The sequence below is a fragment of the Ptychodera flava genome, chromosome 16, assembly GCF_041260155.1.
Source record: "Ptychodera flava strain L36383 chromosome 16, AS_Pfla_20210202, whole genome shotgun sequence".
Classification (NCBI taxonomy): Eukaryota; Metazoa; Hemichordata; class Enteropneusta; family Ptychoderidae; genus Ptychodera; species Ptychodera flava.
In genome coordinates this window covers 10,584,391-10,706,548 of record NC_091943.1, presented here as the reverse complement: position 1 = coordinate 10,706,548, position 122,158 = coordinate 10,584,391, and the positions used below count along the sequence as shown (strand labels likewise).

Genomic DNA, 122,158 nt, shown 5'->3' with positions numbered 1-122,158 from the left:
GATTAATTTATCTTCTACACGGACGGAATGTAAATATATATTTTAACTAATTTGAGCTACTTAATTCGTGTTGAATCTGCAGTGATTCCTAACATTTTACCACATAATCGAGCAGCAGGTGACGAGACTGACTATGTGCTTGCAGCAAACAGCACGCATTTGCAACTGTGGGTAATTACTTCCCGATATATTGAGTGGAGCTAATTATTTTGTTCAATATTAACTATTTCGAGAGGGGTGGTTGAGTTGACAATATCTAGGTGTTTCATTGCATCAGCTACTTGTACAACGTAGAGCCTGACCTAAATTAACTGATTTGAGAGTAACAAAAATTCACGCGAACTCTACGTCGCTCCCTATTCGATGGACTTCGAATTCCCCTGGAAAGACTTGAATTGCTCGTCAAAGGATTGGCATTTATGATTGTTTCAGAAATGTTGTTGAATTCTCGTTTTTGAGAGGTATAGAGTCAAAGATATCTTGACCTTGATCTCCGACTTTGTGGTTTTCACTTAGGAATGAAGATCGATCAGGGCGAACGTAAATACGGAATCCCTTATAACCTTCCATTGACTTGCTGCAAATCAGCACTCAAAGTAAAACAGTGAGTATTGTTTTTAAATTTCTATCACAATGATTTTAAAAAAAGCTCTTTTTGTACACAGAGATATGGTTAGGAGAAATTATGATAGGACCGAGAGTGAATTCATCGCCTTCTAACTTAAGGGTAATGCCACATTGGGAATTTCCGATTTGTCAGCACTTACGCGTGTGGCATAGTCTAGACTCATTTGTTATTTGCGTTTGTTTATATGCTGCACAAAGTGACGTACTTGATATAATAGAATACAAGGCCTGTGCTCGTTAAAGGTTATCTGAGGTCAATATCTGGTTTAACATAATCCACCGGTGAATACAAGGCTTGTGCTCATTAAAGGTTATCTTAGGTCAATATCTGGTTTAACATAATCCACTGGTGCACTTGCGAGGAATACATTTAATTCCAGTGCTGCTTTTTGCCTCCGTGAAACACTTATTGTTGACGTAATTGAAGGTTCGTGAAGGTTCATTCAAAGAAAATAAATGGTTTGGATATTAAAATGAAATTTGAACCTAACCGGAAACTCCTGGAGCATGCGCAGAATGTATGTGCATGAACAGTCATGAGGCAATTTCTGCTCTGGCCCTTTGTGGATAAGATAGTATGTTAGGAAAGAAATTTGAACTTCGAAACATGAAAGATGTTAGTGTTTTCATCACAATTTAAAGAATTAGCTGAAGGAAATCGATTAGCATGTCATTATAAAATGTGATGCAGTCAAAATCCTTCCAACAATTCGCACGTAATTTGAGGAATTTTCGAAGTCGGTAATAAAATGTACGACTCCTGATGACAAAAAGAGGTTGGTATATGTTTTCACAAAGTATGATTTTAGTCGGACTGATGAGTCAAGGTGTGGTAAATTGAAATGTGAAAAAGTTTGATACAAAGAATGACAGTGCAAAATGTAAGTGAATTAGTTTAGGACACATGCCACAGCAGGACACCTATTCCACTTCGCCCAAACGATTGACTAAATGATCGTGAAGTCATGTCGATGACTCGACTCACATTTAAAGGGTCAATATGTGCGTCACTTTGCTGCTAAAAATAAACCGACAACTCCGATAAATAAACCGAAATCCAATTCGTATCCCCACGTCGCAGCTTGTACCATCGGAAGAGTTTTTTTAAGTTTAATGACAGTACCATAATTACATTCCGTCAGTAGTCAGGTATCTTTTACCACAGCTGGCTAGAATAAAATATCTGCGCAATCCCTACGACAGACTGCTTGTTAAAGACTAAGGGAAGACAAATCTGTGTTGACAACGTTATTGTAGAATTTTTTTCGAACGAAGTAGGGAAAGGTAAATGCTGTAACCTTCTGTTCAGCAATTTACGAGCTATTAGTATATTTGTAGGTTTGGTAAAAATGAACATAACTTTAGAGGAGAAAATATATTATATACTATCAGTCTCCTCAAACTCAAAATTTATTTTACTTGTACAGAGAGAGAGAGAGAGAGAGAGAGAGAGAGAGAGAGAGAGAGGAGAGAGAGAGAATATGTTGGAACATTATGTAGTGTTGCAAGAGACTTACCAGGCATACAACGTGTAGTTTATTAACAAAAAGCACATTTTCTAATATGTTCTACCAATTCAAGTTAGAATTGCATGGACAAAGTGTTTCGGAAGGAAATTTCACCTTCGAAAGACGACTCTCATTTGACGGAGTGAGTGGAGCATGCCTTACAAAGGTTTCTTTGATAAAATGCGATATGCGACGAAATAAACTGACCTACTACAGTGAAATGCCATATACTTGGGACGGGGGTAGTGTTACCGTATTGTTCTGCGGCGGACACTGTACATATGTTAGAAATGAGTGATTTCTTATACTCTCAAGGACCTTCGTAGCGATTAATCACGCCTGTTAGGGCCGATTGTGGCCTCTTTTATCATTTATATTACGCATACAGTTACATAAATTGTTTGTATAACTTTAATGCACTTGAAAATTCTCAGGCGGAGTGTATTGAAAGTTATGTTCCCATATAATATCAAGAAAATCTGCTTTGTTTGTTCTGGAAGTGTGATGTAATGGTGACGTCAAAGACATATCATTGTCAATCACTGTGTTCGGAAACTTTCATTTAATACGAAATTATAGCTGAATGTTAACATAACAATCAACCTTATCTAGTGGCTATTTAAATAATAACACATGAGAGCGAGGGCAAGATCACGATTTATTGCCTGCCCAAGGGATGGTGGTCATGATCGAAATACTGATGATGCCCGAGCCGTAGGCGAGGGCATCATCAGTATTTCGATCATGACCACCAGCCCGAGGGCAGGCAAAAAATCGTGATCTTGCCCAAGCTCTCATGTGTTATTATTTTTATTACACCGAACAAGCAAACATGCAAAGAAACAAAAACACAAAGACTTCTTCGAGTACAGTTCGCCTTCTGAGTCCGAACCTCAGCGTAAATGTTGTCAGTGCCGAGTCTAGGGTTGCCGCTAAAGTTTGCCGATCTCCTCGGTGGCGTATCCAAATTTGTTGCTTGTATAGTCGCTGAACACAGAAATGCATTCCTTGTTGCCATTTTCGTTCGTTTGCTGTTTACCTGCATCAAAATATCGTCTAACTGTGCCGGTGACAGCTCTGCATGACGTTTCGCAGCCATAAGTTGCCAACTGCAAAGTACAACAAGCGAACGACAATTTGTTTTGCGCAGAAAGGATGCGCAGTAAGTAAAATGACGTCATCCATGGAATATCAAATGCAGAGGGCATCATCAAGTTCGCAGAGGGCATCATCACATTCGCAGAGGGCATCATCACGTTCTTTTACATGTCACGTGAGTCGTGTTTAACCAATGGCAGTGCACGTTGAATGAGTGAGGTGTAATAAAAGATATTATTACACCTCACTCATTCAGCGTGCACTGCCATTGGTTAAACACGACTCACGTGACATGTAAAAGAACGTAATGATGCCCTCTGCGAATGTGATGATGCCCTCTGCGAACTTGATGATGCTCTCTGCATTTGATATCACATGGATGACGTCATTTTACTTACCCTGCGCATCCTTTCTGCAAATTGTCAAACAAAAACAAATTGTCGTTCGCTTGTTGTACTTTGCAGTCGGCAACTTATGGCTGTGAAACGTCATGCAGAGCTGTCACCGGCACAGTTAGACGATATTTTGATGCAAGTAAAGAGCAAACGAACGAAAATGGCAACAATGAATGCATTTTCTGTGTTCAGCGACAATGCAAGCAACAAATTTGGGTACGCCACCGAGGAGATCGGCAAACTTTCAGCGGCAACCCTAGACTCGGCACTGACAACATTTTACGCTGAGGTCCGGACTCAAAAGGCGAACTGTACTCGAAGAAGTCTTTGTGTTTTTGTTTCTTTGCATGTTTGCTTGTTCGCTGTAATAAAAATAATAACACATGAGAGCTAGGGCAATATCACGATTTTTTGCCTGCCCTCGGGCTGGTGGTCATGATCGAAATACTGATGATCATTAACACCATCCCTTGGGCAGGCAATAAATCGTGATATTGCCCTCGCTCTCATGTGTTATTATTTAAATGACACTGTTCCAGGGCGGACCACGGTATGCGACGAAATAAACTGACCTACTACAGTGAAATGCCATATGCTTGGGACGGGGGTAGTGTTAATACCGTATTGTTCTGCGGCGGACACTGTACATATGTTAGAAATGAGTGATTTCTTATACTTTCAAGGACCTTCGTAGCGATTAATCACGCCTGTTAGGGCCGATTGTGGCCTCTTTTATCATTTATATTACGCATACAGTTACATAAATTGTTTGTATAACTTTGATGCACTTGAAAGTTCTCAAGCGGAGTGTATTGAAAGTTATGTTCCCATATAATTTCAAGAAAATCTGCTTTGTTTGTTCTGGAAGTGTGATGTAATGGTGACGTCAAAGACATATCATTGTCAATCACTGTGTTCGGAAACTTTCATTCAATACGAAACAATAGCTGAATGTTAACAAAACCATCAACCTTATCTAGTGGCTATACGATAATGGCACTGTTCCAGGGCGGACCCGTATATGAAATAAGTGTAGATCTTCTGCACATCATACACTTCTCTTTTCCTTTCACACAAAACGAAATAAGAGAAATCTTAATCATTAGGTTGTCATTTTAATGTTTTGATAATTGTTTACCTCATCAACAGGATAATATACATACAGCTATATATCCCCCTATAGGTTGCTCAGAAACAAATGACGTCGCAGTGTCAAGGTTCTTATTAACTCCAGGTCTAGGCTACGTTCGCGTTCTTTTGTATTTTCAGTTCAAAGGAAAGAATCAACATCTATATTATTCATATAAAGCAATGAAACCGCACAAAAAGAGTGAAAGGTATTCACATATTCACATATCTTCCATGCATTTATCTCTTTGCCTTTTTCGTACTTCATGCAGCCTCTCAATGGAACGCTCAAAATCAGACCTGTGTCCATGGATGGGTGCAAAGTTTGACCTGCGAACTCTAAATGATCATATCTTCAAAACTGTGTCTCGAATTTCTTTGATTCCTTAAGTATTGTTCATGGCTTTGGTTTACAGCGTCACCTGTCTTCGATCAATTTATTAGACACGTCGATGTGAATGACTTTTTCGCCCGAAACTTCCAAAAGGAAATACGTTTTGCTGTGCAACTCTTCAGCAGTCCGAGTTGGTCGAGAGAGCGTTGGTGAACTATTGCAATACCATTCGGAGAGCTATTGCAATGGAACGAAGATATATCAAAGTTTTGGTCATTATCTTAGGTAAGAAGGGTACATAAATTGTGAAGAAGTCTTGGACTTTTGTGAAACCAAAGAATTTATGCATGTCACGTGATATAATTAACTTCGACTGAACTTCATTTAGGTATTCGGTGATATGATACAGCAGATTTTTGTGTAGTACCATTACTGTCGTCATGGTTAGTCATACAAGTTAAAATTCTGCACTCGTTGGGTGCAACCTAAAATACCAGAACTTTAAACAGCAACATGGGAGAAATCTGTATCATAGAATGATATTTAGGAGAGTGAAAAAAAATGAACTTTACAACAGCAGAATTGAAGATAGTGGTTTTGGTATTTATTTGACGACACACTTTATAAGGGGATTTATTCCATTCTTATCATGCGAGGTACTGTTTATGAACAATAGTATTTTACCCAATATCACTGTACAGGCAGGTCTTGGCGTTAGTTTGATCTTAGTTATTCGACCTTGAGTGATAGGCAGACGATAAGTCATGCAGCCAGTCATGGGAAATCAACAAATACTGTGCATTACACATTGTCTATTTGAACAGAGCTTTAAACAGGCGCTTTGGACAAACTTCAATTTCCAAGACGTAAATGTTAGAATATCAGACTTTAAGTAAACTATAAAATGTTGTCGAAGGCTCAGCCTGAAGTGATAAGTGACACGCAATGTCAAATGTGAAGTACAACGACTACTGGGGAGCGTTTCCGATGCAGAAAAACTAAAAATAACGTATTTTTGAAGTTATTGTTTTATATCCATGCCAAAGGAATGAGTTCATTGTATTTCCTTAGAACATTAGGTACTAGGTAGAGGGTTCATTGCTCAAGACATTTTATGGATTACTTTGCAGCAAATTTTATTCAAGGAACCATCGATTCTGAAGAACTCGGGCAAATCACACAAAGACTTGTCATCCCCGTCCAAGAACATGAAGAAGTCGTACTCCGAGTGGAGGTTCAATCTTCGTTCCCGTTTACAGACGAACATTACATTTATACCAGGGTATATACAGGGACAAATGAAGACACTTTCAGCATGCGCGCGCGGCCCACTGCATGAAAACGCAATAATACAGATAACTTCACATTAATGAGTTGCCTGTATTATAGAATAATACACGTGAATTCACATGAATCGACGTGAATACAGGCTTGCTGAATACAAGCTATGGATTCTTGACTGTATTCATCTGTATATGCACTCTTCAGCTAAAATACAGACAATAATCCATGCTAATACAGTAAGTATTATCGTGTTTTAATGCAATGATGCTTACGAACCTAAAGATATCCCTGAACACAAACGAAGTAGCAAATGAAAGATTGGGTGGATACACCATGACATATATGCAGGGAGTCTACGAACATACCATAACAGTTATAATTAACGAGGTATCGAAGAAACGCGACGAAGGCGACTGGAATATTCACACCATAATATTCCAGAAAAACAATGAGAGGTTTTAACAGAAAACGAGTACAAATTTGCATTGGCCGTTCAAAGGAAAGGTATGTTAATTATATTTTATCTTCAATAGTTTCATCCTTTCTTTACAATTAATTGACATTGCTTCAATCAAAGTTTTATGGGACTTTTTGCAGCATTAATATTGTCTATGTGACGACTTTGAGCTGCAGGAAAATGTCATTGCTCTATTCTCGAATGGGCCAGGGTCTAAATTATACGAAACCTCGTCGATTAATTAAATTGTTCAGCTGACATTCAAAGGTAGATTGCTAAGGAAAATTTTTCAGACATCAAAAGTTTCACAATTTTTTCTGGTGTGCTGCTCGCGTTAACTCATTTTGAAGCCATTTGTATTTTTAAAAAAATCCCCATTCAGTTGTTCGAAGGTGGTTTATTTCACACGAAGGTTAGATGGTCATCGACACCATGAAATTGTGTTTAAACTAAAGCTTTAGGAGTTAAATTTTACAATTCTGTACATTAATCATACCCTCTGTTTGCAGCTTGTAATAGAGCTTGTTTAACAATCTATCGATTTCATATTTATGTTTTCTCCTCGTTTAGATTCTGAGACAAAATGTAAAGGAAGGGGTAGGAAGAGATGTAAAGGAAGCGAAAAATCAAAACAGAAGGAAAAGATTACTAAGGAGAATGAAAGTGGGAAATTAATAACAGACAAAGAAGTCCAGATTTCATGGCGCAGGCAGTAGGAGCCGACTCGACAGAATTATCATACTGCGAAAAGGGTAGTATTGGGCCATCTCTCGAACGCTACCACGACGGCAATGGTAATGGTATTGCTGGTTAAACCTGGGACTGAAAATGCTAGTCCTAGGTTAAACAAAGTACCATAGGACAATAACACATACTTTTTCTTGAATCAGAGTATCCGTATTTACCGTACATGATGCTCCGCGATAGTCCATCATCTTGACAACATCCCGTCAAAATTGGCCTGTGACAGACAAGGATCGATTTTTTCCATCTAGTGCAAGTTGGGAGGTGCAAAGTTCTATGCAAATGAGAACAAGTGTAGCGAAGTGTAGCGACGCTAAATTAACACTATACTTGAAAACTTAATGTGTTAGGAGTGTTGGTTTATATTTTATAAAGCATTCTGTAAAATTTGTACACTCAGTTTCTTTGACGTATTGTCAAAATAAAGCCAAGAATGGCGTACTTGATTGTTTGTCATGGAAGGATATGCCTGTTTAAAGCGGACCTATTGTCACAAACGCTCGGTGACCGCCGTGACCCGAAGGCTGTACGAGGAATTTCCAGGCGGAACTCGCCGAATTCACTTCATTACGCGGCCTCGCGTATGAGTTGCGTTCTGTTACATCGTACTGCAAGTCTCACCATAGTAGGGTAGCAGCTGATGATCACGTATTTTCCTCGACTGGCGAAGTCCTTTCTTCCACGTAAGTAACAGTATGCTGCCGCTTAATGTAGCTCTGTGTGGCATACATGTAGCTGTAGTCTGGCAGAGACCCTGCGATTCGCGTTCTTCCCTGTTGGAACACGTGCGCGCCCTTCAGAGACGCGACGCGAATCCCAGGGTCTGGACGTTCTTGCAAGCGACCGGTCGGATTTCTGCCTGATCCGGGTACTTTATAGAACAACACACATCCGTTAATCAAAACAAAAATGACAGGTAGCATAGCAAAATAAAATGAAAAGTGAAAAATAAAAACATACCGCGTGGTCTACCGGCTACTATATATTCTCTCCGCCCAGTTAGATAGGTTTTTCTTTTGACGTCACTACCCTTATGAATATTCATATACTTGCAAGAACCGACAGTCGCTGTGTCTGGCAGCGCGTGCTCACAGCTGCACAGCCTTCGAAGGCAAAACCTCGAGCTACTGTACTGCAGCTATGAGTGGCACTGCTGTGGCAGTGTGTGTAAAATTGCACAGTGACTCGAGGTTTTGCCGTCCGACCCAAATACCCAGGCAAAACCTCAAGCGCGAGCTGCTGTACTGCAGCTGGTCAGCCTAGTACAACATGCCACGCACAGTTGCTGTATTGATATTGCAGTGAGATCGCACTGGTTTCGGTGTTTTGTCAATCATCATGTGTTGTTATAACATACAGCCATACGAAACGTAAAAACGTATACTATATTGTCAGTAGACGCCTGCAGGGAAGACCACTTTATTGTTGAACCGCCGAGAAACGAAAGTTCTGCACGCAGAGGTTAAGGCGTAGTGGTCGTCGCGCTGCGCTAGCTCCTGAGGGGGTCCCCCCTTGTTGACAACAAATCCGAGAATGCCGCATGAGGTTACGGGTCGATTATTATGTTTGCAATATTGCCGCTGATATCGGCTGATTTGTCACAAGCATATCAACTAACCAAATATAACACGCAATAAATTTAAAAGGTCAATTAATCTAAATTAAATATCTGCTGAATATTGAACAGTCATTACACGCTGGATTGAGATCACATTTGATCATGATTTTCCTGAATCAGTTGAATGGGGCTTGCTCGAGCCATGGAGCTAAACTCTTACCCGTACGCGTGTATATGCCAAAAGACTATCAATGACCGGGCTCTGGTCTACGACATCGCAGGAGTACAATTGACAAAAACGCACGCTACAGAAATCTACAGCTCGCAGAGCAATGCTGTTGCAGCAAGAAGCATCTGTTCCGTGGTCTGCCTGAACGTCGGTATCAAGAGAACCGGGTATGGCGCGCTACACTCGGCTGTGGAGAATCCAACTCCACTACGAAGTTTACCCCGTTGGGGGTGCAAACGAGAATTTCGAGTACAGGTATCAAGTCAAGCGAAGGACCTTTCATAGGTCTTCTTGTTGTGTGGGGGTTATCTCATTTGAAAGAGGATTCAAACCTACCCGGCAATCAGGAGGTACAACAACGAAGTTTGCGTAGCACCGGTAGGCCCACACTAGCCGTTGGATCTCTGTCATGACCATGCACATATGCAGGATCTCTCGATACGTCCCTATGTGTAGCCGTGCAATTTTCCTGCCAAATGCCGCGAAAACCCGCTCGTTTTGTCTATTGTGTCCTGTCATTTGACTATTTCTTGCCACGTATTACTAGAAGAAGTAAGAAATGGTGATCAACGGTGGGTCGTGGGCCAAGTCGTCGCGGGGCCGGTACCTTGTGCCGCTGGTTATGGGACCGGATGCTCTTATATCCGTGTACGTCAACGCGGTGACCTTCTCCATTATCGAAGCAACATCATCTTCTGCGTCCTGCTCTGGCTTGCCGATCATGGTCTTGAGTGTAATTTTTGTATTAGTCACTGTGCTTGTTGCTGGTCTACATATACATATACAATGTTGATCATTTTAGTGATGTATTTTTAATGTGCTGTACATAGCATTGTGTACAACCAGCGTGACCGCGTGCGATCAAACCCATTTGTTCACTGTGACTGCGTGCAGTAAACTCAGCGACATAATGTGCAGAGTGTCTCAATGTTCGTAGCCTTACATGAGTTTATAGATAGATATACACCTTTGAAGTTCGTTTCCGATCTCAATATTTTACTATTGCATGATGTTCAGTCTTACAAAGGCGTTAACAAAGTGAGGGACCGCTCCCATCTCTCTCCGATTGAAGTTGAGAAGACTTATGTTTACAAATATTTATGTTTATCAACAAAAAATCGCGCACGCGCAGCGCGACGACCACTGCACTTTAATCACAGCATGGCTATAGCTCTGCGTGGCAGGGCGCTGTATGCGTTGCCGGCCTTTTACGGCTGTATAACGCCGGTAACACACCCCAGGGCTCGAAATTCACTTTGTTCTCTAGTAGTCCCATTGGGCTACCATTTTCTGAAGATGGTAGCCAAGGTCTGGTAGCCCATGCATGAATGAAGATTTTTTTGTGAAGGATATTTTTATTTATATCTAGACAATGAAAGATTTATTTTTCATGATTCTATTCAGGAAGTGAATTTTCTAGTCATTTGACATCAATACCCGCAGATCATCATAGCCTTAGGAGAACGGTGACGCCTCAAAGTTTGACGACCTATTCACACATGCACAGAGCTTGTATGCAATTTTTGATGTTCGCCGTGACACTTCACTCAGCACATGTAAACATAACGTGGCTAAATATAAGTTGGCTATGAATTTCAGGATGACAGCTTGGTACAGTCACGTTCCTAACACTTTCGTGGCAATATTTCTCCACCAAATAGTACACTATCATGAGTTGATCTCGTACACTTCGGAAAGTGTAATTTAATGTGGATGGCCCAACAGCTTTTTCTTTGCAGTTTGAATTAATATTGTGTTTAATTGTGATTGATACATTGTGATTAAATAACTATGAAAATGAGTTTTCATTGTCCATCATTTCCCGAGCCTGTCATTCAAGTACATCAGTTCAGATAATGATATTTTATTGAAAGTTTGTCGCAACAAATTCAACTGCACTTTCCCCTTTCAATTTGCATAACAAAGTCGTAGTCTGTTCGTTCTGTGTCCAGCTGCCTTGACTGTATGAGCGTCGGTCATCTCACAGAGATCAATATCATGTAATTTCGTGTCAGCTAGGCTTTGGTAGTCGTGTGGGCTACCATTTCATGGCTTTTGGTAGCCCCTGGGAAAAGTTGGTTAGTCTGTGGACGCGGGACTACCGCTAATTTCGAGCCCTGACCCCTGACACGCAGAGCCAGACTATATCTCATTCTACCGGTACATCAGAGGTAACATGATGATTCACCGTAGTTCATTTTTCGTAATTGTGTCGTGGGTTTTTTCATATATGGGAGCACACACTTGCGATTCAAGTACTGCACTGGCGTGGCATCAAGCTTGTTCTCATGTGACGCACCTGTACGGACAGTGCACTGACGAAACACTTTTCAAGTAAAATGGTGTACACATGTATGGTTTATTATTAGTCCCCACGGACACCGTCCGGGGGGACTTATAGGTTTGGTCATGTCCGTGCGTGTGTGCATGTGTGCGTGCGTCCGTCTGTGCGTGCGTCCGTCCGTTCATGCAGATATCTCAGAGATGCCTGAAGCGATTTCATTCAAACTTGGTACAAGGATTACTTCATATGTCATACAGATGCACGTTGATTTGTTTGCGGTACGATCCGATATGGCTGCCAGGCGGCCATTTTATTACGATTTTTTCATGTACAGAGCCATAATTCAGGCATGTCTGCACCAATTTTATTCAAAGTTGGTACAAGGACATTTACCAATGTCATAGATATGCATGTCAATTCTTTTTGTGATACGATCCAATATGGCCGCCGTGCGGCCATTTTGTTACGATTTTTTCATGTACAGAGCCATAACTCAGGCATATATCAACCGATTTTATTCAAAATTGGTACAAGGACATTGACCTATGTCATACATATGCACGTCAATTTGTTGTGTGATACAATCCAATATGGCCGCCAGGCGGCCATTTTATTACGATTTTTTCATGTACAGAGCCATTACTCAGGCTTGTTTCTACAGATTTTATTCAAAGTTGGTACAAGGACATTGACCAATGTCATAGCTATGCACATCAATTTGTTTTGTGATACGATCCAATATGGCTGCCGTGCGGCCATTTTGTTACGATTTTTTCATGTACAGAGCCATAACTCAGGCATATCTAAACCAATTTTATTCAAACTTGGTACAAGGACATCGATCTATGTCATACATATGCACAATGACTTGTTTTGTGATACGATCCAATATGGCCGCCGTGTGGCCATTTTATTACGTTTTTTCATGTCCAGAACCATAACTCAGACATGTATCAAGCAAATTTATTCAAAGTTGGTACAAGGAGATTGACCAATGTCATACATATGCATGTTAATTTGTTTTGTGATACGATCCAATATGGCTGCTGTGCGGCCATTTTGTTATGATTTTTCATATACAAAGCCATAACTCAGGCATATTTCAACCGATTTTAATCAAAGTTGGTACAAGGACATTGACCTATGTCATACATATGCACATTGATTTGTTTTGTGATTCGAGCCAATATGGCCACCATGTGGCCATTTTATTACGATTTTTTCATGTCCTGAACTACAACTCAGACATGTATCAAGCGAATTTATTCAAAAGTATTTTTATCACAGACCTAATGAAGAGGACTCTATCCTTTCTGAGGACCTGTAATCAAAGCACCCATTAACAAGTGGGGACTGTGTCATCAACGATGACTTGTTTTTCAAAGGATGGAGTACGTAGTTTTTTCACAGCAATTGTGTGTGTGTTTACAGTTTTCTTATTACGCTGGAGTATGTGTTTAACTCAGGTGTATGCACGTTTTTTATTTAACTTTTCAAATCATTGCGTAACTTTCATTGGATCACAGATTTGACACTCATTTTCCAGGGCTCGAAATTATGAGCATTAGTCCCACGTCCACAGACTACCATCTTTTCCCTGGGGCTACCAAAATCCATGAAATGGTAGCGTAGCCCACACGGACCTACAAAGACCGGGACATAAATTCAGTCAGTGCTTGGCATGCAATGTCAAATATCTGAACTGAAGAAATTGAATGACAGGCGCTGCACAGTACTGTAGATTTCCCAGAATTCATTATGCTTTGTATCCTCGAAGATACCTGAGTGAAGTCTACCATATCTCCCATGCGTAGACAAATTCACAGACTATTTATCAAAATTTTGAAAACATACTTTCATGCACACCATTCTTCTAAATTCTCATTTTAAATAATTTGGAAAATTATGCATAAATGAGAGAGGAGATAGCATTTCAGATTGTGTCCTCAGCCATACAGAATAATGTGATGGAAAGTAGGGAGACTAGTTGCACCTGTTTTATGAAACAAAAGGATATTATATTTTTGCAAAGAAGCGGCAAAAGAAATTTGCATGCTAAGTTTTCTCAGAGAATGACCCCTTCAGTTCGTCATAACTTGCTGCCCAAAAAGCATGGCATTTGTAGTACCTAAAGAATATGACTTTTCTGGTTGTTTAGCGGTTATTTTGAAACTTTCACTGATATATCTAAACGTACTTTCACTAGATATTATTTAAAAATTATTCTGATGCTGCACATTAGTGTTTACATGCAGAAATGAAAAAGGTTTTAGAAAAGTAACCTTCAAGGATACAAATCATAGAGAATTGTGGGTAATTTATTGTACTGTGCGCTGGAAGTGATGGTCAATGAAAACGCATTTTCATTGGGCAATATGCCTCCTCCCTACAGAAAGTGCATGGTCTATTTTTAGCACTGCTACAGTATGTGTTGTCTCGACGTGCTGAGAAGGTTGTGGTCGTTGTCATGACGACTATCAAAATTTCATACAACTCTGAGGATGATAAAAAGTTGCCCATAGACACGGTCCGTGCAATAGATCACCAAACTTTTTTAATCACTAGCTGTTGTCCATTAGGCTAAAAAGATCGTTTCTGGTCACCGCGAGCCTCATTTCAGAACCAGCGCGTCATGGTATTTTTATTGGGTTACATACTGATCAGTATTGTAACAGCTATCCTTGATATCCCTGTTTGCATGTCCAAATATGCTAAACAGAAAATGAAGTTTTATGCAGCCAGTAATAAAAGATAATAACTGTTGCATCAATAGTGCCAAACCAGCATTGTTAAGAAAAAAAGGGGAAAGAGAAAACCGCGTCGCCGCATCACGTTGCTGAATGTAAAGGACCAGGATCATTTGGGGGTTTTTTTACGGGGGGGGGGGGATTATTTTTTATAATTTTTATTTGCTTTCAAAAAATGGAAAAAAAAACAACATTAGAGAAAAGAAAACCCAACATAAAACAAAAAACTGTACAGTGCTTTGGTTTTACATCTCAAAAAAACTTCTATTTGCAAAATAGACTTAGTTTTGACCATTTTAAATCTGTGTCATCCTTATCAAAAATTTTAATTTACATTTATGTCTTTCTACTTTTAATCTTTCTTGTACCAATATTGTAAAGTGTTGAATCTTTGGTATTCTATGCCATCTTCTGCAATCATATATGTATTTCTTATATAGAATTACTAAAAAGTTGACAGTGAATGTATCATCTTTCGTTATATTCCCAAGATAACATTCTCTGGAATCAATGTTATTTAAAAATTACAATTTTTCAGCAAAAGCGATTCTACATCACTCCAAAATTGAAGAATATATTTGCACTCAAAGAAAAGATGGACTATGTCTTCAGCCCATTCATTACAGAAAGTACATTTGTCATTCGTGATTACATTTCTTAATTTTGAAACTTTATTGGTACAATGTAGCTATTGGTAGCTATTGTACATGTAAGAATCTTGTACTGAAAGTTTTGCAGGGCAGTAGACATAGAGCGGAATCGAATAGCCAGTTTGGCTTTGGAGCCGAGCAGTGCTGTGGTAGGATCTGGAGGCTGTGTTCACAAACATCAGGGAAGATTACAAGCTGCTATTGTAATTTTGAAATTTACTGATGCTACACAGGACTGGATCTTCTCATGATTCACTATGATAATTGTACCGCTGTGATTCCCCCGGGAAGGCAAAAATATCGCCCATGTTTAGACAGATTCACAGACTGTTTTAAAAATTGTGAAAACATGTTTATACACACCATTTCTCTCTATCCCCATTTTTAAATTTGTTGGAAAATTATGCTTGATTAAGACAGAGATTATGTGATGCATATTTATTACCTGACGTCATATGAATTATTTAAAGCTACTGAAACACTGCAAGGTTTACAAGTCTATGGGGAAAGGCATTCACCCCACTATCTGAGCACCAGCCCATCACCTAGCCTGGCAGTCTGCAGAAGTTCATTCCTTCAATTTATTAATTTTTGATATTTATATGCCTACAGACTTGGAGCAAGTCTACAGAGTGCAAAAATGTAGTCAGTTTTGTATTGGAAAAAAAATTGTTCCTCGTTCTATTGGCACCCTTGTATACATGTAGTGCATTTGAGGAAATTCCAAAATTTGATTTCTTGTACATAAATGCCCTCGTCACACTTACTTTAACCATATTAATTAATGATTAATGTGATTAATATTTAGAAATAATAGTTGATGCCCTGACCATTATTATTCATTTAATTATTAATTTAATTAACAAGGCTTGGCGAGCATGCTTATTTTGACTTTCAGTCTTGCCTAAGCCTATAGATAAATGTTAATGGTCGGGGCAGAGTCTGTTATTTCCATATATTATCAACAAACCCTAGAAAATCATCAAGATTCACAAAAATTTCCCATGTGAAAATAAAGCAAACCCAGCAATGGTATACCACGAGATTTTGACCAGTTCACGACATATATATGCACGAGCGATAGCGAGTGCATATATGGAGTGAACTGATCAAAATCTCGTGGTATACCGTCGCTGGGTGTGATTTATTGCTATTATATCATAACAGTATATAGAAATTCTGGCGTGGAACGTCAAAAACGGATTTTTGCTCAAGCTGAGAGCTCGAGCGTGTGCCAGCCGTGGTATATCGCCAATATACCACGGTTCTTTTAGCGTCTCGACCAATCAGATCGCTGTATTTACACCATCAATATACTGGTATGATATAATATATATTATTGCTTAAATATATGGGTTTATGTGCCCGAGAACAGGTGACAATATGCCTGACGTCAGGAGGGCAAATTGTCTTCTGCTGCGAGGGCACATAAACCCATGTATTCAGGCAACAATATTTTTATTACATGCCTCTTCATGGTTATAAATGCTATATGACATTTACAATGTAGTTATATGCAGGACATTTTCAAACAATTTTACCATTATCGACCAGCATCAAACGGGTTTTAACGAAAGTAAAAAAATAGTGTGTGCATGTATATTTTACATCTATCGTTAAGCGTCTACTTAGACGTAGAAAACATTGAAGTGCTTCACTGGCCTGGGTAGCCATGGAAACCAGTCAGTACATCGTTCACCGACCCACTAATACCCAGATATTCCTTTTCAAATCAGTTCACTGATTTGCACTCACATCAAGGCATGTAATAGGCAATGCACAGTCATGCCCACCCTAAAAATTTGGCAAATCTGGAGATTTTTCTAAAAAGTGTTTAATTTGGCCAACAAGTGCTTCATTTTGTTTTTGTAATTGATTATGATCTTCTTACAATTGACAATTTACATTTTTGCTGAAAAGTTACAATGTTAGCATTATTATTCATTTTCACGGACATAAAAACAAACCATTGCTGTGTATTTGTGGTCAGTCACATGGTTCAGATCGACCAATTAAATGAGATGTATATACATTGTAGCATGGTAATACATAATGAATGAGTGAATTATTTGACCCATATATTCAGGATTATAAAGTTGAGTATCCATTGTACAGACTGTGAGGAATAGGACTATCTGCAATACTAATTGTATTCATTGACATTGCCTACAGCTTTAAGTATACCTCATGTACCCTGGTCGTAAAGCCTAAGAGGTACATGTATGTGAAACTCAGAAGGAACAAGAAGCAAAAGATGGATAACTGATCTTTGATAAAATCCTTCATCAGGTAAGATTTGTTTTAAATTTGTAATTATTTTTTATTTTTAATTTCCCGCACATGTCTTATTCATAATCAGTTAAGCTTTTCGCATGCTCTGTTTTATTTGGCGGATACTTTCCTGAACATCAATTGCTCTGTACATAACTTATATAATACATGTATGTAAATATTTCAGAATATGCGTCTGTAATGTGGTCTCCTTGGCAAAAAAAACCCAACAGGACAAAATTAACAAGTGCAAATGAAATTCATGAAGTTCCTTTGTTTCAAACATAGCATCCTTACAGCCGAAATAATTATGAAGAATTGTGCAAGCGTTTGAACCTTTAGCCTCTTTATCATTGGAAATTATTTATATTTTTACAGAAATATAAGAATAATATGTATAATTGTCCCCAGTCATGTTTCATATCATTTTGATGTTCCTCAGTGAACCACAGGTACTAGAACCCGCACTGTTTTTTAGACTCGCAGTATATAAAACTTAATGTATTTAGGTACGTGGCTCTTCAAAGACGTATGGCTACTCTAAATGAATTGTGCATTTCCAGCCCTGCCATTGACATCACTTTATCTTGTCAAAGTTTCAGATGCCTGGTCAGAATGTCATGCTTAAATATGTACATATTTTTAATGGTTTCATATAGTTTGTTGTGTTGTTTATTGTTTTACTTTACGCATTCATATTTTTATGTATATTTTATGGAGCCTGTTAATGTGACTTGTTCCCGTTGGTCTTCTCTTGAAATAAATATATAAATAAATATATTGCTACTTGCTTGAATACACGTCTTGACCTACATTATGTACCTGTTTCCTTTAAAAAGGTCCACAATTACCAGTTATTACAATGGGTTTTGGGCAAAGTTATAGTTTAATTAAAATTACATAAGTCATAAACAATCAAGTTGTCTTATCCTGAATATAAAAAGCCATGTTTTAGAATGAACTGATGTAAACTAATGTCAGCAATTTGCAGGAGATAATATTTACATTGCATGCTTCAAGTTAATGGTTTCTTTTCACCTAATCAGATTCAAGATCCCTTGCAGAGGCAGTGCATACTGGGCAATGACAACCAGGTGAAAAGCAACATGGTGACAATACCATCCTCCATTGCAAAGGAAATACACAGTGTGTAGCTATGCAAACAGCCAAAACTGAACGGAGATGGTGGTGTTGACATCAATGCAGAGCAAAAACCTGTGGAATTGAGGGAGTTTGTCATCAATATATTTACTTTCCTGAGACAATGGGTCCTTGTTGTGGCACAGGTTTGTACTTACACTGTTCAGTGTTTCCAATGGCCAAATTTTCCCCTAAGCCATTCTGGCTAATTGAGACCAAAATTGATTAGCCAGAACAATAGCCATCAAAATTACATGTAATTGCATTTATGATTTTGGCCAGCTGACAGTTGTATACTCAGGTGGGTCCTATCAGTTGCTACAATGGCAAGATGACATTAAACTAGTCCAATAATCATTTCCATTCAAGGTAATACATTACCAGGTCCATTTGTGATTTAAAAATTTAAGTAGGACCATCCTGAACGACTGATATTCGGTGGCAATGTAAATAAACAACTATTTTTATGGAACAAACTGCTTTCTTAATAACATTCACAACAAATTTTATTTCCTGTGTGCCAAACACTTATGTGACTTGCACTTTTGTAAATGTATGAAGATGTATCACAAGTATTGCATCATTTACAGGGTAACTTCAAGATGTTTCCTTTGAAAGATCCATAGCTTCTGCCTCAGTCATCAAGTGCTTTCAGTTCTCCAATCACAGAGTCTAATTTTTAAACCAACTGTTCACTTTGAGAAGGTGTACGCGTAATTACATTTTGTACACTAGGTGTAAACAGTCTCCTCTTTCTATTGGTAGTCCAAACAGTGAATGCTTTAGTTTCAAAATCAAACTGAGTGTATATGTTAAAATGTCCTGTCTGGCCACTTGATATGTCTTACAGAAAAAAAAGCTGACTCTTCTCTTATTCAAACACTAACCATGGAAATTCAACAAACTATTCCTGGCACACTTTCTTTTTCTGTTACTACTCCTACCCTGCAACTCTGAGGACAACCTGCGCAATTATCTTTTTTGCTTACTTGTATTCGAACACGACTTAGCATGTCACAGTGTGCTGCTTGTTGTTCAGCGTTGTAAACATTCAACTGGACAACATCCTGGGCATATCTTCATGCAAATTTATGACCTATGCCTATCCACAATACAGTGTTATACTCAGTACTTGTACACATCATGGCAGAAAGTGACCCCTGCCTATCCACAAATACATGTACACGGTATGGAAGATAACCTGGGCCTATCCTCAATCCAAATGCATTCACATGGTATGGAAGATGGCACAGATATATCCACAATACACATAATATATGCAATGGAAGATGACCTAGCTAAGCCAATCCTGAATACACATAAATGCACACAGTATGTACATGTAAGATGACTCAGGCCTATGTAGAATACAAAATGGGAGATGACCAAGGCATATCATCAATGCAAACAGTCTGTACCTGTATCGTATTCAGGATAGGCCTAGGTCATTTTCAATAAAATGTGTACCTGTATTGTATTCAGGTTAAACCTGGGTTATCTTTCATAGCAGGTACCTGTATGTGTATTCTGAATAGCCAAGGGTCACCTGCGATGCTGAGTGATTTTTTTGTGGATAGGCCTGGGTCATTGTATTTGCATAGGTTATAACATTTACATGAAGTTTGGCTCAGGACGTCATCCAATTGACAGTTTACCACACTGCACTCATTTATAGCTGCCTCTGAGGTTGCCACAGAAGTGTCCTAAGGTGCCTTTTTTGAAACACTGGTTTCATTCTGTTCACCACTCTTGCTGTCATTGGCTGCTGCTGTCTGCTTAGTTTTTGAAAATACACTGCAATCAGTGTTTCCTGACTATGTTAAAAGTCATTGTTTACAAAGCACTTGTCATCATAAAATAACAAGGTCATTGCATGCACCCATCTGAAAGCATGGCATATCAGTTCATAACCCTTACTAAACCTGCAGATCTGCAAAGAGCTGATGAATAGCTGAGGCAGATCTGCACAAACAGACTCACTGCAGCTTTCTGGACAGAGCTGCACTAAGCTGATTCTGTGAATATATAATTAGTTATTGCAGCTCTGAGACAGACCACTTGCAGACAACCCACAGCTCTGGGACAAACCTCTTGCAGACAACCCACAGCTCTGGGACAGACCTTGCAGACATCTTGCAGCTCTGAGACAGACCTCTCACAGGGGAAGGGGGTATACATCAAAGGTCAAGGAAGCTAACAGGCCGAGCTCATGACAATGAGGTCACAAGTAGTTAGCTAGATGGGATTAAACATGGCTATACGGCAAATCAGTGTACACCCACTGGAGCCAACAACAATTTGTTGGCTTTGTGTGGTGGCATATGTGTAATGCCCTACAAAGAGGCTCAAAAAATGGTGCATGGGGAAATGCAATTTTATTGGGCCATTTTCTTTACTGATAAAGCTGATGCAATGGATTTCATATTTGTACTTTTAAGATTCAGCATACAAAAAATAATCCAGTTCATTCAGCCTTTGATAAAATGTTCCATAACTTTTTTATCCAGTGATTTGATCAAAGTCCATATTCTCTCTGGTACAGTTGGACTTCTACAGAGGAGAAAGAAGCAATACAAGAGTGGTAAAATCAGCAGACAAGACCTTCATACACAAATAAAACAAGTTGAGAGCTATATAAATTTTAAACAAAGTTTGTATTAATAAAATAACATATTTTTAAAAAAAGTGTTTACATAAAATGTATCTTTCTGAGATAACTGAGCCAAGTTGACTTATGAAAAATATTGCATTAAAGGCCAATTACTTCTGGTAAAATACTGATATGTACTTTAAAAGTAGCTGTAACAACTGGTTTCTGCCGTATTTCTGTTCTTTGTATTAACTACATTTTCTTGTTCTATTGCCAAAAGCAAGTTGAAATATCTACTATTATCATGTTAACAGTCTATTACCTTTATAGTCAAAATTGTACTAGTTGACAGATGCATTGTATGAAATCTGGATCTATATACTAAATATACAGATCATGCTGATAGGCTGACAAGTGGATATTTCAACAAAATTCAGGGAGCTGAGCAAGAAAGTGCAGTTGACAAACTGAACAACAATAGTAGCAAAGTCATGAAAGGAAAATATTACTGTCATTTCAAATATTGCAATACAAAAAAATGTTACTACTATTAACTTTTACAGTACAAAATTATTAAATGCAAGTACTACATTATGATTAAAGAATAAAATAATTTTGAAAATATATTTTTCAACTGAGAAGTCCTTCTTAAATGTACCTAAAAGCAATGAATATTTAATGAGGCTGTACTATGGACAATATGAATGGCAAAATTGAAAGAACAAGTTGGCATAATAAATAGAAAAACGGTACACTTGAGTAAAATGTTGAAAATGTCATAAATAATGCAATTTATCTCTTGATTTTGTTGACATGAATGACAGACAGTAGTTGAAATTCCTCTGGTGAAAAATGTAAATTTTTCGTCAAGTATCATGTTGCAAAAAAATGTAATGTGGTTTGTAAATAAGACTTTATGACAGAAAGATGAGGTAATCCATTAGAGTGTACTCAATATTACCATTTCTTCTTTCTTAACATGACCATGTCCTCAAAAATATTAAAATTGAAGTACCAAATTTCGACGGGGTGTAATTATGGTGTGATCAGCACATCCAATGGCTTTGCAATAGAAACAATCTGTGCACCTTTTTTATCAAACATACTGGGTTATCTTATAATGAAAATTTATCCGATTACTCTTTGTAATAAGCAACTTTGTAACTTTGAAGTCTATATAACACGTTACACTAATTATCCTAACAGTAACCATCTTTACTATTATTATCTTAAAGGGGAAGGTTACCCAGCGATTGTATTTTCAGCAATAAAAAATCTATAAAAAAATGGTGCAACACCTGTCTTTGTTATCAACTTTCACTTACCAAAGGCGCGATGGCACCCATTTGAAAACCATAGGTTATAGGTAGAAGTGACATAAGAACCTAGGAATGCACCGGCACTTATAGGGCTTCCCCGTAGTCTTCAGCCGAGGAAGCCCCACAAGTGTCAGTGCAGTCGTAGGCTCTTATGTCACTTCCACCTATAACTAAAGGTTTTCAAATGGATGCCATCGTGCTATCAGTAAGTGGAAATTAATAACAAAAACAGATTTCGCACCAGTTTGTTATAGATTTCTTATTGCTGAATACATAATCACTGGGTAACCTTCCCCTTTAAACAATATCAAAGTAGGTGCATGCAAATCAGTTGCATCTTAACTATAAATTTTACAAAGGTGAGAACTGAATTTCTATGCCTTTCACTATATGAATCCTATCATGTATGAAAATCACTGAAAAGTAGAAAAATTACTATAAATTTCATCTATAGAAAATAAGCATATTTTCAGCAACAAGCTACTACGGGATTAAACACATTTGGACAAACTATATTTAATATCAAAACATCAAAACATGTTTCCCTAAAGGACAATAAAGTCTACTGCAATAGTTCTGAGCAAAAATCTAAAGTATAGTTAATAATTATCAGTATACTTAATCATAGCCTCTGAATTAAAATTTCTATTGAAAAATTACATGAGGTGCTATACTGCAGGAAACTTTTTGACAAAAATTATTACAGTGAAGTAAGGAAGCATCTATCTCAATATTCATACAGATGTACATGCAAAAAGATTTCTTTTTTTGAATTGCTGAATGATATGAAATTGGCCATAGCAATTATTGTTCTGAAGCTTTGATTTTGAATGACTTGGTTTATGAACAAGCATAGTAATTATCAAGGAAAAACTCCCTTAAGTCATCCAAAAGCTTGACTAGTGCACATTCTCATGGTGACACAAAGGTCATAACGGGGTCATGCAAGTGGCCTGTTCACAGTGAAGCCATGATACAATGAAATATGTATCAAAATTCTTTCTCAATAAGATTTTATATAATTCAGCATTCATTTCCACTGATTCATTGTTATGAATAATTAGTTCTGCCATTTTGTTTTAGTTTTTTTTTTTTTTTTGGTTTATAAATTTGACTACAGTAGAAAACTAAACCTTAAAAATGATTTGGAAATATTTAGAGCTCAAGTTTTGAGGGAGAAAAGTTGCATGTACAGATGACTTTTGTCCTCCTCCAATGTTTTCAATTGATAAAAAGTCTATTGATTCTATCTATAGAATAAGAAATATCAACGTTCTATCGTCAACAAATTCATGTATGGGTTTTTAAGCCAGTCATGCCCCTTCAAAGTGGGTAGTGATATGTGCTTAAAAGTACTGATTAGAGAAACTGAACGGAATAAAATTGATATCACAATAGCTCCTATCCTTACACATGCACCTTCAAGCCTACATAGATTTTATAAGCCAATCCCCATGTCAAATTTATGTGTCTTGAAGGCTCAAGAGGATGTTCTGTACATCAGTACCAAATTTTAAGTTATACTTTTAACAAAGTGGTTATGGGTAGCAATCACTGCATTACATTATGTGAGCCAACACATAAAGGTATTCAAAGACTTGTCATGTTAATTTGACATATAGAGATGTGGTCAAAGACCTACCCACTGACAAAAAAAACATGCAGGATTTAACTGTCCTACCAGTCTGCATGCAGGCTTCAAAATCCTTGACCACATGTGCATAGTAAAGCCTAACATGGGTAAACACAGGAAAAGGTGAATTGCCTGGTTACCTTACAGCATAAAAACATGGCTTAAAAAGACCTTTTCATCCTTCTTCTGTGACTAAAGCTTGTTGTGCATCTCTTTTTCCTTTGTTGACACCTATGTTGAAAGATACACATGAAAATATCAGCCATGCACTGACTTGGACAATATATATTTTTGGTCAGCAGAACCTGGAATGATATTCAACCGATTTGGTTACATTGTTTTTTACACAGCCTCTATTATATATTGGCAGCTATCATTGATGAGAAATGAATTCTGGTCGGACTGAAATTCACTTTCGCTAGTAACAAAACTGACTCTTCACATTAGGCTTTGTTGATAGAATAGGAAACACTCAGTGCACAAACAAAAGCCTCTTGAGGAAAAAGCCACAGCCAACGGTGTTTTTAAGAGACATTAGCTGTGGTTTTTTTGGGTTTTTAGGTCATTCTGACTCTGTGCATATAAACTATAGTTTCTTATTCTAATCCTTTTTTCATGCTGCCATGACCTGTATTGTGCTTGTCAACATAGCCTATTTATGTGAAATGACCAGTAATTGTTGGCATATACTAGTACAGAATTGTATACAACTTTCAGCAATAACAGTCTGGATGACATATGAGAATGTGTTGATAGGCTGCTGAAGACTCGGCATTTCATCATGATTCAGGGTACATGTATTTTGCCACGGTTCAGAGATTCAGATTAGGAATTGTTTTTGAAATTCAGAACCAAGGCACTGACAAAATAGCAGCAGTGTAACAGCAAATGGAGCTTCAATCTTTTTAAACCTCTTAAACTTACCTTTGATTCCTCAATTCTCAATGGGCTTGGTCAATGTGCTGGGTGCTAGCTTTTTAGTGACAGCTCTTCTGGCACCAGAACATCTATTAGTCAGTATTCTTGTAAGCTCTTTATCATTTAATACTATGTCTAGCTTCCTTGCTGATGCCATCACGTACGCTGAAAGGCAAGCAATAAGTTTGACACTCTTTATTATAAACGGGGTAATTTTGAGTCCCAAAAAAGCAATGGATTGTGTCGTCTACCTATCTCCATGACGGAAAGGTTTGATCAGTTTTGCCCATCTTGGAAATTGCACAGCATTACTGGACTATCGGAAGAGGGGGAGGGGGGGGTTTAAACACGGAAGTATGCCACTCAAGCCATAGCATTCTAATATGGACATCATATCAAGACACTTAGCTATTTCTGTTCTCTTCTACTGAACTATCATTCAAAGTTTAGATTAAATTTGTTTTACATGTAACTGTTTTCTATCATGAAAAGTATTATTATCATTGAGCTGTTTAAGATTTTTGAGGACCCACATGATATTTTGTGTTGCTCCATTGCTACCATTTGTTGTTCATGTGGTTCTGACAAGTTTGTTTTTCAAACTCTTACAAAAATCCAATAAACGAGACTACAAAATGATTGCAATGATCTGCACCATGTGCAAAAAGTCCAGTTTTTTGCAGACCGTACTACATCAATATCACAAAAATTCGACTCAAACACAGTCAAAACACATAAAAAACACTACAGGCACACTATGTTGTTGGCATCCTCAACTCAAAAATCATCTAAAACAACTCAATGATAATATTAATAATTTTCACCACAGAAAATAACTAAAAGAACTTTACTCTGAACTTTTAATTATAGTTTTGTAGAAGATAGATTGGTTTACTCCTCCAGTCGCCCCATAACACTATGCGATTTTCAAGATAGCAAAAACTCAACATTGCCTTATACGACTGAAACGTCACGTATTTTATTGAAACTGCATTCAATGGATGTACATGCAGCATGAAAGCATGTCAGAAATACTTTTCAAGTGGTGCTGTGGAACACAACCAAATTTTACCTACAGTGTAGTTGCCGCATACTCATTTCTGTCACTAATATTTTGTAAATATGTAATGACAATAGTCAAGATCATGACTGTGAAAGCCAGCATGCTCAACATGTATATTTGTATTTGAATAAACATTTGACCACACCAAACCACACAGGGATGAGTATGCCAATATCCCTACCATCATGTTTGTTTTGGCACAAGGCATGGTGTAGAATTTCCTTCTTTCTCTCTTCAGTGTCACTCTATGCTTTCAGTTAATTACTGACTTTTTGTAATGAAAAGGGTAACTTTAGAGAAAGTGTTTCTTTAATCTGAACAATTTACTTACTTTTAATAGCACTAACCATGGTTTGGTCAAGTGGTTGCTTCCCAAGTCCAGACTTCCTTATATCACATGCTGTCGATACTGCTAGGACGTCCATTGAAAAGTAATGGTCAATTAACTTGTGGAACAGCTTCTTCGGATCACGATGACATTCAGACAAAAGGCTGCTCAAAAGTACACATGGTATATAAACACCTCTTCCTGGCACCAATTCTGTCATTCCCTGAAAAAATATCATGGATATGAAATATTCAAATAATTCAAACTTGGTAATTGAGAGAATGATACATGTAGGCCTTGCTTTGTTTATAAATTTATCTGCAAAACGATACAAAGCTAGGTCTACATGAAGACTCTCCACCAGTATGATAGTCATATCAGTACACGTCCATCTTTTCAGGGATGGTTTGCAGCGCCTCAGTAGATTTATTCTCATAGGATACATCATTCATGCACCTGGCCATGCGTGCACCTGTTTCAATAGTGGGTTGGCAATGCAATTGACCAATCACTAACAGCCTTGCGAGACTGCTTCAGATCAACCTTTTTACAAGAATTACAAACTCAATGCAGAGCACATTATTCACATAATCTTAATATCACCATACTAACACCTGCATTCATGAAAGTAAATGGAAATACTCATTATATGTGTGTGAACCAAACTATGACAGGTATGACTTACTGCTGTGGAAACACTTGAAGCTGGTGTCATCTTTGAAGATGATGGTGTACCACTATCTGCGTTTTCCTAAAGAAAAAAATAAACATATCTTATGTTTGAACTCGGAGTTGGTAAAGGGACAGTGACCGTTAATTTTGACGATTTTGGCAATAAATTGAAGCGTCTTGTTATATTGCCTATTAAAGATCCATTAGCTGTAACTTTTGATCATTTTCTTATTTTGTTTGTTCTACGTATCAACTACAGTTTCTGGTTTGAACCCCTGAAAAATGATGAAATGCCAAGTATTTAGGTTATCAACACAACCTATATAATCTGCACTGTTACTGTTGAAAATTCGTATTCAAGTCCAGACTAGAATTCATTTGTAAATAATAACAAATAGTTGTTCCTCATGTACAAGCCGCGTTGACAAGCATAACTCTGAACAATCTTTGCTACGGTATCTAGATTAGGATAGGAAACTAGTTGATACACAGAACCAAAATAATAAAAAATAGTCAAAAGTTACAGCTACTGTTATGTCCCTTTAAATACATGTCAAATTATGATTGCCTATCTTGTGAACACATCTTGTACATATACATGTAGTCAGCACTGCTCCTGTTTACAAGTGAATTTCAGTCTGATTTTACTTAATTCAAGTATACACAATACCATGGTACTTAAGACATACAGGCTGTGCTGATGAGCTTAAAACTGGAATTTAAACACATTTTGAGAACAGAATGAGTTTAAAAAAAAGTTAAAATCATGAACCAGAAATCAACAGTTACAGCTACAGTCCCTTCATATAGTCACATAGCATGATGAAACTACAATGTGCTGGTGTTTAATAAATGCAGTGATACCACATATGCCCTTTGCTACTTAATCTTAACCCTTTCACCCCCAGTTCCCTGTATACAGGTCCAACTTTACCATAGAAAACAATGGATTTGGGACAAACCATGATGGTGAAAGGGTTAAGTTATTAAAAATTGGTGAAGATGTCATGTCTGAAAAAAGTGGTATGTGACTTTCAAAGACACTTGTATATTACAGAAAAGACTCACTTCTCTTTTTTACACCCACAAGAACTGACAGCAGTTTCCTCAAGTACACCATACATTCTGGAGGAGGAACTGAAATAAATAGTAGTACATGTATAGATAATTTGTTAACTTGATTACCTTAATAAAAAAAACTGTTCCCTACAATCAATCAGCTCTTTCCAATTAAATGAACAGCTTGATGAACGCATTTAAAAAAAAGAATGTAATTTTTGTTTAGGTTGATATTTCAACCATGGAATTCTGTAAAAGACAGTCAGCTATAATGCCAAATTAAACATGAATCAAGACATACAATAATTTTCCTAAAACCTACATCGGTGAAAAGGATAAAATCAATATTTCCTTTGCATTCTTGGAAGTCCAATTAGCTTCTCGTGTGCTATGGTAAGTATTGACAATATTGGCATTATTTTCCTGAAAATACAGCAGAAATTCCCAAGGATTTACAATTACAAGACTGTCCCCATACTTCCAGGGGATTATATAGACAGTGCGTTTGCTAGAAACTTTTTTTTTACCTGGTATCATCATGAAATTTGGTCTGAAGGCATCAGCCACATCAACATCTTTTTTGGGGCAGATAGACTGTTCACGAACAATAACCTGTATAGTTTTCCCTTGTGGGTAAGTGGATTCATACGTTGTTGCAGAACGTGGCGTATTTTGAGGACTTACAGTACCATATTACCATCAATATCATTTATAGCTGACATAGCCATTCCGTACACTGCTGATGTTTTGTCATCAATATCCGAGGACAGTAATTCCCTAAATGACACAGATGTTTCAGGTAGTGTAAAATCAGTTTCAAGTTCAGATGATTCATCATCATTGCTTTTGGTACATGAGCTGTGTGCTGAATCTGATGTGAATTGCCTTGGATTTCCCGAACCATATACTGGAGTGGAGGTAGCCGCAGCAGCAGTGACTGGTGTAACATGTTTAGTATGTACTTGTATTTCCGGAGTTGCCTTGAGAGCGGCAATGGGACGGTTTACTGGAGTAAAAACAGGAGTAGCTGGAACTGGTAATACACACAGAGTGGAAATCTGTTGGATTGATTTGCTTTCATTGTCATTAGCAGGTAACTTCTGATTTGTGTATTTGTGAGCATTTCCAGGGAATTTTTTGGCAAAAAATTCTGTTGCTTGGGCTTTTGCTGTCTTGATTCTTGCTTCCTTTATTTGCTGTTTTTCCTTCTTTGACTTTGCTGATTTTTCCTTATGTACTTCCTGAGATTCTTCCTGAATGTTTTTGTTTTTCTTTTCTTCTGGGAACTGTTTGATGAAGTTACTTTTTTTTTGAATTACCAGATTTTACAGCAAGTGTTTCCTCAGATTCTACATGACTGTTCTTTGGTTTTTTTTCTGTGGGCTGTCTGGTGTATTCGGACTCTTTCTTTTAGCAGGACTGTTCTTTTTACTTACTCTGTCCTCGTTTGACTTCTCTCCTTTATCACACCTTTTCCTATTTGGACTGTGCTTTGATGCTGCTTTTACAGGGGATTTTGCTGCTTCAGATTCATCATAGGCCAGCTTTCGTGCTTTGGCTTTTCTTTCTCTTGGCCCTTTCAGTTTTTCATTTTGTCTGGCCTCTTTTAATTTAGCAGAAAATTCCAATTCTGCCTTATTCACCACCTTCTTGGTTCCTGTAAGATAATTAACATAATGTACATGTAAGTTCAGGAAATACAAGCAAATATGGATGAATCATGTAATCGACATGTGCACCAACAGTATTCCTTAAGTCATCTGACACTAAAAATAAACAATTCAGCACTTCATTTTGTAGTCTTAAAGATAAATAGATGTGCAAAAAAATAAGCCAAGTTGGACACTATTCAACCACAAACCAAGAATTCTGTACAATAATGTATGCGGCATTTGTAAGGGGGCATTCTCTACAGATCAATTTTTTTCATAAACCTAATATACCATGTCAGAAGTAAGGCATATCATCAATCCAATATACCTAAATAAACAAAATTATGAACCTTATATGTTTACTGAAACACGAGCAGCCATTGTGAACTTTGAAAATACAAAGCCACATTATTTAAGTTATATTTACACATTATTGACAACAGTGCTGTAATTGACGACCATGCCAAATTCAGTCATACAACAAGCGTCAGACGGCCAACTGCAAATTGGACATAGGCATTTAATTATATTTTGTTCTCATTATCGTGATGATCATTATCAGGAAGTTCGTGAAGTGTTGCAAACTGCTTGGCCATGTTAGCTCATAGCTTTACTGTCTATGGTTAGCTCTGCGTGGCAGGGCTGTGTTGTTAACGGCTGTGTGTGGTTGGAGGCATATCCCTGCCACGCAGAGCTAAACTGCTGTACCTTGTGTCATGTGCGTGGCGAGTTCACGCTGTACGAGTAGAAAATCAAAACTGTGTTTTCTTGTTTTTCGTCAACTTCGGACTAGCATTTAGAAAAAGAGGTGTAGCCATTAAACGCTGTCATTATTGTAAGCTTAACCGAAGTGCCGTAAAGGATTTTCATATCAGTGGAATTCGGGACTACTGAGCCATGACTTGTATTTCCGAACTAACTTGGGGCCGTATATCCCGTCGTCCGACTCCTTCAGCAACCTTTGACAGGCTTCTCTTTCAATCGGACACTTGACGACCTCCCCAAAATGTATTGTAAACGTCTGAGTAGAAAAATAGTCGACATTGCCGATATGCAACGATCACTGATCAGTCATCACGGCTATTGCTAAATAGGGCTTTGGGGAGAACAGTTACACGCCAATCCGATCAGAGTTGCCTATAAATAAGAGGTAAAAAAGCTTACCAAATTTTAACACTGTTGCTTCGTATACGTTCTCGATTGTTTCATTTTCCACGGCATCGAAATGCTTCCATTTCACGTTTATGACGTCCTTTTCTCTATAAACTGCCGTCCTGTGGCGGAGCAGGTCAAAAATTTGCATAGTTCATTGCGAATGCAAGGTAGACATTAGCAATACATGTATGACGATCAATGTAAGACGCAGTCTTGGCAATCTGACAAGCCAATTAAAACTGTGTGAGGACTCTTGTACTAACACAAATAAATGTGATTATCACTGTCCAATCTGCCCAGCCTACGATTTCCGGCCAAACAGGCTACAAAAAGTCAGAAGCCATCTCGTCGCCAGTCATTGGCAACACACGACAGAGGACGCTACGGACTGAGATAGATTTGAAATTTCTTATCATGGACATAGTTTTAACGATAGTGCTGTTTGCTCCGAGCTGGGACATTTTAAAAGTTTCGTCATATGCACAGCGTGTTGGATATTGCAGTTTGTTGGAAATTCAGCGTTTTTTTCTTAATTTTGACTATAGATGGAGACTCGAGCATATTGGACGATACTACGGACTAAGCTTGATTGGTAATTTCTTGACGTGGACGGAATTTTAATCTTAGTGCAGTTTGCTCCGAGCCGAGACATTTTGATAATTAAGACACATAGCGTGTCGGATATTCCGGCAAAATGATGACATTTTTCGTAAGCATGGACTTTAGATATTATTAATATTATTAATCTTTATTGAAACTCGATAACTCCATAGATGAAACACCTCTTTTCATGGAGGTCGAATAGACAAAAGAAAATCATATTACGGCACCAACTTGAAAACACGAAAAACACAGAAGTACAAATATCAAAACAACTTCGAAGAAGCATCAGACAAGTAAATAGAATACAGAAAGTTGTCACAAGATTTCTTAAAGCTATGATTGATTTGGGGAGATAGTTAAATTGATCGAAACCCGCAACAGACAAGGTGTATTGATAAAGAAGTGTACGTGCTTTGGAAACTTTACGGAGGTTCTGATTGGAAGAACGAAGTGATCAGGAAGGGATATAATTATTGAACATACTGATTACATAATCAGGGGTTAGATTGTGAGTTGCTCTGTAAATTTGGGCCAAGATATAGTCCTATGATTATTGTGGATGCAACCAAACGTGAGTGATTGATCATTTTTTGGCGTTGACGGAGTTTTAACGTTAGTGCAGTATGCTCCGAGCTGAGACATTATAACCGGTTCGTCATATACACAGCGTATAGGATCTTGCACATTGCTGCCAATGATTGACTTTTCGTATCCATATATAGGAGGATACAACGAACTGAGATAGATTTTAAATTTCGAAGCCTGGACGTAGTTTTCATCTGCATTTTGCTCCGAATTGAAACATTTTAAAAGTCTCGTCATATAGGCCTACACAGCGTATTGGATATTGCAGTTTGTTAGAAACTTAGCGTTTTTTCTTTAAAATATTGACTATAGATAGATCGTCGAGCATAATGGAGGATGCTACGAACTGAGATAGATTTGAATTTTCTTATCATGGAAATATTTTTAACGTTAGTGCAGTTTGCTCCGAGCTGAGACATTTTAAAAGTTTCGTCATATACACAGCGTATTGGATATTGGGGTTTGTTGGAAACGGCGTTTTTTCTTAAATGTTGACTATAGATGGAGACTCGAGCATATTGGAGGATGCTACGGACTGAGATTGATTGGTAATTTCTTGACATGGACGGAGTTTAACATTAGTGCAGTTTGCTCCGAGCTGAGACATTTTGATAATTTATGTACTACACATGCATACTTGATATTGTGGCAAAGTGATCAAATTTTTCGTAAGCATGGACTTTAGATATAGTCCTGAGATTATTGAGGATGCAACCGAACGTGCATTGAGTGATTTGTCATTTTGTTTGGCCTGAACGGAGTTTTAACAGTTTTAACGTTAGTGCAGTATGCTTCGAGCTGAGACATTATAACCGTTTCGTCATATGCACAGCGTATTGGATCTTGCACATTGCTGCAATAATGGTTGACTTTTCGTATCACTGGCCTTTAGAGTGAGTTGTGACCTTATTGGAGGATGTAACGGACTGAGATAGATTTTGAATTTCGAAGCCTGGACGTAGTTTTATCTGCAGTTTGCTCCGACTCGGAGCTGGGATATTTTAACTCGTCCTAGGCCTATACAGTGTATTGGTTTTTGCAGTTTGTTAGAAACTTAGCATTTTTCTTAAATGTTGACTATAGATAGGGTGCCGAGCATATTGGATGGTGCTACTTACTGACTCGGAGAGATAGATTAGTAATTTCTTAACATGGATGGAGTTTTAACGTCAGTGCAGTTTGTTCCGAGATGAGACATTTTGACCGTTTCGTAATATGCATAGCGTATTGCATGTTGCAGATTACTGCAAATAATTGACTTTTCGTATCCGTGGACTTTAGATAGTCCTGAATTTATTGTTTTTGTACTATTCATAGCGTGTCGGGTATTGCAGATTGCTGCAAAGTGAATGACTCTTCGTATCTGTGGAATTTCATAGAGTCCGGAGTTTATTAAATGATGCTGCAGACCGAGATAGAATGGTAATTTCGTAGCCTGTACGGAGTTTTAACGTTACTGCAATTTGCTCCAACTGCAGGAGGGGGACAACCCCTTCCTGACCTCCCCCGTGACCATTTGCGCGGTCGCTTGTGGTGCTTTGCACCACATCTTTGCCCTCTTTATCCTCAGACAGCGAGAAATTTACAATATTAAAACAAAATTTCACAATTTTATTGTGACCACCCCCTCCCAAGATCTAATGGCCCATTCCTAATGTCTGAGCTCGGAGGGAGGTCAGTGGATACTTACGTGCACAGCAGCGTAGCCTTCGAATATCGTGACTGAGTGACTCTTTATATTCTCTATGCAATGTGTGCATTGACAATACATGTCGAGCTTGATGCAGAACGCGGATTCTAGAGCGGACCAATCACAGTTGAGTTAAATGGACCATTACGTAGTCACTTTAGGACCAATCAGAGTGACGCTGCAATCTTTGTAGCAATTTTCTCATGTTGTTTTGGCTACAATTTTCCCACCTGACTGGCTCTTTAGTTTTAGAGATTCGAGAAACTTTGGGGAGTTCAGAGTACCAGTTCCGTTTGTCGTTTTCTATGCAATAAAACCTCAACTGTTTTATATGCTTTACTTCTACTGCCGGTGTCCGAGACTCGTGACTGCCATCAAAGAACCTGCTTCATCACTCCCACATTGTTTTTGGTGCCGAGACCAGGATGGCAGACCTTTCCAAGCTAAAGGCAACGAGACGAGACATGGACACCGCTCTCAGATGACACGTCTTCTGAATAAGTCAGAAAACCAGATTGCTGCCTACGAATCCGAGGAAGACAGAAAGGCACGTTTCGACGATTTGCTGAATACACGGGACTTACTAAATGCGAAATATGCTACTCTACTTGAGATCGATGCTAAGATTGTGGAGAATACAGACGAAGCTGATTTCGACACTGTGATGGATGAGTCGGACACTTACATTCAACAAGCTTACGCCAAAAAGAGCCATGTTTGCCGATATATCGAACGCCACCCAGTACTTTCTTCGCTACCGATCGCAAGTGCCGACACCGTTTCTCAAACTTCCACGGGACCCACATCTGCAACAAGTTCAGATCCAAAGACGATTGCACTGCCCAAGCTACTTAACTTCCTACATTTTTCGGAGACATCCTCGCGTGGGTAAGCTTTTACGATGCTTTCCGTTCCGCTGTTCATTACAACAAATGCTTACAAGACATTCAGAAGTTTCAATACTTACGAGGGCTTCTCGCCGATGAAGCCGCTCATACGATCGAAGGACTTTCTCTGACTGGTGCTAATTATTCTCACGCCCTACAACTATTGCGAGATAGATACGGACAAGAACATAAGATAATTGATGCTTACATGCGGGCTTAGTGGCAGATTCAAAAGCCGAACGGTGATTTATCCAGTCTGCGTCGATTTTACGACACGCTGGAAAGCTATAACCGGGGACTTAAATCACTCGGAAAGGAGGAATCTTCATATGGAGAATTACTATGTAGTGCCGATAATCATGGATAAACTATCCATCAATACGGGAAAGCAAATTGCCAGAGACGTACCATGGACTTTACCCGATCTGGGCAAGGCTCTGCTCAAAGAAATAAAAGCGATCCAAGCTGGTTTAACCGTCGATACTGACACTATGGGTGAAAGTGCATCTCGACCCGCGCTCACCGCTACCTTTCACGCCAACTCCAAATCTACACGTCCGTTCAAACTCAGACCGTGTGCATATTGCAAAGATACACATTGGTCTGGAGAATGTACTTATGTCGTCGATCCCAAGAAACGAATGGAAATTGTAAAGCGTGAGAAATTATGCTTCAACTGCCTGTCCAAGCATCGTCTGAGCGAGTGCCTGTCGAAATTCTCCTGCAGACATTGCCAAAGAAAACATCATTCTTCGCTACATGATCACAGAGCAAACCGCGATGAAGTCACTTCAACAAGTCGCACTGGAAAACATGCTACTGTTACCGATACTTCGAGCCCCTCCGGCAAAGAGGAAAATACAGAGACTCGAGTTCAATTTGCTAAAGCGGACGAGTTCAAGACTACGGGACCGGTTTTATTGAAAACTGCGATTATTCCCATTTCCGTGAGCAATGGACATACACATAATGCTATTGTGTTATTCGATGAGGATGCAAACCGATCGTTTGTGACCGAAGAATTCGCCAAGAAAGTATATGCGGACATTTCTATTACCGAGAACATAAATCTTGCTTCCTTTGGGGACAAACTCACACGGTCCCGCACCTTACAGAAAGGAACATTCCATTTACACTCGCTGTCTGGAGCGAAAACTGCAGTAAACGCGCTACTCATTCCGGATATCTCTACCAAGGTGACGAGTCACGTCAACCCTACGATACTGTCCTCGCCGTACTTACGCGGTCTACGATTGGCTCATCCAGCAACAGGTGCCATGTCATTTGATATTGACTTTCTCATTGGCGCCGACTACCTATTGGGATTTCGTTTGTGACGAAATCATCAGAGGCAACGGTCCTACTGCGCGTTGTGGCTATCGACACGATGATCGTGTCGGTAAGCAAGAATAAAAAGCAACTCAGCGACAAGATCATGATAACTTGCGATCAAATGCAAATTTCACTCTCATGTCACCATTTTGCTTTATCAAGTGGTCTCAAATGTACGGCTTTCGAGTTGAAATAAAGTTATCTCGTGTGACAAAAAGTGTGTTCTCCATAATTTAGCCTTAGGCTCACGTGTTCAATTGACAATTGAATTGCTGACATCGCTTGCTAAAATCCAATCGCCCGTTTTATAACCACCAACGAAATCTTGTTCGCGATCTCAATATTTCGCGTTTTCGAGGCTCAAACTGCCAAAAAAATTGAATTAGAGAGCATAACAAACAAAATCGAAGCTTGAAAGAGACAACAATAGCCTACTTTTATTTATATTGCTTATTTTTTTAACCATTTACATCGATAGCCCAGTGGTAAGTTGTGTAAGCAGAGCGGTCTCGCTCCGGGAGACGCACGTTTGAATCCCGGTCGGAGCCTGGCTTTCTTTCCCCTTTTTATTTTCTGTCAGTTACTTTGTAATTTTTCCCTTCTCTCTCTCTCTTATTACTATCCTTTCCCGTTTTTTCTCTTTTCTCGCTAAATTCATTGCATTTAACAATCTCCGCCGATCCACTGCCAGGGCCGGGCCGCCAGTGTGTCGTGGCTGGTGTAAGCTTATGTTTGGGCGCAGCCGGCCCCCCCCCCCCCTCCCTGAAATGTGCCCTGCAATTTTTATTTAAACAAAACTCGCGAAACAATTTGAAAGGTTAGGAATTGTCTTTGCTTTGAATACATTTTCGGACATCATGTCTACCTAGGTCAACGGTGTTTTTTGCCTTCTGGTAAGTTCTGGACATTTTGCTCAGACGATTTGCTATTGATGATGCATACTTTTAGGACTTTGATGAAAATTAGTTTGTTAATCAAATTACCCTTCTTAGATAGTGCGTAAATAAAATAAAATAACTATTTATGTATAAATTCTTGTTACAGTCGATAACTTGTTAGGCAAAGACTTACTTAGTTGCAACTTCAATCGAAAATCAACGGGCATAAGGAATACATTACAGGGCAGCATATTTAGTTCATTTTAATGACGCAAACCAATGACATTTCATAAACTCAATCTTCATACCTAAATTAGTCAGAAAGTAAACCCATGATGGCCTTTGATGGAGATTCACAACTTTAAAATTACAAACCACCGTGCCTTAGGCTGTAAGGACGACAATTGTGCCAATACACATTGACAAAATACATTTGCTGGCCCGATGAGGCATTAACATTACCGTTATTTGCTGTCTTTGATGATCGTGCAAATAAGCGGGAAATGCTTCTTATAGACACGATCATCGTGCAAATAAGTAGAAATTTAAACCGCTTATTTGCACGATCATCGTACAAATAAGCGGGAAATGCTTCTTATAGACACGATCGTCGTGTGGATTATCCCTTTGTTTTTTTTATCTACACGATGATCTTGTCGGTATGTGTTGTTCTTTATCAAAACTATGATCGTGTCTTTAAGAAGCATTTTCCGCTTATTTGCAAGATCATCGTGTAAATAAGCGGAAAATGCGTCTAATAGACACGATCATCGTGCAAATAAGTAAGAAAAACTGCGTATTTGCACGATCATCGTGCACATAAGCGGGAAATGCGTCTCATAGACACGATCATCGTGCAAATAAGTAAGAAAACTGTATCGTGCAAATAAGCCGAAAATGTGTCTTATAGACTCGATCATCGTGTCAATACGTAAAAAGGATACGCTTATTGACACGACCATCGTGTGGATAGGTAAGAAAAACCACGTTATCCACACGATCGTCGTGTCGGTAAGCATTTTTTTTTTGGTCTATTCACACGATGATCGTGTCTATACGCGCCACCCCTACTGCGATGTCCTCAGCCCTCGGCTATTTGCTGTCAGGACCAACACGACACGGTAAAACACATGACACAAATGTACTACATGTTCTTACGGACACTTGCAAGGAAGAAGCCGCGATTTCAAATTACTGGGACCTCGAAACGATTGGGGTACAGGACGAGTCGTGATCTAATGCCAAGACTACGAAGGAAGCCGCCTACAAAGCATATCGCGACACGAACCTCCGAACTGAAAATAATCGCTACATCGCACGGTTACCTTTGAAACCTGAACATGCTTCGCTACTTATATACGAACTTCAATTTTGCCAAATCTCGCACCCGTGCCATAATTCGACTTTTTACCTTCCGACTTGGTAAACATATATGACCGCATTATCCAAGATCAGGAAGTCGTCGATGACGACAGTTCTGAAGGTCATTATCTTCCACACCGATCTAGGGATATTTATCTGCATTGACTTGATCAAAATTGATGAAACTTGCTATGTACATTAAAGACACTATAATACAATATTATCGAAAGTCATTAAGCATTTTCTCCTCAGCTAATTCCTAATTTGCATATTTAATGAACTTTCCTATTTAGAGATATATATCTGAATTGACTTGACCAAAGTTGACAAAACTTGCTACATATATTGAAGACACTATGATACAACACTATTAAAAATTGTTAAGTATTTTTACTTCAGCCAATTCCTGATTTACATATTTAATGCACTTTGCTAAATAGGGATATATATATCTGAATTGACTGGACCAAAGTTGATGAAACTTGCTATACACATTAAAGATACTATGATACAGCATTATCGAAAGTCATTAAGCAATTTTTCTTCAGCCAATGCCTAATTTGCATTTTCGATGATCTTTCCTCTGAGATTCACTTGATCAAAGTTGGCAAAACATGCTATGTACATAGTCATTTCACATTTTCATGTCAGCTAATTTATAATTTGCATATCTAATGAGCTTTCACAGGTCGACAAATATGGCTTGAAGGACTTGGCAAAAGGTAATTACACTTGCTATATAAAGTGGTGATACAATGACAGCAGTCAAAGAACTTTAATATTTTTATTTCAGCTAACTTCATATTTGTATACTTCATGACCTTTTAGAATTAATCGGCGGTGATTTTTGTTCATTATGTTGATAATAATACTTTCAATGAAGTTGCAAACATGTGGCAAAGGTTCAAATTTACACATAACTGCAATATATAATGAAATACGTGAGCATTTTCAGTTCATATCTTGTTGATACATATGTATTCGAATTGTGTAATTAGAAACACTAAGTAGACCATTTCTGAGTTAGTAATTTCTACCATTCAATGGTGTCATGGTTCTCACTCATTGTCTATTCTATGAAATATTCCACTGTATAGCATTATACTGTAATCTATTCTATTATATTCTATTGTTAAATTATATTCTATTCTATTAAAAACAAATACTCAAATTTTCAATATATTTTCTTTCTCTATTATCTCTATAATATTAGAACCATTATACTGATACTTTATGATAATTGATTTGATGCATATTGAGAAATACTACATTATTCATATGGAAAGTGTGGCAAAACAGAAATCTCCACATCCCTTCCTTTTCTTTGGGATAGTGGCCTCCAGTAGTTAAAAGAATTGATCGATAGGTTTACATTTTAATTTGTGAAATTGTTGGTGAATTATCCTCCAGTCTTGCAGGGTGTGGAATGCTCGGCCAGTCTATATAACATTAGATCAAGGTCACGTAGACTACCTAATCTTAGCGTTGTGCCTGCCCATTCCATGGACTTGCTCAGAGAAATGTCAGAAAGCACCTATAATGATGTCACTTAAGTAAAACTTTCAAAATGAGACAAAGTAAGAGAATAATACAATCTCACATCCCAAGGACCTTCAATCATATTTCTCACACGAGTTGGAGGTATTTTGTCTCGGCTAATGTGAGATGAAATATCCCCAAATAATGTGAGAAATCTGATTCCAGGTCCTTGTTTTGTGAGATTCTTTTTCTTAAATGACTATAAAATGCTTTAAATTCACACTGAAAAAATTGAATGATTATTTTAACTGTGCCAGTGACTATTCTACTTCGTAGCTATATATCATTCCGCGTCTCCAAATATAGTTCTCAGTTTCTCTCGGTTCACACGCTAAATTGTACAATGTATTCACTGCCAATGCCTCAATCGAATGTCTTTTGTGAGTCTGTCACCAACGATCTCACACCCTAACCATTGTGTTTCTAGTACTCTAGTAATGCACGGGCATTGATGTAAGGAAGACTCATTCAAAGCAGTAGTAGTTACGCTCTAAGAGTTGCAATATGCCCGCTGTCAAAGGTTACTTCGCACAATAACGGGACATGAATATTTCGACCCTATGTTGTTGCAATGAGATGCTTTCTTGTCAGGAAAATATAATCCGCTATGTATTACAAAAGTATACTATAAATAAAGCTGAAACAAACGGCATTGTGTGCTTTAAATTCTACTGGGTAACTTTGAAAATGCTTAATCCACTTGGTACTTCCACTTGTATAAGCTGAAAAATCTCTTCTTCCTCTGCTAATAGGTATGTATGTCTTCGTTCATCTCGGAGCCCCCTGCCAGTGTGAGTTTACGTAGTCATACGTAGACTGAATAAGTGTCATGTAATCATCAGATTCCGATTCTTTAGCAGCAGGTTTGATGATATCTTCCAACATTTCAACTATACCCTTGAAGTCTGGTCGCTTGTCCGGATCCAATCGCCAGCACGCGTGCATGACATCATACCTGAAGAAAAGGTGAAACCGACCGATGATTTTCAACTACATATATACAAAATAAATATACAAAGTACACACGTGGGAGGTACAAATGCAAGGATCATTCGGAGAAATGTGTTTATGACCGCGAAAATGGATATCAACAATAGCATAGCATTTTCAATATAACCCTTCTCAATGCCTCAATCAACCTCGAATGAATATCTTTCATTCTACTTAAGCATAATATATTAATTGCCATAAGGTTTGCATTTGGCGAGCCACCTTTACTAAGATGAAGTCGTCTTTTTTCCCGTGTACACCATGATATTTACATCACTGTACCCCTTGAAACCTGTTCAAGAGGCAAACATGTGGATGAATAATGTCTTCCCATTTCTCTGTGCTGTGCTGATGTGTCGCGTTCAAAGGGTGCATAAACTGACTACAGTTTTGAACTCAATATTCATTATCTAAAAGAGAACAGTTTCTCATCAAATTATACGGGATCGAAAATTTGGAAATAATACAAAATGAACTCTCTATGGCTCAACAGCACAGAGTAACGATTACTGGTCAAAGACCTTAGCTCATCACATGTAATGATTCCATGCCAAACATCGAGCAAAACGTAGACTTTGCGGAGGTATATTCTGTATATTATACTTCAATGAGAGATTTTCAGGAAGCTGAATGTCCTTCAGATCTCCAAATTCCACACATCATGCAAGTTTTATGGTATTTTGATTGATTAATAGACTGTACCGTTTGGTTATAAAGTCCATCAATAATGCAATAGTTCAGAATGCATTTACGCGCTTAGAGATTGGAAGCCGTTTTCCTCTCCTTTCTTCTCTAATGGAAATTATTGTCATACCGATGTCCGTCTTCCTCTCTATGCGTGAGCACGTGTGTCTGTTAGGTCGATATCTCTAGACAGCTTATTTCATCAAAAACAGAAATCTGAGGCACAAACTAAGTGTTTGCAACTTTGGTTTTGAAACGTCAAGGTGTATACTGTCGGCCATGTGTTGTGCATTATTGTCTTGATTAAATTATGCAATGTCGACGAGTGTTTTGAGTAACTAACGGCCATCAGACGAAAATTTGTCACTAAAATACGCAGACTTACAGTTTAGCTGGTGTGTAAGGCGGTTTTTGAAGTCGTTTTCCCATTTTTAGATAATCAACCAGATTCCAGTTGTCGATGGCTGGGTATGGAGTCTGTCCTCTTGTCATTAATTCCCATAGCAACACTCCATAGGCCCACTGATGGAGGGGGAGAGAGGGAGGGGAAGGGAGGAAGGGAGAGAAGAGATAGAGAAGAAGGAGAGGGAGGAAGGGGAGAGATAGAGGGAGACAGGCAGATAGAAAGACAGACAGAGTCAGAGGTAGACTCAATAAGTTGTCCCGTCTATAACATGGTAACCTTGATAGTATCAAATTAACGCTTAAAGTTACACTTTGGGAAACAACATCGATTTAGAAAAAAATTGGTTTAGCTATATCGCAAAGTATTTTGGTCAGAACTGAACGATGAGGTGTTTTACGGTGTTTGCATCAGATTTACACAAAAATATCTCACTGATCGATTCAAAGTTTCCTCGTCATTACCCTGAATATGTATTCGTCTTCAAGGACAAATATCCACTTTTGCAAAATATACTTGAAACTGTAAAGTACTCACCACGTCAGTTTTGGTATCGTAATGTTGCATTATGAAGCATTCTGGCGCCATCCATTTGGCGGGCAATTTGGCCTTGTTGTCTTTGCATACGTAGTAGTCTTTCTCGTAGACGTCACGTGACAGTCCGAAGTCTCCAACTTTTACAGTCTTCGTCTCGTCAACCCTTAAGATGAGAGATTGAAGTGTCAAAGTCGTGCGTTTAATTTCGTCGCGATAGAGATTAACGGTTCTTCTAATGCCATGTATAAGACGATAGAGCCGAGAACGCAATAGACAGTTCATAGGTTTCTGTTAAGGTAGAACGCGCCTCAGGGACAGACACTCGGACTCTAAAACTTTTACAATTCTTTTCTTATCTACCACTTGTGGAGGTTCACTTTAAAGCTCTTGGTGTAAGAAACATTTTCATTGACTTCGTTTTCGAAAATCGATTTTTTTTTCTCCAGTTAACACAAATATCGGTAAATCTTGGGTTATTTGTTTCCCAAGTATCAAAATTTGCACGGTGAACCCCAATTTTTATTCTTGATATAGTAAGAGAATGGCTGAAAGTTTCATCGAGGAAAGTTTGAGCAAAAGTTGAAGTCTTTCAATTTCGAGATGCATACTACCTTAAGCTCAACCAAAGACATTTGCCTTTTAATGTGATGCAACCAAATTTTTAGAGACTGCACTCAAGAACTCTTCAGTATTGACACAAACGTCCTCTCAAAGTGTGTTCTTCACTCAGAATACATCAAAACCGTAGGTTTTCTGGTGTTTTTAATATCATATACTTGCTTCACGAACTGTCAAAGGGTTTATACATACATGCAGTTTCTTGCAGCAAGATCTCGATGGACCATTCGATGGATCTCTGACAGATAGCACATACCACTGGCCACTTGGTGTCCAAGCATAATCATATCCTTCACTGTAAACACCTAAAACGATAGTATTTCGGGGAAATAAACTTAAAATAAAATGGGTCTCGGAAACAAGTATTTAGACTCAAAAAATCTTGCAGTATCATCTGATCCACGGCATGTGTGGACTTTTATTAGATATGTTATCAATTTTTTCATAATTCCTTTGTGACTTAACATTCAGTGGGCTCATTTAAATCATGTGGATTCGTTGTCTTTTCTTTGCTTGAACAAAAAAAAACTTTATATTTTTGTCCCAGCAATGTTAAGACCGAAAATAAAGAGTGAAGGAAAGTTTAAAGGGTGTAAGTTCTAGTTAATTTGCTTTTCTAATCCAACTATCGCACAGACACTTTGTTTTTTTCCTTGACCATGAAATGGAACAGCTTAGGTGTACTTGACAGAAGCAAAGCAACATAGAAATAATTAATCAATCAATACATAAAATGTTAAATGATATATAGGTCTTTCAGGATGACCATTTACACTTGCATGTTCTTCACACACATTTTCTTCTAAAGTACACACAGAATGTGTTGATCAGCCAGACATTAAAGTGGCCGACTCATTTAATCACCAGGTAGAAAAACATGAAAGTGTCTGGGGTCTTTCGAAAGAGGTATCTCTAATTTGCAAGCAAAATATACCAGGGATTTTATGGTCCTGGCAGAGACCAAACACTTATTTCCAGAACACAAGGTGCCAGTTTATGACCTCTTTCACGTAAACAGAAAGGCCATTGACTGCACACACATACAAATTGACCACTCATACACAATGATTAAATGAGTCGGCAACGTTAATGTCTGGCTTATCAACAAAGTCTGTGTGTACTTTAGAAGAAAACGTGTGCGGTGAACATGCAAGTGTTAACAGTCAACCTAAAAGACGTGTATTTACATTTACTTGACACTTTATATATAAAAGCGTGTTTTTGTTTCAATATTTATCGATACTTATATATGATAACTACATCTCAATAACTTATAAATAGTTTGTTTGAATCTATAAAGAGACAGATAGACAAATTGATAGATAGACCGATAGTAAGATAGAGAGATATTATAATTCGATAGATAGATAGAAAAATAGATAGATAGATAGGCAGATATAGATAGATAGATAGATAAATAGATAGATAGATAGATTAGATAGATAGATAGATAGATAGATAGATAGATAGATAGATAGATAGATAGATAGACACATAGATACATAGAGAGACAGATAGATGGATGGATAGATTGATAGGTAGATACATAGATAGATAGATAAATAATAGATAGATAGATAGATAGATAGTAGATAGATAGATAGATAGATAGATAGATTGATAGATTGATAGATAGAAAGATACATAGATACATAGAGAGGCAGATAGATGGATGGATAGATTGATAGGTAGATACATAGATAGATGGATAAATAATAGATAGATAGACCGATAGTAAGATAGAGAGATATTATAATTCGATAGATAGATAGAAAAATAGATAGATAGATAGGCAGATATAGATAGATAGATAGATAAATAGATAGATAGATAGATTAGATAGATAGATAGATAGATAGATAGATAGATAGATAGATAGACACATAGATACATAGAGACAGATAGATGGATGGATAGATTGATAGGTAGATACATAGATAGATAGATAAATAATAGATAGATAGACAGATAGATAGATAGTAGATAGATAGATAGATAGATAGATTGATAGATTGATAGATAGAAAGATACATAGATACATAGAGAGGCAGATAGATGGATGGATAGATTGATAGGTAGATACATAGATAGATGGATAAATAATAGATAGATAGACAGATAGATAGATAGATAGATAGATAGATAGATAGATAGATAGATAGATAGGTAGGTAGATAGATAGATAGATAGATAGATAGATAGATAGATAGATAGATAGATAGATAGATAGATAGATATTTGGATGGATATATGGATAGATAGACGGATAGATGGATAGATAGGCACTAAAAAACAATAAATAAATGAATAAATAATTCTCTTCTAGCTGGAACGCATCGCCGTCCACATGACGTCTGTGTTTTCGCTAATTCACTTTATTCATGCAAAGTATTTGATCTATTGTTATCGTAACTAGTCAAACAGTAAAAATAGTTCAGTATAAGAATCATCCTACCCTGTCTTTATCTTGAATGAAGGTCTTTAAGTTGCCGAATTTCATGTAAGGAAGGATGATCATCGGAACACCGCGATCATCGATACATATGCCGATCAGTGTCAGCACATTGGGATGTTGCAAGTCTTTCATCATCAACCCTTCCTCAAGGAAATTCACTAATTCGTCTTGGTCTGCATTGTCTGGCGAACAAAAAAACAGGATTTCTGTGACTTTTATCACAGGCAAATGCCGACATACTTGTTCGTTGAATGCAGTGACATAATAAATGTATATAAATCAATTTTTAAGTTGAGCAATAGGTCGATTATGTCAGGTCACAGATTCCACTCTTTATTTAAGATAGTATGCGCCTCGAGAGTGAAATTCTTAATCTTTTGCTCAAACTTTCCTAGATGAAACTTTTAGCCATTCTCTTACTAAATCAAGAATAAAATCGCGGGTCACCGTGCAAATTTTGGCACTAGAGAAACAAATAACCAAAGATTTTTTACCGATATTTGAAATTCAAAATGGCCGCCATCCCTGTGTTAACTCTATGGAGAAAAAATAAAGTTTTCGATTTTCGAAAAAATAAGCCGATGAAAAGTTTTCTTACGCCAATAGCTTTAAAATGAAACCCCCATAAGTGGTATATCAGAAAAGAATTGTAAAAATTTGAGAGTCAGAATATCTTTCCCGAGGCGCGTTCTACCTTAAAGCATTTCGAATAAAATCAGAGTACACTTGGTAGTCTTAATTGCCTATTGCCATCCTTGTGTCTTCTCGTTTTGCTTGACGAGAGATTGGCTTCTTGTTACTGAATAATGTTTATTGGGATCAATAGGTTATTGTTTGGTTCAAGGCAATCATGTGCATATATAGTATACTAGCCTTAACACAGCCTTTAATATATTAGAAAATTGATGACTTGCTACAGGTTTTTGACCACTATTTATCCAAACATTGGTAGTCAAATGATCGCCAAAACCCATTATTAGCCGTTATTAGCGTTGTGTTTTTTCCATACTTGGCCTCGTCTGTGGCGTAATGTCCCTCAACTGACACAACGTACGACTTACGTTTCAGCAGTTTGACTGCAACCTCTTGTCGTGGCCCCTCATAACCAGGTGTACACTCACTGGATGGTGTTGTTTGCAGACTTCCAGACTTGACGACTCCGAAGCAACCTGAGAGGACATGGATAGCACAAACGATGCTGGTGTTCTCACTCGTTCATTTGAGACAGATAATGGAGAGCCCTATCAAACACTGGTAACATCCACATTATAAAAAACAATCTCGACCATTAGATCCTTGATTTCGATTCCAACCACGGCTTATTGAAACGATTCACAACTCTGAACGATACACGTGAAGACAACAATACACCTGCTTAAGTTTTAGTGCGTATCGACTTCAACGAAATGTACTTTTTATGTTGGGATTTCATCACAGAAATTAGAAAGCTGACAAGTTTGATCTTTCTCATTCTTTTTTACAACAACGCACTTCAACTCGTTCCCTTTCTAACATTCCACTAACCTCTTCCAAGTATGTTATCATCGCGCAGAATCAACCTCTCGCTTTCAATTATGACGTCTTTGACGCTCAATTGTAGTTCAAGGGTCAATGTAGGAAAGATAGTGTCCTTTCCCTTGCTTTTGTCGATTCTGCAACGAGATGCTTTCAATTATATTTAGCATAAACTGAAAATTGGGCAGATATATCATTTGCATAGACACAAGGCGTGGCCTTTTGACAGTTTTCTGAAATGTGATTTTGTAAAGTAAACTTTTGTGCTAAAAGTAAAGTTATCATTTGATGGAAAGGAAAGCAGTTGGGCAACTGGAAAGCAAGTTAGTCTGCTAACTAGCAGGATAGCTAATTTGCCAGTCAACTACATCGCAAATCATGGTGTTGATAGGAGAGTCGGTAAGTTGGTATGGGATGACAGATAGATAGATAGACAGATAGATATATAGACAGATAGATAGATAGATAGATAGATAGATAGATAGATAGATAGATAGATAGATAGATAGATAGATAGATAGGCAGACAGACAGACGGACAGACAGACAGATAGACAAGACAGATTGGTAAAAGATTACAACATAGACACACCCATCTAAACATCCATCCATCCATCCATTCGTCTGAACGTACGTACGCACGTGCATGCATGCATGCATGCATGCTTGCTTCCTTGCTTGCATGCATACGCATACATACATACATACATACATACATACATACATACATACATACATACATACATACATACATACATACATAAAACATCCATCCATCCATCCATCCATCCATCCATCCATCCATCCATCCATCCATCCATCCATCCATCCATACATACATACATACATACATACATACATACATACATACATACATACATACATGGATTTGTTTATAAATATGTATCGGTGGATGGCTCATTAAATCGATGGACAAATAAGACAAATAGCCATGAAAAAGGGCCGATATATGAACACTCAGGTACACAAACCTTTTGCTTCAGTCTCTATTGGCCGTAAACCCATGTACCCTTCTTCAGTGACAGATACACCGGACTGTTTGTAGCGTCTATGTCTTGAGTTTCTCCTGAGCAAGTACACCACAGTTAACGTTACTACCACAATCACCAAAACAGCTGCTATTACTGCCAGAGCAATCATCCATGGTTGAAGGACGACATACCGAAGATATCCGATGTCATGCCAAATATTGCCGATCCACACCTGAGAGCAAAACAATATATCAGCACGATATGTTAAAGTTTGAGCAGATTTGATCGATTTACATTTAACCCCTTCCGGTTGACACAAAAACGACCTTATTATGAAATATGAACACAAGAGGGCAATTTGTATTTTCGGTACGATTATCAACTAGTTCTTTGAAGAAACTTCGTAGGCGATGAACCATCTCGCCATCAACAAGTTCCTTTTCTTGATTTAATTTTCCGGGGCAAGAAAAGGTTAACTTAACAATTGCACAACAAAATTATGAACGCGTTACCCACTATAAAAAGCGTGTATTTTTCTGAAGCAATAATTAAGGGAGGTGAAACTCTACTCCTTTTCATTGCCATTATTTTGTTGGGTCACGTGAGATGCAAATTAAAAACTTTTCCCCAAATCGGTATAGAAAGGCTTGAAGACATCTGGCTGAAATTTATGATATTAATGTCTAACATGTGTCGAAATTGGTAAGACGAGACACATCTAGTCATCTAGTCACGGAAAATATCGCTTCTTTATTGCCAAAACGACAAAATCAAATTTTTGCAAGGGTTATAGATATTCTAAGAAAGACTTTTCCGTGAATTTAGGTCAAAAAGATGTATTAAAATTGCCGGAGAAGCATGCATTGGCTTGACACTTACCCTGACATGAGGATGGCCATAATTATCCTCGTCAGATTTTAATGGAGGTTTCTTTCCCGGCGGTTTGCAAGTCAGCTGACGTGAATGCAACGAAATAATTGGACGACAGTAATCCAAGCCAACCTCTACTCTGAAGTCCTCCTTTTGTGCACCGCAGTTGAGGCGTTCCCCCTGCATTGACGTTGAAGAAAATAGGTGACAACCATTAGGTTAAAAAGACCGTGAAAAAATACTATGAAACCTGTTGAAGGGAAAATTATTTTGACAGGCAAATGAATAAACTCTTTAGTTTAATCATAGGAGCACGTTAGACTGCAGTAATGAACACATCTGCAGGACGGGAGAATTGACGGAAAGATTTGAAAATATCAAGGGTATGTTGGGGACATTTGAAGGGATTTGCGGACTTACGGAGCGACACGGAGGCACATATACACAAACTCTAAAGTAACGTAAAACTGTATTCTTTAGTTATAATTTGAAAAAATATACAATAATATAATTCCTTATACATAAAATGCAGTCAAAACCAACCGAACAAAAGCCTGTTTGTTTTGACAATCATATATTTTATTTTTCACGCTTTTTATGACGATATTTATTATTTCTTGTCTTAATATAGCCATTCCCTTTTCCCGATAAAAGAATAAGTCCGCATTGAGCACCAGTAGCCAACGACACGCTCAATGCATGTTTTATATCAACATGGCTTCGACCAACTGTGATTATTACATGCCTCGTATATTGAACGTCGCGCTCCATAGGATTCAATGGTAACTCGTCGATGACGTCGCGGGCCGCGTCGTCACCATTGAACTGAAAGTGAACCGGAACTATTTTCAACGTATAACTTGACAACTTTTTGAAGTAAAAATGTTGAAATTTCATGTTTGGCATAGGAAATGTGGTTTTTGGAAAAATTTGCAGAAAACAAATTGACATAAGAGTAGTTTAAATATATTCATCATTTCGCCATTCGATAATGAAAATCGTTCCATTTTCAACAGATTTTTGTCTGAGATGGAAATAAAGCATTTGATTATCACTGGCCAATAAACCTTAATATTTCGAGTGAAAACTCTGTAAGAGAAGCATGTAATAAAAACCATATTGCCCAAACAAGGAACTATGTACCCTCGTGGCAGGAGACAATATCCCCTCCTTACGTCTGGCAAATGGTCACCTACCCTCGGGCACACAGTCCCATGTGTTTGGACTATAATATATAATATTAGGCGTTCAAATAAACGAGAATGAAATAAGAAGTCAATGAATACACGCAACTGAAACTGTACAACTTTAGATGATGTGGCGACCTTCTCGCAATATCCTTTCCTACTATTCACAAAACATATCTTTCTGAGTTGACATGCCGTAAATTGTATGCATGTTCTTGGTTTTTATGTAATACCTACCGTTATGACAAGATACTGTGTGTCTTCTCCGATACTGTAAATATTATTTTCCCCGGGAAACTTGTTGATCACGGGGTCTTCCATTACGGCATATGTGGTGTATTTCTTATCCAGGTATCGACTGATATTTTGGGGGCGCCACTTTTCGACACCGTCGAGGTAAAACCCGACTGTAAATTCAACGTATTCGCCGCTGACGTGTGATGACGTAATGGGTATGCAGTCATCTTCAGCATCCCTCTTCACCCTCGTGGTTGTATTTTGTCGATCTTCCTTTGACTGCATATCATTCATCCCACTCACAGCGTTGGAATTGTTTTGGTCACTAAAGGAGATGTTTGGCGAACGGCAGATCATTGTGGTCGAATTCTCCGCTTTACAAGACTATTGGATAGACAAAATTCATTTAAGATACTTTTGAGACGACACAAAGTGACAGGTCAGAGGTCAGGAGACACTGGCCCCATGTCCTCTTGTTGGAAACTGTACCGAAAGTCTCTTTCTATATCGATACATACAAGAATGACAGAAAGCTCCCTCCCCTTAAAGTATACACACACAAAAATCTCACAGAAAATAATGTAGCAAAAGGTTATTCGTGTATTTGAACTTACCGAATTGAACTCCAACGAGGATGCATTTTTGACCGCCGTAACGACAAACACGGGACGTCCGATAATGTTTAAGTTCTCTCCTCTGATCGTCTGCTTTTGGCCGCCCCTGAAAACGATATACGACATAAGCTACTTATTCATTTCACAGTGGAGATTATACTGTGTAATGCTTTTTTTACAGCCTTCCACATTATACGCATGCGTAGAATTACTGACTCCTCTCTGGCTTACTTACTATACGTATGAACAGACGGCAAAAAGTGGACTTACATCTGAAATTGCTTGAGAGGTGTAATGGCATATATCTCTGGATCTGGCTTATAAGAAAACACTCTGTCACTCGTCAAGTTTCCATTCTTATATACCATCGTAATAGCTGATTCAATTGGTTCGTCAACTCTAGGCGTGTAACATATGGTCCTGTTCTTCATTTCTTGATCTCTGAAAACAAGATATCATTGATGACACAGTCCCCACTTGTTAATGGATACTTTGATTACAAGTTCTTGGAGAGGATAGAGTCCGGTTCATTAATTGGGTGTGTGATTAAAGATGAGTTGCATGGTGGTGACTATATATAACCAATGTGGGCTGCCACCCTAATTACAAAAGATCATTAAATAAGCCAAATAATCGACAGGAGGTTGCAAAACATTTTTGCATTCTATTATAACACTGACAGATTATCACGTGTACCACATTTCAGTGGCGATACCACTAAGTATCAATGAATTGTATTACAGCACTGTTAGATCAACACCTGAACAAAGTTTAATCAAATTTGATGACAGGTTTCTGGACAAATCACCCTAATTAGGAAAGTTCATTAAATATGTAAATAAAAAATTAATTAACAATTGACACTGCTAAGTGTCTTTATTCAATGTTAAAGCAATGTGAGCTCAACATCTGTACAAAAGTTCATGAAATTTGATGAATCATTTCTCGCTATATCAGCCAAATTACGAAAATCCATTAAATATGCAAGTCAGTAGTCAGCAGACATGATACCACTAATCCTTGCATGCCATAACACAACTGGTAGATCAACATCTGTACCACGTTTCATCAAATTTGACACAACATTTCCAGACATATCACACTAATTATAAAAGTTCATCAAATATGTAAATTAGCGATCAATTGACATGATACTACTACTTAATGTATTTGCACAGTATTACAGAACTGAAACATCAACATCTGTACCAAGTTTCATCAAATTTGATGCAGTATTTCTGGACAAAGCCAACTAATTAGGAAAGTTCATTAAATATGTAAATTTACAATTAATTTGAATTACATTGATAAATGTCTTCATTCAAATGTTAAAACAATGTGAGCTCGACATCTCTACCAAGTTTCATGAAATTTGATGAACCATTTCTTGACATATCAGCCTAATTACGAGAATTCATTAAATATGCAAATCGGCAGTGAATTAACATGATACTACTGCATATCTATGCACACCATTACACCACCAAAAGATCAAAATCTGTGCCACGTTTCATAAAATTTGATGCAGCATTTCTAGACATATCACTCTAACTATGAAAGTTCATCAAATATGCAAGGAAGCTATTGATTAACATGATACTGCTTAATGTCTTCATTCAGTATTAGAGTACTGAGAAATCAACATCTGTACAATGTTTCATCAAATTTGGTGCAGTGGTTCTGGAGATAGCCCATTAATCAGGAAAGTTCATTCAATATGCAAATTAGCACTTAAATCCCATGACACTGCTAAGTTTCTTTGTACACTAACATAAGACTGTGCTTAAGATCTTAACCAAGTTTCATTAAATTTGCTGCAGTATTTCTAGACTTATCACCCTAATTACAAAAATTCATCAAATATGCAAATTAGCAATTAATTGATGTAATACTGACTGCATGCTATTAGAGCTCTGTGTGACAAACATCTTTACAAAGTTTCATCAAATTTAGTGCAGTGGCTTTAGAAATAGAGCTCTTTTTCAAAAAGTCATTGTCAATGACATAGTCCCCGCTTTTTTGATAAAATGTCCGTCATACAACAATATTAGATCGGATCACAAAGAAAATCGACGTGTTTATGTATGACACAAGGAGTAATCCTTGTACCAAGTTTGAATGAAATAGCTCCAGGTATCTCTGAGATATCTGCATGAGGCACGCACGGACGCACGCACAGACATGACCAAACCTATAAGTCCCCAGGACGGTGTCCGTGGGTACTGAAAAGGCAACATGCATTTTTCTGATTTTCCACTTTAAAAGTCCTTATGTAAAGATCCATCAGTAACAACAATTAAAGGGGAATAAACGCAATTGATTGTATATCTGAACCTACTGGAATACTGTTCATTAATATTCATGATTCAAATATTCATGATATTTCGACTATCAAGTGCTATAATAATATTCTTATTTCGTTCCTAAAGTGGTGAAAAATCAACCGTACTAGTAAAATCTGACTTCATATTTGCCGCTTATAAGAAACGTAGCATGACGTGTTTTATTCAGCACTTTTATATTAGGGTTACGTTCAGCGTCGTCACCTAATGGGTGTATCTCAGTTGTTTGTTTTGTTTGGTCTGTCTTTTTTGTTTTTGTTTATCTCTGCAATCCTTGGGGTGTTATTACAGGTTTATGGCGTCTTTAAAAACCATCTTCACTGCAAGCTCGAGCGGTGACCAAGACAATTATATAAAGTCAGGAGTAACTTAAACATCGTACCAAACCGAATAATTATACGTCATTCCATGTTTTTATACGTGGCATATATGAAGTCAGATTTTTCTGAGCTTGGTTAATTTTGAAGCCACTTTAGGAATGAAATTAAATACTATAGTGGTCGATAACCATGTCTTTAAGGCACGAATATTATTGAAATAACGGGCGACGTGCTGACCATTAACGTTTATTTATGGGCAAGGGCGAGAGGAAAGCAAAAAATTAATGGGCAAGGCTTGCCGAGCAAGTTAATTTTGGCCTTCCTCTCGCCCGCGCCCAACGAACCCCAAATCCGTCAAAATTTACGAAAATTTCCCATGCGAACAACAACGGGGCCTAGAACTTGTCATCGAGTAGTGCGCGCACCGTAAAAATTTTGCAAAATCCGGATATTTTTTCATAAAAGTGTCTAAACTTGTCCCATAACTGTTCCATTTTATTTTGTGATTGATTATGTTCATTGTACAAATTACAATTTACGTTTTAGCTGAAAAGTTACGATGTTTATAATATTATTCATATTCACGGGCACACAAACAAACCATCATTGCGTATAAGTGGTCGGTCACATGGTTCAGCTCGACCAATTAAAATGCGACGGACAGGGCATGGTAAGATAACGGATTGTATTGACTCTATGGGATGTACCAATTCAAAACACTGACACTTGTACGCACTTATTTCTTAAAGGGATAGTAGCTGTAACTTTTGACCATTTTTTCCTCCCGACCTCATGATAAAAACCAAGCTAGATTATATCTATCCCTTCCTAATTGTCGATTGACAAGGAAAAGTCGAAACTAACACCCGATTGTGAATAACGAACGGTTATAAAACTGTTGCTGGCCTGCGCTTGTGTTTACAAAATATTAGGCGATCACGTGGTATGGAGCACAAGGAGTGATGATATCACTAGCCACGCGAGAGCGGGATTTTAAACGTGATCACTGTAACAACGGAGACGGAGAGCGTCGTAATTAATGCATATTTATATCAAACTTACGCACATGTGTTTTGATTGTGATGTACGTCCACTGTTCGTTTGAATCTGGAGTGCTATTTGTTAAAACCCTTTTTCTTCTGTTGCTTGAATATGAGAATGCTTTTTACGTTTCAAGTGGTGATGCATTAGGTCAGAGTAAAAAAGAGATAATTTAGGCCCGGTGCAGTAGCCAGCCCCAGCATCGGCAGTCGGTGCATCGCCCAAGCCAGCGCCAGGGCCAGAAACCACAGTCCCTCGTGAGCTATTCAGCTCTGGGAATAGACGTATGTACATAAGCGAGAAAAAACCCAAGTCTGGAAACCAAATGGCTATTTCCTATAGGGATTATGCCACCATGTCATCTTCGACGTTCGATTTTACTGTGAAAAGTAGCAAGTTTGTCTATCATGTAACCGTCAATCGTTCCCTAGCATTCTCAAAATTCATACCTGGTACTTTGCTTCAAAAACGCTCGTCTCGTGTGATTTTCGGCCGATTCGATGGCCACATAGCTAAAACATAAGAGTGAGCAACATTCCGGTCACCTCACATGAACGTTGGGCACCTCCACTTTACTGACGTTAGCGCCGGGTACCCATGAAGGGTGACTGGAAGGTTGTTCACGCCATATTTTTTGGCGAGGTGTCTTCTGAACTCGGCCGAAAATCACACAAATATTCATACCTGATACTTTATCTGCTTAAAAAATGCTCATTTTCATGTGATTTTCGGCCGAGTTCGAGAGACACCTCGCCAAAACATAAGCGTGAGCAACATTCCAGTCACCCCTCATGGGTAGGTGGCGCCAACGTCAGTAAAATGGAGGTGCCCAAGAGGTAACCTGAATGTTGCTCACGCTTATGTTTTAGCGAGGTGTCCGTCGAATTCGGCCGAAAGTCACACGAAACGAGCTTTTTTGAAGCAAATTAAGTACCAGGTATGAATTTTGAGAATGCCAGGGAATGATCGACGGTTACATGATAGACAAACTTGCTACTTTTCACTGTAAAATCGAACGTCGAAGATGACAGGGTGGCATAATCCCTATATCAAATAGCCATTTGGTTTTCAAACTTGGGTTTTTTCTCGCTTATGTACATACGTCTATGGGGCGAATAGTCCCAGAGCTGAATAGCTCACGAGGGACTGCGCCCGAAACGACTGTCACCACGTCAAAAAGGCCCGAAACGTCGAGCATTTTTCCGCCAACTATTCATTACCAAAGTTTAAAACTAGTGCATTCATAATTCGGTCAGTTTGCTTTGTCATTTATCGGTGAACAAGTCAACTAGTTCAATGTAAAGGTGACGATGCGATGCTACACTTCAAGTCAACGGGAATGTGAACGGCTTACACTAGGGCCCGCGGACACCAGTTGTGTAGGCACGTTTGACTTTGTCCTACATGATCCGCAGGAATTACTGCTGAAATCACTAATGCATTAAAAACGTAAAAACAAAGACCCTGCCGCCAGCACGTCTGATTCTCTGGATTTACTTACTGCTTTACTAGACTTGGTTCAATTGCGTGATTTGTAAACGTGTGAGTTGGGTGAACGCTTGGAATGCGATGATTTGTGTTCTGTTTTCATGTGAAATGTGTGAGTAGGATTATGTGAATGCGTTGAGTAGGGTGAGCACGATACAGGGGACTTTCACCCGGGCACAAACTAACTCACTACTGCTATAGCTGCACAGACTAAATAAAAACACGTTCGATCGCTACGAAAATCTGACCTGGGCTGCCAAATTTTACACGAGGAACTTTTGCAAATCATTTTATTTTTTGAAAATACGCCGACTTGAACAAGTCTCTGGTTTACCTTCGTCCTGTGACACCCTAATGGCTCAAACGGAGATTTAGGAGTGGGAAGGCAATCTTGCCCGGTAAAGTTACTGGCGAAAAGTTCCGTTTCAGCTAGCTGTGGGTCCATAGCTGTGGTGTTTTCGGACGGGATATCTGACTTTTACGTGCTGGTTTTGAGTTTTACGTTTTTAACCCCGCCACCACAGTGGGGTTAATAACATACAAGTCAAACCCAGCGTGTAAAAGTCAGAAATCCTGTCCGAAAACACCACAGCTATGGATTCTCAGCTACGTTTCAGCGATCATGGATTACGAAATGTATGGCAACGCTTTCCCCTTTGTATCGTGTGAAGCATTAGATATCTCTCAAAGAAAAAAGACGAATTATATGGCGATGACGAATATGGCGATAGTGTAGAAGATGTCTCAACCAGTGCCGTCGCACGAGGTGTGAGAAGCCGATGATCAGTTGGGGAATGGACTTTTAAAAAACTAACGCCAGTAGCCTACGAAAATTCACCGATGAGAATATTGGTTATTGTGATGAATATGTGATTTTTTTCTGAACAACACCCAAACAAAATCCTGTTCTTTGACTTCCAGTTCTTGCATATTTCACAAAGTCCTAGTCAATGTTTTCGAGCCATTTTTCTAGTTATTTCTCCCGCGGCGTGTCGATATTCTGTTCGGGTAAATCCTAGCTGTTCATAGTCGCATAATTTTACAATTTTCCAAAGATGAACGACGGAATGGCCGCCGGCCGCGCCAGTCGACAGGACCACAATGTCTGAACAACGTCTGAGAAATGGGTTGATCTTGAAATTTTGAGGTCAAAATTGGAATTGCTTTGGCGGTGAACTTCGCTATTTCGCGCCCCGATCTTTTGAGTTTGGCAGGTTAATATTTTCACTTGACAAGTTGAGCGACAGCTGGGCATATCTTGCGGTAAGACGCGCTCACGGCTAGGCTTTTGTTTTGACGTGACGTTTTGAACACATCAGTGATTTCAGCAGTATTTTTGAGCAAAATTTTGGTGGTACTTGTAGTTGAGTCATTACATTTGCTAACTCTGGTTACGTTTCCTAAATATCAAACCAATAAATTTTAACATGCCACGTTGTTTCGTCTACAGCAACCACAACAAGTACAGTGAGCAGTGACAGTTCGCAAGCTCGGACGCGGGGCCCGGGTCACACCATCAATGATCGTTCAGTGTAGGCTACAGCCGTCGACGTCCGCGATGTGTACGGGCTGTTTTATCTGCTTATTTTCCTGAAAGAGTGTTTGCATTTTGGCTAATCACTCTGAAAGGCACTTTCGTACTTTAGACATTTCCATCGTCAGTATTGCCTATTTCAGTCTATTTTTAAAATCTATTTTTAATGCATGTTTATTGTTTGTTTGTTTTTATGGGGGCATTCTTATAAATATTTACTTCCGTCGCGAGCATTACCACTGAATATGACAACAGACAACACAAGTGTACATGCATGGTTACAGAAATAAGATTATTTCGCAAATGAAAAAAGACAACATAACTGCAAACTATAAGTCATGCGAAGAATTTATCTACATAAGTGACCAAATTTTACCCAGTCACCCGCAACTCAATTTGGTCTCTCACAATTGTAAATTTTCAATGATTTTCGTAATGTTCAAGGGTCATGACTGTGAAGGCTAACATAAACATTTTACATCGCATAGCCACATAGTGGTGGACATGTGAATATGCATTCTTGTTTAGACATGATAAGGATCGGATATTGCCAAACTGTCAGTTATATTTCCAGCTGTCAATGTGAATGACAGATACGTTGTTTGGTCGACCCATTGTACTGGTCGCTTGCGCTGCGCGCCGAAGTGTGGACGCCATGTTGAACCAGAGTTGAACTGTGCAGTACTTCTCTTGCACATGCGTACAAAGTCGATTACGTTGCATTCCGTGTGTCAACATTGTTGAATTTCTGTCCGTTAAGAAATTCACTTCGTCAATATTCTTTATCACGAGGAATTGATACACGTAACGTACTGAGGTCAATTAGTAGGTGATTCTTCATGATTCACTATGCTTATTCATGTGAATAGTTCGCGACATGCAACAAAAATAGTGAAAATATTCTCAAAAGTTACAGCTACTATCCCTTTAATAAAAATACACTGCCTTTAGGGAGCATTCGTTTTTTTTACGGGGAGGGGGTCGGTGGAATTTGAGTGACAAATGAAATGTAAAAAGCGACCCCCCTCCAAATCAAATTTCTAAAATTTGACCCCCCTCAATTCATCAATTGTAAAATGTGACCCCCCCCCCAAAAAAAAAAAAAAAAAAATTTCATCAGATTTGATTCATTAACCCTTCACACCCTGTGGCCTCGGGCTGAAAAAAGTTTCCTCAGATACTAGAGAATCAACATTTTTGGTGAAAATCCAAAATCATTTTTTTTTGCACAAACATGAACTTGTAATCGCTCTAGTCTAATCAAGTACACTAATATCAATAATCAAGAGTACATAAATACACAGATTTAGCTAGTTTTGTATTTAAAAGAAATTATTCATAGCTTCTCATAGATTGTGTATGGAGGACCTGTGTATTTTCTATTTTGCCTGGGAGTTCTTGTGTGTTATCACTGTATACCTAGGGAGTCCAAGACGGGAACTTTCCAGAGAGTTTTTTACATTGCATGCTGCACTAGAAGGTTTGAGTGTCAGCGTGTGTTTTTAAGTCAGATATTTCTCTATTTTGAGTTTAACTCAAGTCAGCAGATATGTAAATAAACCGGTGAGTGGCAGAGATCGAACTTTATGCGGATCGGACTGTTTATTTAAACCCTACGCCATCCTCTACTTTAGTCGATCGAACGAACATTGCTCACACAAGGGAAAGCGTATATGTGCAATACGCACTGCACGCTGAGATGATAGTATCACCACAAGTTGAAAGCTGATCTTCCTGCAGCAAATTGTGTGTTAATTGCGAACTATATTCCGTTTGTGAGTTCAATCAGATGTCTGAGATTGTGATGAGAACATTATTTGTGATTCTTCCACTGAGCTTTTGTCGATGCGCGGAGTTTGCAGAGGAAGACTTCAGATAAGTTCGGCAGAACGAGTGTCCCCGAAGAGCCGACCGCAAGTAAACAAAGATCTAAGATCGCTGCGCCCATGGTAGCTGAACTGGACGCTGCTTAGCAGTGAATTGCGTGTGTTGCCGCCGACTTTCATGTGCGGACATTACACCGGACTTACAATTGTGCTCATCATCGAACATTAATTAAAGTCGCGTGTGAACTACTTGTGTTTCCGAGCCGCATGGTCAAGTCTGAGCACAGGGAACAGATGAAAGTACCCTGGGGTGGGGAGGAGGTTTACCTTATTTGATTTTATTAATTTTGACTGTGATATTTCAAATAAAGAGTTCAACTCCACACCGTCTGACTGCTTTATTTCAATGCGTGTGGGACGGCTGTGGTGTTGACTCAATCACTTTATCCGCTGATACGGACAGCGGATTAGCAAGTTGGCAATGTTTTCGGAGCAATTACAGTGGTGTATACACAAGTTGGAGAGGAGATAAGGACTTGTCGGTAATATATAAAGCAGTCAGACGGTGTGGAGTTGAACTCTTTATTTGAAATATCACAGCCAAAATTAATAAAATCAAATAAGGTAAACCGTTGCACAAAAAAGCCTCCTCCCCACCCCAGGGTCCTTTCATCTGTTTCCTGTGGTCCGAGGTACCTCTGCAGTAACGTTAAGTTTTCCATAGAAATTGTTAAGCATTTATAAAGGGTTTGAACAGAGTTTTTGTTCTGAAAGTGTGTTCGACTCCTGCCGTCGGGAGGTCGATCAGTATGGTATTGTTACCATGGAGTAATATTTATAGTTTTGAAGTTCGGTTTTACTATTTTATATGTAGACCCCGATATTTGACACAATATAGGAATATACAGAAGTTGTTTGTTACATTATATGACTGTGTGTTAGTTCCTCATTTCAAGCCCCATGCTCTGAAGCCCTGCGTACAGCTCTGTGCACGTGTGTTCCCAGCATTATATGGCCTCTACCACAGTCCTGCAACGGTCTATGAAGAGAACTGAGGTCTCTGCGGCCTGGGTCTGGACCGCAATAAAAAAACGGTCTTTTTGGCCGAAATTCTGCTCTATTGGGGCAAAATCCTTTCCCTGCCCACCTTTACTTCCTAACCAATCCCAGAAAAGATGTGATTAACTTCTCCTTACGTCCAAAACCGCTCATTTTCTGAAACATAACGTACTCGACAACTTGTTTACCCATGGAGATCCCCATTTGAATCTCGCTGCGGAGACCCCAGTTATCTCCACAGACCGTTGCAGGGCTATGGTGGAGGCCGTATAACGCCGGGAACACACAGACCTGTACTCAGGGCTACATGCTCTGTTGCTGCTCTAGAGAGGTTGGCTGAGCTTTGGTCGGTTATTATTCTGCCGTCTCGAAACATCGATTACAAAAGCAACATTTCGATGAAATTCCAAAGTTAATTTTTTTTTCCATAACTCAATACAAACCTTTGTAAAATTTGACCCCTTCAAATATTGATTGTAAAATTTGACCCCCCTAAAATCAGTTTTGTAAAAGTCAACCCCCACCTGATTTACATCTACCTCCCTCCCTGTAAAAAACGAATGCTCCCTTATTTGCACGATAATAATCGCTGCTCGAGCATACTTTGAAAAAATATGCTGCCATGAACGGTGAAAACAAATCGTTTACAAACCTTACTTTCCTAACCCCTAGAAATCAAAGATTCTATCCTTATACTTACCGTTTTAAATAAATTGAACTTGGGCACACAGCCAAAAGACATTATAAGTATAACAAAAGTTTAAAAAAGTATTCATAAATTATGATTATAAAAAAAAAGTTGATATTAATTTAATATTTCTGTCATTATTATATATTTTCAAATGTACCCAACTGTACTGGACACTTGCATGATGATAGGTATTCACGCCAAATTCCCGCATTTGTAGTATGGACCCTGTTATTGACAAATTTATGATTTTGAATATTGTTTATAAAATTTTAATATTTCTGTCATTATGGTATACTTGCAAAAAAGTACCCAACTGCACTGGAATGCTATTAATAACATATTTTTACGCTGTTGTTATAGCTAGTTATGCCTTATGGCCCTGTGCACTTGAGTTATGGTAAGTTGGAATTGTATCCTTGGCGAACGCTCGCTCTCCAATCAGACTGAGTGTGCAATGACATCCCTACTAAAACCATGTTCTAGTTATATGTAATGGTCGAAAGAACCAGAGCAAGTGCCCCGGGCACACTGACTGATATTGCCTTGCCAACATCAAAAAAGGGTATGTTTTGCAAAAGCAATTCCGTGAAATGATTAGAAAAAGCCTTTGAAAACAGGTGAATAATGTACAGCCATGTAAGTGCTAACGTCATCATGCACACTCACTGATGAAGACATTTTTTCAAACCATTCATCGGTGCTCAATGAATTTGGCATTCCTTTGAAAGAGAAGGACAAAAAACTGCCTATGTTGTATTGGATACCTAAACTGCACAAGAACCCTTACAAACAACGTTTTATTGCAGGATCAAGCAATTGCACTACCAAACATCTGTCACAATTATTGACTATAATTTTAACAACCATCAAAAATGGTCTTTTTCGATATTGTGACAAAGTGTATGAAACAAGTGGGTTGAATCAAATGTGGATACTAAAATATTCGAAGGAATTGTTGCTTGATTTAAAAGTCAAGAACAACAAGTTCAGCTCAATCTGAACATTTGACTTTTCCACATTATAAACCACATTTCCCCACGATAAACTTAAAACAAGGCTGTCATCTCTTGTTAAACAAGCTTTCCTGCATAAAAATGGCAGTAGAAGGTACCAATACATTACCATCAAACATAGGACAGGTTATTTCAGTAACAACATGGATGCCCAGCACAAATACACAGATGAAGAAATTATTAAAATGCTCAATTTCTTAATCGACAACATATTTGTTAAGTTTGGCGGTATGACATTTCAACAATCTATCGGCATACCAATGGGTACAAATTGTGCACCCCATCTTGCAGACTTATTTTTGTATTCATATGAAGCAGAGTTCCTACAGTCTCTCTACATGGCAGGGTCTAAAAAACTTGCAAGGCGTTTTAACAACACACACAGATATATCGATGATCTGATTAGTCTAGACAATCCAGACATATCAAATTACTTACATCATATTTACCCTGATGAGTTGGATATCAAAGAAACAACAGAGGGTAGGAACTCTGCTTCATATCTTGATCTGTTCCTACAAGTGGGTACTAATGGGCTACACTCTAAGCTGTATGACAAAAGGGATGATTTTGATTTTGAAATCATAAATTATCCCCACTTGTCAAGTAATATTCCAGCTGCACCAGCTTATGGTGTGTACGTGTCTCAACTTCTCAGGTATTGTAGGGCTTGTGATTCCTACACTGATTTTCAACTGAGACACAGCTCATTGGCATCAAAATTACTGAGACAAGGATACACAACAAAAAGACTCGTTAGGACTTTCAAAAAGTTCTACGGTCGATATGACGACATTGTGGCCAAATATGACACCTCGGTCACACAAATGATTAACGACAGCATTCCCGGCTTTGACTTATTACAGTGATTCATATCCTGTATCTCTTCATACAATATTTAGACAATTTTGGGACCAATCCTGACGGGTGTAGCATGCTAGCAGGGTACGCTTACCCATTTCGGACACCTGGTACCACCACTAATTATCAGTGGTTCAGGATGGTCCTACTTAAATTTGTAAATCACAATTGTCCCATGGACCTGGTAATATATCACCTTGAATGGAAATGATTATTGAACCAGTTTAATGTCATATTTCCCAAACGTTAGGCCGAACAAAAAATATTGTGCTGTTCCGATAACCCGACCTACCCTATTTTCAACCTGCCGACCCTAAACGTTTTAGAGCTACGTAAACACGGAATAGTAAAAAAGAAAAAGTAAACAAGCGACCTAGCGGCCGATATAGCTCCGCTGTGTTTATGTAGAGAATAACTATTTTTGACACATGTTGATGAAGAAGGTGGAAATCTTTGATAGCTCAATGCAGTGGCCAAAAAAGTGGCTAAAATAGCTGCAAAAATACACAATTGAAGATTTCATCATATCGGATCATCCCTAAGAACATGTCAACCAAAGCTATCTGATGAGTAGTTTTTTTTTTTTGAGAATAAGATTTTCTTACCAAAAATGGTAACAATTGCCCCAAAAATAAAAATTGCAGATTTCATCGTACTTTCAAAAGATCAATTTTTATTCATCTACAGAAACCTGTATACCAAATTTCAAAGCTGTTTAACAGCTTAAAAGAATTGACCATTTCTTTTTGAGAAACACATTTTTTTACCAAAAATGGAAAAAAATTGCCTCAAAAATTCAAAATTGCAGATTTCATTATAATTTCAATAAATATTATTAAGTTCATCAATAGAAACCTGTATACCGAATTTCAAAGCTATCAGATGAGTAATTTTGGAAATACACATTTTTTGACCAAAAATGGCAAAGATTGCCCAAAAATACAAAATTACAGATTTCATCAGAAATTCAATATATATTACTTAGCTCATCTGTAGAAACCTATTTACCAAATTTCAAAGCTATCAGACCAGTACTTTTTGAGAAACACATTTTTGACCAAAAATGGAAAAAAATTGCCCCAAAAATGCAAAATTGCAGATTTCATCAGAAATTCAATATAAATTACTTAGTTCATCTATAGAAACCTTTATACTAAATTTCAAAACAATCAAACCAGTTGTTTTTGAGAAATACATTTTTTGACCAAAAATGGCAAAATTTCCCTTAAAAATGCAAATTTGCATATTTCTGCACAATTTTAATAAATCTGAAATAGATCATCACTATGAACATATGTACTAAATATCAAAGCTATCAGATGAATAGTTTTGAAGAAGATTTTTAAAGATTTTTTTATCAAAAATGACAAAAATTGCCTTAAAAATACAAATATGCAAATTTCACCACGATTTGAACAATTCTGACTGAAGTCACCCTAAGTAAACTGCATATTAAATTTCAAAGCAATCGGACAAGCGGTTTCAGAGGAGAAGATTTTTTTACCAAAAACACCAAAAAATGCCGCAAAAAATACAAATATGCAAATTTCACCATGATTTGAACAAACTTAAGTGAGGTCACCCCAATTGAACTGCATATAAAATTTCAAGGCAATTGGACTCGCAGTTTCAGAGGAGAAGGCAATTGTTGACGGACAACGGAAGACGATGAACGACGACGGAAAATCAACCTATTTGATAAGCTCCGTGTCGCTGACAGCGGAGCTAAAAAAGACAGAAAGAAAAACCCGTAAAATCACACGTTCGTGACTTGGCATCTGATTTTTACTTGAACGAGAATGTCATTTATGTTGGGGTTTTTTTCCTTTCATATGTATGATACATTTTCCTTTAAATTTTGTAGCCAGTGTTTGATCGCCCTGAACCCCTAAAAATGCATACTTGAGAATAAAAGTATAAATAAAAAAATGTAAATAAAATATAAATAAAAATATTTGGGGAAAAAATTCCTGCAGACATACCTACCCTAATTTTGAAAACCATGTAAAGGGGGACAGCAATTTATTTTTTTTGGCCTTATCATGCTGCTTCAGACTGTCATTGAGGTCACGTGACCTGGTATAGACACCATAATAGACTGCAATGTGTAGAGACAGTCCCAATGCTTTCTACAGCATTGACATGCATGTAACTCTGTTTGCAATTACATTTATCTCAGCAACTTCGAGATTTTACAAATTAGATGGTGTTGTCTGGTTGATTTTTCTCCAATATAACCCGTTGTAAGGGTATCTTTTTACTTTTAGAAATCCCAAATAAAGGGTATTTAAAACATTGCAACAATATCCTGATTTACCCTTTAAACTTGACTTTGGTAAACTATGACATCACTATTATCAAATTTGCTTGCCTCAATAATATTCATCCATACACTTTGCATTGATGAATATCTTTATATCACACTGAAAGTAGTAGGAGGTCGCACGAAGTAAGCCAACGGCCTTGATGTTTGACTAGATAAGGTGGTCCTGCATGTTGCCAACACAGTTTTTTCAAAGGAATATTTCTCATCTAAGATGACAAGGAAACCCCATAGTATACATTTTCAAAAAGCGTAGAATCTAAACTTTAGTATGGTAGTAATAATTTACTCGAAGAATGAAGTGGGTATACATTTGGGGTAAAAACATCCATTTTGGTATTAATGAAAATAAATTTAAGTCAAAAACTTGACAGTATTTTCTGAAAATATATTTCACTTGAAAGAAGAGTATATGTAGGAAAACGACTATTTTGTTTTCCATTATCTATTCTCATTGTAAAATGGCATAGATTGAAGGCTGACACTCAAAAAAGTGATTAAAAACATGATTAGCAAAAATTAAATACCTTTACTTACTAAGAACTTTATTGTCCAAAACATAGTCGTTTCGTTATGTAGCATTTAAAGAACATAATGTGAATATTTCAGAAAATTTGACCCAGCCAGAGTGGAGTGAAATTCTTTGGAAATCTTGAAATTGGGAGTAAAGAGCTGGGAAAAATCAAGTGATTTTCATACATTTGCATAAATTAACAATTCTTTATTACCTTACTTAAGACTGCTTTACAAGCTAATAGGTGAACCGAAAAGCAATATTTTAATCTTGGGTCAACAAATTAATTATAATTGAATGGATATTTCAAAAAAAGTGATTTTTGAGAAAAAAAAACCGCTCTGTTGGAGGCAGGGCCCCCTTAATATTTAACGTATTAGTTGACTTCAAAATTCAACTGTCCGCCTATCCCGAGCAGGGTTCTTGCATACTAACAACAATCAACTGTGACGAAATTAATGGCATTAAAAGATAAATTAATGTGATTAGAAGTTTTTTAAAACAAGGGCCCATCATGAGCGAACTAAACAATAGTTTATGGCAAATGCTGTCCTCCGGAGTGGCCGCTGAGGGCGCCAATTCTTACCGTGAGTGAGTTCCCAATTACTGTAGAAAATATTATGTCAACGACAATACCGAGATAAAAATGTTAGCAATACCCGGATTATAACAATGCAACGTTAATGGTTGTCAAGTCGAAGTTTACCCGAAGAAATCAACTTTCAAAACAAGAAGAATTCTTACCTGATGTTACATGGACGGCCTGCAATGAAGACAGACAGGACATCCACATTTACATTGGGCCCTGTAATATTGATCTCCGTGCCCCCTGATACAGGGCCAACAGAGGGAGTGATTGAAATATTTTCCCGGGCCTGTAACAGAAAACTCTCTGCATTAGTAGGGACAGCAGTGAAGATTAGTAGAGAGACGTGGTAGGAATATCTGCTTGTATAGGTGAGTGCATGGACTTTGCAGTACATTTCTGACGGAGTATAATGTTGTCGGTCAAATGTGCATGTATGAATATATAGAAAAGGCATATCGGCTACTTTTGCTCATGAACTGTTACGACAGTTACACTACACTTACTCTAGCAGCTCGTGTGTTTTTGTTTTATTTTATTCCGTTGCCATCCGAGTGAAAATAAACCATAATTGGTTGCTTATACAAAGAAGCATCAATGTTGACGGATGATCAAAAGGCAATTACATTCACAAATGCCTGTGAGTCGACAATTTACAGAAAAATGGAGCAATTGCATGAAAGATGCTAGGTTCAAACTCCATCCTGCATGGCCGCCTCTGGCGAAAGATTGTGATATAGATTACAACTTTGGTACGAGTGCACTATAAATTTAAATCTCCCGCCTATCTATCACATACCGACCTTGCTGCAGGCCTAGTTGCTGGGGCAGAGATGCGGCCCATCATTTCAATTTGGTACTAACAATGTTCATTTAGAGTGTACACAAAAACAGCGGCAGCTTTGAGAACATGTAACAACTCACCATTCGTGTTGGTGACGTTCTCACTGTTGGTGAAGCTTCAGTCGATGTTTCTTCGGATGTACTAGGTTCCAATATCGACAGTGCAGTTTGCTCTGTTCCCTCAGCAGATATATTTCTATGTGAATTTACAGTACTGTTCTGTCTTACCTCCGTGGACGTTGTTGGATCAAGTGGCGTAAGCGTTTGTGTCTTTCAAATCGAATAAAGAAAACTAGATTCAACAGTAATATTGTAGACAACACGGGTAATTCAACCACTGGGAGAGCAAATAAACCATTTAAATAATACGCACTTCTTACCACAAGACATCTTAAGGTAAAATACGCATCGGGACATTTTTTGGACATACGAAATTTTACTAATTGAAGTTTCTGCTCTGCTTCTTGTTGGAAGTCATTTTGAAGCCTGTTGAGAAAATACACTTTTCACTGCTGTAGTTTTGTGAAAACATATGACATTCAACAGAGAGTGGACACACGGTAGGGCAGCCATTTTGAAATATACTGGGAAAGCGTCATAATTTACCCGGAAGCATAGCGGTAATTACACAACAATAGAAGGCTAAAGACGGACAGAATTGGCAGATAGATTCCCCTGTGGTCCATGGTTGGTTGGAATTACCGGAAACATGGAATACGGAAAATGGATAATCCGGAATCCATGGCACAATTTTGGATGATTTGATAACACTCACTACAGTGTTTTCTGACGAAGTGACGTAAGCTTGTACAGCCAACTCATACTCACACAGCTGACCATCTGTCAAGGTATGGTATGTACTATTTTCATTCTATCCACGCCAATAGAAACTCGCCCTGATTGGTTGACCATGCAAGCAGACACCCTAACTCACTTCCAATATAATCGTTAGGTTAAATCACTATGGGAGATTCTATTATAAATAGGGTAAATCACTATGGGAGATTCTATTATAAAACGTACCAATTTCATATCCAACATCAAGGTTCTTACTTTGCATACCCCTGTAGTAAATAACCTTAAGGATATTGGTTTCTTTTCGCAAAACACTGTCAACACAGTAGTTAGTGTTTTCAAATTTCCCCAATTACAAGGTTTTTCTTTTTTAGGCGCCGTGCTATATATTCCCGTTCCATTTTCATATTCCATATTCCCGGTAATTCCACCCAACGGTGGTCCATAAAATATAGCAGTATTACATGATATTTTGAGAATGAACATTTGACACATTGGGCATACATATCGTCACGATACTGATTTTGTTCTTTTAAGTCGCATAAGTCACTTACCAAGACTCTGTCTTCTCTTTCTTTTCTCTCTGATTGAGTAGAATTAAAATATTTGAAAATGTTCAGCGATATGTAAATACCGGTGAAGTAAGAGCTAAGGCAGCATCTGTCACGGTGAGTAATTCTTCTATTCAGATACGGTATTGTATAGCACATGTTTAGAATGCATGTTTCCAAGTTTTAATTAATAAAATTTAACATTTTCTATCATTGTTGCGATTTCGGTGAATTATATGTATTCAGACTATACTATACAAATGCAACAGCTGAACAATGCCGAGTGAATGTGCAAGGCTGGTTTACAATCACAATACCCCAGCATTCCTTTCAAATCTGATGACGCACATTTCTCAAAAAACGAGCAATTTAACACTTAAGGTAAGACTTTAGTGTTCCTAGTTACATAAAATAAGACAGATCTCGGATGCTAATCATTATTTCATAATCGCATGCACGCAAATGGTGAAATCATAGAAGTTGTCTGTATGTACTCGGGCATCACGGATGAGACCTGTCCTCGCATAGCGTCATTAAGTGTTTATATCACCGTGAGGAACCCATGAACGACTTTTGAAATCAATCACACCAGTAGGTTTTTAAATAATGACATTTTGTTAAAACAAGCGACCTAGCGGCCGATATAGCTCCGCTGTTTTTATGTGGAGAATAACTATTTTTGACACATGTTGATGAAAAAGGTGGAAATCATTGATAGCTCAATGCAGTGGCCAGAAAAAAATGGCTAAAATAGCTGCAAAAATACACAATTGAAGATTTCATCATACTTTGAATATATCACATCCGATAATCCCTAAGAACATGTCAACCAAAGCTATCTGAGTAGTAGTTTTTTGGAGAATAAAATTTTCTGACCAAAAATGGCAGCAAATGTCCCAAAAAACAAAATTTGCAGATTTCATCATAATTTCAAAAGATCCAATTTAGTTCATCTGTAGAAACCTGTATACCAAATTTTAAAGCTGTTAGACCAGTACTTTTTGAGAAACACATTTTTTAACCAAAAATTGAAAAAATTGACCCAAAAATTCAAAATTACAGATTTCATCATAATTTCAATAAATATTATTAAGTTTATCTATAGAAACCTGTATACCGAATTTCAAAGCTATCAGATGAGTACTTTTGGAAATACACATTTTTTGACCAAAAATTGCATAAAATTGCCCCAAAAATACAAAATTACAGCTGTCATCAGAAATTCAATATATATTTAGTTCATCTATAGAAACCTGTATACTAAATTTCAAAACTATCAGACCAGTACTTTGAGAGATACATTTTTTGACCAAAAATGGCAAAAATTGCCTTAAAAATGCAAATTAGCATATTTCTGCACAATTTGAATAAATCTGAAATAGATCATCCCTAGGGACATATGTACCAAATATCAAAGCTATCTGACTAATAGTTTTGAAGAAGAAGATTTTTAAAGATTTTTTTTAGCAAAAATGACAAAAATTGCCTTAAAATACAAATATGTAAATTTCACCACGATTTGAACAAATCTAACTGAAGTCACCCTAAGTAAACTGCATATCAAATTTCAAAGCAATCGGACAAGCGGTTTCAGAGAAGGAAATTTTTTTACCAAAACACCAAAAAATGCCCCGAAAATACAAATATGCAAATTTCACCACGATTTGAACAAACTTAAGTGAAGTTACCCGAAGTGAGTTGCATATAAAATTTCAAAGCAATTGGACTTGTGGTTTCAGAGGAGAAGGCAATTGTTGAAGGACGACGACGGACGACGACGGAGGACGGACGATGACGGAAAATCAACCTATTTGATAAGCTCCGCGTCGCTGACAGCGGAGCTAAAAAATTACAGAACGGGCCACGACATTAAATATCAAATTGTCATCATCATTTCGTCATATGGTCTATGCGTCACTGCGATCAACAGGTAGTTATGGCAACACATTGTCCTTGTCACAATTCTTTGGGCTAGATAATGTGACTTACCGCAGTCAGTTTCATCGTCTCCACCTGGGCAGTCAAGTATTCGATCGCATATGTGGCTGTTGTTATAACAAAGGCCATTAGCGCTGCATACGTACTCAAAAGGACTGCAGGTCTCAGGACCACTCTGTCCTGGTTCAAAATAAGATTCAAGGTCAGATCATAGTGAACCTTTGGCAGCACATGAATTATTCAAGGGACAGAGTTGCTCTTGTTTTGGGCTTTTTTCACGAATTGAATATTATGTGAAAGTATTTTATGTTTGAAAAATACATTTTCTCTAGAAGTCACAAATAAATTCATGTGCTTGCACTTACATGTGTAATTTTTGGCATTTGTGTAGTAACCGTCGTCATTTTGTACACTGAGAATCTTGACGCAAGTATTCTACTTTTTTGGCAACGCCAAAACAATGAAAAAAGACTGACTTTGTCCCTTTAATGTATCATGTTAAGGAAAGAATAAAATAAGTCGAGAAGGCTGAAACATTTCATGGCACGGTAGCTGTCAGATTTGGTTGTATATCATCGGAAAGGTGTAACAGTAATGTCTCTAAAACAATTACTTATTGATTGTAAAGGAAACTGCGCCCTCTAACGTCAGTTATACTGGTCAGCTTCGAGCCCATTATGCACAGACTGTAGTTTGATATTTGGTTTTGTGTGTTGATATTAAGAAACTAACTGAAAGGGTTGTTTAAACTGTTCATTTTATTGCCACTGCGCTGCTCAAGGTCACCGTTTTTACTAAAATGCTGCATTCATCTTCGTACGATCATACTGTCAAATATGGTACAGCTTCATCCAATCTCCACACAGAGATTGAAGCGCGGTGGGGCAGCATTGCTGCCAGGATAATTCGAACCAAGCTAGAGGGTTTCCGAGTCGTTGACCGCGAGCCCAAACTAATCTCTGCTGCAGGCAAATATAAATATTCCAAACTTCTTTCAGTCCTGCGTGCGCCCAACTGGCTCAACAAACGTGGTAAAAATAGTAGATTTTGATAGGAGCTATCAAGCTATAGATCGCAATTTCCGCACACTGATAAAAAAAATACATTGTACACTATTGAAAATAATAAATAATCTGGCAAATCTGACAGCCGTTAGAGCATACATTTTTAATCATCGATTCACATCCATGTAACTTAGAGCAAGGTCTATGTTTTGCAAGTGTTTACGGAATAGAGTTACGATATTGAAAGAAGTGTATTATTCTTTTATCAATTTTTTTGTTCGAAGAATTATATATAAAATGACAAAAAATGTATATCATGGACAACGCGTAATACCCAAAAAGTTGGTGAAATTCGTCGCCTGTGGCAGAGATAAGTGTGGCTACTGCTGAGACTCCCTAGCTATGTTTTAATTTTTCACGCCGCTACAATCTCTGTATTGAGATTGAGCTTCATCAAATACCTATGGACGACCGGTCACGACATGCGACATGCGACCTGCGTCTGTAAACTGTGATCTGCGACCTAACCCTAACCCTAACCCTAACCCTACCCTAACCCTAATCCTGACCCTAACACCTTACCCTAACTAACCCTACCCCTAACCCTAACCCCTAACCCTCGCCTAACCCCCTAACCCTAACCCCTAACCGCAGATCGCAGTTTAAAAAACTCGCATGTCGCATGTCGTGACCGGTCTTCCATAAGAACCTACTATGTGTTAAGCAAATTTTCCAAACTATTTAAAGGACCTGTAGATGTAACGTTTAATTTTTTTTTTCACTGTTTTTGTCTCTAATGTCAACATACGAGCGGATTTTTCACAACTTTCGTATGATATAACACGCACTCATGTATTTTAGGTTTGGCTCATTTAGTTTTTAATTTGCTGAGTCACCAAAGTCAAACTTTGATTATCAGATAGAAGAATCATAAAAATATACAATAAATCAAGCGAATGTGACGTTAAAACATTGTTTTATATCATCAAAGTTAAATGATTCAGCTTAAAACTTAATGAGCAAAACCAAAAATACGTGACATGAGTGGATTTTTGGGCCACCGATATTAAATCTATATCGACTACTTCGGACTTAGTCTCGGTTACCCAGACTGCTCTGCGAGGCTTTCTCTTCCGGCCGCCCATACACAGGGCGGCCGCAGGCGGCTGAAGTTGAAACTGAAAAATGACCTGAGGGCAGTGCTGCCCTCAGGGCAGTTCGGAGCAGAGTAAACATGTTCACAACATTTAATGACGTCACTGAGAAACTGTATGTCTACCCTTAGGGCAGCAAAGATATATAATCGCAATCATACCAATCCATACTCCAAAGACATTAGGTCAAAATTCGTAAGTCAATAGTTGTAAACATAGAAACAAAACAGCACAGAACAGACAATAAATATACGGTACACAAACAAAATCAGGTTCATGAAATAAAGATGTATGGACTTCTGGCCAGAAGACCAAGAAGTGATGTCAGGTCTTTCGAAAATAGCAAGCGCATCCTGCCCCACATGTGGCACCCGCAAAATATCAGTCAGTAAGTCAGATAGGTAGTGGTCACTAACTAAGGCCCAATGTCACCGATGCCATCAGCAATCATTTGTCGAAGAGAGATATTGTATTTATCTACCAGCTTGCGATACCTGCCAAAAAAGCTTTTGAATGTAGAGACAAGTCTTGCTCTGGTGTAACCTTGATTGAACAGTTTGCAAGAGAGATGGCTTGTCTGTCTACAAAATCACCATATGAAATGCATGCTCTAGCATATCGAATAAGCTTGGAAATGTATACCCCATAAGCTGGTGAGAGGGGAATATTACTTATGAGGTGTGGAAAATTGATTATACTAAAGTGGAAATCATCTCTCTTGTCATATAGTCTAGTAGAAAGGTGACCATTAGAGTCAAATTCAAGTAAAATGTCCAGATATGAAGCAGAAGAGGCCGTTTCTGTAGTTTCTTTAATCTCCAATTCTGGAGGATAAATCATAGCGAGATATTTACTGAATTCAGATTTATTCATTGAAATAACATCGTCTATGTATCTATATGTTAGGTTGTTGCCCTCAAGGCAGATTGGCAGGTAGGATAGGCAATGGATGTCTGCCCTGAGGGCAGCTCTGATATATTGCTGTCTTCAGGGCTGGTTGATAGATATACCCTATGCAATACTTTAACGATAGGCAATGGATGTCTGCCCTGAGGGTAGCTCTGATATATTGCTGCCCTTAGGGCAGATTGCGAGATATAAAATTATGCATTAATGTGTATGCATAGAAAATGTATATGTATGTCTACCAATTTGCCCTGAGAGCTGCAATATATCTCAGCTGCCCTCAGGGCAGATATCCATGTTCTTTGCTCACACATCATTGCATAATTGTATATCTACCAGTCTGCCCTAAGGGCAGCAATATATCAGAACTACCCTAAGGGCACACATACATTTCCTATCCTATCTACCAATCTGCCCTGAGGGCAGCAATATATCCGAGCTGCCCTCGGGGCAGACATACAGTTCCTATCCTTACACATTATGGCATAATGCATAGTGCAGTGACGTCATTAAATGTTGTGCACATGTTTACTCCGCTCTGAACTGCCCTGAGGGCAGCGCTACCCCAAGGTCATTTTCATTTGCAACTTCTGCCGCCTGCCAGGGGGGCGGAAGAGTGAGCCCCGCAGAGCAGGCTGGGTAATGGAGACTACTTCGGATTCAGTCTCCTTTGGATACTTACCAAAACTGGAACCAATTACTATCACTATGAGATAGACGAACACCAAATGGTAGTTCCCATAACTAGACATGTTTACTTCGTTATTCTGAAACACAAAAAGGTACTTTTTCAATCCAGTTTCCATTGAAGTAGTCCATGGAATAGGCTTATGACATGTACTCATTGTAGGGAAGCCTAAAGGAGGACGTACTGACGAAAACGAAATGGTTTTGCAGACTCTTTTTTTTTAATTTTGGGTTTTTGGGGGGTTTTTTGTTTGTTTGGTTTTGGGGTTTTTTTAAATTTTACAATTTTGTTCTTCGACTGGGACATCATTACACATTTCACAAGTATTCGAGGAGGAAAACGTTGGAGGAACTATTTGCAGGTACAAAATTATTCTTCATGAAGTGAAAAATGCTGGTATCAACCCGATGCGGAGGGAATATGGATAGATGTCATATTCATAACCATGGACGTTGTCAATTTTAAAGCACCCTGGATATCTTTCTCTTTTCCACCGAAGGGGGTGCTGTTTTGACATATTTTCTCTAACTGGGAAAACTTTATCATTAAAACAGCGAAAACATAGAAAAGGGTTTGGAAACAACGACTTCCCTCAACTGTCATAAAAAACTGAATATAATTAACATGATTGTATAAAAAGAAAATTAGCTGTACCTTTTGGCCAATTTTTCAGTACGTTTTATTCTGTGTATCAACGACAGTTTCTTGTTCTACTCTTCACAGCATTCTAGAGTAACAATACGGTGGTTTCAATCGGGTTCGAACTTACAACGTATACGGTACCCAGTCACCTAGCGGAGAAGCCGCAGACAAAACCACTCAGCAAAATCCCCAATCTCAAAAAATATTTGTTCAATAACAAATAACCGGGCTAAGTTGTTACAGTTTTTCTGACTGCAACCCCTCCACACGCTGAAAAGTTCGCGAAGCACACACGCTCCTACGCTCACTATCACACATCGCACACAAACTTTATCGAAGCAAAGCAATGAATACATCGCTGAAACTGGGCGAAAGACGGCCTCGGGGACAATTCTTTCCACCAGCAGAGCTATCACCCAAGGGTAGAATGTACGGTGGTTTCAATCGGGTTCGAACTCACAGCGTACGTTACATGTAACCTAGCGGAGAAGCCGCAAAACAAATATTCTGTATTCGGTCGGCAAATATTCTTTTAATGTGTAGAGACCGCAATCATTGTCATTGATGACAAATGCATTCTCACCCGAAATTGAATTTGATTTTAAACAATAACAATGTTGACTGTACACATATGGGTGTGTTGATAAGCTAAAAAGTGGACTTTTCACTACGCTTCGGGGAGAAGCAACTGCAGTAGCTACACAAAAGAAAAGCACCGAAAAGTTAGCAAAAAGGTACTGCTATAAATGGAGAAAGGTCACTCTGGGGTCATGTAAATGGTCTATTCTGACATTCTGAGTTTTTACTGAAATGCTAGTCAGAATATGCTTTTTGTGACCCGTCTTGGCTCGCTGAGAGGTAAGCTTTATTGGAATCTTCAAAGTATTGACTACACGAGATGTTCAATATTCGTTGGTATTACATAGACTTTGTTTCTCGGTAGAAAAGCTTGACAGGTGCCATCGCCCAAGATACGCTTCTCCCATTTTCTAAGTGTCTCGCGTTACTCGTTAGTTGTTCTGTCCTCTTGCCTTGCCTGTTGTATTCCTTCTCTTTTGTTTGTTGTATTCCCCTCTCGTTGTATTGTTTTAGAATGGGATTTTAAACGTTATCTTTCAAGCGTGGCTTTAATTATACAATAGGTATGAATTAAAGATAAAATAATATATCCAATCATAAACATCAATACAAGTCTTGATCTCAAATTTTCATATCACATATATTTATTTATAAATTTTCATATCACATATATTTATGAGATGTATAGGTACTCAATTACAGAAATCGGTATTTAAACAAAACTTTAGGAATGCCCAACATACATTTGACAAATTTTACAGAAAGCTGAAGAGGTCATACCAAAGACAGGTTATGATGGATATTGAAAATTTAAACACACAGAATCCAACCGAGTTTTGGAGTCACATTAATAAATTGGGTCCTAGAACAAAAAATGATATTCCATGGGAGGTTTACGCAGAAAACAATAGCGTCACAACAGATGTTAATTCAGTTTTAAATAAATGGACATCTGACTTTGAAGATCTCTATAGCCTTTCTGTCACGGGAGACACTGGATTCGATGAGGACTTCTACCAACATATTTTGAGTTGTAAAAATCAGTTGGAATGGCAGTTAGACAGTAATCATGTTAACCCCCTATTGAATTGTGATATTTCACTTCAAGAGGTAACGAATGTAGTAAATAAGTCAAAACTCAATAAAGCAGTTGGCGTTGACAAACTTCCTTATGAGATTTTCAAAAACCCAACTGCAATTAAATTGCTTCACAAGTTATTTCAACTTTATTTTAATTTTGGAAAAATACCTAGTATGTGGAGAAAAGCTATAATCAAACCAATACCAAAAAATGCATTGAATGATCGCCGCGTTCCTTTAAATTATCGAGGAGTAAGCCTTCTGTCAACTGTGAGTAAATTGTATTCTGGGATTATAAATAATAGACTTGTTCAATATTTTGACGCAGAAAATATTTTAGTCGATGAGCAAAATGGTTTTAGGAAAGGTAGAGCCTGTATCGACCACATTTATGTTATGACAAGTATTATCAGAAATAGAAAAGCGTCAGGTTTGCCCACATTTGCAGCTTTTATAGATATGAAAAAGCATTTGATTGGGTAAACAGAGATATGTTGTTCTTTAAGTTACTTGAAAATGGTGTTTCAGGCAAATTGTACAAGGCAATTAAGAGTTTCTATGAGAACCCACTTTCTTGTGTTAATGTAAATGGTTTGCTTTCCCTTTGGTTTTTCAACAGATTCTGGTGTTAGACAGGGAGATGTACTGTCTTCTACACTCTTTTCTATTTATTTGAATGATTTTGCTAAAGAGGTAAACAACCTCCATATTGGAGTTCCAGTTGGTGACCGAGAGGTTGCAATTCTGCTGTACGCAGATGATATAGTCATTCTTGCTGAAAATGAAGAAAATCTCCAAAAGGCTGTTGAGTGTCTAAAAAATTGGTGTAAGAAATGGCGTATGGTAGTAAACGAAAACAAAACACAAGTTGTTCATTTTAGAAATAAAAATGTCAGGCTGTCAAATTTTATTTTTAAATATGAAGGACTGAATTTAGAAATAGTGTCTCAGTATAAATATCTAGGTCTGGTTTTCAATGAGTTTTTAGACTACGAAGTAACGGCAAAAATCTTATGCAATTCAGCAGGAAGGGCTTTAGGAGCTGTTATTTCTAAAATCTATAGATTTAAGGATTTACATTACAATACTTTTTCTACCTTGTATAATTCCTGTGTTGTTCCAATTTTGGACTACTGTGCGGGGATATGGGGATTTGGTCAGTTTAAAAACTGTGACACAATACAAGATCGAGCATTGAGATATTTCATGGGTGTACATAAATATGCACCGAAGTTGGCTTTAAATGGAGATATGGGTTGGGATAACCCAAGTTTTCGTCGAAAGCTTGATATGTTACGTCTCTGGAATAGACTGTTGAAAACACAAGACAACAGAATAACGAAATCAGTTTTTCTGTGGGATTATGCTTTGCAAACAAAAAATTGGTCTGACGATATAAAAAGTGTTCTCTCAGAAATTGGCTTTCAAAATATATTTGTGAACCGAGAAGTGATAAAATTAGAAGCAGCTCGTGAATTGTTAAGAATTTTTCATGCTAGAAAATGGGAACTAGATGTGCAACAAAAGTCAAAATTAAGGACGTATTGTATTTTTAAAAAGGAATACGGAAAAGAAATATATTTGACAGGTTGTATGTCTCGTGCGAAGCGGTCCCTCATGGCCCAGTTTAGGACGGGCATACTCCCACTTAAAATAGAAACTGGGAGATTCAGTAATCTTGCAGTTGAACAGACGTTATGCGAATTCTGTCCTCTTCATGTTGAAGATGAATTTCATTTTTTTGTTTCAAAGTACTCTGTATAAAGATTACCGTAAGTCACTTTTAGACAAGATATTGACTGATATGCCAGATTTTAATGACTTAAGCAACGATAACAAGTTATGTATACTTATGACAAAATTCTGTAAGGATGTAGCAGACTACATTTATAGCGCATTTTCGACAAGGAAAAGCACACTTTACAAATAATGTATAATTTTTTGTCTTCAATGTGGTATTCAACTTGTCTTATAAGCCCAGCGGGCTGGATGTGGCAATAGAAAACATTTCATTGTAATTTATTTAAATGGTGAATAAGTCCACGTAGGACACTTAAATAAATAAAATACAACAACAACAACAACAACAACAACAACAACATCACAATTAATATTCAAACGTCACTGCGACACATTGCCAACCCATGACGTGTGATGACTACCTTCATCATATTCTTCTTTTCGTCCAGCGTCTTTGTGCATTTGTCACCAATGTGGTTTGTATGCATACACACTTATAATTGAGATCTTGTTGTTTTAATTAATAATTTTACTTGTTGTTTTGATTGATAATTTTACTGGTATCGATGACCGCTCGGTGCATTAACCTTTGTGTGAGAGAAACTACCTTAGTAACAACTGCTCCGTTTGTGTCAAATTAAAAGTGACCCAGAGTGACTCCAGCGCCAATGTATAAGGAGGGTGCCTCACAAGTTGTTTTTAGTCTTACAACTTTTGAGCTCACACTTTATTATTATTATTATTATTATTATTATTATTATTACAAGTTTAGGGACTATAAGTATCATATAGAAATCTAATAACAGTTCATTGAAGCTGTGGGAATTCTGAAAAAGAGGTGTTCGAATGCAGGCCAATCATGGCAGTCGTGGGCGCGCACAAAACAAGGCACAGCGACTGTGCAGAGTCTATGCCAGTGTATTTGCTGCAAATATACCTTCACGCACGCACACTCGTTTGCCAGTGTAGTCTGCCAATATGAGCATGAGCAATTGAGTTTACCTGCGCGTCAATGTGTAGTCTGTACACTACGTCTTGTGCTATAATCTTGTCGTTGAGGTTTGCATGTTGACAGAAACTGGAATTACTGCAGAGAATACTTTTCAGGACATCACAAGTGAGTCCCTAAGGTAACAAGTAGGACGTTTAGGAAATCCTCTTAGAAAGTTAACGCTGCCTGTGGCCATTTTGTGGAGTATATAATTTTATACGTACCTGGAGCGATGGTATAGAGTATTTCTACTGTTGCCAGATAATATGTAATGGAATTTTGCGTTTCACGTCGTTCAATCATTCAGACGGAAATGTCGGCCTTCTCCAAACTTTGAAAAAATCATGGTGACAGACTTTGGAATACTAACTCTTGTATAACAATGACGTAATTTAATGAGAAGACGTTTGTATTCGAGCTCGGCAACATTTTTTGATTTGAGAACTCTCATCATGGCGGATTCACTGAAACAGTGAGAATTCAACAACTTTTTCCTATGTCCATGTAGCACTTGTGCAAAAAATAAGCGAGTCCACAGGCCTTTGGCGTCACCAGGCTGAAAGGTTTAAAGATGCGTCCGTCACTTTGGGACGAGCTAGATAAATGCAGTCAAACCCAGCTGGGCATAGAAATTTGCCATAGTATGACTTTGTTCTGGAGACGACCGGCCGTGCGGTGGAACTTTGCAACAAAGTTTCCATATCTGAACTGACGTACTTGAATTACAGGCACAGGAAACGATGGCCAATAAAAACGCATTCTTTTTGCATTTGGATTATAATGTATCAATCACAATGACACAGAAATTATGCCTCCTCCAAACAGAAGGGCCACGGTCTATTTTTAGCCCTGTCTCAGTGCTGAAAAGGCCATATTGTTGAAATGTTGTCATGGCGACTCTTAAATTTTGCATACAACTGTGAGAGTGAAACGGGTTGTTTATAGGTCACAAAACTTTTGAGTCCCACTGTCGTCCATTACACATGTTTCCTTTGGCATTAAAGGTGCGCAAGTATACACATCAAAAGATTAGAAAATTCACTTCATGGGCAGAACTTTGTAAAATAGCTCTTTCTTGTCTGGTTAAGGAAAAAAGATACCCCTGATCTAAAATATGCATGGGCTACCAGCCAGTGTCACCAGGCTACCAACTTCAGAATATGCTTGCCCAAGTGGACTATCAGGGAATAAAAGTTAATTTCGAGCCCTGGGCAATATTAAACATGAAACATTTAACTTGTAATATTTCCCCTTGTCTTGGCCCGCTGGGTTTAAAAAAATGTTTAAAGGTATACAGGGACCATGCATGTTCAAATTAAGCCATTGCTACCATGGAAATGGGAGATCTAACCAATCATCAGAATCATAGAGTTTGTGGGGTTACGCCAGGTCACACAAAAAATAATGCACCATTACATGGCCATAATTTTACTTTTGTTAAACAATCAGAAATCATTTGTCTTTATTATGCTTCATTGAATTAGGCAAAGAAATCAAAATAAATTATTATAAAATGAACATTATTATACGTCGTTAATTATAAATCCATAAAATAAATAAGTACCAGTGAATTATAATTTAAATAAAACAAAAAAAGTGTGCCCTACTGTTACTGCTTGTGATAAATATAATGGTACATTGGGTGATAAGGAGGATAGGGTTCGGATACTAGTAGAATTAATTTCAGCACATAAAATTAATTTGAAGGCATGAACTTTATTCCATAAATGCATAATAAGTTAGTAATATACTATATAACACTTATTTGGGATGACTGAATGAAAAACAATTGAAAATGCTTGAAAAACTATTTCTGGTCAATGTAAAATTAATTCTAACACACAAAAATTAACGGAAAACATAATATTGATCAAAATGGCCCCAATAGACATTATCTTTATTATTCTTGCTAGAATGAAGGCAAAGAAATTACAATTATTATTATTATTATTATAGAACAAATGTTAAAAGTTGTTAGTTAGAAACCCATAAAATAAATAAAACACAGTGAATTATGTTTTAACATAGACCCTCTGAAATTTTCGGCCCCTAAAATAGTTACCATGGAAACATGCCAGTAAAAGTGGATGTCATATTTTGTTTTTCTAACCCGAAATAACCCTTTGGTATAGTATTCCTGTTGATTACTGGATTCTTGCACTGGATATTTGGTCTTTCTACCCAAAATATCCCTTTGATATAACACATTCTGTTGATTCCTTGATTTTAGATGGAATCTTTGAAAAACTGGTAATTTTTACTACTAAATGGTTGCCATGGAAACATCTCACATTATAATGAGTGTGGTTTTTTTTGTGTGTGTGTGCTAACCAGAAAAACCCTTATTATCAATGTTTACATCAATCAATAGTTCTTTAATAGGAATTAGGGAAAAAGTAACATTTTCAATCCCAAAATAGTTACCATGGCAACTCAAAACATTAAAATAAGTCTGCTTTTTGTGTTCTCTGACCCGAACTTCCCCTGCTAGATAATTTTCATATCAATCAAAGTAACTTTTCATTGGATATTAGAAAAACTGAAATTTTCAACCCCTAAAATGGTTACCACGGAAACATGGGGCAGTGAAATCGATATCATATTTGGTCTTTTCGACCCAAAATACCCTTGTGGTGAAAAGTTCACAGAAATTGAACCTATTATTATTCGCGTTATTATTTCTATATAATACTTATATTATTATTATTATTATTATTATTGTTATTATTATTATTATTATTATTATTATTATTATTATTATTATTATTATTATTATTATTATTATTATTATTATTATTATTATTATTATTACAAGTTTAGGGGCTATAAGTATTATATAGAAATCTAAAAATAGTTCATTGAGGCTGTGTGGGAATTCTGATAAAGAGGTGTTGTATATTTCAATTTTGTCAATAGGGGTGACTTCCCATTGATGTACGTGCAGCGCAGTTTTCTTCCATCAAAAGTCACGACTATGAAGAAGATTTCCAATATAAATTAACTCTCTCTCTCTCTCTCTCTCTCTCTCTCTCTCTCTCTCTCTCTCTCTCCTATGAAAAAGATTTCCAATATAAATTAACTGTCTGTCTCTGTCTCTGTCTCTCTCTCTGTCTCTCTCTCTCTCTCTCTCTCTCTCTCTCTCTCGGCAGTGAAATTGCTATGCTGCGACCACCGAACGAATATTTTCCATACATTAGAGGTAACATTAAAAGTTCATTATATAAATCTAACCAGTGTAGTCTGGCAGAGACCCTGCGATTCGCGTTCTTCTCTGTTGGAACACGCGCGCGCCCTTCAGAGGCGCGACGCGATTCCCAGAGCATGCGCACTTGAGAGTGCGTGCACGTGACAGTAGAACGTCTCCGATCTCGTGCTATCGTGTCGTTAGCTTTAAAAATGATGGAATGTCAACAGAAACTGGAATTACTGCAGAGAATACTTTTCAGGATATCACATGTGAGTGTCTAAGGTACCAAGTAGGACGTTTAGGAAATCCTTTCAGAAACTTCACGCCGCCTGTGGCCATTTTGTGGAGTATAAGCTTATAAGCTTACGTAACTGCAGCATAAACAGTATTTCTACTGTACATATTGCCGGAACATATGCGATGGAAATGTTTGCATTTCACGTCGTTCAATTATTCAGATGGAAACGCCGCCCTCTACTCCAAACTTTGAAAAAAACAGGTTGACAGACTTTGGAATGTTAACTCTTGTATAACAATGACGTAATTTAATGGGAAGACATTTGTATTCGAGCACGGCTACAGTTTTTGATTCGTGAACTCTCATCATGTCGGATTCATTGAAACAGTCAGTTGTATGCTCAACAATCCAGAGGGTGAGTCGAACTTTTTCCTATGTCCATGTAGAACTTGTGCAAAAATAAGCGAATCCACAGGCCTTTGGCGAATCAATAAATGCGTTTTTCACCAAGCTGAAAGGTGGAAAGATTAATTATTTTGTAGCACGTCAGTACTTTGATATGACTAACGCCGTTCACAATAATACTGGCTATTCCATTGAGCATCGTGCTACGGGTCAAAATCTTATTCCTCAGGTTGATATACATATGTAGAGATTTTTATAGAAAGTATTCCATAGCTATTTACATTTCTTTATCACTTTTTGCGGTTTTGCGGTTTCCTGTTTTTTGTTAGCCGATTAGCCGGCACACGCCAAAACGACTAGTCTTTGCGGTTTTCTATAATTTTGAGTCGGCACGCGCCAAAACCATTAGTCTATTGCGCTCGTTTTTCTGGGCACGTTTAGTCTCACTGTTTACCTCAGGTTGGTTAGCAACCGCAGTTTAATTGACAGCCGATTCTTTATATTTAGGGTAAATTGTTGCAATAAGTGTTTCCTACGACGTTCGCTCAAGTGAGAGCCCTATACTATGTCAAGTAGGGCAGTATTAAACGTGATATCTTGTAATATTTCCCCTTGTCTTGGCCTGCTGGGTTTTTAAAAAGTGTTTAAAGGTATACAGGCACCTTGTTCAAATTAAGCCGTTGCTACCATGGAAAGGGATCTGGCTAGTCATAGAGTTTATGGGGTCACGCCAGGTCACACTAAAATTATGCACCACTACATGGTCATAATTTTACTTTAGTTAAACCATCAGAAATAATTTGTCTTCATTATTCTTCCTGGAATGAGACAAAGAAATCATTAATTGTCAATCCATAAAATAAATAAGTACCAGTGAATCTTGGGTGCTAAGGGGAATTGGGTTCACAAAATTAATTTGAGATACTAGTAGAATTAATTTTATCACATAAAATTAATTTTAAGGCATAAACTTCATTCGATGAATGCCAAGTTAGTAATATACTACATAACACTCATTTGAGATGACTGCATGAAACAAAATTGAAAATGCTTGAAAAATTATTTCTGGTCTACGTAAAATTAATTCTAACACACTAAAATTTACGGAAAACATAATTTTGACCAGAATGGCCCCAATATACATTATCTTTATTATTATACACCTGCATCTGCAATCTTTGGAGTTTTCTTCAGACAGTAAATTTTGGGCATCAGAGGACGCAGAGTCCAATAACTTTGCCGCGGAGTACAATAACTTTTGGTGTTATTGGACGCTATTTGACCTTTGACCTCAAAACACCATTACGTCAATGCGCGGAAATACTTCTAAACATTGGGTACTTCACAACGTTAGTAGTGGTGAATCAAAAGCCTGTGAATTCGGGTGAAATTGTGCTGCCGGCCTACAATTTCTCACATGTACACTGCGCTGCGCGGGTTTGAAATTTCGTTCTGTGCGCTTAGCGGAAACGCTTAACGCATTCTCAGTTTGCTCGCAATCGCTCAGTGCAGTGCGGGACGGTCATCCCCAAAAAAGCTTAATTTTGATTTTTTCGAGGTAACATTGGTTTAAAAAAGGTGTATAATAATGAGGTTATTCCCAAAATACCGGGATTTATGTCCGAGTACATTTTTAATAGAAATAAGGGAAAAAGGAACATTTTCAATGCCAAAATAGTTACCATGGCAACTTGAAACATTAAAATAAGTCTGCTTTTTGTGTTCTCTGACCCGAATTCCCCCACTAGATAATTTTCATATCAATCAAAGTAACTTTTCATGGGATATTAGAAAAATTGATATTTTCAACCCCTAAAATGGTTACCATGGAAACATGGGGCGGTGAAATCGATATCATATTGGGTCTTTTCGACCCAAAATACCCTACTTGTGAAATTTTCACGGAAATTAAACCTATTATTATTCGCGTTATTATTTCTATATAATACTTATATTAATTATCTTTATTTCAGGCCATCGGCCCATACCAAGAATAACATTAAAATGTAGACATTACAGCGAGAAATAAATTTTATAAAAGAATGATAAAAAACTACCGAAAATACATTCCTACAATGCTGCCAGAAAGTTGAATTAAAGTAAAAATCAGAATTAATACAACTATACATTACAGAATTCTTGCTTTCTGTTAATCTTTAGCAAAAGTTTAATAGTAACTTTCGTTGCAATGAAGCAAAATTCAAAATATTTCTTGATACAAAATTGTGACTGATACTCGCATCTCGTTTAAGATCAAAAATTATACGCAATGCATTATGATAAGCCACTTTTAGAGTTGACATCTGTCTAGCACTGTAGTTACACCAAACATTAAGACAATACATACTATGTAAAAAGCTTTAAAAAAGGGTACATTTCACAATCTGTGAACAGCAGCTAAAATTGCGTGCAAGCCAATTAGCTCTAGCATAAACACATCGAAGTTGCCCATGCATACTGGCGTTGTCTTCCCTTGAAGAAGAAACAATATATCCAAGATATTTTTTAGTGTCAACAAATTTAAGAGATTTTCCGTATAAAAATACGATAGGAATTCTGTTAGGTTTCAAAGACCTCGGGAATATAGCCATACATTCTGTTTTAGTGGGATGAAAAACAATATTATGCTTGTCCCCATAGTGTTCACATATGTTAATTAATTTTTGTAATGCTTTTGCTGAGGGGCAAATCAAAACTAAGTCATCTGCATAAAATAGGTGATTAACAACTGTGTTTACCAAACAGCATCCAACACAGGCTGATTGTAGCTTTGTACTTAGATCGTCTACGTACACAGCAAAGAGCATAGGTGGGAGATTACTGCCTTGTCGTACGCCATTAATAACACTGAATGCGTTTGACAAAGCAGAAGCCCACCGTACAAAAAATGGCTGATTTGAATACCAATACTGTAAAATACGGACTATAAACAATGGTTTACGCCTATTTATCAATTTTCTAAACAAAGTCCAATGATTTACCCTGTCAAATGCCTTAGTAGCATCCATGGAGCACAAAAATATGGGTGTATTATGTCTCTTATAAAAATCTACAATTTCTTTAAGTGTGACAATACACATATCTGTGGAATGACTTCTTTTACAGCCAATCTAGAGATCAATAGTAACAAGTAAAGTTTCAATCCGTGATAAGATACACAATTCAAAAAGTTTAGAAATCGCTGTCAAAAGCCACAGGCCTATAATTATCCACCGAAGTAAGATTCTTAGATTTGTCTTTAACAATTGGACATAACTGCATGCATAAATATATCTGGTAAATAACCATGGACGAAAAAGCTAGTAAAACAAAGGCTCAAAATGACACACAGGACTTGATCAGCATAGATCAAATGCTCTGCAGCAATACCATCGTTACCACAGGCTTTACCTTTTTCAAGTTTGTTTATACATTCTTTAATCTCACTGACAGTAACCACCATTTGATTATGAAAATCTATTCTGTCTATCGAAGAAATAACAGATGATTTATCACGAGTAGTTCTGACAGAATTAAGCAAACTTTCATAATGTTTTTTTTCCACATATCAATAATAGTGTCATGACCAGTACAACCGCTCACACTGTTGGGAATAGCGGCATGACCACCCTTTGTATTATGAACAGAATCCCAAAACTTGCGTGTACCCCCTCGTGTTAAATTATGGGCCAAGGACTCCGCCCTAGCTTTGTTTTCGCCTCTTTTACAAGATCGCAACCTATCTCTAAGAAGTTGTGGATTGGCTATTTCTGTTGACACATACAAAGAGGCTGGAGTAATTCCATATACTCTTGCTTGGTTGATGCCTGTGAGTGTGAGAAAGTGCCTGTATGGTTGTGCATGTGTTCTTAACAATAAATTTATACACACCAGAGAATGTGTTTTTCAATACAATTTTTGTGACTTTGTAACAGGCACATTTTATATCAATCAGACAAAGTTTCTTTTCGAGTTCCCTCTACCCTCCAAATCAATTCAAATGCCTCAACATACCCTTGATGTTTTCAAATCCCCGTCAATCCCCCACACCCTCAAACGTGTTTGTGAATGCAGCACTATACAATGCGTAGCGTTTGACACATTCTGCTCATGCTAAACTTGCAACCTCAGCCTCTAAACAAGCCATAAATAGGATATAATTTACCGTAAACATTTAGGTCCTAGCGATACACAGTCAGCCTCGTTTTGTCAAACTATTCCATTGATGACGCTAAAATATCGGGTGACAAAATATCAATCGCCAGAAAGCAAGATCGTTGACTTGACATTCAAGAACTTTGCAATAAATAAGAGAGTCGGTTCGAACTGTACTTGATGAAATGGAGTTGATGGAATTTTAAGTGCGTTAAAGGGGAAGTTCACCAAGGATGATTTTTACATATGTGGTAGCTCTGTGGTCATTTACCCCAGAAAAGCTATTTTCACCATTTATAACTAGCCCGATTTTCTAAGAAAATGATAAAAATAGTACAGGAAGTTGCCCATGTAATTTGAGTCATGGGAAAAAAGCCCCAAGCTTGGAGCTTGCATCATGTGATACGGAAGGGACCATCTTCGGATGGGTATGGCCCCCACATTGTCCACTCACAGTAGTACAGTAGTAAACAGCAACACAAAATCTGACAGTGTACAGTTTATTGTAAGTGATTCATCGTTTATGCAAGCATACTCAGTATTAACAAAAGTTATGTACATATGCACAGCCTGGTTTGAGCCTGGTGAGTGGACAATGCCATACCCATGGGAAAATGGTCCCTTCCATATCACCTGATGCAAGCTCCCAGCCTTGAGCTTTTCTCCCATGATTCAAATTAAATGGGCAACTTCCTGTCCTATTTTTATCAGTTTTTGTAAAAATCGTGCAAGTTATAAATGGCGAAAATAGCTTTTCCGGGTTAAGTGACCACAAAGCTAGCACATATGTAAAAATCATCCTTGGTAAACTTCCCCTTTAAGAGAGGATAGTACTTCACGTGATCACTCCTAGCCACAGACAGACAGACAGACAGAAAGACAGCGCGCGTCTTCACTTTTGGAAAAAGACCGAAATCCTATATATATATAATGTACTTCCTACTCTCACGAACTCCCTCACTTTACAAACCACATTAAAGCATCTCCATTCGTATCCGCAACATAAAGGAACAAAGGCGAAAACATCGTTTCAACTTACCACCCGAGAGGACAAATCTACCCAGTGTCGAGTCCGGGACTGACCTAGGAGTTAAGTGGTTTCACATTCTAGTTACCAGCCCACATGACTCATTCTCACGTAAATTTCCGTTGACCAGACTGAGGGCTTGGCAGTCCGCCAAGTGCTCAGCAGCTGCTATTGGTAGATCGGTGTTTTCAATTTCCATATTCTGTCTCGTTATCATCATAACGATCATTGCCCTGTTTTGAAAAGGTTTCGCATTGCAGACAAATCACAGTATTTTGTACACGGAACTTTTGGTGAAAAAGGACAGATCAGGTCATTATCTTTGGCCGATGATATTCAGTAGCTGAGACTTAAATACAGTCTGTTACGGTACCGTACACGCCATATTACTAAAGGTTCCAATATATTCAGAGAAGCGGTTGAGGACTTGTTTTAAATTCGACATAAATTGCTGTTTGCCTACTAAGCGGAATGGATGTTTTTATGTGTCCTTATATCAGTCGATGGATCCAAGTCTAAAAAACAAAGCAAATTCATATCTCCTCCTGACGTAAAATTCCTTAATTTGTCAGGCAACTTTAAGTTGCGGCATGCATGAAAATTGAGGTATTAAGCCAGCCGACGATGAATCCAAAAATAAGATTTTCAATAGGGTCTCGCCGGTCGTTGGCACGGTCATGATATATTAGGGAGTGTCGTCAGAATCATTACTTCGGCAGTTGTTTAATTCCATGAATTTCTTTGTTTTTAAAGAAAGGTTATACCCAGAAACAGGATGTATCCGTTGAGAGTGATAGATGATATCTGGAAGATCCGCCATTCCTTTAGTATTGCTTTACACAACAAACCCCTTGATATATATGAATATTCAATATCGTTGCTCATTAAACCTCCAAATGTTGATTACAAACTTCGGATAAAATTCCAAATGGTCAACTATGAATTTCACTGTCAGAGCCTAACAAAGAGCCTAACAAAACAGTTTTGACCAACAAATTATGAAAAAGTTGCCTTAAAAATTCAAATTTACACAATTTAAATAAATCTGAAATAGGTCATCCCTAGTGACCTATATCTCAAATATCAAAGCTGTCTGACCTGCAGTTTTGAAGAAGATTTTTAAATATTTTTGACTAAAAATTACAAAACTTTACGTAAAATACAAATTTGTATATTTTGTCACAATTTGAAATCTAAATAAGGTCACTTCATTGAAGCTGTCTGACCAGCCGTTAAAGATAAAAAGATTTTTGTCCCAAAATACCAAAATTAGCCTCAAAAATACAAATTTGAATATTTCATCACAATATGAACAAATCTGATGAAGGTCATCCCTGGCGACCTGTGCTCCAAATATTTAAGGAATCGGACTGGCAGTTTTGAAGCAGAAGCCCCTGTCTCTAGGATCTCACCCTGAAAGTGAGAGGCATAGTACAACAATGGTCCTTGATACTGAATTTTAAGCTGTGATTATTGGTATGCAGGTTGCATACACAGATTGTGCGTTCATTTCAGCCAAACAACAAACTAACAAAGTACTCACATCAGTTCTGAAAATAACAATTCTTTTTTCTAAAACTGTTAATATTACTCATTTCGTTTATATTCTAACAGTTATGATATGTAACAACACGCATAAGAATCTGTAAATGAAATTTCAACTTAATCCTCTCTTCAGTTTCCGAGAATAACTTTTTACCTAAAATAGCTGAGCAAAAGCGATAAAATTCAAATTCACCGATCAAAGTTAGACTTTCATGGCACCGGTGTGTTATGTAAAATACACTGTTGGAAAAATTGTACACTGCAATCAACAATATTGTTTTAATTTAACCAACTGATGCCACCTAAAACCAATTTGTAGACATTACTGAAAAAAAGCAATGAAAGATCACATTTCACACAAACTGGCTAAGGCCCAAGGACTTTCTAGACCGTTGGATTAGCATTTTACAAAAAATATGACCTTTTGACCAAAAACTGAACTTGCCCTAAATATTCAAGGAGTTTTTGCAATTGATATTAAATCACCCTAAGAACCTATCACTGACCATTGAAAATTAAAACAACAGCACTTTTGGAGAATATTATAAATTTGATCGAATTGACATACATGTATTGACTATCCAAAAGGTGTTATCATTTTGACATTTGATAAACAGGTTATCCCAATAAAACTTAACATCAAAAGTACAGACGACTTTTGACTAAAGCGTTGGGAAACATAATTCGACAGTGCGATGCCAGTGTACAGGGGTATTCTTTATGAACTGTGGTTCCAATGACTTTCAAATAGGACATTATCGTTTATCCTTACTGAAATCTATTTACACTGAGCGACTTCTCCTTCGACAATGACCGGATTTCTTGAAAATAATTTTACGACATTCACTACTGAATAGTTTGTCACAGCAAGCGAGATCGAGTGTTTATTATGCCTATGCCGGACCTATGCCGCTTTTATTATACCTATACGCCGGATCTATGCCGTGTCTATTACGCCTATGCCAAACCCAGTAATCTGAGACTCAAATATTTGATGAGCCCAAGGTGATTCGGTCCCAACCTCTGACATGATAGTCAGTCCATTCCTCTGTAGGAGCGAGTGAGCTACTTTTAACCACAGTCATCTGTGTTCTGTTCCGCTGTGTGCCTATGCCCCATAGACGTCTGTACATATTCCTTCTTCTCAGGCATATGTACAGACGTCTATGGGGCGCATAGGCGCAGAGCGGAATAGACCACAGGTGACTGTGTTGTAACGTTCACAAATTCATCAGCAAAATATTTGACGAATATATAGCATGCGATATTCTGTTGCAAGATTTTGAAAAGATCATAGCAGAGTATTCTTGCAACTGACTATTTCAGAAGTACTTGTAGATGTGATGTGCAACTGCGCTGGTACACTGATGGTGACCGGTTGTCTTGACGGACCTAGCTAAGAGGAAGTCTGTACAATCATATCATTTTTCAAGGCCACTGGCCTTTTCGCTTAAAGCTCCAATAGCTGTGAAAATTTCAAGCCTCATTTCCTGTATTTTATTTTCAAACCAAAGTTGGTTCTTGTAAATGTGCTAATTGAAGGACATGTATAGAACTTATTAGAAGTATTACTGCTTATGCCAGCTTACGCCAGTATGTGCCATTTTAAACAACCGTCGGTATAGAATATTCATTTGCATAATTCAGAATAGTTAAATGGAAAGACGTAATTTTGGCATGGATTGAATACATTTGTGTATCTTGACGACAAATTCTGCTCCATGAGTGGGATAATTTTGACACATTTTCAATACAGTGTAATCATTATTAATACATTGGACTCTTTGACTTATAGGTTCGCGGCGCTACATGTCATTGAGCTGTCTGAACAAAACTGAAAATAGGAAATGGACTTTTTCCTATTTTCACTTTAGCCTGACAAAGATCTTGCGCATAGTGTTTCGCCGCCATATGCCACGCAGAAGCACCATTGTGCTAATTTTAAGTGATAAGTCTACGTTAAAAATAGAATATAGAAATAGGAGTCTATTCCAAAATGCAAGAGATTGAGCTTACCAGAAAAATCAACAAAAAATCTATTTTCAAATTCCGTTACTGAAATATCTTGGTAGTAAACAAATTTGCCGCGATTTGTCACTAATTTCACAGTCTTACGACTGTTAGTTATTTGTGGCTAAGGAAGACAAACTTTGATTGTAACAAATTTTCTTTATACATACATACGAGTCACGCTTTTGTCGTATTACATAGAGGTCACGTGATTTTCAGAAAGTCCCACCAACCCATTTTAAGTTTTGCCATCTTTTGTGTACGCAAGGTCAACATGATACAAACCACGTAGACATGGTTGAACCACGAAATCAATATCAATGACAACTGTATCGGAATAACGTACAAACTAAGTCAGATGCATCCGCTGTTTAGGAAAGAGCTGCGTTCAGGAAATTGTTATGAGGGCATTACACATCCTGTCAAATTGCCATTCACACCTGATTCGCATCTGAGTTATTTGCTCGACCTTTCGTAAAGAAAATAAAACTGTCATGAAACGTTTCTCTGAAAGTATACTCGGAATGTACTAAACGTTTTTTTCCAAAATATCATCGCTTCGAAGCTAGGAACAATGTATATCGCCGACATCAAGATTTTCTTTTGGTTGTCCATAACTTCGTGTCAATCTTAAAGTACCTTGTGGTGGCAGGACTATTTAGGATGTTACGTGAAGTTTTTTGATTTCACTGTAAACATTGTTAAGTCATGAGACTGTTATTATAATTATTACTATGCAGTAATTGTATTTACTGTTATGTTATACAGCCGCACTGAGTTGATCGACCTGCAGCTGGATTCAGTACATGTAGAGTCCTCATTATTCGAAGACTCAACCCTAGCAGAGCCGGGCGTTCTGTCCTTTCTGATCCATGGATATTGTTTTACAGTATTGTGGAATCTCTGTCACCAATTACATATTCAGTAACCAAAATAAAATTCCCGCGTACTTTGACGCTTGCAATTAACCCTTGGAACGCTGTAATTTTTTCCCCAAAAAATTTTAGTGCAAACTTTTACCAATTTTTTCTGAATAATTTTTCTGTAATTTTTTGATAATTTTGGACCAAATGGACATCAAATTTCATTATCTACAGTTTTTTATCAAAACTTTGGCAAAAATATGAAAAATATTGACTGGAGTATATTTCGTAAAGGCGACATAAATTGACTTTGGCGCTCAAAATGTTAATGTAAATCCACTTGTCCATGATCTCCCGCGCGTCAATGATTTCATGAAATACTTAGGCTAGTCCCCAGACGAAGTAATTTTTGCCTTTGGAGATTTTTGGCCTTCGCCGGAGTATGGCCATGGCCGAAGGCCAAAAATCTCCGAAGGCAAAAATGCTTCGTCTAGGGACTAGGCTATTATGAAATACTTGGCGAACTTCAGAAAACTGAGATGTAAGTCCATATCGCTATTACAATTTATATACGATTATTCAATTTGAGTTGTGATGAAATTCACGAAATTACATCACCATATTTTATTGGTATACAGTGGCTGAGGTAGGAAGAATAATATTCATAGGTGACGTGTACGGTTTCCGACAAAATGGACAGGCGATTAGCCAGTTCATTGTTTGATCGCCCACCCTGTGCCCTGCTCTGGTTCAAATCTTATGATGCAATGGCCTCGACGCGATGTTGTAACCTCCACAAACGTAATCTCCACAAATGTAATATCAACCACAATTGTAATAAAATCAACCATAAATGTAATAAAAGTCAACCATAAATGTAACAACCCGTAACCACAAATGTAATAAACAAATTAACCATAAATGTAATAAAATTCAACCATAAATGTAATATACTTGAACTTGCATATGTGATCATTTGTTTATCAATGCCCTGAGTAAATAATAACTTTAATAAGACTAGTGTAATGTTATTGCATACTTTCCTGAAACTAGGTTTCCTTTCCGAAACACAGAATAGAATACTTTGAGAACACTATCAGAAAACGGCGAGGTACCGATAAGACCGTTAGATAATGGAAGTGGAACAGCAGTTCTAGACACTGATAATTACATAATAAGGAAGCGTCAAAATAACTCGTCAACCAGTAATACCACACAAAGTTTATGACTTATGACTCAGAACAAATAACAGAGAAATATACAACCTGATAATAGATACTTACGACACAGAACATGTATCCATATTTAAATCTAGTATAAACAAAACGAACACTACCTTGAACACAGTAGAACAAAATTAGACATTCTAACATCCCCAGTGAAGAAACAAACACCAAGTGGGACAACATAGGAATACAGAAAATCTATCGATTATTCCACTGAAGATGAATTTGAGGCGACTGATTAAAAAGTACGGCAAATTTCGAAAAAACGGCGTTAAAGGATCGTAGTGTTATACAGTCTCCTCCACTCTGGAGTAGAGACTGCACTGACGCTCAGATTACAGCTGTGTCTCGCCATGGCCAATCAGTTTTGTACACAAAATAGGTAAACGTAAAATGCACTTTCAAATATACAAAACACACTGAACGCAAACAATTAAGATATGAATAATGTGTGGAATTGCTTTCCTTTTTACAAAGATAAATATTTAAGGGCTAATTCCTCAATTGCACCGACAAAATAAATATATTACATTTTTGGTTGACAAGTATTACATTTATGGGTGATTTTTTTATTACTTTAATGGTTACCATTTATTACAATTGTAGTTGGTGTTTTTATTACATTTATAGTTGATTTTTGTTACATTTATGGGTGATATTACATTTATGGGTGCATTTTATTACATACATGGTTGATGTTACATTTATGGAGATTATTACATTTGTGGAGATTACAGATGTCAGGTGTAAGCACCTTGCAGTAGTCGCCCGCTTATTAGTCGACACCAATCGCTTGCAACTTCAAAGTATTCGAGTGACCATTCTCAGTGCCGAAATAACAACAGTGATCTCTGTAAACGCAGTTTTTGGCCCTATCGAGAACACGATCTTATATTTCACAGAGTTTTAACACTCATTCTTTGGTGACACTTAAACAAAATCTCGCAAGTCGTTTGCCGATTGTGTTGAAGATGTTCCTAACAGTTGACGGAAACGGTGGTTCCTCTTGCTGACATGTAATTTAAGGTGTGTACGTCTCTGCCACTCACAACTTCGGAAGTTTAATACACCTTTACGGACGGGCTACGAAGCGGAACCGGTGCGGCTGATAAAAGATTAATAAGCACCGCTTTGGTGACGGCAAAACCTAGAGGGTTCGGCTATGCTAAGCTAGGCTTGACTAGGTCTGGCTTTAAGAGTTGGCCCTTTGCTGACCGAAGTTGATGAAATGTTATCACACTTTTGTAATTGGTCTGTGATGTTGTTCGAAAGTTGCTATTTAAGTTGCAGCTGTTGCTTATGTAAATCACAAACACGGCATTTCAACTCTGACAGCAGGGCTGATGATAAAATACTGAAAAACTCTTTGGACAAGATGCGTGTATTGATTTTCATTGCAATATCTACAGGTTTTCAATTAAGCTAAGAGACATCCTAACCATTTTAAATATAGGGAAAACATCAATTAGCTAATTGATAGACGTAGCTAGATATGGGGTGCTGGCTAAAAAGACATGTTTTACATTAGTAACGTACAAAGGCACTCAGGATGATTTTGTTACATAAATTTGATGAGTTTCTTATCTTCTGTGGTTAGGTTTTTTGAGACGGTCATCCTGGCGTCTAAAGTTGGTGAAATGTTATCACACTTTTGTAATTGGATACAGGATGTTCGCTAAAACACAGGCACTCATGATTTTGTTACATCAGTGTGATGAGTTTCTTATCTTCTCTGCCTAATAGTTTCTTTGTTCACAATAATGTCATTTTTCAGGCATACAGCAATTTTACTTATTCTTAAAAAATAGTAGATATCAACGACTGAAACACACAACACTGAACCACAGTTCATAGTTTGCCCATACATCACATACATGGTGTGATTTCAATATACAGCCATACATTGAGATAGTCGTTCAGAAAAGTAAACATTGTTTTTGTTTTGTCTCCACCTTCACTGAGACATACAACTAGAGCAACAGCTTTTGGAACAACTTGCTAAACCTGTTAATCAAGTCTGATAACTTTCAGATTGACTTCAGCGCTTCTACAGTGTGGTGAAATACTAGTAACAATAACCTTTGCAATCTCTTGACCCAACTTTACATTTTCAACTATAGTACTCATAAATTATGTGGAGGATGTTGTGCCATAAAAAACACTTGTTTAGGCTGCATTCACAAACACCTGTGGAGAGAGGGGGCTTGAAAAAATTTACAACATGCCAGGGGGATTTGAAAAAAAATGACATTGCAAAGGAGGGACTTGAAAATTTCTTGAATATCAAATTGTTATGTAGGTCATTTCCCCCACACTCATCATGACCTGAGTTCAATTAGTCTAGAACATTCTCAAGGTCACTGCCCTTAATGACCTCACAACCTTGAATTCAATTAGTCATGTTTGGAATGTTCTAGAAATTTAATTAGTTGTGTAAGAGAGATAATTTTAGAACAGTAATTAGCATGTCAATAAAAGTTCTAGATTGTTCTTATATGCCCTTATGTAAGCACATGGGTATCAAAAGGGACGTGCACAGCTTCTAGTCAGACTTTTGGGATCGTGTCTCTTGTGTGTTACTACATGTGTTTGGAAACCTTCAACTTATCTTTTAAAAACAATTTGGAAGATAACATATTTAATAACATTCTCCCATTGATAATAAATTGGGTCTGGGCCAGTGTCAAACATTTATGTCGCCTTTATACCTTTATATCTTTTTGAGGACTTTGACAGAATACAGTCAAACTATTTAGAATAGTGCATAGTGTCATCAATAACAACTGGGAACTTCAGGTCAAATAACCTTTGAATAAAATTCGGGAGATGATAACCCCTGTGCTATTTGTAGTTTCCTTATAGGCTACAATGTATAGCGAATCAAAATTTTTCGGTGAAATTCCGAAATCAAATTTATTGCACACACATTCACCTGTAACCGTCCTAGTCTAATCAAGTACAATAATATTAATAATCAAGCATCTACAAATACACAGATTCAGCGAGTTTTGTATTGGAAAAAAATAATCACAATGTATAGTGGATCAACATTTTCGGCGAAATTCCAAAATCAAATTTCTTGTACATGTATGCACATGTAACCAACCTCTTCTAATCACGTACAATAATGTCAATTATCATATACATATGCCAATATTGCTTTATCCTAGTGACGTTCACCGTAAAATATCAGCCTTGATATTTCACGTTGAACGTCGAGATATGCACGATAAACAATAACGTCATCGGTTTTGGAGTTCTCCCGAACTACATTAGCGGTTTGTCAGTAAACAACGTAAACAAATGAAATGACTGCCGCTACCGGCCTGCGAAGCGATGTCGTCGACGTAAAATATTGAGGGGCTTCGAGGAACACGGGGATTTCTGGTTGCAATATACGGAAATAACACGTTGAGTCTTGAAATGTTTCCCATGATTTTCCTCTTAAAGTTCTCGTATTTTTTTTGCAAAGCTCCAGCAAACATTCTGCCGTTCGCACGGCGCCGGCACTGTGCACTGTCTACCCCAGAACAGGTAGTGCTCTAATTTATTTCGCATAGGCCACCACAGTAGCGTTGAGCTCAATTTTCCTATTTTAAAACATTCAGCGGCACGAATCCTCTTAACAGGTGTTAGGTCAATGTCAGCTTGACTACTGATGAATTTTTCGTTTGGGCAAGTCCATGGAACGTTTGAGCTAGCGATGAAAAAAGCACACTCAGTGGTGTTTTTGACAAAATTCAGGCTTATTGTTATGATTTCTATAGGCCGCAGAACTCCTCATATTACCATCGAATGCTTCAGCTTTTATTCACAACAGTCTGCATTTTGATTCAGCCAGAAAAATATCTTAACAAAAATACTTGACAATAAAGTTCAAACTAAACAAGCATCCATGCAGGTATTAAAACTTCAAGGTCTGCACTATTTTTCTTCCAAACTATCTTCGTCTCGGAAGTGAATTAATGGTCTTGTGCCAGCGATGTCGCGCGCGCGACGACTATTTACATGGCAACTCTCAGGGTAAACAAACAAAATGGCGGCCCCTTTCTGCGCGAGCTCCGTGCCGAACGACGATCGAGCGCGATCGAAATCAGGATAGATTTAAAGCTGAGGACAGTTATTGATCGGTTACAATTGTAATAGCTTATTGCACCTTAAAATGTTCCTCCTGTATGACGATTTTTGAATCCCCGTGTCTTTCTTCTTAGGATTCATTGAGATATGGAGGACTGGCAACGATGTCTCGCGTGATGTTGACTTGGTCGTATACTTTATAAATGAAGCTTGTTCACATAAATATTCCGATATTTATGCGTAAGGCGTAATAAAGTAAAGCCTCAAAATTTGAGGTTTTTCGTACTATTAGTAAAATTATGGGCATGGGAATATGATAAATCGGTTATTACCCAATATCGCCTGTTCCTTGTGTCGTATCAGCATTCTGTCATTTGTGCTGAGTCAGACACTCGACTTCTTCTTGTGTCTGACGCAGCACAAATGACACTCATGCTGATACGACACAGGAACAGGCGATTTTAGGGTATTATATCATACCAGTATATTGATGGCACAAATGCAGCATTCTGATTGGTCGAGACACGAAAAAAAACTGTGGTATATTGGTAATATACCACGGTTGGCTGGCTCTCAGCTTGAGCAAAAATCCGTTTTTGACATTCCACGCAAGAATTTCAATATACTGTTGTGATATTATAGCAATAAATCACACCCAGCGACGGTATACCGCTCGATTGTGACCAGTTCACTTCATATATTGCACTCGCTATCGTTCGCGCATATATCGTGAACTGGTCAAAATCTCGTGGTATACCGTCGCTTGATATTACAGATATTACTAGTTTTATTTTGGAAAATACGCGTTAATAGTTTTCTCATAGGCTTCCATGTGAAGTGAATCAACATTATCGATGAAATCCAAAAATTTATTTTTTTTTGTAAACACATACACTTTACCTGCCACTTCAAGCAAATTTTATTTACATGAATTATCACACACATATAAATTTAGAGATGTAGCTTGTTTTAACAGGGAAGATGTCAATAGTTTGCCAAAAAGACTCCCATGTATTATGGTTTGATAGTTTTGGACGAAGCACTATATCGGCTATATTTTGCCTTCCTTTCTACGGGGACTTCAAAATTATAGCAAGTCAGAAGGTGGGGGACTTGAACAAAGTTGGTATTTGAAAAAATCTGAGATTTTTTTATGGAATCCCCCTCCAGAGTTTTTTGTGAATGCAGCCTTACTGAAAGCGATACAAAGGCCAGAGGGCAGGAATGCATAATGTTCGTTTACTTAAGGTTCAAAAACAAGAAATTGGCCTTATTAATGTAACAATTCTCTGGTGATTAATAAGCTCAGAACCCCCGTTAATTGTACATGTTCTGAAATCCTAGGTATAGGGGAACATTTTGGTAACAACAATGTCACCATTGTTTATACATAACTATCACGTGACAGGTTAGCATAACCTTTCAAAAATCGGTTTTCCCTATGTTTTGTCTCAATTCTAGGCTTTCCGAAAATATATAATTTAGGGGGGTTCTGAGCTTATTAACCACTACAGAATTGATAGCTTAAAAGGGTCAATTTCTTGTCTTGGAACCTTTGACAGCTTAAAGGCCAGATGGCAGGAAATGTACAATGCGGCAACTATTCCACAACCTTTTTACTGCTCAACATTGATAAAAGCATGGAATATATTTGACTGGAGAGAATAACATTTTGCAATTCTCTTACGGCCAGATTTGTCGAGAGATTGTATGAACTCAGCTTCATAATTTACTTTTGTAAGTATACAATAATGACAGAAATATTTAATTTCCATCAACAGTATTCATAATCATATAATTTATTAATTTGTTTACACTCTTGCTATGACTGATAATGCCTTGTACCCCTGTGCAGTTTTACATTAATTGCGGCGTAAAATATCAAATGCTCATTAAATCACCATGTTATTATGCACTCAAACTTCATTTAGGTATAACATAACCAAAAATCAGAAAATTTTACCAAAAGATTTAAGTCTACTTATTTCAACACTATCCGAATAAGTAATAGTACTGCCGGTACTATTCCAAGGAATACCACATCTTAAAGGAGGAGGGTTGTTGGTGGAAACAATAAACTAATATGAGACACATAGTTGTTCGCGATTCCTTTTGACAGTGGCATATATCTACACTAGCCTTTTGTGATCACATCCTTCCCTACAGTTTACATACACACATTTCTACACAGAACAGCGTCCTACTTCCCGCGACCCGACGACCCGTACTTCAATATATCATCCTTTCGCTATCATAGAGTCCTGATGCTTTAACAAACACCAGCTCTCTTCAGATCTTTCACCCCTGACACTTTCTATTAAAGCAGACCTTCCGTTATACATCTCTTACATGAGGAAAAACCGAAATGCAGGTCTACACTAACGCCAAAGTCTTCATTCTGTAGATTGGTTGCTCCTCAAAATACGTGATCAAAAGTTTGTGACCCTAACATTGTTTACTGTAGATTATGTCTAGGTTGATTAAAGACATCGGTCAGACGTCGACGTGAATGCTACATTTGTTGTAGGTGATTCATACTAATTTTAGCTGGTTATTTATTTTTAGATGGTTATGTGCGTTTTTACGTCAATGAGATTTTCATTTTTCGAGTTTTGACATCATATTGGGTTGTTTGACCATCTAGTCACAGGAAATGAACTACACCAGTCCAAAAGAATTGTAACTTGTTGAATTGTTCCCATCAGTTCAAAAAGATCTTTGTAGATGAGTTTGATTGCATTGAAAGTGTATGGCACTTGAAAGGTTAAGGTGAAAATAAGAATGCACTGCACTACAAAAAGTGCATGCGCGCTAAGGTGTTGCATCCCCCCGACTCTTTATTAGTTCCAATTTCTTGTTTTATTCTTTAATAGACTTGGTCTGTGTTGAATATCCTAGCGATATTGTGTTAGTGACATGAAATGAATAATAGCCGCTGTTGGATCGTATTGCCAAACAAATTGAGTTGCGTCCTTGATTAACTTTGGTAAAATGAGTCATGGACTTGCAAAATTGAATGGAAATGATCTCCCGGTGGAACTATAGCCATATTACAAATTTATTTTATCACAAATCAAATTTACCTGCATATTTAAATCTTGGGCCTATGTCCTTGTACCGACTTTGAAACAAGACATTGTAAATGACACAGTCCCCAGCTGTAATGCAGGCAGTTTGATATATGTAATATACTTGGTCAAGTTCTTCCAGTTTAATGTCCCTAATGTGGAACGTTCATCAATTACGCAAATTACTTGCAAGCTATTTAGAAATACTGACTAATGTTACATCATAGTATATTCAATATGCATTACAGGTTTCGTCAACTTTGGTGGACAAATTCAAGATATATGGCCCTAATTAGGAAACTCAATATGCAAATTAGTAATAAGCCGATGTAGAAATACTAGATGACTTTCCTTTAAGTTATGTCAAAGTATTTTCAATGTTCGTAGCAAGTCTCGTCAATTAATCCCCATAATTAATTAATCTCATCAGTCAATCCAGATATATATCCCTATTTAGGAAAGTTCATTAAATTTGCTCATGGGCAAGCGCAGTGCCTTTGTCAATAAACTTCAATGTAACCTTGAAATCTACCATGTTTCCTTGATTTACATCTGTGACAAGATTTACTAGACACGATATTGTTATTCTGAATGAATCGTATTTCCAGAAAAAATCATTATACGAATAAGTATTAATAATGGAAGTGATATGTACAAAAAACTAATCAGTTCTTGCCAGCCCTAACCAATATATATGGACCAGATTTGATTATAATCTGAAGACCCGTTCTTGAGATATCGCGTCCACAGACAGACACACAGACAGGCAGCAGCACAACAATAGCTCGCGTGTGTTAACTCGAGATGTAAACAATTATGTCTATCCTCCGGAAATCTTCACTGTTCCGAGAGGAAAGGACAGCTGTTAACAGATTTGTACAAATTTGGAAACCATAATATTCTCCATTTCTCCTTCTACAAGATCGGAAAGTTAAGTAGCTATTTCGTTTAAACGACAACCGAAAATCGGGGAAAATAAATCTTAATTCAAAAATAAAAATGAACGAAAATCTGAAGTAGGCCTAATGCCGCGCCAAACTAACGAGCGGAATTTTCACAGTGTTTTACTTACCGTAAACTTCAGCCCACTAGCTCTCTCTACTTTGTTGATTTGTTGGTTTGATGGCTCGTAGCACCGGTGCTGTGCACTGAGTAGGTGAGGAACTGACCTGAAAACTTCTGGAGGGTCAGCTCAGGAAATATACTGTCTGAAGCTGGCTATTAAAAACGCTCAAGTCACTGAATGTCTCACAACATGAAAAGCAGTGTTCACAGGTTCGAGTAAATGATTGTTCTCGTCCGGAAGGGTGTTTCGAAGTCACCAATTTCTGCAGGGTCTTTGCTCGTAGAGGGTGCAAATCCTATTCTATGTATCAAAAAGACATTTCCTGTTGTTGATTGCCGGACGCAAGAGCCCATTATCAAGTTCCGTGACTGAAAATAACATCGCCTTATCGTAAACAAAGGTCAGTATTAATTAGGGCGAACGGGGCACCAATATGTACATAGCATTGCTTGAAACCTTTCAACCCATCACCATTTTATCATTTTATGTTTTATTCCTAAAACACCAATCATGGGATATGTACTCTATTGGCTTCATGCATCGAATGCCCCTAGCATAGCCATGCTACTCGCTTCATCTCTCGACTACTGATCAGCTGAACAAACCAACGGCCATGGCGAGAAATTTTGTAGGCGCTAATGATGATGTAGTCAATCTTAAACCTATAACTATTTGACAATATTATTTCTCAATCCACTTTTTGTTGATCAACAAAAGTTCCCTCTCTTTCATAAGCCATTTCCCTTAAAGTTTAAGGGCAAGCTCAACCCTGCATCAGTCACTTTTTAGGTACATGAATTTTAGTTTTTAGAGATACTATTGTTTGAAATTAAGAGCAAGCTTTGGTGTGATAATTAATCATTTTGATTCCAGAAAAGTGATTTTAGTATACTTAAATATTTAGGTACAGTCATCTGGTTGGTATGGCTACTTGTGGCATTTTTCAAGTTTATATTGGCTTCACCACGTTGGTACTATCTTTGGAATGGATAGTGTTCATTTGTGTTGTGAAGGCAGGATATACGATTATTTAAATTAATGTGGGTAATTTATACAGTGAATCAGCCATGTTGATCACGTATTCAGATTGAACTTGATTAAATATGGTGATATCCCAATGTCATTTCAGAATATGGAAACTTGATTGGTCATGAAATAGTGTTTGCCACTTCTGTGTCAAATCAGGATCAGTCTCTCCTCTATTACCTTAGCTGCTTTCTTTGTTACATGTATGTTCAAAATGCAAAGAAACAAGGCACCAAAAATTTCCCCTCTGCAAATTTACAAAGTATTGTCAATGTCAAAACACCATTATTTCAAACTATAGCATTCAATCCATGATCATACGTTGAATTGTTTGCTTAAATTATTGCTTGAATAGGCATAGCCTTTCTGTTGACCTTTCCCCACAAACAGGGCAACATGACCAAAACTTCTCATTGTCTACTGGAACACAATAGTACATTTTGTAAAACTGCATTTGATATTAGTGCAATGAGCACATGTACAGGTATTTTCAGTTCTTTGTCTACACGGGTCTATCAGGAATATTATAAAATCAAGTGAATAATGGGGTCATGCGCACATGTAGTTCTATATCTGTAACAGGAACACATTTTAAACGTACATTGTACTTTCCCATATTCCTCCTCATGTAGAGATTGAACTGCTCAATACATTGTACATGACCGTATATCATTGTTATGGAGATCAGCGTCACATTGTGTTTCCGGTATTCCCTCAATTTTCAATGTGATACATTCCAAAATTATGAATTTCACTGATATTTTGATAAATATTAAATTACAATTCCTTAGAAAAAAATGGCAGACACATGCATGTGTATTAATATAAAAGAAAACATTACTTATCACAATCACTCTTAATGGAGTATACGTGTGCTCTATTCCATTATGAGCCAATTTGGGCATTCATTAGTGGAATTATTGGACAGCCTGTTGAATCATAACATTCCACATCTGCAGTTCAAAGCCAAAGTGAAAGGGTACATATTTACTGCCTACTTTACATGATATATGCCATTGACTTGGTGTAGCAGTCTAAGCCCTACGAAAATTGTAAGAGTATTCAGCTATTGGCTGCTTTGAATGCCTCCAACAACGGCATACTCATCACACAGGTGCAACCACAGTCGCAACGCAAAGGCCTATGCACCCGGTAGAGAGAGAGCTCTTTGGGGTAAGTAGTCTTTGCGTATCGACGGTGGTACACATATCCGCCTAGCGTAGGGCAATATTGCCGTTGTACCTCAATATTTGGACTGCTGTTTAGGTAGGACGTCAACTTGATCAAACCCTAAAATCTAAAAGCTTAAACTCCAAAAAAGGCAAACCCTTCAGTTTCAGAACTGCAGCTACATAAAGCAATATATGATACCACGGTACTACCAAAAGAGTGTGGTAGCTCCTAGCTTTGCATAGCAGGGCTGTGTGTTACCAGCGTTATACGGCCTGTGGTAGGAGGCCGTATAACGCGCGCTGGTAACACACAGCCCTGCCATGCAGAGCTTGTTAGCTCCATGATGATACTGATACGCTCCTGCTTGGGAAAACAACACTGAGACTTGTGAATTGCAATATCAACATCCTTCTGATCCTTAATATATTTTTCATAAGCCAATAAGTCAATCATTTAAACATACAGACCTTTATTTCCTGAAAATGATAGGCCAAAATGTACAATGTACGTCCAGAGAACTTCTTGGTACAGCGCGAAACTTGTAAACAAACTTGTATGCGTTGAAGGTATTTGAATATTTTTAGAACGATGTTCACTGTCACAATTGGAAGTAGTGACAATTTAGTCAAGTTGTAAGTGAAACATATTTGTGAAAATCATCATTAAATTAAGTACTTTCAATACTTAGAGCTTAATCAATTTTGACAGTTAGGAAGAACGGACAGAAATAATTGAGTGAAATTAATGACTCACATGACAAATCTCTGACTTAAACTGACGTTGAAATTACTGCCATTTTCCAGAATACATGTACGTGCCAAGCTTGCAGGTCAAGTGCAGAGGGTCAAGTATGATGTGAAATAGGCCCAGAAGAAAGTTTTTAAATAGCTTTGAAACAAACGGACTGTCAATCTTGTTTAGTGGTCATCTTGTACCAAGACTTTTTAACTTTTTCACATAATGCTATGCTTAGTGTCTAACCTCCATGGTGTACAACAAACCGGTACATGATTCGGCACTCAGCAGAGGACTGCACTTTCATATTGGAAATATTTGTGAGTTCACAGGGTGGTGTAATCTTACATCCCTGTTCAGAAATGGCTAATATTATGATACTTTGGACAAAGCAATTTTGTCAACATTTTACAGTACTATCTTGTCAATGCACCAATTATAAAAATATTCATTGCCACCATTGCCACCATTTTAATACTTCAACAGTGCAATGGTCATGCTGCTTGACACTTGAATTAAAAGAATCTCTACTAGATATTTACCAAGTTAAAGGGACAAAGTTGCTCATTATTGACATTATTTTGCCATTTAAATTTCTTTTGATAGATTATTCTCACTGAAATATGCTCACTGTCTGGTTATTGCAATTCAATTCTCACTTTTTATAAGGCACATTAACATGTGAAATTTACTGTGACAATTTTTGGTACATACCTTAAATTAAATTATTAAGTGACCACATGTTATATCCATGCATGCATATGAGTTGAGCTGTGACAACCAGAGATTGCAATTAAGCCCATTTCAGTGAGCAGCAGAAAAGTATATATATTCAACGGAAATTAAAATGACCAAAATTTTGTCAAAAATGAGTGACTTTGTCCCTTTAATGGCCAATGAAAATGGCTAAATTCCATGTTTGCTGTTTTGTTAGTTTTGCCTGTCACTGTCAGTCACTGTAATTTGAAACAATGTTGTTTTGTTGTTTACTTGCAGGTCAGAGTTATATAAATTCATAAGATTTCAGAATTTTTCGTATTAGCTGCTGTATTTTAGCATGATATGCTCTGTATTGATTCAGTTTGTCAGCCTAGCTTGATGACACTTGAGCAGGGGTGTCATTTTCTTTGTGTCCAGTGAAGTCTTAAACTGTTTTTTGTGGTTTGTTCCACATCTACAAGTGTGCTGACAAAGTGGAAAATAGAGCATTTCATCAAACTTTTGCAGAAAATCAAACAATGAATTAATTTAATCATAGAGTTTATCCTATGGTGTTCCCAAGAACAATCCTGCCATACCACACTGGAAACAAGAATACCAGTACTCCTTTCTCTTGTGATTGGTTTACTAAGTTTAACCTGTTCACCCCCAAGTCCCTGTAAACAGGTCCACACTCACCATTGATAACAATGGGACTGGACCAAACCATGGTGGTGAAAGGGTTAAACAGTGTAAGAGTTAAACAGTATATTAAACCATTATCATAACAATCAAAATGCATATTGTGTAGGCAGAGAAATCAGGGGTTTCCATTTTATTAAAAGTACTGAAAAATCTCTAGCAGAGAATTACCGAGATTTTTTCTACAAGATTAGTTTTACCCATGCATGCTGGTCAAATGGGACTGACACCATGTCATTGAAAGTATTCTTAGGTAAGGCTGACATCCATATCTAGACTTGTTCTTGTCACAAGCAGAAGCAAATAATACATTTGCAGACATCCCTTGCTGGTATCCATCTATATTGCCCTGTGTTGTAAATCCCCACCTCAATTTTTGATCGTTGAAGATTCGATCAATTTGTAATATTCTATTTTTTTGAAACTGGGGGAGGGCACAAATTTTTCAGCCTTGCTTTTGGGGAGGGTCATAAATTTTTCAGCCTTGTTTTGGGGGAGGGTCATAAATTTTTGGTCACTCTCTTACGAAATCCCCCCGGCCCTCCCCCCTGCTAATTTACGTCCAGTCCCTTATAAGACCTGAAAGATTGCTTTGTTCCAGCTTCACCGATTTTGCAAACAATAGACACTTGAAAACAAAATAAAACAAAAGATGGCGACTTTGTTATCTTCACAGACGTCACGCGCATGGAACGGGGCAACACGGTGTCCAAGAATTGCGTATTTGTGAAAAGGTCATACCATGCCAAGGACCTGTGACCCAGTTTAATCTAATGCTGTGCCTGTGCCTAGTTGAAAATGTCTTTGATTCCCACACTGGCCCTTGTAACTGAGACTAAATTTCGACAACATGGATAAAGTTGTTGTTGCACTGAAGCTGCATGTTGGTTCGCTGGTTAAGCAGAAATAGAGAAATATGAAAATAATTTCTTATTCTTTCGTTAATTGTTTTACTAGAGATGCCACTGAAGTAAGAGCAGAACGTTTGAACATGTAAGGCAGTGTTGAATGGGTCCTTGGCATTCGCGCCTCTAGATAAGCAGGTCAACGAAGTGTTGTCTTGTATAAAGTCTACGGGTCTTTTTATCCAGAATTTTACCTCATAAGATTTCTAGAATAAATGAAAACACCAATCAGTGCAATATTGTTAGCACTGTAAGGAACGTGCACGTGCATATCGAAGTAAAATACAGTATCTGGGTCACCTTTAAATTTCTTTTTTCCTGGTACACAGAAAGAGAGAGAGAGAGAGAGAGAGAGAGAGAGAGAGAGAGAGAGAGAGAGAGTCGTGAATTATGTTGATATTTCCAGTTATGATCAAAAATTAATTATGAATATTGATATATTATAAATATGAATGTTACAGAATAATAAAACTTGCTCTTTTACAAACAATGTCATCTATTTTGTGTAATTACCTTCTGGAAACCCCATTGTCGTAAATTATGTGGAAATGTTAGGATATGTTGCAAGAGACTACCGGGTAACATTGCCTACCTGTTTTAGATTTTCATGTTCAAAAATTCATCGACAAAGTGTTGGAAAGAAATTCACGTTTGAAAGACGCTCTCCTTTAACGGAGTGAGTGGAACATGCTATAGGTTTCTTTGATATACTCCGGTATCCGATGAAATATACTGACCTACTACGGTGACATATTATGTGCTTGGGACTGGCTGACACTGTATTCATTTTAGAAATGTTTGATTTCTCAAATTCCTGGCCACTAGTAGTGAATGAATGTTACAGAATAATAAAACTTGCTTTTTTACGAACAATGTCGTCTTTTTTGTGTAACTACCTTCTAGAAACCCCATTGTTGTAATAATTATGATTATTAATAAATTATGATCATGTTTAATCAAATCATATTTTAAACATTGTTATCTGCTTATGTTAACAACCCTCTGGAAACCCCTATTTACTTCACAATCTATGCCAAAGTGACACCATGACCAATGCTTAGTCTACGGCGAAAGTGTTCAGTCTACGGCGAAAGTTACTGCACAGTGCATATGTTTTTCCCTGATTTTTTTGCTTTGAATTTTGTTTTCTGTTTTGACCAGCCCCTCCCAAGATCTAATCGTACATCCCTTATATACCTGCTAGATTATCACTGTCAACATTTCGCTACATCCCCATCAATGCACAGCGCGCGGATCCTTATTACTTGACGAAGACTTCCTGACGTTTTACATGGCCGCGAAGTAGGATAGTCATTGATACCCGTAAAACAATCATTTGATGTTTCCAGTGTGAATTCAGTGTATTTTTGTGGTCATGTGAGAAAAAGAATCTCGCACACCAAGGAACTGGGATCAAATTTCTCACACTCGTTTGGGATAATGTCTCACACTCACCTGCGGAATATCCCCAACTCTAATCCCAGGCCTTTGGGCGTGTGAGATTCTATTATTCCCACATCGTCGATCCCACACTACTAGTGGCCAGGAATGTGAGAAATCAACCATTCCTAACATGAATACAGTGTCAGCCAGTCCCAAGCACATAATATGTCACCGTTGAAGGTCAGTGTATTTCATCGCATTGAGTATATTAAAGAAACCTATAGCATGTTCCACTCACTCCGTTAAAGGAGAGCCGTCTTTCAAACCTGAATTTCTTTCCAACACTCTGTCGATGAATTTTGAACATGAAAATCTAAAACAGGTAGGCAATGTTACCCGGTAGTCTCTTGCAACATATCCTAACATTTCCACATAATTTACGAAATGGGGTTTCCAGAAGGTAATTACACAAAATAGACGACACTGTTTGTGAAAAAGCAAGTTTTATTATTCTGTAACACTTACATTTATAATTTATCAATATTCATAATTAATTTTTGATCATAACTGGAAATATCAACACAAATAATGTCTAATTAGCCTGTGGTAGAAAGCCTTCGCTTTTCGATGTCATGTTCGGCCGTGCACCTAGGGGCCAAAGCCTACCAGGCATGGCCTCTATCGGTATTGCTCGAGACATACTACTGCTTCTTCTTCGTTTCTATAAAACTGCATGACACACTTCTCTACCTCGCAGAGCTTTAGTGTATCAGTCAGTACTCGTGAGTGCACCTGATCCTTCAAATTTCGACTGATTACATGGCGTAGCGGCCGTATTGGATTTGTACTGCAGACTAGAAATAGCATGTTCTCAAAAACCACAGGGCAAATCCACTTGAAATTGCTCTTGTGGAATGCTTGGCCTAGACTACTAAAAGTTTCTAAAGAAAATTACAGTGATCAAGTGATCTCGAGCGCTCTATAAGATTTTAACAACTTTACATTTAATCAATTAAAATCTCTTCTCCAGAACTGAAAGATATCTAAGCTGAACTTTGCAAACATCATCCCCAGTTTGAGTACTCGCAAGTTCAGTTTGCATAAGACATTTGGGTCGGTCACGTGCTTTGGCGGCCATATTACCAATTGAAAAATAATTCTACCATAACCATGAAATAATCTTCAAAAACATTATGCTCTAGAACCAACATTCAATTTGAGCTAAAATCTTGCGCCTATCGTCATTTTGCTAGTGGATTTATCCCCAAAATGTTTTGATGACCTTTACCCAACTTTCACATATCTCGTGACTATAAGGGCTACAGGTTTTGTAAACGTTTCCTCCAACTTTTACGGTGACCTTTGATGACTCTTGACCTACTTTTACGTGTCTTTTCTCCTTCAATAGACTGAAAGATCCGTCTCTCGAGGGCGCTCTCTACGCTCCCCTCTTATATTACGAGGACGGGAGCTGAGAGCGTCCTCTGGCAAGGGATCTTTCAGTTTACTTCTACAAGGGCTCGGGGTTATTTTTTGTCGGATAGTTACTAGTATGGACTATTTTTGGATGACCTTTCAAATACTTTTACGTATGTTGTATTCAATTAAGTGCTTTGTATATCTGTAATACAATTCTAAAGGCTTGTTTCCTTGAATGATATTGACTATAGCTTGGCACGAAAATTACCCACCCATTCTTTTCTGTATCACCAGCTGGCCTTAGCCGCCCTGAATATTGCTTGTTGCTTTCATTCCCCATTATATATTATCCATGTTCATCTATTCGGAGTGAAGACAGTGTTCTGTGTCCTAGGGCACACACCACGTTTTTGTGACAATTTCTTCTCCACATTACTTATGTCGGTTTATGACGTAGCAAGTAAATGTTCTCTGTAAAAAAACAGTCATCCAAGCTGTCACGTGGAAAACACAGAAGTCAATGAACCATTACAAAGAAGCCCTTTCAATCGTGGTCAATGTAAATTGTGGTCTGTCATGGGGGGTATACAAAACGAAGACCGAAGATCGAAGACCGAAGACCGAAGACCCCTGAATTTCGATTAAAGGCACGATGCACTCTAACCGGCAAGGACGGATCGAACGTTATTGTATTTAGTACGCAGTAATTACGCTGTTTCAGACATAATAAACGCCAAATTACCATCGCATCGGAATCAAACTAAAACACTCGCCTGCGCGACTTGATAACGATGGCGGCTAACATTTCAAACACAATACACGAAGTTCAACCAAAATACGGCGAAATATGGCCCTTAAATACCGGAGATATCACAGTTCTTTGATTTGTACTTTGACTTTGACAGATACGGCAAGCCGCTAGTATTGGTTTCGGATTGTAATTCTCAAATAGGCGCAACTATTTTAAGTTTTAATGTTTCATATAGCCATTTTTGATATAGTTGTGGATGAATAACTCTCTCCTTGACGAAATGAAATAATCCCGACGAAAAATGGACGATTTTTACGAGAGATATGCCAGGGTCTTCGTTTTGAACATTTGGACTTGAAAAACGCCCAAAATTAGTAGGTTTTTCTTAAATTACTCCAAAAATATACATCCGAATTTTGTTTTTGGTACGGAATTGACTTCCTCCCACTATTCGTCACAAAATAAACCAATACCGAAAATGAATAGTCCTTAAATACAGGAGATATCAAGGGTCTTCGTTTTGTACTTTTGACTTTGACAGATACGGTAAGCCGCTGGCGTTCGTTCGGATTCCGATTCTTAAATAAACGTAACTATTTTAGGTTTTAATGTTTCATATGGCCATTTTTGATATAGTTGTGGATAAATAACTCTCTCCTTGACCAATTGAAATAATCCCGACGAAAAATGGACGATTTTTACGAGAGATATGCCAGGGTCTTCGTTTTGTACATTTGGACTTGAAAAACGCCCAAAATTAGTAGGTTTTTCTTAAATTACTCCAAAAATATACATCCAAATTTTGTTTTTGGTACGGAATTGACTTCCTCCCACTATTCGTCACAAAATAAACCAATACCGAAAATGAATAGTCCTTAAATACAGGAGATATCAAGGGTCTTCGTTTTGTACTTTTGACTTTGACAGATACGGTAAGCCGCTGGCGTTCGTTCGGATTCCGATTCTTAAATAAACGTAACTATTTTAGGTTTTAATGTTTCATATGGCCATTTTTGATATAGTTGTGGATGAATAACTCTCTCCTTGACCAATTGAAATAATCCCGACGAAAAATGGACCATTGTTACGAGAGATATGCCAGGGTCTTCGTTTTGTACATTTGGACTTGAAAAACGCCCAAAATTAGTAGGTTTTTCTTAAATTACTCCAAAAATATACATCCAAATTTTGTTTTTGGTACGGAATTGACTTCCTCCCACTATTCGTCACAAAATAAACCAATACCGAAAATGAATAGTCCTTAAATACAGGAGATATCAAGGGTCTTCGTTTTGTACTTTTGACTTTGACAGATACGGTAAGCCGCTGGCGTTCGTTCGGATTCCGATTCTTAAATAAACGTAACTATTTTAGGTTTTAATGTTTCATATGGCCATTTTTGATATAGTTGTGGATAAATAACTCTCTCCTTGACCAATTGAATAATCCCGACGAAAAATGGACGATTTTTACGAGAGATATGCCAGGGTCTTCGTTTTCTACATTTGGACTTGAAAAACGCCCAAAATTAGTAGGTTTTTCTTAAATTACTCCAAAAATATACATCCAAATTTTGTTTTTGGTACGGAATTGACTTCCTCCCACGGTTCGTCACAAAATAAACCAATACCGAAAATGAATAGTCCTTAAATACAGGAGATATCAAGGGTCTTCGTTTTGTACTTTTGACTTTGACAGATACGGTAAGCCGCTGGCGTTCGTTCGGATTCCGATTCTTAAATAAACGTAACTATTTTAGGTTTTAATGTTTCATATGGCCATTTTTGATATATTGTGGATGAATAACTCTCTCCTTGACCAATTGAAATAATCCCGACGAAAAATGGACGATTTTTACGAGAGATATGCCAGGGTCTTCGTTTTGTACATTTGGACTTGAAAAACGCCCAAAATTAGTAGGTTTTTCTTAAATTACTCCAAAAATATACATCCAAATTTTGTTTTTGGTACGGAATTGACTTCCTCCCACTATTCGTCACAAAATAAACCAATACCGAAATGAATAGTCCTTAAATACAGGAGATATCAAGGGTCTTCGTTTTGTACTTTTGACTTTGACAGATACGGTAAGCCGCTGACGTTCGTTCGGATTCCGATTCTTAAATAAACGTAACTATTTTAGGTTTTAATGTTTCATATAGCCATTTTTGATATAGTTGTGGATGAATAACTCTCTCCTTGACCAATTGAAATAATCCCGACGAAAAATGGATCATTTTACGAGAGATATGCCAGGGTCTTCGTTTTGTACATTTGGACTTGAAAAACGCCCAAAATTAGTAGGTTTTTCTTAAATTACTCCAAAAATATACATCCAAATTTTGTTTTTGGTACGGAATTGACTTCCTCCCACTATTCGTCACAAAATAAACCAATACCGAAAATGAATAGTCCTTAAATACAGGAGATATCAAGGGTCTTCGTTTTGTACTTTTGACTTTGACAGATACGGTAAGCCGCTGGCGTTCGTTCGGATTCCGATTCTTAAATAAACGTAACTATTTTAGGTTTTAATGTTTCATATGGCCATTTTTGATATAGTTGTGGATAAATAACTCTCTCCTTGACCAATTGAAATAATCCCGACGAAAAATGGACGATTTTTACGAGAGATATGCCAGGGTCTTCGTTTTCTACATTTGGACTTGAAAAACGCCCAATATTAGTAGGTTTTTCTTAAATTACTCCAAAAATATACATCCAAATTTTGTTTTTGGTACGGAATTGACTTCCTCCCACGGTTCGTCACAAAATAAACCAATACCGAAAATGAATAGTCCTTAAATACAGGAGATATCAAGGGTCTTCGTTTTGTACTTTTGACTTTGACAGATACGGTAAGCCGCTGGCGTTCGTTCGGATTCCGATTCTTAAATAAACGTAACTATTTTAGGTTTTAATGTTTCATATGGCCATTTTTGATATATTGTGGATGAATAACTCTCTCCTTGACCAATTGAAATAATCCCGACGAAAAATGGACGATTTTTACGAGAGATATGCCAGGGTCTTCGTTTTGTACATTTGGACTTGAAAAACGCCCAAATTAGTAGGTTTTTCTTAAATTACTCCAAAAATATACATCCAAATTTTGTTTTTGGTACGGAATTGACTTCCTCCCACTATTCGTCACAAAATAAACCAATACCGAAAATGAATAGTCCTTAAATACAGGAGATATCAAGGGTCTTCGTTTTGTACTTTTGACTTTGACAGATACGGTAGCCGCTGACGTTCGTTCGGATTCCGATTCTTAAATAAACGTAACTATTTTAGGTTTTAATGTTTCATATAGCCATTTTTGATATAGTTGTGGATGAATAACTCTCTCCTTGACGAAATGAAATAATCCCGACGAAAAATGGACGATTTTTACGAGAGATATGCCAGGGTCTTCGTTTTGAACATTTGGACTTGAAAAACGCCCAAAATTAGTAGGTTTTTCTTAAATTACTCCAAAAATATACATCCGAATTTTGTTTTTGGTACGGAATTGACTTCCTCCCACTATTCGTCACAAAATAAACCAATACCGAAAATGAATAGTCCTTAAATACAGGAGATATCAAGGGTCTTCGTTTTGTACTTTTGACTTTGACAGATACGGTAAGCCGCTGGCGTTCGTTCGGATTCCGATTCTTAAATAAACGTAACTATTTTAGGTTTTAATGTTTCATATGGCCATTTTGATATAGTTGTGGATAAATAACTCTCTCCTTGACCAATTGAAATAATCCCGACGAAAAATGGACGATTTTTACGAGAGATATGGCAGGGTCTTCGTTTGTACATTTGGACTTGAAAAACGCCCAAAATTAGTAGGTTTTTCTTAAATTACTCCAAAAATATACATCCAAATTTGTTTTTGATACGGAATTGACTTCCTCCCACTATTCGTCACAAAATAAACCAATACCGACAATGAATAGTTCTTAAATACCGGAGATATCAAGGGTCTTCGTTTTGTACTTTGACTTTGACAGATACGGTAAGCCGCTGGCGTTCGTTCGGATTCCGATTCTTAAATAAACGTAACTATTTTAGGTTTTAATGTTTCATATGGCCATTTTTGATATAGTTGTGGATGAATAACTCTCTCCTTGACCATTGAAATAATCCGACGAAAAATGGACGATTTTTACGAGAGATATGCCAGGGTCTTCGTTTTGTACATTTGGACTTGAAAAACGCCCAAAATTAGTAGGTTTTTCTTAAATTACTCCAAAATATACAAAATATACATCCAAATTTTGTTTTTGGTACGGAATTGACTTCCTCCCACTATTCGTCACAAAATAAACCAATACCGAAAATGAATAGTCCTTAAATACAGGAGATATCAAGGGTCTTCGTTTTGTACTTTTGACTTTGACAGATACGGTAAGCCGCTGGCGTTCGTTCGGATTCCGATTCTTAAATAAACGTAACTATTTTAGGTTTTAATGTTTCATATGGCCATTTTTGATATAGTTGTGGATAAATAACTCTCTCCTTGACCAATTGAAATAATCCCGACCAAAAATGGACGATTTTTTACGAGAGATATGCCAGGGTCTTCGTTTTGTACATTTGGACTTGAAAAACGCCCAAAATTAGTAGGTTTTTCTTAAATTACTCCAAAAATATACATCCAAATTTTGTTTTTGGTACGGAATTGACTTCCTCCCACTTCGTCACAAAATAAACCAATACCGAAAATGAATAGTCCTTAAATACCGGAGATATCAAGGGTCTTTCGTTTTGTACTTTTGACTTTGACAGATACGGTAAGCCGCTGGCGTTCGTTCGGATTCCGATTCTTAAATAAACGTAACTATTTTAGGTTTTAATGTTTCATATGGCCATTTTTGATATAGTTGTGGATGAATAACTCCTCCTTGACCAATTGAAATAATCCGACGAAAAATGGACGATGTTTACGAGAGATATGCCAGGGTCTTCGTTTTGTACATTTGGACTTGAAAAACGCCCAAAATTAGTAGGTTTTTCTTAAATTACTCCAAAAATATACGTCCAAATTTTGTTTTTGGCACGGAATTGACTTCCTCACACTATTCGTCACAAAATAAACCAATACCGAAAATGAATAGTCCTTAAATACAGGAGATATCAAGGGTCTTCGTTTTGTACTTTTGACTTTGACAGATACGGTAAGCCGCTGGCGTTCGTTCGGATTCCGATTCTTAAATAAACGTAACTATTTTAGGTTTTAATGTTTCATATGGCCATTTTTGATATAGTTGTGGATGAATAACTCTCTCCTTGACCAATTGAAATAATCCCGACGAAAAATGGACGATTTTTACGAGAGATATGCCAGGGTCTTCGTTTTGTACATTTGGACTTGAAAAACGCCCAAAATTAGTAGGTTTTTCTTAAATTACTCCAAAAATATACATCCAAATTTTGTTTTTGGCACGGAATTGACTTCCTCCCACTATTCGTCACAAAATAACCAATACCGACAATGAAGTGCCCTTAAATACAGGAGATATCAAGGGTCTTCGTTTTGTACTTTTGACTTTGACAGGTACGAAAGCATGATCTAGCGTTGATTACAGATTACGAATCTAAAATTCACTGAATTATATTTGTTTTATTTGTTGTTAGGCATTTTTTACTACATTTATAATAATAAATGCATAAATGAATATCGAAGAGTTAAATAAATTATTTATTTATATTAATTAACATACATACATGCATACATACATACATACATACATACATACATACATACATACATACATACATACATACATACATACATACATACATACATACATACATACATACATACATACATACATACATACATACATACATACATGTATACATACATACATACATACAGACATGCAGACAGATAGAGATAGATGGAGAGGTAGATAGATAGATAGATAGATAGATTATATATATATATATATATATATATATATATATATATATAGATAGATAGATAGATAGATAGATAGATAGATAGATAGATAGATAGATAAAGCTTAATGCACTTTGAACGTTTTATTTATTAAAACAAAATGAACTGTCAACTTTACGCTGATCTTACATAGTCCTTTGTAATGGTAAAACATCAAATTTGTAGCGATTCTAACTTCAAGATAACTACTGTATTGTGATCGGTATTATCTTACGAAGGAAAACAATTGCTTAGAACAATTACAGCGAGGGTCATCGGTTTATGATACTGTTGAAACATTTTTACACAAGGTACATGTGTACATATTGCTTAATAAGTAATAGCATTGGTAGTACGACAGACCCTAACTTGGTGATGTGCATTTTAATAGCCATCCTGACATCGCCGTATTAGTAACTGTGATTCTCCTTATCGCTTATAACAAATGCCAATTTGATGCGTGTTGAGACTGAGTAAAATAGTTCGTTTTACATTGTAGTGCGAAACAATATAACTTTATCTGTGAGATGATTATCTACGTTCAATATTGAAGCTTACAAACACTTGCTTAGTCACTGAACTTCTCATTTGTAGCACTACAACCGTATGAACGATCGTCCGGGTCTTGCACGCGCCTGAAACATTTAGCACCAAAACAAGTGTCTGGATATCAAATTTTGGGTAACCCAACTGTCCCAAAAATATCGTCAGCCCAAAAATTTGTCACTTTCAAATTCAGAGCAAATTTTACTAAATTTTATGTAATTTCCGCGTTGTATATCTTGTATGGGGTTTTACACACAAAATAAAATCAAACACGATTGGAACTAATTTGGGATAATTGGATGGTGAAGTAATGTCTATTTGATCTGTAAATGTAAGCTCATCTACTTTTTAGCTACGCTGTCAGCGACGCGGAGTTTATCAAATAGGTTGATTTTCCGTCGTCGTCCGTCATCCGTCAACAATTGCCTTCTCCTCGGAAACCGCAAGTCCGATTGCTTTGAAATTTTATATGCAGTTCACTTGGGTTACTTCACTTAAGTTGTTCAAATCGTAGTTAAATTTGCGTATTTGCATTTTAGGGGCATTTTTTTTCCAGTTTTTGGTATAACAATCTTCTTCTCTGAAACCACTTGTCCGATTGCTTTGAAATTTAATATGCAGTTTACTTAGGGTGACTCCAGTCAGATTTGTTCAAATCGTGGTGAAATTGCATATTTGTATTTTAAGGCAATTTTTGTCGTTTTTGGTAAAAAAATATTTAAAAATCTTCTTCTTCAAAACTACCTGTCAGTTAGCTTTGCTATTTCCCTACGGATGATCTACTTCAGATTTGTTCAAATTGTGCAGAAATATTCAAATTTGCATTTTAAGGCAATTTTGCCATTTTAGGTAAAAAATTGTGTTTCTCAAAAAGTACTGGTTTGATAGCTTTGAAATTTGGTATAGAGGTTCCTACAGATCAACTAATTTCTGATGAAATCTGTAATTTTGTATTTTTCGGGCCAATTTTGCCATTTTTGGTCCAAAGATTTGTTTCTCAAAAACTGCAAAGATTTCTTTCTCAAAAACTGCAAGTCGATATCTTTGATATTTGGTATACAGTTTCCAAGGGGCTATTGTAATATATGATATATTGAAATTATGGTGAAATCTGCAATGTTTATTTTTGGGGCAATCTTTACCATTTTTGGTCAGAAAATTTTATTCTCAAAAAACTACTCGTCAGATAGCTTTGGTTGACATGTTCCTAGGGATGATCTGATGAGATATATTCAAATTATGATGAAATTGTGTATTTTTGCAGCTATTTTAGCCACTTTTTTCCGGCTACTGAATTGAGCTATCAAAGATTTCCACCTTCTTCATCAACATGTGTCAAAAATAGTTATTCTCTACATAAACACAGCGTAGCTATATCTTCCGTTAGGTCGCTTGTCTTTTTAAGTGACAAATGCATTTGTTTTTATGAGTAATTTGTAATATTGCATCATTCCGCTATAGGGCACGTACAATTTTTGAGAAATTTGAAAAATATGAAAATCCAATTATCTCAAATTAGTTCCAATCGTGTTATCAACAAAAACAATCGTCGTCCTACCTAACCAAATTCTCGGAGACATGTTACAAGAAACACACAGTTGTTTAGGTCACGTACTTGGCAATAACAATACAAAAAACGAATTTGTGTAACCACTCAAGCCATTTCAATATATCCACAATACATGTTAGAGTAAACATTAGTCAATTTGGATGCATGAAACAAATTCCAGTACGACCATTCGATTTATCCACTATGTGCTACTTAAAGAGGCACTCCCACTTGGTAACATTTTTAAAACGTATTTTTTAATGCCAACGGTCGATATTTGACGTTGCGACTGCGCGCGGATCGCGAGATATCGATAAAAACATGTCCTCAAAAAAGTAAAAGTTTGAATTCCGGTGGCCCACCTAAATTCAGCTTCCGAACATCGAACGTTCGGCACTGGGGCCATTGTCAACTAAGCTATGGAGTACGAGTCCACGCTGACGCTGCTGTACGCCACAGTACCACTCGCGTCGGTGATCGGTCATGCCCCATGGGGGAAAGCCGAGTCTTACTGACTCGGAGAAAAGACGGAAAACAAAAGTTTGCTGATTCCGCCAGAATTCGCATAGGTGACTAGCACATACGTGCGGTTGATACATAGCGGCCGCCGCGTGGTATGCACGCATACCGCGCGCGGCGGCCGCTATGTATCGAACCATGCGTAACTGTGTGGCAGACGACAAAATGTAGTCATCAGAGGCGACTAACTAATATTTTACAGGTAAAAACTGATATCTATGTGGTATTGGTTAAAATATAATAGAACTGACTGAGAATAATGAAAAAGACAAAAACTAAGGAGAAGTTTAAAAAAAAACTTTATACCTGAAGTGAAGGCATAATGCTGTATATATAAAGTCTTCGCATTGGGAGGTAAATTAATTGCGTCATTCGAACTTATTATGGACTCCCTAGAATATCGTCAATCAGCACTACAACAAACCTTCGGGGATTTCGGGTCATAATCAGAAACAATCGTAAAACTTCGGAATGTGAAAAATACGCTTGGGAAATGACACGTTGTTATCGATATCTCGCGATCCGCTTGCAGTCGCCACGTCAAATATCGACTGTTGGCATTTTAAAATGTGCTTTAAAAATGTTACAAAGTGGGAGTGCCTCTTTATATAATGCCTGCATCAACATCATCTTCTTTGTACGCATAAATATACGATTCATTGTGAGCTTTCACGATCGAAACTCAATCTGGAGCTCTGCAGTAAGGTATGCTTTGTGAGATTCACGCAGCGAAGGCATGACATCGGGAGGGATTTCAACATATTCTGCAGTGAAGTAAGGGAATCTCGACTTCATGCATTTATTGGTGGTGTGATAATAACGGTAGTTTCCCTCGAAGATGCCTGTTTTTTGGACCAATTGCCATCGACTGGATAATACCACCTTTCTCTATGTGCCAGAACCAGATCAAATGGTATGATCTTCTTGCGATGGCAGAAATCCGTGTTACATGATTTGCATGACTTCATATCTTCATTGAGAAACATGACTACAAAAGGGTTGTCATTGTGATGTAGTTCAGTATATAACTGGTTTGATTGTTCGAATCCTACGGCTGCACTACCTTCGGTCCTTGTCGTCGGTCTGTAGCATGTTTGCGTTTGCTACCTTTCTTCCCTGCTGTATTCTTTCGTACGTCATGCTCAGCAAGTGCTGTGTGGCTTTGTACTTTCTTGTACTTCTTTTTCACAAACTCAAGGTGTTCAGGGAGAATATTCCGCATGGCTGCCACCGCCAACGAATGTTTACAAAGTCCGTCGTGTTTGTAACGTCCACACACACATACTGTGTGATTTCCATGTACACAGACCTGTAAAACTCCATGCGGCGACCTTTTGCAGGCAACCTGATATGTAGAAGTATCACCAGCCTCCAAACTTGCTCTTTCTTTTATTGCATTTGGGTGATTTAGTAGAAGGAGAATTTCTCTCTCCAAGGCTTCTGCGTTTTCGATTGAATAATCAAAGTATTCAACCAATTTGGTCGAGACGTCTATGCGAAGTTGTCTGAATTCGGCTGATTCCCTGTGTTCCACACTCGGCCAAGGCACATCCTTTCCCTCGAACATGTCTTTCATTGTCAATCTCTGCACCTTACTGACATAGTCTTCACGTTCGGCTGACGTCCATTGAAACCATACATCGGATGGTACTTCCAAATGACGTGCATGTTCAGCCAACACGTAATCATCACTTACACCTGCAAACGCTGATTTCAATTCTTCCATTTGGCGTTGATGGGTGGCCTCAAACACATATTTCGTGAACTGTACTTTATTCAGTTGCGAAAAGCATGGGTTGTCACTCAAAAATTGTCTTTAGCGGCTTTCATTACGCTGTTCATAGATTCTGAGCAGTTTGTATAGCTTCGTAATGGTTTACCATTGGCACCCTGAACGATTCCTGCTTTTCTTCTGACTTTATCTACCATATTATGGCGAATCATGTCGTATTGATCGTTTACATAGGCCCAGTACTTGGGAATATATGTGTCGTCATTCTTTTTGTCATTCTTCTCTCTTGGCTCTCCATGTCAGCTTTCGCTGAATCTAGTCGCTTTCGCAAGTCGTGGCGGTCTACGGCATCCAAAATACCCTCTTCTTTACCGCTAACACCAAATGTCTTAGACAGGAAATAGTGCTGGTCTTTTCTATGTTTTATGCCAATTTGTTTTAACTTTCTTTTACAGTTACTTTCAAAGTGGTTAAAGCAACGCAAGCTCTGCGCATGGGGTATTTCATTTTGAAATGCACGATGAAGTGCCGTTTCGCCATCAGTTATAAACCCCTTGGCCTTTGAAAAACCCTTACATTTTGATGTACACGTCGCGGCCAATGCTTTGTATGTATTCTCGGTCTTGCTGTGGTGGATCATAGTAGGACCCAAAAATATTGGCGCGCGATGGCTTCTTTTTGACTCCAAAAGCAAGTTCTTGTAAACGACTGGAGTAACCTCAAATTTACCCATATTAAACGTCGGATCGACGGAAAATGGGTGGCTTAGTAGCTCGGATGTGGTGAACCGAACTAAATCTGAACACATGGACTTAGTTCCAAGTACCCATACATCTTCCGGATAATCCGCATGGTGAAGTATTAAGTCATCTCTGTCTCTTCCATACTTCAATAGATCATGCACAT

General features: G+C 37.6%; 3 protein-coding genes and 1 long non-coding RNA gene across 5 annotated transcripts; 1 reads left to right on the top strand and 3 right to left on the bottom strand.

Moving 5' to 3' along the window:
• The first annotated feature begins 8,180 nt into the window (after positions 1–8,180).
• Positions 8,181–19,867, top strand: LOC139114871 (uncharacterized). Its single transcript, XR_011547985.1, has 3 exons — positions 8,181–8,258; positions 17,216–17,332; positions 18,361–19,867. It is a non-coding gene; the product is annotated as an uncharacterized lncRNA (long non-coding RNA).
• A 1,222-nt stretch (positions 19,868–21,089) lies between these two features.
• Positions 21,090–30,978, bottom strand: LOC139152792 (BEN domain-containing protein 7-like). Its single transcript, XM_070726129.1, has 7 exons — positions 30,853–30,978; positions 28,564–29,693; positions 28,046–28,114; positions 26,991–27,056; positions 26,309–26,528; positions 24,921–25,079; positions 21,090–24,227 (listed from the first exon to the last, which is right to left on the bottom strand). The coding sequence occupies exons 4-6, from the start codon at positions 27,018–27,020 to the stop codon at positions 24,931–24,933; spliced, it is 399 nt and encodes a 132-aa protein (XP_070582230.1). The 5' UTR covers positions 27,021–27,056; positions 28,046–28,114; positions 28,564–29,693; positions 30,853–30,978; the 3' UTR covers positions 21,090–24,227; positions 24,921–24,930.
• A 7,572-nt stretch (positions 30,979–38,550) lies between these two features.
• On the bottom strand, positions 38,551–102,429 carry LOC139152791 (plexin-B-like). Of its 2 annotated transcripts, none has more exons than XM_070726128.1 (18): positions 102,182–102,429; positions 74,292–74,376; positions 70,597–70,725; positions 68,611–68,639; positions 67,343–67,531; positions 66,577–66,707; positions 51,091–51,261; positions 50,821–50,926; positions 50,207–50,590; positions 48,792–48,962; positions 47,913–48,144; positions 46,931–47,058; positions 46,468–46,575; positions 45,407–45,588; positions 43,144–43,256; positions 42,334–42,496; positions 41,779–41,915; positions 38,551–40,674 (listed from the first exon to the last, which is right to left on the bottom strand). In XM_070726128.1, exons 2-12 carry the CDS (start codon positions 74,359–74,361, stop codon positions 47,015–47,017), a joined length of 1,656 nt encoding a protein of 551 aa, XP_070582229.1. In that variant the 5' UTR covers positions 74,362–74,376; positions 102,182–102,429; the 3' UTR covers positions 38,551–40,674; positions 41,779–41,915; positions 42,334–42,496; positions 43,144–43,256; positions 45,407–45,588; positions 46,468–46,575; positions 46,931–47,014. The 2 variants fall into 2 exon arrangements, with proteins under 2 accessions (XP_070582229.1, XP_070582228.1); XM_070726127.1 differs by lacking the exon at positions 102,182–102,429 and adding an exon at positions 88,333–88,429.
• On the bottom strand, positions 40,488–46,951 carry LOC139114948 (hepatocyte growth factor receptor-like). The gene is made up of 7 exons (XM_070676866.1): positions 46,888–46,951; positions 46,468–46,575; positions 45,407–45,588; positions 43,144–43,256; positions 42,334–42,496; positions 41,779–41,915; positions 40,488–40,674 (listed from the first exon to the last, which is right to left on the bottom strand). The coding sequence occupies exons 1-7, from the start codon at positions 46,949–46,951 to the stop codon at positions 40,488–40,490; spliced, it is 954 nt and encodes a 317-aa protein (XP_070532967.1).
• Positions 102,430–122,158: the final 19,729 nt, after the last annotated feature.

Bases quoted from the DNA above. Each gene is read 5' to 3' on its own strand.
- LOC139152792 (XM_070726129.1), bottom strand. From the start codon at position 27,020: ATGACACCAGCTTCAAGTGTTTCCACAGCA. The intron at 26,529-26,990 runs GTAAGTCATACC...ATATTTTTTCAG, and splicing joins CTTCAAGTGTTTCCACAGCA to GGAATGACAGAATTGGTGCC. The intron at 25,080-26,308 runs GTAAGTAAATTG...CTTGCCTTTCAG, and splicing joins CATGGTTAGTGCTATTAAAA to CGTACGTGATGGCATCAGCA.
- LOC139152791 (XM_070726128.1), bottom strand. From the start codon at position 74,361: ATGTCTAGTTATGGGAACTACCATTTGGTGTTCGTCTATCTCATAGTG. The intron at 50,927-51,090 runs GTAAGTCCACTT...TATCGTTTTCAG, and splicing joins CCTCTCAAGCAATTTCAGAT to GGGCGGCCAAAAGCAGACGA. The intron at 50,591-50,820 runs GTAAGTTCAAAT...TCTATCCAATAG, and splicing joins CCTCGTTGGAGTTCAATTCG to TCTTGTAAAGCGGAGAATTC.
- LOC139114948 (XM_070676866.1), bottom strand. From the start codon at position 46,951: ATGATAACATACTTGGAAGAGGTTAGTGGAATGTTAGAAAGGGAACGA. The intron at 45,589-46,467 runs GTAAGTCGTACG...TTTGTTCGCCAG, and splicing joins TGCAGTCAAACTGCTGAAAC to ACAATGCAGACCAAGACGAA. The intron at 40,675-41,778 runs GTAAGTCTGCGT...CCTTTTCTTCAG, and splicing joins CCTTACACACCAGCTAAACT to GTATGATGTCATGCACGCGT.